The following is a 144,179-nucleotide window of genomic DNA, read 5'->3' as shown; positions in this document are numbered from 1 at the left end:
TACACATTTTTAGGCTATATTTTTAAAGAAAAAGTTAAATTCTACTATATTATTTAATTGTCCTTAGTTCTCATAGATCTTGTTGTTGTTGTTGTTGTTTTTAATCAAATGCAAGTAGTTTATTTTGGTGGTGAGTCCAGGAAGCTGGTGATAGATTGAGGACATGGGATGGAGCAGAGGGGGCTGTTTATAAGGGGCTTGTTGGCAGACAAGTTACCACTGTGGACCTAGAATTTCCTCTTATTTTTTAATGAAATCCTTCAAGTGAGATTCCTTTTAAAATTAGTAAACTGAATTAGTATAACTTCTGAGGTCTTATATGCCTGAGAATTATTGAATGTTACACTCACATTTGTATTGAGTTAGACAAATATAAAATTTTATATTAGTTTCTTTTCTTTGAAAATATTATTTCATTGTATCTTTTGTATTAAAGTTTTTGAGAAGTCTGATACCAGTTCAAATCTTGTACCTGTAAAAGTAATCTATTTCTCTCTATATAAGCTTTTAGAACTTCTCCTTCCCTGTCTTTTATTGATGTTAAGCTTCAGTTTAATGTTTTGAAGGGTTTTGGGGGGGATGTAGTTTTACTTTGTTCTATTCATTATTTTTTGTTTGGCATTCCATGTGCTCTTTTAAAATGACAGTGTCTTTTCTTTTTTTAAATCTGAGCAATTAGGGTAATTTATGTATCTACTGAGAATTCCTCTAGCCTCCATATGTCTTAACTTAATTTTCCATCTTTCTATCCCTTACTGATCCTTTCTTAAGATATATAAAAAGAGTTTCTAAATCTGATCTTTAAATTTACTAATTCATTCTTTAACTTTTTTTCTGCTGTTCATCCCATTCATTAAGTTTGTCTATTCAAATTGCTATATATTTCATGCCCAGTATTTTGAATTACTTCTTTTTTATAACCACTTATTCCTGTTACACCAATATCTTTTTATCTTTTGAGGATAACTTCTTCTTTTTAAATCCTTTCTCCCTCTGGTCAAGAAATTTTGCTTCTTTTTATGCAAGATGTTGAATATCTGTCTTCTGTAGCGGTTGTCTTCCTCAGATAAATTTCTGTACTTCCCTTGGGTCAGCTTTCCCCTGGACATATCAACCACTGGGCTGTTGATGAGTGTGGGGGGAAGTAAGCTAAAGCAGCCCAGGCCTTCCTTAGCAGACAACCATAAATTTAGTACTTGGGAATAGAAATGTCTCAAGGTAGAAAGCCTCTACACACTGTTCCACCTCAGGCAAATTTATCTTACAAGGAAATTCTGTACCTCCACCATTATTATCTTACTGGGATATAATTTTCTCACCTTCAATTTCATTAAAAGAGGTGGAGATAAGAAGTAATAAATGGCAATGGCCAGCCAATCTACTTCTATTTCTTATTATCTACACCCCATCTCAGCTAGATTATATTACAATATGATCCTGCCCCCAGCCCCCAGCGAAAATGGCACAGCTATTTTTCTATCTTGCTTTAATTACTGGCTGGGCAGTGGTTTTTTTTTTTTTTTTTTTCAAAACAATACCAGTGGAGCAGGGAAACATCACAACTAGGGGTTTGTCTTTGACCCTCTCTCCCTCTCATTTATTTGAACCTGGTTCTCTTCTGCTTTGGAGGACTGTTTCCCTCTTACACTAGAATATAACCAATTTCTGATTCCCAAGAGTTTTTGTAATAAACAAATACTCCTACCAAGAAGTGAAAAGTATTAAACATTTAATATGTATAATGTAAATATTCTACTTAAATCCATCAACCTCCCTCCCACTTCTCTATATCTCTAGGATTGAGCTAGGGAGTGAGGCGCAGCAGCTCATGTTAATTTCTCACCTGTCCATCATCATTTGATCAGTGTCATTTAGACATATTTCTTAAAAATCTGATTTCTGAAAGCTTCTTTCAATTTCTCAAAATACGAAAAAGCACCCATTACTGTATGTGAGTTTTCATTTTCTATCTGAAAAAACAATGTAATAATCTGTATACCTTATTTATTAGAAATAGGGACCAAGAAAACAAGTTGAGACTAATTAAGCATAAAATACCTCCAGCTTTAGATCTGGCACTATTTCAGTTTTCAGTTCTTTGTTTATGATTCATATAATAGTTTGCTTTAAACAAATTAATTAGTTGTGTGTGTCAAGCTAGCTAAATGCATGCTAAATATTTTCCCAAGAGAACTAAGTTGAAACTGGGTGCTATTAAAACCTTCAAATGAACAAAATCTGTTTTTAACAAGTCACACATTATTAATTGGAAGTGGATAGTGAGGCATATTTTTGGATGCTTGCCGAGAATAATTATAGAGCTTCTTTTATTTTTTATTGGAAGATGACAAGTTAATCAAGAAAAGCTAATCCAGCTCATTATGGCCAAAGCTTGAAAACATGACTATAAACTACTCACCTTACCAGTTTGGATTAGGGTTGACAATGTAAATGAGCTTCAGGAATCATGCTTATGCTACACTTGATACCTTAGAGAGATCTTTGCCCAATTTATTCATTATAAGTAGGCAAAACATTGGCTATCCAAAAAAAAATAATATTATTGACCCAAAGTCACACAACTGGTTGGTGGCAAGGCCAGAATTATGAAATAAACGTTTATTTTGCCATGGCCAAAAGTGGCTAAAAAACAATGCTTATTCAGTAAGTTATGTTACATCTTTATACATTAAATCTGAATAATACTTTTAAAAACTTACTATAAATGTGTATAATTTTTAATGAAAGTATTTTTCCAAATAATGGAGTCATTGCCAGGAATGATTCATTTTCTGCCATAATATACTTTTTTCCGATTTGTGTTTGCTTAACAGCCACTTAATCTTCTTCGTTTGGTATTTTAAGGAATTATTTTGCCTCTATTATGCATGGTCATTCAGTGTATTACTGCCCACCCTCTAACTCAAGCAAGTTTAGTCAGATTCTCTCTTTTAAGTTCTTTTAAATCTTGAAAAACTTGATGTTGGTACAGAAAAAATATCAGGTAAAACATGTTCATTTGAAGTTGCATTCATGCCTCTAAGTCACTTCAGTCATGTCCTACTCTTTGTGACCCTGTTGACTGTAGCCCACCAGGCTCCTCTGTCCCTGGAATTCTCCAGGCAAGAATACTAGAGTGAGTTGCCATTTCCTACTCCAGGGGATCTTCCCAACCTAAGGATTGAACCCATGTCTCTGATATCTCCTATACTGGGAAGCAGGTTTTTTTTTCTTTTTACCACTGGTGCCACCTCTAAACTCACAGATAAGCTTTATCTTTCTAGGAGCTTGATTCATTAGCTTTCTCATCACTGTTCTGACTACCTTCCCATTGCTCTTCTCATCATCCAGCTAATTGATCTCCATTTTCTTCTGTATGAGTTAGCTAGAACTCGTTTCTGTTGCTTGCAGTCATTGGGGTCTAACTGATCACTTATTTATTTATTTATTTTTTTTGTGCTGCTGATTGTTTTTTTTTGTTTTGTTTTGTTTTTTTTATTTTTTTTTATTTTTTTTTTGTCATACATTGATATGAATCAGCCATAGATTTACACGTATTCCCCATCCCGATCCCCCCTCCCACCTCCCTCTCTATCCGATTCCTCTGGGTCTTCCCAGTGCACCAGGCCCGAGCACTTGTCTCATGCATCCCACCTGGGCTGGTGATCTGTTTCACCATAGATAGTATACATGTGTTCTTTTGAAATATCCCACCCTCACCTTCTCCCACAGAGTTCAAAAGTCTGTTCTGTATTTCTGTGTCTCTTTTTCTGTTTTGCATATAGGGTTATCGTTACCATCTTTCTAAATTCCATATATATGTGTTAGTATGCTGTAATGTTCTTTATCTTTCTGGCTTACTTCACTCTGTATAATGGGCTCCAGTTTCATCCATCTCATTAGAACTGATTCAAATGAATTCTTTTTAATGGCTGAGTAATATTCCATGGTGTAATATGTTAACCAGCTTCTTATCCATTCATCCGGCTGATGGGGCCATCTAGGTTGCTGTCCATGTCCTGGCTATTATAAACAGTGCTTGCGATGACATTGGGGTGCACGTGTCTCTTTCAGATCTGGTTCCTCAGTGTGTATGCCCAGAAGTGGGATTGCTGGGTCATATGGCAGTTCTATTTCCAGTTTTTTAAGAAATCTCCACACTGTTTTCCATAGTGGCTGTACTAGTTTGCATTCCCACCAACAGTGTAAGAGGGTTCCCTTTTCTCCACACCTCTCCAGCATTTATTGCTTGTAGACTTTTGGATAGCAGCCATCCTGACTGGCGAGTAATGGTACCTCATTGTGGTTTTGAATTTGCATTTCTCTAATAATGAGTGATGTCTGAGCATCCTTTTCATGTGTTGTTGCCATGCTGTAGTTTCTTTGGGGATGTCTGTTTAGTTCTTTGGCCCATTTTTTTGATTGGGTCATTTATTTTTTCTGGAATTGAAGCTGCAGGAGGGGAGATTAATCCTTGTCCTGTTTCTTTTCATTTGCTATATTCTCCCAATATGGAGAGCTGTCTTTTCACGCTTACTTATATGTGTTCTTGTAGGTGCAAAGCTTTTAAGTTCATTAGGTCCCATTTGTTTAGTTTTGCTTTTATTTCCAATATTCTGGGAGGTGGGTCATAGAGGATCCTTGCTGTGATTTATGTCGGAGAGTGTTTTGCCTATGTTCTCCTCTAGGAGTTTTATAGTTTCTGGTCTTACATTTAGATCTTTAATCCATTTTGAGTTTATTTTTGTGTATGGTGTTAGAAAGTGTTCTAGTTTCATTCTTTTACAAGTGGTTGACCAGTTTTCCCAGCACCACTTGTTAAAGAGGTTGTCTTTTTTCCATTGTATATCCTTGCCTCCTTTGTCAAAGATAAGGTGTCCATAGGTTCGTGGATTTATCTCTGGGCTTTCTATTCTGTTCCATTGATCTATATTTCTGTCTTTGTGCCAGTACCATACTGTCTTGATGACTGTGGCTTTGTAGTAGAGTCTGAAGTCAGGCAGGTTGATTCCTCCAGTTCCATTCTTCTTTCTCAAGATTACTTTGGCTATTCGAGGTTTTTTGTATTTCCATACAAATTGTGAAATTCTTTGGTCTAGTTCTGTGAAAAATACCGTTGGTAGCTTGATAGGGATTGCATTGAATCTATAGATTGCTTTGGGTAGAATAGCCATTTTGACAATATTGATTCTTCCAATCCATGAACACGGTATGTTTCTCCATCTGTTTGTGTCCTCTTTGATTTCTTTCATCAGTGTTTTATAGTTTTCTATGTATAGGTCTTTTGTTTCTTTAGGTAGATATACTCCTAAGTATTTTTTTCTTTTTGTTGCAATGGTGAATGGTATTGTTTCCTTAATTTCTCTTTCTGTTTTTTCATTGTTAGTATATAGGCATGCAAGGGATTTCTGTGTGTTAATTTTATATCCTGCAACTTTGCTAATAATTCATTTGATTAGCTCTAGTAATTTTCTGGTGAGGTTTTAGGGTTTTTCTATGTAGAGGATGCATGTCATTCTGCAAACAGTGAGAGTTCAACTTCTTCTTTTTCGCTATCGGATTCCTTTTTACTTCTTTTTCTGCTTCTGATTGCTGTGGGCCAGAACTTCTCAACACATGTTGAACATGTAGTGTGAGAGTGCACCTGTCTTGTCCTGATTCAGGGGAAAATGCTTTCATTTTTTTCTACAATTGAGGGTGATGCTTGCTGTGGGTTTTGTTCTATATAATACTTTTATTATGTTGAGGTATGTTCCTGTCTATTTCTGCTTTTGGAAGAGTTTAAATCATAATGTAGGTTGAATTTTGTCAAGGGCTGATTTATTCCGCTGTGGATAGTTTCTTCTTGCATCATTGAGTAATATATGGTTTTTATCTTTCAATTTGTTAATGTGTGGTATTACATTGAATTTATTTGCAGATATTAAAGAATCCTTGCATTCCTGGGATAAAGCCCACTTGGTCATGGTGTATGATTTTTTTTAATATGTTGTTGGATACTGTTTGCTAGAATTTTGTTAAGGATTTTTGCATCTATGTTCATCAGTGATATTGGCCTGTAGTTTTCTTTTTTTGTGGCATCTTTGGTTTTGGAATTAGGGTGATGGTGGCCTCATAGAATGAGTTTGGAAGTTTACCTTCATCTGCAATTTTCTGGAAGAGTTTGAGTAAGATAGGTGTTAGCTCTTCTCTAAATTTTTGGTAGAATTCAGCTGTGAAGCCATCTGGTCCTGGGCTTTTGTTTGCTGAAGATTTTTGATTACACTTTCGATTTCCTTGCCTGTGATGGGTCTGTTAAGATCTTCTATTTCTTCCTGGTTCAGTTTTGGAAAGTTATACTTTTCTAAGAATTTGTCCATTTCATCCAAGTTGTCCATTTTATTGGCATAGAGCTGCTGGTAGTAGTCTCTTATGATCCTTTGTATTTCAGTGTTGTCTGTTGTGATCTCTCCATTTTCATTTCTAATTTTGTTAATTTGGTTCTTCTCTCTTTGTTTCTTAATGAGTCTTGCTAATGGCTTGTCAATTTTGTTTATTTTTCAAAAAACCAGCTTTTAGCTTTGTTGATTTTTGCTATGGTCTCTTTAGTTTCTTTTGCATTTATTTCTGCCCTTGATTTTAAAAGAATGAAAATGAAAACAACAACCCAAAACCTATGGGACACTGTAAAAGCAGTGCTAAGGGGAAGGTTCATAGCATTACAGGCTTACATCAAGAAACAAGAAAAAAACCAAATAAATAACCTAACTCTACACCTAAAGCAACTAGAGAAGGAAGAAATGCAGAACCCCAGGGTTAGCAGAAGGAAAGAAAACTGATCACTTATTATCTCTGTGTTTGAATCAAGATGCAATCTGAACCACATTGTTGTGTGGGGCCAGGAATGATATTATTCCCAATAAGAATTGATCTGACACTCTTTGTTTGTCCTGCTGTTTCATTTGCTTGATCTTACATTTTAAAAAGCAAGAGTTGGCATAAAACTTTCACTTATTAGCAAAAATTATTTATGATTACTAGACATACCTAACCCTAATACTCACTTTAACTGAGTATTAAATGAAAAGAAGCAACTGCCCTTATGCCTGAAGCTCAAGAGGAACTCAAGTGTGTTAAGAGAACTCTAAAGAAGATGCAGAATAAAAGTCTTAGACGCTGAGACATTTCATACAATCTTCTTTTACTGTTGAATTTTAAAATTTTGGTTTCCATGATGATATCTATTTTAAAGAAATGGCGAACCAAGTACATGTGCTACAAGAGACTCTTCTTGGTCATTTTGTTGGACTGAGAATGAGACCTAATTATTTGACACAATATGTTTACTGCACATGAAAAGATGGTAAACAGAATTGTAAGTGCATGGGCTGGATTAAAATGAGGGATAAAGTTTGTACTAATCTAGTAGAAAACACATTTGAGTAAAAGAAACAAAAATTAAGATCTACATTGGCATGGATGAAATTTTACATGAGTCTTTCAAAATGGTTCCAAATTTTTATCCACTCTCCACATCAGAAGATCTTAAAAGATAAAAGTACACACCAGCAATTTATAAGTATGCCTGGACTGGAAGGCCCTGATGATTCTATTAATATAGGCTTTGAAGTAGCTTAATATAAAGCACATACGTTGTCTATAAATATAGCTTATGGTTGGCAAATATTCTAATAAAATTGATTTTGTTCATACCAAGGGAAATGGCTTTGCGGTGGATTAAATGGCCTTTAAAAATACAGTAAGGCATTTTAGTATCTCTGTCTGCTTTCAAAAATTACAAAATGTCATCCAAAATAAGTCTGTGACTTTGTGTAGCCAAATCTTTGTCAAGTATGTCAGCAGAACTATGATATGTTTGTATGTCAAGTCAAGTTGCCCAGGCAGCAAAATCAATGCCATCACAACGTCAATTTCCAAGATTTTAAAACATCTACTTTTACTTTTAGGACAAAAAGTGAAATAAAAGTAGCAACTATCATAGAATGGTTAAAATAACAATGACGACATTTCCCAGGAGAAAACTACAGCAGTGTCTGGCAACAGTTTGTACTATGATAATAAAAACCTAACAAATTATAAAAAGGAATTGTGATACCCAAGATTACCTAGGATGTGAGGAAACAGACATTCTCAGAAATTAATGGTGGAAAGCAAGTGTGTAAGTCTTTTTGGAAGAAACTCAGCATATTCAATGCAACCTCATCCAAAGTACCCCTGTGCAAGGAATATGCAGCATCACCTGGGGAGAGTAAGCAAGGAGTATCAGCTCTATAGGGTTGTTGTGAGATTCAAAGGAGATTATTTGTATAAAGTCTTGTTTGGCACACAGTAAACTCTCAGTAAATAATAGCTATCATTGTTTATCAAACTCTACAGAAAATCAGTGTTTGAAGAAATTTATTATGCTATTTATTACAGCATTGCTTTTAAAAGTAAATGTTTAATGTGTTCAAGTAATCTGTATATCCTTCAATAAGGGGTAATTGGAGCAAAATCTAGAATAGACTTGGCATTCATTTTATTTTTCTCCAGTGTTTTATTGAGATAAAATACACGACACACCAACTTTATTACTTAACCATTTGAAAATGTACAGTTCGGTGGGATTAAGAGCATGCATGTTGTTGTGCAGCACCTACCACCATCCATGCTTCATCTTGCAAAACTGAAACTCTATAAACTTAAAAAATGGTGAGATGGATCTATGGGTAATAATGTGGAAAGATGTCCATGGTATATTATTAGAAGGAAAGTTGGAGAGTGGTAGAATAACCTGAAACTATTTCCCAGTAAGAGAAAGAGAGAGAAGATGTATTTAAGGGGATCCTGTCAGCACTAATTTTCTGGAAGTAGCCTTTCCTCCCATTCAGTGGTTAGGAGAGAAGCTTCCCTCCATGTACAATGTACCACAGTAAAATAATCATCACTGGTATCTCATTATTATGCTGATTAAATGAATTAATACTTGTATAGCATTTAGATCACTGCTGCTGCTGCTAAGTCGCTTCAGTCGTGTCCGACTCTGTGCGACCCCATAGACGGCAGCCCACCAGGCTCCGCCGTCCCTGGGATTCTCCAGGCAAGAACACTGGAGTGGGTTGCCATTTCCTTCTCCAATGCATGAAAGTGAAAAGTGAAAGTGAAGTCGCTCAGTCATGTCCAACTTTTAGCGACCCCGTGGACTGCAGCCTACCAGGCTCCTCTGTCCATGGGATTTTCCAGACAAGAGGACTGGAGTGGGGTGCCATTGCCTTCTCTGTTAGATCACACTACAGGGCCGTTAGGAAATGTCACAGAAATGTTTCTGTTCTTGATACAGTGAAAGTTTGGGAAAGATCTTTTCTCAATATGCGTTTTCTAAGATAGACTAATAGCCACTGAAAAAATGTTACGAAGAGTAACAATGACAAAAAAGCTATATGGAAGGAACAGCTAATATTTCTTGAATATCCCATATCAGGCACTGAGGCAGGACTTAACCAATGTAATCTTCATAAGACTATGGAATAGATACAAATACTGTTGTTTCACAGGTGAGGAAATGAAAGGTTAGCAAGTTTAATTTTCCCAATAGCTGTTAGAATCAGGTTGTAGAGTCACAGATGTCCTCCTATTTCTAGAGGGGCTTTCTTGATTATCACTAAGCATCATAACCCCATAATATACTGCATATAAATGTAAACACATGTACATACCTATGTATGTAATGTGACAAAGAATTATATCCAGGTGTGTGTGAAAATTTAGAATGCTAAGCCATTTATATTTTCTAGAATGTCATCTGAGGATGCAAAGGTACACACCCTACTCCTCACTGTAGTGCACTCATTTATGTGTCATCCCCCCTGGACAGGTACAGTTTTTTTCATCTGTGTATACTTCTGGCTTAGCAGGTGTGTGTGTGTGTGTGTGTGTGTGTGTGCATGCGCATGTGCTCTGTTGCTCCATCTCAATTGCTCAGTCATGTCTGAGTGTCTGCAACCCCATGAACTGTAGCTTGCCTTACTCCTCTCCTCATGGAATTTTCCGGGCAAGAAAATACTGGAGCGGGTTGCCGTTTCCTACTCCAGGGGATCTTTCCAACCCGAAGTTGGTCGATGGTATACTATTCTAGTCACTGTATTGCATTCTGGTCGATGCAATTTACCATGCATTTACCATGATCTCTGCCTGCTTCTGTGCCTCACTTTTCTAGTTCTGCACGTCTGAGTATTCCTGGACTCCTCTTTGTGTCTGATGCCTTCCACCAGACTGATGGATCCACATATCACATTGGCCAGGGTGATATTAGGACCTTTGAAAGCACAAAGATGGAAATTGTCTTGCATCTCTTGCATTAGCAGGTGGATTCTTTACCACTGTGCCACCTGGGAAGCCCTGGCTTAGCAAGTAGTGAGTCCATAATAAATTTCACTAAATTTTACAATACTGAAATAGAATTTAGAAATGTTTTAGATCAGAAATCCTATAGTATCCTTTCTGTTTACATTTTTGGACACCTTTGCCTTCGGAAGTTGACTCTCAAACTGAACCTTTTATGTGTATAGCTTCCTCAGAATCACTTTCCTTGTATGATTTCTCACATATGAAGTGACCTATCTGCCCCCTCCAGTTAGAATGACTGGGTCCTGTCTAGACAGTTCTTAAGATATTTTGACATACTCAACTCACTAATTTGTTTTTCCCAAACTAAGCTGTCAGGATTAACTCTTTACCCCTAAATGCCATGGTTGTTGTTCGGTCATTAAGTTGTGTCCGACTCTGCAACCCCATAGACTGCAGTATGCCAGACTTCCCTGTCCTTCACTGTCTCCCAGAGTTTGCTCAAATTCTTTACCACTGAATATCTATTTTTTTTAATGCAGTGTTGATGTTGCAAGTTGCCCCCACTGCTTTACGACCCATTTTGAACTCAAATAAGAAAAACTCTCAAATTTTTTTATCTAACACCATTTCCTGTGGCCACTACTGAGTTTTCCAAATTTGCTGACGTATTGAGTGCTGCAGTCAATGGGGTCGCAAAGAGTTGGACACGTCTTAGTGACTGAACAACAGCAAAAAAATTTTAATTTGAGTTATCCACTAATTAAAAATACCACTAGCATACCCATTGCTGATTCATGTTGATGTTTGGAGGAAACCAACAAAATTCTGTAAAACAATTATCCTTCAAATAAAAAATAAATAAAATTTAAAAATTACCATGAGCCAAAACAGAATTCTTCAAAATAACATTATACAGTCATTCTATCATTCACATCTCAAGGAAGTCCACCGTACCTTTATATTGTCAGCTTCATCTCCCAAGCTCCCTCCAGTGTAAGGACAAACCTTTAGAGACAAGGTCTCTGCTTCTTCTCTCCTTCTCTAGGATGAATTTCACAATCTGTTTATAAAACTTAATTGAAAGAAATGCTGCATAGTACCTTGTAATTTTTCTGCTATTTTATTTCCTCCAATATACAGTACAAAAGTGTAAAGAAGAAAAAATCATGTACATAGATGTGTAGTAAGCTGGGTACCTGTAAATCTTTGAATTACTATTTCCCATCCAGGAGGAACTCACAGCTACCTTCGTAACTCTTTATACACTTGGGCCATCCCTCTGGCAAGGGCACTCGATTTATATTCTGTTATTCCCTTAACATAGTATATAAAATAAACTTTGCTCAGAACTTAACATTATTTAAGGTAAATATTTAAGATTTTATTTTAAAGCAAGAAAGAAGGTGATATTCTCCAACAGCCATAAGAATAATAGTTGTGATAATAATAATAGCCTTCTAATTATTGAGACCTTGCACATTACATGTATCATCTCAATTAATTCTTACAACAACCTGATTAAGTAAATAGTTTTATCCCAAATTTATTGCTAAGGAAAATCAAGACTCAGAGAGATTAATTGCCAAAGATCACACAGTAACAGGTGGTAAAGAATTTGCCTGCCAAAGCAGGAGCCTCAGAAGATGCAGGTTAGATCCCTGGGTTGGGAAGATCCCCTGGAGGAGGAAATGGCAACCCACTCCAATATTCTTGCCTGCAAAATCCCATGGACAGAGGACCCTGGTGGGCTAGAGTTCATGGGATCTCAAAGACTCAGACACAACTGAAGTGACTATGCAGGCACGCACACACACAGCTAACTACTTAACAATACTTACTGCCAGGTTTCTTTGATTCTAACACCTATATCAAGTACTTATTATCGTTCAATATTTTTAATATAATATGATAAAAATCAGGAGTAAATTAATAATCTCCAGGATAAAGTGAATCATTAGAGGGAATATGCTATTACCTAATGTATCAATGGCTGTGGAATTTTAAAGAGTAGAAGGACTCTGATCTGAAGAGGCAAGCACTGATACATGCAGACAAGCGTTTGCTACTATTTGCTCTGTTTCCAAAATGAAACACTAGCAAGCTTAACCAAGGTTTAAAGAACTTGTTTGCCTCACCTCACCTCACCTCCTCTATTAATATTTGTTCCTTCCCTTACTTGTATCATCCCTCTTTCACACAAATGTCTTACTCTTTCCCTAACACACCTATCTCAATAATTTGACACACCGTTCCCATCTTCCCCCATATTTACACAGTTGACCCTTTTTTTAATCCTTCAAGTTTTAATATAATTGTCACTTCCTCTGAAATGCTGTCACTGGTCTAAGAAAAGTCCCTTTTCTTTTCACCCTGTTTGTTTTGCTTATAAATTGTAATTTGCTGCATTGGCGGATGGGGTGCTTACTTGGTTTATTGTCTACCTGGAAGCTTACTAGTAACCTAGCGTCTGTTTCTTCTCCACTGTATAGCCAGAGTCTAATTAAAGCCTGCTTATTAGTTGTTGAATGAATAAATTGTATGCTAAACATAAGCTTTTAATGTAGAGAAAATAACAATAAATAGCTAACATTTATATATAATGTCAAGCCAACCTCTTACATCTCCATTTATCATATCTCCATTTGTGACTTCACATTTTTAAACTATTTCTTATCATAAACAAGATTCCCTTACAATAATGACCAAAACTCTTATAATCTTACCATAACAGTGAAGTCCAATTGACATTGACATCACCCAGTAGTCACTGGGTCAAAGTAACCAGAGGTGAGGAGAATGAGAGGCAGTGATTCATACACTGGAGAACCTCTTGATCACATAAATGCAGAAGAAGACCTATTGAATTTGTGTGGATGTAAATCTGTAAAAACATTTTACATATAAGAGAAAAGGATCAGTTGAAATAGATCAGAACCCTGCAGGATCTTCCCAGGGGGTAGACCACCTGCTCCCTACCTTGTCCCCCACCTTTGTTTATAGAAAAACTTTAGCCTTCTAGGCCTTCTCTGAGTTTCAAAGAGAAAATTTAATCAGAGAAGTGAGAATATGCAGAAACAAACAAACAAAAACCAATCAAACAAGTGAAAATAATAGTGTAGCTGTTAAACAAAGTCAGGGACCTTTGATTCCTCTTCAAGGGCCATAGATAATATCCTGAGCCATATCTTTGAGTTGTTTTGCAGATACTAAAACTCTACCAGATAAAAGAAGTTAACTGCATACTGACCACCAGCACATAGACTCCAGACTGGTGGAAACCAAAGGGTAAATGATTGAGATTCCTGAAACATCACCCTGTTGCCTCACCATCAACCAGTCAGAGAACTGTGCATGAGCTGATTGCATACCTTGCAGTCCTCTCCCTCACACTGTCTTTAAAACCCTTCCCTGAAAGCCAATAGTGAGTTTGTCCCTTGAACATGAGCTGCCCACTCTCCCTCCTCGGCCGGCCCCGCAGTACGTGCTCTACTTTACCACAGCCTGGTGTCAGTAGATTAGCTTTGCTGTGCATCAAGCACATATATTTCTAGCTTAACTTAATATTTCCTGTTTTCCTTTTATAAGGATAGTACCAGCTTAAGATGGTACTAACTTCTGGGTGAAAATGCAACTTGATCCATTTTATTAGCTTCAACTCAAAAATGCAGACTTTGATTGTTACACAAAGAATGTGCCATATTTTTGCCAAAACTGCTGCATGTATTGACTACTGAGCAAACTACATTTGAAGCTATAAGTAAATAATCTGTGTTGAAATTCTGGCTCATACTGTGGCAACAATAACATTTGATGATGTTTTGTTTTCACTACCAGTTGAGTAGGGTAGTCTTGGAAAGAATTTTAAGCTAATTAGGCATGCATATTTCTATGATATCTGCAAAGCTACCCATCTAATTTTCCCTTCAGATGGTCCTAATTTCTCATTAACATTTCCAATATTCCTTTATTTGAGGAATGAATAACGGGCCTTTTTCTGATGCAAATTGTCTTCAGACTGTGTCTATACAATTAAATAGAATAGATGTTTAAGATATGTATCTAGATCATTAAAGTTTAGAGCATGTTTGTATGATCTGTTATCATATAACAAAATATCATATATATACATATATATGCACACATATCTCACATATATGTTATTGATATGTGTGCATGTATGTAGCAAAATTCATCAACTCAATAAATAAATAAAATATAAAGTATATTAGATGGTGATAACTGTCAACAAGAAAACATAGAGCATGAAAAAGGTGTTTGAAATGTAGACATAAATTTAGGGAGAATGACTAGAGAATGTCTTACGGAGGTATATTTTGGTAAAGCCAAGAGTGAGGTAAGGGCTCTGTTCAGATATCTGGGGAAAATTATGCTAGGCAGAGGGAATAGTGATGCTCAAGGACCAAAAGAAGGTGCCTAAGGCTTCAAGGCGGAGAAGGCAATGGCACCCCACTCCAGTACTCTTGCCTGGAAAATCCCATGGACGGAGGAGCCTGGTAGGCTGCGGTCCATGGGGTTGAGAAGAGTCGGACACGACTGAGTGACTTCACTTTCACTTTTCACTTTTATGCATTGGAGAAGGAAATGGCAACCCACTCCAGTGTTCTTGCCTGGAGAATCCCAGGAATGGGGTCGCACAGAGTCGGACACGACTGAAGTGACTTAGCAGTAGCAAGGCTTCAAGGAGCAGCAGGGATTAGCGGAGCTGGAGCAAATTTAGACAAAAGAAGAGGTCAGAGAGTGGCGGAAGGTCTACAAATGATGGTCTCCTAGGTTGCTGTGGATTTGAACTTTTAAGTGAAATGGGAAATCATTGTAAAGTTTCTAGCAAAGAAGTGATGTGCCCAAACTTATATTTTAAAAGCTGCTCACTTTAGCAGCTGTGTTAAAACAGACCACAAAATAGGGCAAGTTAGAAGCAAGAACAATACGTATGTTCTTGTCCAATTCAGATGCAACATGAGGATAGTTTTAACGGCAACATTGAAATCTACAACTGGTCAAACTATGATAGTAGAGTCAAACAAATATGGTGATAGACCACATGTGGCATTTGAGGGTAAGAAATGGGTCAAGGATTACATACAAATTATCTGAGCAACTAAAGAAATAACATTTTGTTAAGTTAAATGAAGGAAAGCTGAAGGACAAGTTAAGAGTGAACAGTAGTAATATTCGTTCAGTGTGGATCATGTTAAATTTGAGAAGTGTTTTTGACATCCAAGTGAAAATGTCAATAGGCTGTTGGATTTATGAGTTTGGAGCTCAGTTTGTGTTGGGGAAATAAATGTTGGTGTTGGAGAAATAAATGTTCATGATCTAAATAACATTAAAAGTCATCAGAGAGGATGAGATCACCAAGGTGGTGAATAGATTGGGAAGGAAAGAAGTCCATGTCCTCATCACAAGGACACTGTAGCCTCAAGAGGACAGGAAATGATGAAGAATCACCAAAAGAGATTTGAATAGTGTCTATAAGGGTAGAAGGGCTTCCCTGGTAGCTCTGTGGTAAAGAATCTGCCGGCACTGCTGGAGACGTGGGTTCGATTCCTGGGTTGGGAAGATCCCCTGGAGAAGGAACTGGCAACCCACGCCAATATTCTTGCCTGGGAAATCCCATGGACAGAGGAGCCTGGAGGGCTACAGTCCATGGAGTTGCAAAGGGTTGGACACAACTTAGCAACTAAATCACCACCACCACCATAAAGGCAGACACGAGCAAGAGTCATCACTGCCACAGTTCCGGATGGGTAAACTGACACCTGGGAACTGGCCACTGAATCCAGCAACATAAAGTTTTTCTTCTGCAAAAAAGTGTTATTTATCCAGATGACTCCACATGTTTATATCAAAATGAATCATCAGAAATACAATGAAAAGAGGAATGCAGTTATTCATGTAATTTTTCATCATGTCTTCTGCTGCCTCAGATTCACCTCGACTGGATTCTGAGCAGAAAAGCTTGTAGATTTACATTGGCATCTGACAATTTCATACAAATCACCACCTTTAAAATAAATTACTGATATATGTAGAACATTGAATGTTTACAGTGGCATACAAGTGCATTATTGAATGTGCAATATACAACATATGAAACTAATGAACATTATTATTATTAATGTCATTTTACAGATACGGAACAAGAGCCTTTAAAGAAGGCAGTTTCACTTTGCATGTTTTGAAAATAAAATTTAAATACCGTCATCTGGCTCCACAAGTCAGTTTTTCCCTCTTACACCGTGATGATTTTGCATAATGATGAGTCGTTTGACTCAAAAAAAGTAGAATATGCATGTGTATATGTGAATATGAGCATATAATAGTTTGTATATATATATTAATATTTGTGTGTATAGTATGTGTATTATATGTTCATGTATATAGTTGTTATTGTTTCTCTGGCTTTTTATCGATCTGCTCACATTCTCTTAATCATTTTCCCCATGGCCATCAGCAAGCAGGCAAGTATTTGGGAAAGAGACAGGAACTACAACCTCTGTTGTAGCAAATAGACCAAGTGCTTTGAAACTAAGGATTAAAATGTCAGCTGTCACAATTTCTACCTGTATGACCTTGGTCTGGTCACTTACCGTTTCTGGCCTTAATTTCTTTATCTGTATAATATAGATTGGCATATTTACCTTAAGATTTTTAAACAGTCAAAACACACAGTGTGTAAACTGTCCACTTAACCCTTCTAAGGGTAGGCTGGTTACCATTAGTACCTGCTTCCATACACTCCTAAGTATTTACTACACACCACCGTAACTATGAGGCTCCTGAATTAGAATTTCAACGACAATAACTTTGCTATTTTTTTCCATTTTCTCCCATAATATGGTGAAATGACACCTATACAATGAAAGAATAAAGACCATGGCATATGTCAAGTGTATAATATATAATAGTCATATCATTAATGCCATTTTTATCTTGATCCACAAAAAAACAAACCCATAATTTGTTCCCAATGGCAAGAAAGTTGATTAACAAAACTGCATTACCACCATAAGCTTTGCATCCAATCTGGACTTTTATTTACAAAATGCTCATGTTAACTAGTGATCTCCCAAAGTCAACTGAGCAATGCTACTAGAAAAAGTCACTTTAAGTTAATCCTATAGGTTAGCAAGACTCAAATTAAAGGCATTCAACTTCAGCTGATATTTATCATCTGGATTATATATTTACTTACTGTTAATGTAAAGCCTCATGGCTTCCAAGTTTCTGGGGCCACCTTTTCTTTTAATGTCCAATGAATATGTACATTAGCTGGTCTTAAAGAGGAGCTGAGTACATGCTAACTGCTAAACCAATGCTTGCTAAGAGAATTACAGAATAAATCAATGAATAAATACATGTAACAATGATAATTATTAGCAGAAACAAAGAACAAAAAATATAAAAATTTTCTGGGTTATCAAATTCCAGAAGAATGACCTTTGTGCTTTTTTTATCTACAACAAATATAAACTTTTTTTAAAGCTGTTCATGCATGCCGTGAAATGTTTTTCTCTTATTTCCTTTTTACACCCAGTTTTTAGACAGTTGAAAATTATGAGTTTACAGAACAAGATGTACTTTAGGTTCATATTTTATGGCTGAGTACTATGGCATGCACTATCATGAAAGCAATTCTAAACTGTGCTTCATTATATTATATTGTGTACTTTATATTCTGAAGATACTATTAGCACCAGGGAACAGACAGATTTAATAAAAGACACAGTGTTCCTGTTGCCGTAATAGTTATTAAAATGAAACTCTTCCCAGGAGACATTTACAGTATCTTTTCAAAGATATCTGCATACTTTGACTAATCAACTGGGGCCTCTAGATATGAAAAGAAGCATCACAGATCTTAGAAACATACTGTACTAAACTAGAAGGAATTATGATTATCCAGGCCCGCTCCTTCATTTTACAGGAGAGGACATGAAGAGAGACAGTAACTGATGCACCCTGCTAATTCATGTCTAATTTGTGAGTAGACCTGAGGTGCCTTGATATCTAGCCAAGGATTCCTTCCACTTGGGAGGCATATAGGTGTTGCCTAATATATCATTCCTAAAACAACTTCAAAAAGCAGACAAGAAAGTTTTTTTTTTTTTTTTTTAACCATTTCTCATAGTCTTGAGGGGATAAGTACCTTAATTATTATCTACTATTATTTTGATTATTTATCTGCTTATGTATTTTTTTGTCTGTCTCTTGATAAAATATGTTTTCATTTGGGGTACTGCAGAATTCCCTGTGCTTAGAGCTTTCTAAAACATAGAATTCATTCAATAAATATTTGTTAATATATAAATAAAAGTTTAATAGGTATAATGTGTGTGCTTATGCTCAGTCGTGCCTGACTCTTTGTGACCCTATGGATTGTAGCTCTCCAGGGTCCTCTGTCCATGACATTTTCCAGGCAAGAATACTGGAGAGGGTTGCTGTTTCCTCCTCCAGGAAATTTTCCCAATCCAGGCATCAAACCCACATCTGCATTTCCTGCATTGCAGGCAGATTCTTTATCACTGAGCCACTATAATAGGTGCTACAGAATTGATTAAAAATTAGGACTGACCTCTAAGAGATATAGTCAAGAACTACACATACACACACACACACACATATACACAACATAAAGCAGAATATATTAAATGCCACACAGATGGCATAAATAAGTTGTGAGGTAATTAAAACAGCCATGTGACTCTGGTAACAAGGAATATACAAAAATTTCTAAGTAGCTATGAACCTTAGGTAAGTTACAAAGTAAGATAATCATAGAGGATATAACAAAGGTTTGTGATACCCTCAGCTCTGCTGGTCAGCTCTGAGTACTGGAAGGTAAGAATTGGCAGAGCTGACGTGAGGAAGCTGAGTCTATAGGGTACCTGTAGGGTGAGTAGAAGTCAATATAAATGATGAGAATATTTGAGAGACTAACAAACAGGTTGCAGCCTGAGAATGGTTAAAAGGTGTTTGAGAAATTAACCAACTTTTTTTTTTAGAGATGTGGAGTAAAAATGTAGGCAAATATTAAATAAAAGGCTGTCAATAGTAAGAGATTGGTTGTTACATATGGTCATGACTTTGTGCAGAGATGATGGAAATAAAGGAAGGAGGGAAGGCCGGGGGAAGGAAGACAGTTTCTAATTTTAGTCACGTGATTTCCTAGTTATCTTACCTTGAACAGATTCTTTTCTGTATGTCTCTGAAACTCATCGTCTCACTGTAAGACAAACAAAATAATGCTTTTCTCATAAAATAGTTTGACAACTAAAGGAGATGATGCAAGTAAAGCTGTTAACACTGTTTGAACCCAAACAGTGCTCAATATTAACTGTAGCTATAAATATCAATTATTATATATTTTTGCAATAATGAAAACAGTGAAGACACTCTATTAAATAAATTAAATAAAAGAGCAATTGAGACACAGTCCTTGACTACAAGAAACCTATGGTGCAGTGCCACCAGAATCCTGGTGGTTTTCAATCTTGGAAACAATTGGATGGAAGATTAACTAATTAGAGACCTTGACTACTAACCCAGCAAGCAGACAGCAAAATACAAGATTACAAATAAATGGAAATAAAATATTTTGACATATAAAGAGATAAACATATAGCAGTATTCAAAATGTTAATTAAGGCTATTTTATTTTAATTGGTTGAAAATGGTGGAATGGAAATGGTCAAAACACAAAACGTATTGTACATTAGATGTCATAACTCACTTGATTATGAAAGAACACATTCTTCATTAAAAATAAGTCATGTGCATTTTCTGTCCACTGATGTGCAATGTCATTTAAGACATTCCATCATTCTCTGCTTGAGCACTCTTCTGTAATCTGATGAGGTGGCCAGGGAAGAGACAATGATAGCCAAGGCATTAAAATGTAATCAAGATATGCAAATTTATATCTAAATGTGATTTGCTGGGAAAAAGAAATTAATCTAGGCATGGTCAAATAAACAATGCGTAATATGGATAATTAATCACCAAATTAGCAACTCTGGTCCCCTGAGGAAATTATGCAAATTGAAAAGGCCCCCATCCACTGACACAATTAGACCACTTAATGGCAAACTCTCAACAAAATAACCCTGGGGAACATCACTAAACAAATAGCCCAATCAACCTTAGTGTCCCAAACTCCATGGCAGTATTTATAATTATTTAATATTGTTTCTCCCCGGTTTGAACTTATTCAGAAAGATTCCATCACATTTTGCTAGAAAATATTGGAAGATCCCACAAAATGGATGGTCCATTATGTGATTCTCTTGAGGTCTAGTTTTCCCCTTGTCAATCAAATTATCTTATTATTGAAATCTGAAATCATATAAATGATAAGCCTTCACAAATGAGCAGAGGTCAAGTATATATCTCCAATCACTAACAGCAAAATCAAGGAAACATTGATGTACTTTGAAAATGGATGTCCCTTGTGGCCTGATGTCACCTGCTTATTATATCAGCAGCAAAGAAAGGATCTCTACACTTCCTTGATAATAAGTATTGTCACCTCGGGTAGGAGTATCTTTTGTCTCTAAGAATGTTAGGGTGCTGTCCCACACCTGCCCTAGATCTTGTACCAGGTAATCCTACCTCTCTTCCCTTCACTCCACCTACATAAAACTGGTGACAGAATTACCCCTGCAGAACCCTTTGAGACTGGGCCTAATAGAAGCAGTGAGACTCTGGTGCTATATCCCCCCACCAAAATCTGACTCCACCTCTAGAAAGATCACAAAGCTTCCTGGATAGAATTATAAGGTGCTTCACCCCCAGAAACATGTTTATCAGATACTTTGCTATTATAATTTTGCTGCTGAAAAGACTAGTCACAGCAAAGAATTGTATTAGTACAATGATTGCTGGTGGGTTAGCAGTACCTTATCATTTATAGATGCTATTATATTCTTTGGCTATATGGTTTAGTGTTGCCACTTAGCTCATTTACTCCTCCAAACACCCTAATATGCCCAAGGTCAGAAAACTAAGAATTGGCAAACCAGGGATGCCAATTCTAGGTCTCTTGACTCTCCAGGTAGCATGCTAAATACCATGCTAAGTGCTAAGTCAGGTGATGTGAAGTGAAGTCACTCAGGCGTGTCTGACTCTTTGCGACCCCATGGACTGCAACCTCCCAGGCTCCTCCGTCCATGGGATTTTCCAGGCAAGAGGACTAGAGAGGGTTGCCATTTCCTTCTCCAGGGGATCTTCCTGACTCAGGGGTTGAACCCAGGTCTCCTGCATTGCAGGTGGATGCTTTACCCTCTAAGCCACCGGGGAAGCCCCAAAATTCCAAAGTCAGAAAAAAAGACAAACTAGGAGGAACAACGAAGCAGGACTGTCGACTCTACTCGGCGTTTCCATTTTCAGAAAAGTGTATCTGATGTGACAGCAGATTGTTGCTTATATTGCTAACGTTCAGTCCCTCAGGCCATCTGGAGGGATTGACCGCCCCACCCCGGAAAGCAATGAATCCCCTGGCCCTGGGAAAAGAGAGTTATAACCTTGACTTGTACTTTTTCCCTCTTTAATTCTCATTCTCTATCACATCCCCAAACTGAAGAGTCCTGTAAAAGTCAGATGGGGGCGAGGATCTTCTTCCCTGTAAGATTTATGCAACTCAACCATAGGCAAACATTGTAAACTAGACCAAAGACACGCTCCCTTTACCTTTATTATAAAATGTAAAAAGCTGCATCTAGAACCAGCCACCTAGTATTTTTAGCAGTGAAAGTATTGTGGTAAATCATCTAATCTAGTGATTTTTAAATAATGCTCTATAGATCATGAGGAACTTGGAAGTGTACCTCAGGGGCTAACCGTGGGGTGAGTCGAAGATGGGAATCTGGGTCCCCCACCAACCTTCAGCAATGTGTACCTATCTTACAGACTGGGTAGCACAGATGATAGCTTTTGAAGAAAGGGCTTTGCAGCTCAAAGTATTTTTTTAAAGCCCTCCTTCCCTAGTGTAACATCCTCACTTTATCTTAAAACCATCCTATGTAATAAAAGCTGACTCCCTAAGGCCACACCCAAGTGACCAGTGTTCCAGCACTCTGTCAATGCCTGTTGCCAGATTGGTATTAAATCTTGTCTATGATTCAGCAGTGCCTGTGACTCTGTACCAATGAGATACAAATTTTGGTCTTTAAGAGTTTGAGAGTCAGGCTGGATCCAACATCAATTTGACTAGTGAATCTGATGACCAAGTTCTTCCTCTCACAGTCCAGATATTCTGCACAGACAGCATGGTCTCTTCTGACTGTGTACCTTTATATCAACATAATTGCCTTAGCACACTCCCAACCCAGAGCCCCTCTCCAGCACTTTTCCATAAGGACCCAGGAGTCTTCTGCTTGTTTGAAGCACTCTAGTCTTATTACTCTGCACTATTTTATCACTATGCACTATTTATTACTAGCACTATTTTATCACTCTGACCACTAGCTCTATTGCTTGTGTGTGGTCTGACTCTAGTCTTTTAGATCTCATCTACATATTTGATTTACCCAGTTTTTGAATCTCAATTCTTACTCAAGAATTCAATTCTAACTCAAGAACCAGAGTCCTGGTTCTACCCCTTATCAGCTGTATAAACTTGGACTAGCATTGTTTGACGTACACTAATTTCTAATCATTGTCCCACTGCTAAAATATTAGTTATTTAAAATTCCTTGGCTCCTGATTTTATGGTTGGCTAAGATCTGCTCCATCTCTCTTTAGAGTTGCTATAAATATGCTATTAGCTGATATATATGAATATTCTTTGTAAACTGTATTTTGTACCCAGAAAAAAAAAATGTATTGTGATTTCTGGACCTGGTCTCAGTTCTGTCATTCCCATGTGATAACATAAAGCTGCAAGGAACACCTGGCTATCAGAGTTGTATTACTCAAATGTTTCTTTTAAATCTTCCTAAACTTTATACCCTTGAATTTTTTGTACACTAAGATATGAAATCCCTGGACTTTGTGACATTTCTTTGATCTGGGAGAAGAAAATAACACAAGAAATCCTATCTAAGGATGGAGTCAGAGACATCAAAGCAGATAAGTACAGTATGAGAAGAAATGTTCATACTGAAAACATGTTGACTGAAAATCTGTCTTGTCACAAAGCAGTGATAGTGACCACATTCTCTCAGAACAAGGTCTAAAGGTAAGGCTGTGAGTCCAAAAAAAAAAAAAAAAAAAAATAGAGGCTGAGCAGGAAAACCTACAAAACTGAATAGGAGATTTGATTGTGTCCTATCTCAAATTAGTTTTAAATCATTTTGCATCAGAATCCATACACACAAACACATATAACAACACACACACATACACATATTCTGTACACCTTTCTACATGCTGAAGCATTCTGTAATAAATTGTATAACCACGGGTTTGCTTAAATGAAGAATATTATGTAAATAAGAACTAGGTGACTTGCTTAGCACCCCCACTGGACACATCTACTGAAATAAGTTGTGATGAAGAGAACCTTATTCTGTATATTAATTGGGTCAAGCCATGTGTCTTTGATTCCAAATATAAATGTAATAGTCTCATTAGTGGATGAATCTATCAAGTTTTTAAATATCATGTAAAGAGACCATAACTAGAATGTTAGGTAATCAAACTGCTGGAGAATAAAAGACTTTTTAATAAAAGTTAAAAAGACCTAGGACATCACTTGAGTATTTGGTAGTAAAATTATCTCTTTAATTTTTGTTTCTTTGGCAGAAGTTCCTGTGACAACAGGCTTTCTTATTGTTCTCCTTCCTTCCTCCTTTCTTCTGGGTTTTTACCCATTTTCTCTCAACTGTGGCTCTTTAGTAAAATTATTATTATTATTGCTATAATTATAATATTTATTTTTATGTAGTTGTTTTGAGAAGAAGATAAACAAGAAATCTTCAGGTATACCTAGTGTTTAGTTTAATCGTGGATAGAGAACATGATTCATGGAAGGAAGAGTCTTTAAGGATAGGAGCAGACCTGTTTCTTATCATTTTATTTCTGTGTAATGGATGCTTTGGATGGAAAGATGACTTAGCAGCACCATACTGTGGAATAAGTCCAATAAGTGGAATAAATGTGGTGCATTTATTTTGTTATCTTTTTTTTAATCCCCAAAAAAGTATTAGAAGAGGAATATTTGGTGACGAGGCTTGTCTACATCTCAAAAATGACTACAAGATAGTATAGTCTACTGTGGACTTTCACTGCTTAATGAATAACCCAGCTCACTTCATATTTGACTAATGCAGACTCTATTGTGAAAATGTCTGAGATTCTCTAAGGAAATAGCCAATGTGGATAGATCATCAGTTTGGGGAGCAAAAAATCAATAGGAGAGTCATCCAGAACTGAGGCATAAAAATATCTTTTTTTTTTTCCACTTAGGCAAAAAAGTAGAATTGATACTCAAGTAAAACCTGCCTGACATGCTCCAACAGTACAAATGTCTGTTTGACTTTCAAGGTTTGGTACAATTGACATGTATATGGGCTTTTTACTTTTCAAACTTCGGTTGTCATACTGGAGATGTTTAGGGCTCATGAAGGACTGTAATTGTCACTAAGTATTTCCACCTTATATTGTTAAGACTATAGTAAATAGTTTTTGTGTGTATAATTTTAAGCAAATGTTTCTTTTTCTCCTGTTTCTTACTTCCTTGTAATGTAACACAAGATGTTGATAGCTTGATTTTATGGTATAGTATATAAGTATTGTTAACTTTACATCATAGTATTTAAATGTGGGACATCAAGAAGAGTAAACATCACTCAAGAACTTTACATCCTTTTCTGGGAAAGAAGTTAGTTTTCTGTTATACACAGGATAGTTATATCATTTTATGTAGAATGATGACCTAGGTATTGTCTTTATTTGAAGGATAAGTATGGCTTAAGGAGATTTGTATGGGTGCCCAGTTGCAAGGTACAGACTTGTGATAGTTAATTTTATGTGACAACTTGACTAGGCCATGAGGTGCCCAGACATTTGGTCAACTATTATTCTGCATATTTCTGTGAGAATGTTTTGAATGAAATTAGCATTTAAATTGGTAAATGATGAGTAAAGCAGATTGCTGTCCCTGATGTGGATGAGCCTTATTTAATCAGTTGAAAGCTTGAATAGAACAAAAAGGCTGGTCCTCCCCTGAGTGAGAGAGAATTCTTCCTGCCTAACTGCCTTCAAACTCAGACTTTGTTTTTTTCCTGTCTTAGGACTAGAACTAAACTATTGGCTCTCCTGGTCTCCAGCTTGCTAATTTATCCTGTGAATCTTGGGGCCTACTCACCCCTATAATCGTGACAGCCGATTCTATACCTTATGTTAATAATAAATCTCTTGATGATGAATAGATAGATGATCAATCCATTAATCTAGCTATGTCCCATTGATTCTGTTTCTCTGAAGAAGACTTACTAATGCAGATTTTGATACCAGGAGTCAGATTCCTCCTCCATCCCTCCCTCTCTCTGTTTCAGTGAGCAGGGCAATCATGATCTCCATGCAGTATAACTCAAATTGGAAGACACCGGAGCGAGAAACAAACCTTTGTATGACGCATCACTGAAAGAGCTAACATCATGTATCCTGACACAATATTTTGGAATCTAGGCTTTATTCTGACTTAATCTAGAGATTACAACTAAGATAGGCTAAAATATACAACCCCCAAATATTTAAAGCATTTTATCTGCTGAGTACAAATAAACCTCACACATAGACTCAATAAACCAATATGCCTATAAAATACTCTGTTATTCACACAGAACCACCAGGCTCTTTATGATTTCCACATGTTTCCCAGGACATTTCCCCAGCAAAAGTTATCACTGTGTTTGCAACCCAGACTATCAGCTCCAGCACATACGTGATACCCATCACAGATCTTCCTTTTGAAGAATGCTACCCAACAAGTCACTTGAAGAGCCTATTCATTGCTGCCACCCCTTAAAAGAACTTTTGCACAAAGAAGCCTGTCTATCAATGTTACTGAAGCCACACTATTATAGAGTTTTCAGTATAGGTGGTTAGAATCACCGTCTCCAAAATTTTTGCTAGCTTTTGTCATTTGGATCCCAAAACAAAATGTTCTATACATAAATTTCCAAAGTCTCTCATCAAAATAGCTTCTCTAACATTAAGTGACGAAAAACAATAACAAAAGCAGAGTCTGAAGGAACAAAAGCTATGCGGGTCCTCTCCATTCATTTTCCTCTCTACTCCAAGAGAACTGCTTCAATCATGTTTTATTGATTTACACAATAAAAGCCTACATTTAATTTAATGAATCCACACATTTACTGATGTATAAATATAATATATTTATGCACACAAATATAAGAAAGAAACTAGCTATTAAAAATTCTCTTTTTCAATGTTAAAAAGTAAAGCTATTCTTAAAATTTGTGTGGCTAGCACAAGACAAAACTTTTCCCTAATTACTCTACATTTTATCTAACACTTCTCTATACCCGAGTATTATCATGAGGAGGAGTATTATCATACACTGTCACCTAGCCATAATAATAAACTAAGCTACCTAGGCATTGAGAGAAATACAATTTACAAAAAACATCAAAAGAACAAGTGATATTCCATGCCCCAAAACATCAGAAGGCAGCACAACTTTAATTACGTCCCTCAATAATCATTTGTAATGGTTCACCTCAGAGTCATTCCAAAGGAAAGACAAAATCTCCAACAGGAGAAAATGATTTTACATGAAACTTATGATAAATGTTTCCATGGTACAATCACAATGATAGCATTTTTGTCTAATTATTATTGAAAAGATAATGTTGCCCAACATGCAGGACCATTGACTTACTGAAAGTGAATTCCTTCAGAAGAATATTTTAATTAAGATAAAATTTCTATATTTTCCCAAAATTTCTAAATGATGCCCTTATATACTAATGATATATAGGGAGACATTTTCCAAGACTTATATCTATATAAAAGACCACAATTGTTAATCCTCATTAGCTGTCATTAATATCAACATTTACACTTAGAATGTTGGTTTTTATTTTATCTGCTACTCACTAGTTTTAATACATAGCAGCATGCCAGTGGGTATACCAGTGTGGAAATAAACATTTCTCAGTGTTCTGGAAAGACTCACGAGATGACAATGCACAATGAGCATTTTGTCTTGATTTTTCTCTGCTATACTATCAAAAAACATCAAGCACCAGGATGTGCAGGAAAAGATTAGAAGTAATAGACTACCTGGGAGCTAATATAATAAGAAAATGCACAGTGACAACACAACACTGTATTTTTAATGTTGTTACTTAAGTAGTTATGATTTCTTTAGATGATCTGTCCATGCTAACATGTTGTCATCCTTTCTGTCCATATCTTTTGCTTTTCAGGAAAGTTGTGAGGCATGACCGCTGATGCCTACCTTTGATTTTGATTATGTGTTAGTGTTAGAATCTGATAGTCAAGAAAAATTTGGTTATGCTGATTGGCTACCCTCCTCTCCAATATTCTACAAGTCAGAAACTGTTTCACTGAGGTAAGTCTTGAATATTCAGATATTTTTTAAAAATCCTATATCTCTATGTCCTGTTGTGACAATCCTTTCACTTACAGAAATTGTAAGGTCTCAGTGTGGGCTTTCAGGTTTTTACATATCACATCTTAAAAAATATATATTGCCTATAATTTCTTTTCACTTAATTTTGCCTATTTTTTCTTCCTTGCACTCACCAAGGCTTGGGACAACCTAGAGAACCTAGAGTATATTTCTGTTTATACTCTAAACTGATGGTCTTGATTTTTATTCTGAACTGTTCAGAAAGGATTAATTGTTTCCACTGGGAAAACTAGTTACTGTTTTGGGGTAAGGCATTCTCTGGTTTCACTTAAAATAGTTGCAGTATGATTTGCTTAGGATGTGTTAAAACTTTCACAGCAATAGAGTTCAGCATCTTTAAAATTAAGCGGCAGCAGTTGAAGCATGGTTTGGCAAAGTTGATGACCACTTTTCAGAAGTAGAGTGTAAAAGTAGAAATTAGCAAAATGGGCAAATATGGGAATTCACATAGTTTTCTTAAATCAGTACGAAGAAAGGAGAATCAATACATAATTTCCTCCTCTCAGTATGCCTTAAAAGAAAATGATACAAAATGATTTGGTTCCATTTCCCTTATCAAATGAAAATAGGATGGCCTTAGGTAGTCAGTTGAAAAGCTTAATGAAAGAACTAAGATGGTAAAAATGCTAACTACTTTTTACTCAATTAAGGATTGAGTATCTGTATAAAAGCCTACCAAAAGTAGGCATTAAGTTTTCAAATACCACTAGCTCCTGGCACAACGTGGAAAGATTTATGAAGTTAAAGAGTAAAAGTCAGGCTATGGAAATTAGTTGTGAGAGAATATCAGAAGTCTGATTTTATATGCTTACATATATATGCACATATATATATATATATGCAGATATATATGTACATACACATATATGGTTGAGAGGAGAATAAATGCTTAATCTGTGCTTACCCAATTGTAATTGCTTAAATTTTGCTCCATTTTATGTTTTTTTTCTTAGACCTTTCCTTTGCAGTTTATTTTAGTCAACATTTACACTGAATGTTTAATTTAGAAATTCATGTTTATAGAAAAGCACACTTGATTATAAAAACATTGATTTTATGTCCTGCTTCCCAATCTACGACTAGGCAGATGAATAATGAGGTTAACACACTATCCCATATGGTAGTAATGATTCGTGTTTCAAGCAGGGGTCTAGGAGGTCATGGCTTGTTTGAAAGACAATATATTTTCAGACAGATATATCACAGAAACCACCCCCCAAATCAGAGACTAACAAAATGTACATGGGAATAGCTTACCATGCACATGAGTTGAAATAAATAAGACCTCAGCAGCAAATCAACAGGATGGCCTATGGTGGTAAAGAGAGAGATCCTCAAAAGAAACAACTCATAAGTGACTGGTCAGAAACCTCGGAGAGTAGCAAGATAAGCTAATACCCTGGGGCAAGGTCAAACTAAACTTCTAATATTGGAAAGATAAAGTGAGCTAAGCATGAGACAGTGCAGTGTAAAGTTACAAACTGCTTAGGCATCATAGGAAGTTCCATATCCATTTGGCAATAGTAGATTTCCCTCAATATGATTAATACACAGCAATCGTAATTATTAAGGCTATGATACTGGTAGCTGTGTTATATACTGGTACAGTATATCAGTATATATTTGTTATATACTGATACTGACACAGATGATACTATCTAGGGAAATGGGATTTGGGAGCTTATGAAGTTATGCAGATTCTACTCGAGAGAGCCCAGTATACATTTTGAGGAACTTTACTGAGTAAAGAACCATACTATCTTCAGAGATTGGCCTTAAATAAATTGTGTGCCTGCCCATTAAGTTCTCACATGGGGTTCTTTTCAAGAACAGCAACCTATTGCCTCATCTTGTTCCTCTAGAATCAGAGAGAGACATCTAGGGTCAGTCTCATGGTCTGGTTTTAGACCTTCCTCCACTCATCACATGGCTCCCCAGTATGGTAAAACACACTCATTTACATTTCAGAAGATATGAAATGGGAGTTCTTTGTCAAAATCTGGTGTTTCAATATGGGTTCACTCTGTGACGATAACCATCTGTAACCTATTTCTCAAGGCAAGCCGGCCTTTGTAATGCGAATAGGACAAAACAACAGCTATGCAAGATATATGTCCACAGCTCTTGAGAGAATTCTAGCCTTCCTTTATGTGTTCCCAAATGGTTTAGGGAATTCCATCTGGGCTTATGCTCACAATTATCACAATGAATTAAAATTGTCCCTTTCTGTGATGCTTCTCATTAGATCATAAGCTCTTTGATAAAGAAATGTCATCCTTGATTTATGATTTTATTAAAATCCTGCATCTAATTCCTGAGAATTTTCCATCCTTTCTAGCTGTGAAATATATCTCTGTTTCAACTCTTTCTCACCAGCTTCATCAGTACAACACTACTCCAAGGCCCACTCCCACCATCTTTGTTTGGATTCATCTATTAGAAGCCACCTAAAGTAGCCTTCCTGATTCTGTTCTTATCCCTCTGTAATCTACCCTACAGAATGCAGCCAGAGCTATGTTTCTAAAACTTATATTTAAGTTATTATTCCTTAAAAAAAAAATCCCTAGGTAACTTCCTATGAAAAGAATGTTAAAAGCCCAGCTCCTTACCCACTTACTTTTCTAAAATGTTTCTTTCATTTTTCCCTTAGTTCATACACTTTAGGGAAATAGCTTTCATTTTCTTTCTTGAACATTCTACAGTATTCCCAACCAGGGTCTTTGTCCTTGGCTGCCCTTCTGCTTAGATTCTCTGCTCCAAGACCTTGGCATGGCCACTTTCTTCTAGTCACTCAGCTCTCAACTCAAATGTTACCCTCCCAGGGAGATCTTCCTTCTCTTTGGACACAGTTGCCCACTGTTCCCCAGTCACTCTTTCTCATATTTTCCTACTTTAATTTTTTTCATAGCACATTTTGGTGTCATAAAGTATCATATTTGTTAATGTGTTTATTGTCTATCTCATGTCAAAGAAACTAAACTTTGAAAATAGAGACTTCTTGAAAATGGAGACTTTATTCTGTTAATTACTGTATTCTCACTTCTTGAACCTGTGCCTGATAAATAGTAGATGCTTAATAAATATTTTGACTGAACGGCAGAGTTTGCTTCTTAACCACTTTACCTCCAGTGGTTAGGACAATACCAGACACTTTCTAGACATATAAGAAATGCTCATTGGTTGAATTAAAACTGTTTTCTGAGAATTAACTAATGTTCTTGACAATATGTGGTTTTATGGGTTGAATTGCATCCCCCAATGAATTCCTAACCCCCAACCTGTGAATGTGATCTTATTTGGGAGTGAAACCTTTTCTGATTAATTAAGTTAAGATGAGTTAATTCTTTATTAAGATGGTTTTAATTCAGTATGACAAGTGAGAAACTTTATTTTGGGGGCTCCAAAAACACTGCAGATGGTGACTGCAGCCCTGAAATTAAAAGACGCTTGCTCCTTGGAAGAAAAGCTATGATCAACCTAGACAGCATATTAAAAAGCAGAGACATCATTACTTTGTCAACAAAAGTCTGTCTAGTCAAAGCTCTGGTTTTTCCAGTACTCATGTATGGATATGAGAGTTGAGCTATAAAGAAAGCTGAGCACTGAAGAGTTGATGCTTTTGAACTGTGGTGTTGGAGAAGACTCTTGAGAGTCCCTTGGACTGCAATGAGATCCAACCAGTCCATCGTAAAGGAATCAGTCCTGAATATTCATTGGAAGGACTGATGCTGAAGCTGAACCTCCAACTTTGGCTACCTGATGCGAAGAACTGACTCACTTGAAAAGACCCTGATGCTGGGAAAGATTGAAGGCAGGAGGATAAGGGGATGACAGAGGATGAGATGGTTGGATGGCATCACCAACTCAATGGACATGAGTTTGAGTAAGCTCCCGGGAGTTGGTGATGGACAGGGAGGCCCGGCGTGCTTTGGTCCATGGGGCCGCAAAGAGTCAGACATGACTGAGTGGCTGAACTGAACTGAATTGAGTATTCTTATAACAAGAGATAAAGAGACAGACACAAAGGAAAACATCATGTAATGATGGATGCAGAGACTGGAGTGGTATGTCTTCATGCCAAGGATTGTTGGTAACACCAGAAGTTAAGAGCATGAGGCAGACTTTCCCTCAGAGTTACCTAGAAAGAGACCAGCTTTGCTAGCACCTTGATTTCAGACTTCTGGCCTCCAGAAGAGTGAGAGAATAAATTTCTGTTGTTTTTAGCCACACGACTTGTGACACTTTGTTAGGGGAACACTAGGAAACTAATTGGAGAAGGAAATGGCAACCCACTCCAGTAATCTTGCCTAGAGAATCCCATGGACAGAGGAGCCTGGTAGGCTGTTGTCCATAGGGTCACACAGAGTCGTACACAACTGAAGCGACTTAGCGGCAGCAGCAGGAAACTAATGTATATGTCAAAGAGAAAAAGAAAAGGTTAGAAATATGAGTAAGGATTATAATGTGAGATGTGAATTTTCTTTACTATCATTCCATTTATGAGATATAAGAGTGTCCTGGTTTTCCTTATTTACTAATCATATGATTTTAGATATATATACATGTTAATCTCTCTGAGACTGTGTTCTCATTTCTAAAATGTGGTTTATAATATCCATCCCATAGTTTATTGTGACATTAATATAGTTAACTTATATAATGAACTTACAACAGTGTCCTGTATATAGTCAATATTCAAAACATATTAGCCATTATTCTTACTCAGGGACTATAAACTGTGGTACTATAGACTGGTACTATAGCCATTAGCTACATAAATTCTCCATTTCACTCAACATTATTCATCCAGAAAACATTTATGAGTCCAAAAATATTATACTGTTCTCCCTTTTTCCAATGCCAAGTTGAGCTCTTTAATAGAGTTTCCTCATAATCTTTTCTTTTCAAGTACTAAAGAATCTGGTTTCCGATTTCAGCTTAATATAAGATTCAGCATAATAATTATTTTCTGTCTAAACTTACATAGGAATACTCATAAGATAATGACTTACTTGAGTCTGCATGATAATTAATCAGGAGAATGTTTATGAAATTCATAAACAGATCTGGTAACGCAGGTACATTGCCCTGTGTGGTGGAGACTGTAATATGCTGCACAGGGCCCCTTTCAGAATGGAAGGGCATAATTCCCCAGTGGCTGCAAGTGCTTCTGGTTGTCACTCCCTTCTGGGAACTGCTTTTGTCCAGAGAAAGCCAACTCACCTAAAGACATGTCCTCTTCCATGGGGAAGACTGAATCCAAGATTGGCTATTGTGAGAATACAAAGACTCAGTCCCTACTCCTCAGTTCAGGCCAACTCTGAAGGATCATCCCATAGTAGAGTTACTCACTGGAGCAGCTGAGTTCAATTAAAATGATTCTTTTTTTTCCTTTCCCCAGTCCTGTTTCCTTCTATTTCCCCTCAGATGTTGGATTCGAGTAATTCCTAATAACCTTCTTATATTCAAATCTCTGTATCAAAGTCTTCTTCAGGGGAAAACCAACCTCTAATGCCATCTGAAACAAACCGACCAACTTCTTACAGGTTCATTGACTCTAAATATGAATAAGGAGCTCATTTACCACAAGGGGGAAAAAGGTAAAAGGGAAAAACAATTGTCCATAATTTATTCACATGAAAATAAAATGTGAATGCATCTACCTTTCATTGTATCATTCAACAGTTCAGTCTAATGGTAAAATTTGCAAGTCAAAACTTATTGCTTTTTATATTGATGGACACATAAAAATGGATGAATGAAAGGGAAGCAGAAGATGTCCTAACCCTTGCTAATACCACCTCTACATTTCTATGGCACATTGGCATTTATAAAGCCTTTCATATGCATGCTTTAATTTGAATTTTATTCTAGAGCTGACAGAGGCAGAGAACAGTATCATTATTCTCTTTTCAGAAATTAAAGAACTAAACTTCTGAGGTCCAGTGAAAGAGCCAAGAATCCATGCTAATATTCTGACCAAGTGCCTGTTACTCTTTGACTGTTCCTACATAAAACAACTGCACTGCAGAGAAACATATTCTTCATGAAATAATCAGGAAATAATGGAAAGGTTCTGATTACATGGACAGATACCCATTAGATACTACTAACTCTGAATTCATAGCACTGAAGAAAGGTGAGGGGGATGTTAGAAGAGGAAGAGTAAAAAGATTATTTAAGAAGACTTTGTTGTCGCTGCTACTGTATCCATATGCTAAAGCTAGCATTTGTTTTCAGGTATTTGTCCTGTGTGTTTTACACACATTAAATAAATTCATCCCTGAAACAACCTATGAGGTAGGTGCTAAATAGCATACTGGAAATCAGTGCAATACTTAAGGTCAAGCACTATGGAGGGCTTGCTTTCAAATCCTTTCTCCGTGTTTGTACAACCCTGATCACTACCTGACATCTCTAAGCATCAGTTGTCTCTTCTGCAAAGGAAGGAATAAGTGTATAATTATGCCTACTTCATAATATTATCATGAAGTTTAAGAGAAATTAAGTATGAAAGTACATAGCAAATAATAACTTCAATAAACAATAGTTGTATTCATTTTACAGATGAAAGAATATGGGCCCATCAAAATTGATAACTTGCCCCAGAACATATGGCTTGCTATTGGCAGTGGATTTTCCAGGCTATCAGGTCCTCTTAGTCTAATGTTGCTGTTGTTATGGAATTTACCATTAAGGCCATTTTCCTGATATCTTTAAAAGAGACATTGTTGGGGCACACAGAAAGTGGTCCCTGTGGTCACATTATAATTGGGACTCAGCTCGATGGGAACTAACAAAAGGTCCCTTCTGCTGTGAATTTCTTCTTCAGTTCAGCAAAAATCCGACATTCTCTGGGGCTCCTCTCTCCCATGGTACCCCAGGACTCTGGTTGGCAACCACTGTCTCAAGCTATTGATGTCACAGGTGTATGGAGAGGCAGGGGACGCCTGCGAGAGAGGAAAGGGAAAGTCCTTTGTGGACTGGCAGATGGATTCAAACTTGGAAAACACGGAAATCTCATTTGGAAAGGGTGATTTGTTCAGGACATATTTCTTGTCCAATATATTCATTTTCAAAGCACTATGGCTTTTCAGAATGGAAATGTGCTTGAATCAAACATTTTTTTTTAATTCTCAAAATAACACCATTATTAAGCTGATCTTAATTAACACTTTGTATTAACTAGAATGATCTGAAATTCCAAATCCACCATGCAAGACATGAATTGAATTGGACTGCACACTAAAAACATGCAGACTTCAATTCTATCCATTTGCCTAGATCACCTTTAAAATAATTAAATAGTGACTGTGTGACTAAATTACCACACTGTGTTCTCTGTTTAATTTCAAGGTTGAAGTATCCTTCTATCACAAATGTGGGTAAAACCCTAGAATGCTAGGAAACAGAATGGGAATTAATGGTTCTTTCTGTTGTTTTGATTTTCACATATTTTATGGCTTTGCGTAATTTGAATAATTGGCAGCTTCCAGCACACTAACGCGTACCTACATTATTCATTTGCATGAAATGCTGATCAATTAAAGCTTCTCTAGGAAAAAAATTCATCATCCCATCCTGCATCAACAGAATTTAGGCCAACTAGCTGTCTGTACCCTCTTTTACTAAGGAATCTCGTCAGTAAATTCCAACAAATCTTTTCCTTTCTGTTCTTCTTATCCTGACCTAGTCTATGTTCTATCGTTCTTTATTTTACTCTTCCAGTCTGATTACTATACTTTAACATTTATTTCATAAAAACTTTTAATAAATATGACTATTATTGGGAGGGGATTGTTAGTTCTATGGTTTTTGATTTACCAGTAACAAGAAAAATGCATACACATGAATCCACTGGTGATGAAATACAGAACTGCTTCTTAAGATGGAAAAATTGGCTTTTCCTTAGTCTTTTCCTGCAAGAAAAGTGTGATGGTTAATTTTATATACCAATTTGACTGGGCCATAGTGCCCAGATAAGTAGCCAAATGTTATTCTGGTTATTTCTATGAGGGTACATTGAATGAGATCAACATTTAAACCAGTGGACTTTGAGTAAAGCGGTCTGCCCTCCCTAATGTGGGTGGACTTCATTCAATCAGATGAAAACCTGAATAGAACAAAATACTGACCTCTTCCAAATAAGAAGGTGTTCTGCAGCAGATGGCCTTTGGACTTGAACTGCAAGCTTGGCTACTGTGTGGGTCTCCAGCCTAATAGCTTACCCTGCAAATTTTAGGCCTGTGAGCCTTCCTAGCAGCCTGAGCCAATTCCTAAAGAGCTCTCTCTCTCTCTTTCACACACACACACACACACACACACACACACACACACACACACACACACATATCCTGTTGGACCTGTTTCTCTGGAGAACCCTAATACAATCAAAACTCTAATACAAACACAAGAGAATGACTATTTTACAACTATAAAAAGAAGGACTAGGGTAGCTTAAATGTCTAGAATGCTTCCCTGAAGAAGGTAATAGACATTTCTTGTAAAAAGTTTGTGGCCAAATAAGTTTGATCAAATATGGAGTGAAACAAAAATAATTATGTTTTCTTTGTAGTAGGGGTCTCTAGTCAAAAAGGAACAAGATGGTCTAGGAAAACTGGGGAGTTAGGTAGGGGTAGCAATCCTGGCAGGAGGATGTGACATGCAAGGACAAGCAAGTAAAGTAACAGGAGCTGCATTGGGTTCAGTCTTCCCAGAACCTGGATGAGGAGGTTAGATCAAAATTGTCCTTTGGAAACCCACTCCAGTGGCTTCCATTGCACTTGGAGTATCCATCATACTTCTTGCTGTGGTCTAGAAGAGTCAATAGAATCTTCCCTTTGCCTAGCTGTCTAACCTCTCCTATTACTTTGCTCTGTGGGGGCTTTTCCTCTGTTCCCCCCAGAGCTTCAAATTCCGCCTCATCCCAGAGCCTTTGCACACCTCTCCCTTGTACATTCTCCTACCATTAAATGAGATCAGCTCATTTTTGGCTTTTTCTCATTATTCAAGTCTTCTCTCAAGGAGATCTTCCCATCCATCCTACACAGAGAATAAAAATCTTCTCGTCTCTCTTTCTCTGTGTAATAATTAGTGTTTTATTTTCTTCATAGGAGGAATCAATACTGGTGTTATATTTATGTGCTAGTTTTTAATGCTATCATTTGGACACTTAAAAGCCACCTGAAGTATATAATGCAGTGGTCTGAAATCATTTATTAATTTATCTATCAGTCAAACATTTTACTGATACCATGTCTGTAAAGGGCATTATGACTGAAGGCTATTCATAAAGATGGTCACATTCAGTAGGGAAAGAGGGAGGAGAGCTTGTTAGGACCACTGAAGGCAGAGTTCCAAATTCTGCAGGTAAAATTCACCCAGAAATGAAAGTTAGGGAAGAAGCTCAGTGGAGAGAGCTTCAATGGAGAGAGGGACAAGAAAAGATAGAGAAGAGAGAGGGTGACCCCGGCTGCCCGTGGGAGAGCAGTGCTGAACTCGTCGACCTGCTAAATATGGTGATTTGAGATAGTGCAGACATACTAGATGGGGAGGCGTTGGGAAGAGGCATCGACTGGAGCAGAAGATAAAACTGGCAAAAGCATTACGTCCAAAGTTCAGTGTGGCACAAGTAACATGTATGGCGGAAATCAGCACCCCTTTGTTAAGCAGTTGTCCTCCGATTAAAAATAAATTTTACAAAAAGTTGTGTGTGTAGTACCACTGGCAAAGTGATTTGAAGTTAGTATACAGATAGATTTTTAAATAAATTATTAGCTGGGTATTTACTAATATGGACTAGAACACCTTAATTCGTATCTCAAAATGATGGTTTCACAATATTATGAGTTAGAATCATGTGAGGTTTCAGAAAGCATCAGTTTAACGAAGGAATAAGTTGAGTGTATAACTTTACAGCTAATATGCAACCATGACCAAAAATATTCATGAAAGAGGCAAAAAAGGAATTTAGGATACAAGGGTAAAGAAATTAGAATATATTTTACCTCTACACTATTTTCCTAAAGAATGTCCCTATCTCAACAGATAAAATCGAGACCTGGATCCAAAGCATGCTACCTTCTTCCTGTAACCTGCCATCCAAATTCTAACACTTTCCTATCACTATTGACTTAAGTTTGGTACAAAGAAAGAACCTTGAACTGAGGAGAAGTTCAACTTAATAGAAGTGTAATAGAACTTAATGGCTCTGCCACTTATCAGATGCATAGACGGATAACGTACAAAGACTCTGGAGTCCTCTAGTTGCCAGCTCCTCATCTGCAAGGGCTGGATATTTGCCTGTTGAGTCTGGCCTCAGTCAATACTCTCACAGCCCATCACTACCATTTTATCCCTTCTGCTTTCCACTGCCTCCTCCCCATTTGCTCTCAAACTCCAACATCTTATCAGAATCACCTGGGATCTTGGAAAGGTGAAGCATCCTGGAATCATACCCAGAAATTCTCATTCCCATAGGACTGCGGTATGGTCTGATGATTGCATTCTAGCAAGCACCCACCTTTGTGTTTCTGAAGCAGAGGTGACATATTAAGATATCTTCCTCAGCTACTATACTAGCATGAGGTCTGTAATAAATGGTGTCAAATTATTGTATTGTTAGATCATCTCTGAATCAGTGTCCAATCCCTTCCCATCCCTCTGTCTCCTAGATCTCATTCTGTTCCTACCTGTTGTATTGTCCCACTTTCTTTTTTCTTTTCATATGGTTTAGTCCAGCCACACATCTTGACCTGTCCAACTCATCTATCACGTCTTCAATCCTATTATTGTCTTTACCATTACATCCAAATAATAGATCCACAAGAGAAAGAAAAGTCATGATTACTGTAAAAGACACATGATGAACTATATAGTCTACATCTGACCTTGGATGAAGAAATAGTAGTCATCCTTGAACCCAAAAGCTTTGGTCTGTAGATCCATGTTTCCAGAGTCTGAAGCAAATCTGGCTCACCGTGGATAATTGTTCAGCTACCCCTTGCAGCTGCCTCAAAGCCTGTGTATAGATAAGCAGAGATACATGGCTCAAAAAAGCTAATAAGGTTAGTATCTACTTCTAGGGGGAAGTATAAGGAGAGGAAAGCAGAGAAGAGCCATAATGAGCAGCTTGGGAGTGGTCCTCTTTTCTTTCCCCATGACATAATCTAAAATTGATTGAGGAATCTTTGGCAAGTGCAGGCTGAAATGCTGGGTTTTGAACAGTGTACTAACAGAACATGAGGAACGACAGAGATGGCCGTCTCTTCCACCTCCCCTTTGTTGAAGCTTGTTCTCCTCCCCCAAGTCCTCCCAGAAGATCTGAGCACAAGCTCCTTTTATGCACATGCATCCTGCTGAGAGCTGCAGAGTCGCAAAACAGCCCAGGAAAAACACCACCCAGCACACAATATGCACATTGTTTTGATTGAGACGTTGCTGTTTGAAATGCATTTATTTCTGCCTCTCATAAACACTACTCCACAGTGGAAGAAAAAAAAAAAATAACACATGCATTGTAAATAGAGGCCCAGACGTCTGTCTTACACTTAAATTACAGTCACGTTATCCCAGTCCTATCCGATCTTTCAATTATAGTCATTAATTGAGGATGTAACCCAGAAACAATTACATCCATGAAATTCTAATGAGTCTCCTGCAGTTAATATAAAAAGAAAACAATGGGAAATGCATGCTGATGCTGGAGTCTAATCCAATTCTGTCGATTAAAATAAAGAACAGCATTTTTGTAACATGTAAATCTGATTCTTTTTCCTCTACCAGTTTTATTTCTCCAGGAGTGACAGACTCTCTGCATAGATTTGCTTACCTAATAAGTTTATCAAGCTACCCTCCCTCAATTATGTCCAGAGCACATCTTGAAAAGTCACCAGTGGGGAATATATTTTGCCCAGGGACCATGTTTTAAGGAATCTCATATTTCCACATGAAAAGTCCATTCTTCACCTGACTTAAATGGAAATGTCCTTCATATCTTCACTATAAGACAAATAATTATATTGATTATGATTCTCGAAGAGCATGGTGGGAGCTCAATTCTGAATCTTTCTGCTTGTCTTGGAAATACAGCAACAAGATAATGAAAAGAAAAGGAACACAACAAAAAAAATCACAAGCTCCAGTTTCACTTAAAAATAGGAGACAAAGAAAGCCCATAAACTTCGGGTTATGTGTGCGTGCTGCCAAAAGCAACTGGGACCAGCAGAGCCAGACAGGAAGGCCCCAGGGAAGCCATGATACAGTGGTTAGGAGAATTAGAGACTGCTGATGTTGCAGAGGCCTGTCCCAGAAACCAACAGAAAAATACAAATCTACTCTCCACAAGGTGAGGGTCCCAAACTGTAGGCAAGCGCGCTGAGGAGCATTGAGAGGCATCTGGACGTGAGGGCTGGGGGCAGAGGGAAGACTGAAAATTGCCCAAAAGTGAGCGCCGAGGAGATTATATTTTTAAAATGTCAGTAAAAATCTACTTTCTAAAAGCGAGTGGGTTACAAAGGACAAGACCTGTGTCCCATGGTAGCAGCAGCCAACAAAATAGGCAGAGGAGACACAGGGCTGGAGGAAAAAGCCCCCCAGGGCCGGCTTGGATTCCAGCAGCACAGGAAGGGTGCCAACTGAGAAGCAGTGTAAGGAAGGGTTTCTGAGCCCAGGGCTTCTTTTCAACATAAACTCACTCATGAATTTTATATATATATATATATAAACTGAAATGGTTAGCTAATGTATCTGCTCTTTTTTTTTTTTTTAATATTAGTTCCCCAACCAGGGATTGAACCTGGGCCCATGGCAGTGAACGCACTGAGTCCTAATCACCGAAACTCCAGGAAATTCTCCCTGAGATAGCTGTTCTTTCTGATCAATTTACTTATTATCCCAGTGTCCATACCTTTCTAGCAGATGTTGGGAGTCAGGGAAGCTATTCCTGTTCTTACCCCACTCTATTCCATGCTCACCTCCAGGGACATTTTGCTCTAACTTATACATAACAATCAAAAAGATAAAAAGGAAAATAGTGTAAGAAAAATGTAAAAAAAAAAAAAAAAACCAAACTATACAGAACTCTTCCAACACAAAAGAACACTCACTAAAATACTTCTATACTGTGTAGCAGATAGGGGCTTCCCAGGCGGCCCTAATGGCAAAGAAACCACCTGCCAACGCAGGAGACGCAGAGACACAGGTCTGATCCCTGAGTCGGGACGATCCCCTGGGGTATGAAATGGCACCCAAGTTCCATATTCTAGAAGATTCCATGGGCAGAGGAGCCTGGTGTGCTACAGTCCATGGGGCCACAAAGAGTCAGACACAACTAAGTGACTGAGCACACACATATAGCAGATAAAGATTATAATCCAATATTTCAGTACTAGTCTGTAAATAACAGTGAATTATTTGCAACTATGAAGAAAGATTACAAAACTGAAATACAGTTGTTCTGAACTAACAGAGGTGATGGCTAGAAAATAAGGAAAGGGAAAAAGGAACTGACAGAACTCAGGAGAAGAAAACTAATGGACACGCCAGTAGAGGGTCTGACAAACAGAAGCAGGGAAAACAAGCAAATGAGATGGAAACAAATCTCAAATGGTGGATAGAAGACAGATAAAGGAAATTTAGTAAGTGCATAGCTGAAGCTTCCAAAGAAGAAAAGCAATGGGAGAGAATTAATACTGTGAAGCATATTTTAAAAACTGTTTGAACTCAAGATGTGAATCTGTATATTGAGTCTGTGAACCAAGACAAACTGGCCCCAAGACATATCCTAATAAATGTACTGGGCTTTAAAGATAAAGAAAATTTTCACTAGATAGACAAACATATCAACACTCTTATAAAGGGAAAAAAATAAGGCTGGTGTATGCTATGGGCTGAATGTTTGTGTCTCCCTAAAAATGTATATATTAAATCCTAATGCCCAGAATGATAGTATTAGAAGGTAGGCCCTAGAGGTGATTAGGTCATAAGGGCAGAGTCCTCACAGGTGGAACTAACATACTTAAATAAGCAGCTCTGGAGCGATTCCTAGTCAATTCTCCATGTGAGGATACAAGGAAGTCTGCAGTCAGTAAAAGGTCCTCACCCAACCATGCTGGCACCCTAATCTTAGCTTTCCATTCTTCAGAACTGTGAGAAATAAATTTCTTGTTATTTATAGGCTACTGCAGTCTCTGGTGTTTTGTTATAGCAGCCCAAACAGGTTAAGACAGTGACAGACTTTTCAAACAGTATCTTTTAATGCCAGAAGACAGTAGAGCAACACCTACAGGGTGTTTAAGAAAAGTATAAGCCATAAAAGAAAACCAGAGTTGGTGATCTTAATATCAAATCAGGTAGAAATAAGACCAAAAAATATTAAGGAAAAGAAAGAGAGAAAAAGACAAGCACTTTATAATAGTTAAGATTGTGATTCAAAATGAAAATTTGATAGTAATGATTATTTCCATATCAAATACCATAGCACAACATTTAAAAAGAAGATGACAGTAGAGAAAATATTCTTTTCAATTGTAGCATTTTAGTTAATAGAAACAAAAAGACATGTCTTCTACAATCAGGAAAAAGACAAGGATATCCATGGTCACCATTACATTTTGATATATTGAGGCTCATAGCCAACACAATTTGCAAAAGTAAAAGTTTAGAGTAAAAAGACCTCAAAAATTTGAATGAAAGAGATAAAACTCCTTATGCTGATTATCTGATTATATAACCAATTACCCGAAAGAATCAGACACACAAAAAAGAAATGAACAGAGTTTAATCAAGTTTCAGGATATCGAAGTCATATATAGAAATCAGTAACATTCATTAAATGAAAACAACCTGTTAGGATATAAAATGAAAGAAAAGGCCCAATCTTTTGTTGCCTTTATGGCAACAGAAAAAAAAAAGTTAAAGAAAAATCCTCTGGCTCGCTGTATTCTCAAAAAATGACTTCAGCAATATTGTTCATCCCACATACTCCTATATTATGATTTAGACATTCCTCTTATCAAAAGAGGTGGGAACCATGCCCCTCCCCCTGAAACCTGATGGGCTTGTGACTGTGGTAGAAGTGGTATAATGTGACTTCTAAAGATAGATGATCAAAGATGATACAGTTTCCATCTGGTTCTCTTGAGACACTTGCCTTTGGAGCCCTGAGCAGCACCATATAAGATGTCCAAGGCTGTCATGCTGTGAGTCTGCCCAGATGATACAAAGAGGCCAATACAGGTTTCCACATTACAGCCCCAGCTGAGATTCCTGACAACAGTCAGACTCAACTCCTAGGTTTGTGAGTGAAGACTTCCCCTCCTGATGATTTCTGTCCCCAGCAGTTGAGATACCTCAGCCTTTCAGTTAACATCATGGAGAAGAGGGAGTGAGCTGTCATCATCCTTTTCTTTCCCCAATCCTTGAACCACAGGTTCTATAAGCATAATAAAGTGGTCAGTTTATACCACTAAGTTGGGGTGGTTTTGCAGCCTTAATAACTATTAGAAGTGCTTAATAGGAAATGTTCAAATTCTTTGCAAGGAAAATTTCAAAACAGTTCTGAAAGACTCAAAAGTATGCTTTATCAAGGGAAAGATAAGCCATCTCCTTCCCATTTGGGATTTATTTTTTAGCAGGGGATGCTGTTTGTAACAGAGAAAGGTGATTCAAAAATTAAAAAGTAAAATATTTTGGAAAATTATAAAAAATAATAGAGATATTTTTGCTACTAACCCTACCAAGTATTAAATCATACTTGCAGTATATATCCAAAAAAATCTTACTTTCAACCTGGTTCCTTCACCTTTACACCTGCATTTTCTGCATTGTTTTTTTCCACTTAGCTAAATACTCAGGACTCACCTAATATCAGTATACAGAGATTTCCTCATCGTATTTCACAGAGGATTAATACTGTATCATGTGGACGTGTAGTTTACTAAACCAGTCCACTGTATGGACATATGTTGTTTCCAGGCTTTTGCTATTTTAAATATTATCAGAGTCAATATCCTTGTACATATATCATTTTGTATTTTTGCAAGGGGATCTTCAGGTAGATTCCTGGAAGGAATTACAAGATACAAGGATAAAGACATGTATTTTGCTTGTTATTTCAAATTCCCTTAGAATGGTATTTCGCATTTCCACTATCAATCAATGAAAGTACCTGTATCCCCAGAGCCTTGCCAGAAAGTTAATGGTCAAAGTCCTTGGTATTTGCCAGTCTAAAAAGTGAAAAGTATTATCTCACTGTGGTTTTCATTTGCAAATCTATCATAAAGAGAATGGAAGCATCTATGTATTTTGAGGCTATTTGCATTATTTTCATTGAGTTGTTCACTATTAGTATTTTTTCTCATTTTAAAAAAATTTTATAAAGAATTTTAATTTTTATGTTATACATTGAAAACTGTTTTCCTGATTGGTCATTAATTATTGCATTTTATGTTTTTTAAATGCAAAAAGGTTTTTTCCAATTGTTTTGGTGTACATTTTCAATTTCTCTGAGAGAAATATGGCATTTAGAGAATATGAAAGAAATGAAATACTCTTTAATATATCAGGTAATCCAAGCAAAGCTCTGAGCCCACAAAATTTATACTTCCTAGAGTGTTGTCTTCAACACAACTTTGTCAGCATCCTGACAATATATCCTCACTTCCTCAGTGATCAGTGCAAAGAAATAGAGGAAAACAATAGAATGGGAAAGACTAGAGATCGCTTCAAGAAAATTAGAGCTACCAAGGGAACATTTCATGCAACGATGGGCACAATAAAGGACAGAAATGGTATGGGCCTAACAGAAGCAGAAGAGATTAAGAAGAGGTGGCAAGAATACACAGAAGAACTCTACAAAAAAGATCTTCATGACCCAGATAACCACGATGGTGTGATTACTCACCTAGAGCCAGACATCCTGGAATGCAAAGTCAAGTGGATCTTAGCAAACATCACTAGGAACAAAGCTAGTGGAGGTTGAGCTATTTCAAATTCTAAAAGATGATGCTGTGAAAGTGCTGCATTCAATATGCCAGCAAGATTGGAAAACTCAGCTGTGGCCACAGGACTGGAAAAGGTCAGTTTTCATTCCAATCCCAAAGAAAAGCAATGCCAAAGAATGCTCAACTACCATACAAGTGCACTCATCTCACATGCTAGCAAAGTAATGCTCAAAATTCTCCCAGTCAGGCTTCAACAGTACATGAACCGTGAACTTCCAGATGTTTCAGCTGGATTAAGAAAAGGCAGAGGAACCAGAGATTAAATTGCCAACATCTGCTGGATCATCAAAAAAGCAAGAGAGTTCCAGAAAAACATCCACTTCTGCTTTATTGACCACACCAAAGCCTTTGACTGTGTAGATCATAATACTATGGAAAATTCTTAAAGAGATGTGAATACCAGACCACCTGACCTGCCTCCTGAGAACTCTCTTTGCAGGTAAGAAAGCAACAGTTAGAACTGGACATGGAACAGCAGACTGGTTCCAAATAGGAAAAGGAGTACATCAAGGCTGTATATTGTTACTCTGCTTATTTAACTTATATGCAGAGTACATCATGAGAAATGCTGGGTTGGATGAAGCAAAAGCTAGAATCAAAATTGCCAGGGGAAATATCAATAACCTCAGACATGAAGACGACAGCACCCTTGTTGCAGAAAGTGAAGAAGAACTAAAGAGCCTCGTGATGAAAGTGAAAGAGGAGAGTGAAAAAGTTGACTTAACAACTCAACATTCAGAAACCTAAGGTCATGGCATCTAGTCTCATCTCTTCATGGCAAATAGATGGGGAAACAATGGAAATAGTGACAGACTTTATTTTGGGGGGCCTCCAAAATCACTGCAGATGGTGACTGCAGCCATGAAATTAAAAGATGCTTGCTCCTTGGAAGAAAAGCTATGACCAACCTAGATAGCATATTAAAAAGCAGAGGCATTACTTTGCCAACAAAGGTCCATCTAGTTAAAGCTATGGTTTTTCCAGTAGTCATGTATATATGTGAGAGTTGGACTATAAGGAAAGCTGAGCACTGAAGAATCGATGCTTTTAAACTGTGGTGTTGGAGAAGACTCTTGAGAGTCCCTTGGACAACAAGGAGATCCAACCAGTCAATCCTAAGGGAAATCAGTCCTGGGTGTTCATTGGAAGGACTGATGCTGAAGCTGAAACTCCAATACTTTGGTCACCTGATGTGAAGAACTGACTCGTTGGAAAAGACCCTGATGCTGGGAAAGATTGAGGGCAGGAGGAGAAGCAGATGACAGAGGATGAGATGGTTGGATGGCATCACTGACTCAATGGACATGAGTTTGAGTAACCTCCAGGAGTTGGTGATGGACAGGGAAGCCTGGCATGCTACAGTCCATAGGGTCACAAAGAGCAGGATACGACTAAGTGACTGAACTATACTGAACTGATATCCTCACTATCTGGAAGTATGCTTGAAAAAAATCAATGATTTTTCATGTAGTCAACCCATAACATGTTGCCAGTGTTTTATTGATGTGAAAAGAGCACTAGGAAATTATCTTTTGCAATTTTTTTCTTAGTTTTAAAAAACAAACTTAAATTTTATTTTTGCTTTTATTTTCTTAGTGAAAGTATGAACTGGAAGAATCTTAATAGAGGACAACTTGAAGTATCAGTTAAACTTTCATTGCACATATACAACAACTTTGATTATAAATATTAACTCGATATTCTGGGAGGTGGGTCATAGAGGATCTTGCTGTGATTTATGTCAGAGAGTGTTTTGCCTATGTTCTCCTCTATTACATTTAGATCTTCAATCCATTTTGAGTTTATTTTTTTGTATGGTGTTAGAAAGTGTTCTAGTTTCATTCTTTTACAAGTGGTTGACCAGTTTTCCCAGCACCACTTGTTAAAGAGGTTGTCTTTTTTCCATTGTATATCCTTGCCTCCTTTGTCGAAGATAAGGTGTCCATAGGTACGTGGATTTATCTCTGGGCTTTCTGTTCTGTTCCATTGATCTATATTTCTGTCTTTGTGCCAGTACCATACTGTCTTGATGACTGTGGCTTTGTAGTAGAGCCTGAAGTCAGGCAGGTTGATTCCTCCAGTTCCATTCTTCTTTCTCAAGATTGCTTTGGCTATTTGAGGTTTTTGTATTTCCATACAAATTGTGAAATTATTTCTTCTAGTTCTGCGAAGAATATCATTGGTTGCTTGATAGGGATTGCATTGAATCTATAGATTGCTTTGGGTAGAATAGCCATTTTGACAATATTGATTCTTCCAATCCATGAACATGGTATATTCCTCCATCTGTTTGTGTCCTCTTTGATTTCTTTCATCAGTGTTTTATAGTTTTCTATGTATAGGTTTTTTGTTTATTTAGGTATATATACTCCTAAGTATTTTATTCTTTTTGTTGCAATGGTGAATGGTATTGTTTCCTTAATTTCTCTTTCTGTTTTCTCATTGTCAGTGTATAGGAATGAAAGGGATTTCTGTGTGTTAATTTTATATCCTGCAATGAATATTGGAAATAAAAGCAAAAATAAACAAATGGGAGCTAATTAAACTTAAAAGCTTTTGCACAACAAAGGAAACTATAAGCACAGTGAAAAGACAACCTTCAGAATGGGAGAAAATAATAGCAAATGAAGAAACAGACAAAGGATTGATCTAAAAAATATACAAGCAACTCCTGCAGCTCAATTCCAGAAAAATAAATGACCCAATCAAAAAATGGGCCAAAGATCTAAACAGACATTTCTTTAAAGAAGGCATACAGATGACCAAGAAACACATGAAAAGATGCTCAACATCACTCATTATCAGAAAAATGCAAATCAAAACCTCAATGAGGTACTATTACACGCCAGTCAGAATGGCTGCTATCCAAAAGTCTACAAGCAATAAATGCTGGAGAGGGTGTGGAGAAAAGGGAACCCTCTTACACTGTTGGTGGGAATGCAAACTAGTACAGCCGCTATGGAGAACAATGTGGAGATTCCTTAAAAAACTGGAAATAGAACTGCCATATGAACCAGCAATCCCACTTCTGGGCATACACACCAAGGAAACCAGATCTGAAAGAGACATGTGCACCCCAATGTTCATTGCAGCACTGTTTATAATAGCCAGGACATGGAAGCAACCTAGATGCCCATCAGCAGACAAATGGATAAGGAAGCTGTGGTACATATACACAATGGAATATTACTCAGCCATTAAAAAGAATTCATTTGAATCAGCTCTAATGAGGTGAATGAAACTGGAGCCCATTATACAGAGTGAAGTTAGCCAGAAAGAAAAACATCAATACAGTATACTAATGCATATATGTGGAATTTAGAAAGATGGTAACGATAACCCTATATGCAAGACAAAAAAAGAGACACAGATGTATAGAACAGACCTTTGGACTCTATGGGAGAAGATGAGGGTGGGATGATCTGAGAGAACAGCATCAAAACAAGTACACTATCAAGTATGAAACAGATTGCCAGTCCAGGTTGGATGCATGAGACAAGTGCTTGGGGCTGGTGCACTGGGAAGACCCAGAGGGATGGGATGGGGAGGGAAGTGGGAAGGGGGTTCAGGATGGGGAACACATGTAAATCCATGGCTGATTCATGTCAATGTATGGCAAAAACCACTACAATATTGTAAAGTAATTAGCCTCCAACTAATAAAAATAATTGGGAAAAAGAATATAAACTCGAGAGTCCTACTCAATTATATGCCCAAGGAGCCATCCCCAGGATGTTGGTTACATAATTTTTTATAATAGTGATAAAATTGAGAATTATCTAAGTTTCATCAAGAGGATATCACATAAAATATCATGCAATAATTAAAGTGAAGTGAAAGTGAAGTCGCTCAGTTGTGTCCAACTCTTTGCGACCCTGTGGACTGTAGCCTACCAGGCTCCTCCGTCCATGGAATTCTCCAGGCAAGAATACTGGACTGGGTTGCCATTTCCTTCTCCAGGGGATCTTCCCGACCCAGGGATCAAACCCGGGTCTCCCTCATTGGAGGCAGATGCTTTAACCTCTGAGCCACCAGGGAGGAATTCTATATATATGAAAGTTGCCAACATATATTTTCAATAAAAAAATAATCATGTGGGAGAACAATATCTACAGTAAAAACCATTTATGCTTAAATACTACATATATGGGCTTCCCAGGTGGCTCAGTGGTAAAGAATTGGTTGCCAATGCAGAAGACACAGGACACCCATGTTTGATTCCTGGGTCAGGAAGATCCCCTGGAGAAGGAAATGGCAAACCACTCCACTATTCTTGCCTGGGAAATCCCATAGACAGAGGAGCCTGGCAGGCTACAGTTCACGAGGTCTCAGAGAGTCGGCCATGACTGATGTGACAGCACACACTTCCTATTGTATATTCTCAAGACAGTAATTAAGATGATCCTGTTAAAGTGATGATCAGATAATTTCTTCCTCCTGCTAAAAACATTCAAATTCATAAATGAAAGTTCAGATCATCCCACTGACATACAAGGCCCTATACAGGCCAGTCCCTTCCCACCTACCTCTTCAACTTCAGCTGCTACTACACTCCTTCTTATGGAGCTTGATGGCAAAAAGACTGGCCTCCTTGATATTTCTGGAATGTACTAGCTAGGGTTCCTCTTCAGGGTCTTTCCCACTGCTTCTCAGTCTGTCTGGCTGTCCTTTCTGAAGATACCAGCATGATTCACTCCCTCACCTATGTTAGATCTTTATTCCAAAATCCACCATGTAAATGAAGATTCTCCTGTCTCCTCTGGAAAAATTATACTGCCAGAACTTCAAATTCTCTCTTTCTGATCTAGTTTCTCCTTGACATGAGTTATCCATATGAATTTAACTTTACTTTAGGACTAGATAAAATATCGATTTACTTCTCTAGCTTATTATTTTTTTCTACACACACACACACACACACACATCCCACAACACATATATGTTCCTAAGGACTGTTGGAGGTTCTGTTTATTTGCTAACTGTATTTACTACACCTAGAGTAGTGCCTTTCACAGAGCCAAGGCTCAATATATACTGTTGAATAACTAAGTGATTGAATGAATAAATGAAGTTGATGAATAGATGTATAGTGAAAACAAGTCAATCTTTTTCTGTAAAACCTTATTACATCAAAAGGTTATTTTTCCATCACCACTCCTAGTCCTTTAGCCCTTTTATTTCACATTTGCAACTTGATTGATGAATTCATGTTTATAGCTCCTAAATTATAATTGCTGATTTTTTTTTCTTTTTAACTAATCACAATGAGAAACAAACAGAAAATCTTGTTTTCTTGATTCAAGAAAGAAGAAATAGTATTGTACAATGAAAATAACTAACATTTATTTTAAGTGTTTACTAAGCCCTCGGTGCTATAGCTTTATAAGTATCAACTTACCAAATTCTCATAAAAGCCTTGAACAGGGACACATAGCTCTCACATATAGAACATAGATTCAAACACAGAAAATCCATACCCAGAATCAATGTGCTTAGCACTATCACAATACTGTCTGTATTCACATGTTGTATAAATTATTACTCCTCCCACTATAAAGATGGGAAAATTGCACTAGATTTTAAGAACCTTCCATTTTTATAAAGTGCATAAGTGCAATCAGAGCTAAAGCCAGGATTTTACCCATAATGTATACTAACTCTCACTATGATCTTCTTTTAAAGTAAAAGATAAAAGTTATAATATGCTGTACCTAGATACATGCATCCATCCATTTACCCATCTGTTTATTCATCTGGATAGTCTTAATATATTTACTGAATAGCTATTATGGAACAGATTCTATACTTGTCAGTGGGTATACAAAAGTGAACAGGACAGACCTAATTCCCATCTTCAGGGAGTTTATAATTTAGGAAAGTAATACTTCAGAGTATTTAAGAAGCTGGGAACATGACAACCATTCCATGCATCCATAGTAAGCCATTTATGTGCTAGCATATTTTGGTGCCCAAAAGACTTATTTAAATTATAACTATCCTACAAATTTTAAAATTTTTGCCTAAGCAGCTACATTAGTAACACATTTTTCTGCAATATTAGTGGCCTTTTTGACACTTACTGATCAAGGATTAACATTTGCAGAGAACCAAATAGTAATTAGAAAAAACAATGTATCATTTTATTTCTGGTTTAGAAATTCCTAACTGGAAAGAACGACAGACTTCTGAGAAATAGCATTTTTTAAGCCCTGAGTACATTTATTTTCAGAACTTTTTCACTCATGAAAAATTAGCTGCCTTTCTTTAGTAAGCTGTGAGAATGTGCCTTATAAATATAGTAGAATGACACTTAGGATTCCTATGAAAAGAAAAGCAAATAAATAATTCCCCTTCAGCTAAAGGGGCCAGAAAGTAAACAGTTCACATAAAATCGTGTGCAATTATAGTCCTTCTAGTACTTTGGAACTCTTCTAAATGTTTATGTTCTTGCAAGGGTCAAGAGTTGAACAGGAATTACATATGCTGTCCTCCTACATAATCATATAGAGGCAATGTTATTTCTAATACTGTCCCACGGTTTGGTGAAGTGTGGAGGCTAACCATCTGTCATCAATAATGCTGTCGAGAAGATTTGGAAAGCGTTTGATCGGGTTTTGGCAGTGTGTTATCTGTTAAAATATTGTTGGAGGCAAACCTGGGAAGTTTTGATGAATTTAAAGGAGACACAAATGTCTCAGCACATGGGCAGCCTGATACTAGGATGGTGAAGTGTTTTATTTAGTAGAGGCACAGATTTCTGTGCAAGTCAATAAAGAAAAGAAGCAGTGCTATGTTTGTATATTCAAGCATATCCGCTAGGCTCCACAATAGAGCACTTTTCAGCGCTCTGAAAAGATGGCATTGGGAAGAGGCATCTGTTGAATGCATTAAGGAAAACTCTTGCACTGAAGGAGAAACTGAAGAGAAAGATGAGAGGAACAGCCTGGTTGGAAATTAGGCATTAGGAGACATAGAAATAACGTTCAGCATATCAGTCAAAGGAAAATGGATTTGATAACATTACTCCCACATTGCTAATATTAGTTTGGAAGAAAAGACAGAAAAGTCGGGGTGGGATAAAAAAGCAGGGATATGAAGGATGAAGTGTCCAGTTAAACATACAACACTGATCATTTGTAAGAACCTGATGGAACCATCGGAAACATTTCTTTTTCCCAGCTCCAGAAAGCAGCCAAACTAAGCTGGCCATGGGTATCAGACAACTACTTAGTGGGGATCTAGAGGGCATGTCTTTCAAAGGTTTTCTGGGTTTGTAGCTTAACTGATTTTTACATACAGAAATACTGGCAATAAGGGCCTACTTTAATCTGTGTTTACCATAATGTACCAATGGAATATAATTCTAAGCAGTTTTTACTTAAACATGAAAGAAAATTTTGACAGAAAAGATACGATGTGAGAGAGAAAAATGATGTCAACTGAGGATTTCCCTCCATTCATGATAGTTTTGTGGAAAATGGTTTAGACTTTTTAAAAAATATTAATTTTTTTAAAAAAAAAAGTTAATGATCTGTGGAATGAAGGCATGTCTGTGCCTCATTCTTTTCTTTCTACAAAATAGGATAGCAATTCTGATTTCATAAGACTACAGTAAGGTCGTCCTGTCAGAAGTCAAAAAGAAGCAAATACTTAATGCAAAGTCACATGTTAAAACTTAACTTGAATTTTTTCAAAAAAAATAGCATATTACACACACACACGTATGTACATATATAGGTAATGACTCCTTAAATGAAGCATCTCTCTTCCTGGAAATTTACAAGAAAGAGATCAAGACTCATCAATCTGTATTGACTTAATGAAGCCTGATTGGAAGATGGGAAATGACATAAATGACTTCAGGAATGTAGGTCCTTTTAACTTATATTGCATTGTGCTCAGTTTATCATTTATGCTTATATGTCTTTTATATAGTTATTATTATAATTCAGTGAAAAGTGTCTGTTTCTTGATCTACTTGTAAATCAGGAATTCTTTTGCTACTGATAAAAGAATGAAGATTATTTCATCTACATCTTTCAAGTGCATTTGATTGCCAAATTATTAGTAATGATATAAAGAGAAAACTGAATGAGAGAAAGAAAGTGTCTTCATCATCAATCTTTCACATACTCAATGCGGGGGAAAAAAGAATGTTTTCTTTCAACATTTAGTAAATGCCTTAAGGACATAATGTTTTATCAAGAAAGGGCAAGAGGAATTCAATTCCATCAGTGGAAAACAGAAAGTAGAGAAAGTAGAGGAAAAAGCAAAGTCTTATAGGATTGATGTGTGAAACATACATACACACATTCATTCCTTTCTTCCTGATTGACTTTCCTATCTTATTAACACAATTCTGAAACAAATTATTAAATAATAAGCAGGACTGCGCTAAGAAATAAAGGTTGATTTAGGTCTTGTTTTAGATTAAGGCTTAAAACATACACACATATTCCAAAATAAATCCACTAATTCCCCCTAAATCATGTGGTCCGGTACCCAGCCAAACAAAATGCCTTGAGATCTTTCTTTTTGAACTACTGTTTTCTTTCATAATAAGGAATCCCAGAGTTGGCTCTAATTATGTATGTATTTGCATATGTTATAGCTTAAAACAGGATGCTAGCAACCCCCCTGCAAGGAAGAATAGTTAGCAAACTCAAAAACAGTATTTTTATTCCCATAAGTAATTATTTAGTTAGTGCTTTCTGTCTTGATTATAGCTTTATTAAATGAAAATGTCTTTCATTTTTACCTGTATATTTGAACTTTCCACATTTCCTATATCCTAGAATCAAAGTAGACAGATTTGTTTAAACCATAAGCAACCAAACAACATCACCTTAGGAATACACATATAATATCACTACATCAAGATAGATAAGCCATCCAAAAAAACTTAGTAATTGAATTTCATAATAACAAATATATTATTAAGCATTAATTTTTAGACTACAGTAGCTGCATAAAAGGACAACTATTTTTTTGGTAAGTTAACAAGGGGAAGTGAGTAAATTGAAGCATTTAGGCAGGCAGAGCAGGCTTTCTATACATGACAGTTGACATTCGCTGAGCACCGATTGGGCTTCTCAGGGGGCACTAGTGGTAAAGAACCCGCTTGCCAGTGAGCAGACATAAGCGATATGGGTTCAGTCCCTGTGTAGAGAAGATCCCCTGGAGAAGGGCATGGCAACCCATTCCAGTGTTCTTACCTGGAGAATCCCATGGACCAGCAGCCTGGCAGGCCCTACTCCATAGGGTTGCAAAGAGTCAGACATGACTAAAGTGACTTAGCACACACTCACAAGCACAGATTATGTGTCAGGCACTGTTTTAAGCACTTGACATGTTTTCATTGTAAAACGTAATCCTCACAACAGCAATCATATAGGGTAGGTAGTTTGACCTCATTCTAAAGTGAAGTCAGAGAAAACCAAGAGTCTAAGTAACTTGACCACGGTCACCCAGCTGCTGGAGCCAGAACTCAAACTCACACTCAGGGTGACTTCAGGGTTACTGGGTCACAAACACACCTCACAAATAGATATTTCCAAACCTAAACTCATAAAGTTTATTTATAACTGTTTTTGTGTTATTTTGTTTTAGAAACTTTTGTGTGGAGAGAAAACCATTGAAATATTTCGGTTGATAAAAATATGTGTTGACTATTGTGTTCATCAGGGTTCTCCAGAGAAACAGAACCATTGTTTTAGGAATTGGCTCATGAGATTGTGAAGGATGCCAAGTCCAAAATCTTGAGTAGGTCAGCAGGCTGGGGATCCAGGGAAGACTACAGTTTGTGTTCAAAGATGTCTTCTGGCAGAATTTCCTCTTCTTCAGGCAACATCAGTCTCTTTCCTATTAAGACCCTCTACTGATTGGATTGGAGAAGGAAATGGCAACCCACTCCAGTATTCTTGCCTGGAAAATCCCATGGATGGCGGAGCCTGGTAGGGCTACAGTTCATGGGGTCGCAAAGAGTTGCACACGACTGAGTGACTTCACTTCACTTCACTTACTGATTGGATGAGGCTCACCCACATTAGGAAGGATAATCTTTATTCAAAGTCTGCCCATTTAAATGATAATCTTGTTGTTAAGTATCTCGTCACAGAAACATCTAACTGGATACTGTGGCTTTTATGTTGATGTATAAAATTAACCATTACAATTGTACACTTGTATGTGTTTGTGTATTTATATGTTGTGTTTGAAAACAAATTAGCAAAATCCTTAATGAGGAAGAAAAATTTATCCAACTCTGAAACAATACTTACTGAGCAGCTATTTCCTGGCTTATCACACTATAAAGAAGGTTCCATGTTTATCAATTTCCACAATCTGGATGGGACAGTTCAAAGAGAGACAGATAGATCGTATACAAATACCTGTGCTACACTGTGCTGTTTTAATGAAGAGGTTGTTACAGAGTTCTGACGGGAGAAAGAGTTACGGACTGGATCATGCCCACCCCAGGGTCTGAGATGGATTTCAAGAGGAGACCTTTGAGCCCAGTTGAAGAGGAAGAGGACTCAACCAGGAGGAGAAAGCTTAAGAAGAAAGATATGAAGACATAAACATAGAGATGGGGTTTAAGGATTTGTAGAAAATTTAGTGAGATTGGAGTGTGGCATTCATGATGCAAAGAGATCGGAATGACTTTATAAGTCATGGTATAAAATTTGGGTTTCATCTTTAAGTTTTAAGAGTTGAGCAATAGTGTTCCTACAGGGCAAATGTGTAAGAATGTTCTAGGCTGAGTGGAAGGGAGGTGTTGGGATATGAAACAACCGGCTGTGCCCATGGATTATGAGGACACGAGAGTAGAAGCTTGAGGGAGCATATTTAGAAAATGAGTGGTAGGCTTGCAGGGGATAAAGACAGCATCAAAGGAAAGCAACTGAGTACAGTTAATCTTAGGCATGAAATTTTGAGATAGAGGGGACAAAAGTTGAAAAACTTTGTGATCTCACATGTCTTTTACAATAAATTGTAATGTCTCCTGATAAAATCAAAAAGGCAGTGGTGTGGTTGAAGGGAAATACTGAAACCTTTGGAAAACCTGCAGATGAAAAGGGGAAGTGAGGTGCCTGGGGACAGATGAATGTCAATGCTGAGTGGAAAGAGGGTCCTTTCTTCCCAGGGCGGTGGTGGTTTGTTTACTTTGGAGCAAACTTCCTAAAAGAAGGGATCCTGTCTTTTCCACTCTGTGGCCCAATGCTTTAAATACAATCCAGGACAAGGTAGCTACTATTAATTATAAGAACTGAGGGTGGAGTGTCTCTAACCATTATCAGCTTATGGCTAAAATGGGGCACAGAACTGGCAGGGACTCAGTTCACCAGAGTTTGCTCCCACCTGCTGAATAGAACTTTCCATGAACTAAATATTCAAGTTGTGAGAATTGTGAAGTGCCCCCAAGAAATTTATAAAAGATTATAAAAGATTCAAGTTAAACATGTGTGAGGTAGAATGAGCCCTGCCACTGTTCTCAGGGGACAAGGCTGAGCTAACACTTCTTGTCCTTTGGCAATCAAATATTATGGAAGTCTACTAAGCAGGCTTACTGGCCTAATTTGATTTTCTACTTCTTTCCCATTGTGTGTAATATAATCAGTTTCCAGGAAACTTGTACAGCTCTATCTGATTCTACTGCCACCAGCATGTTTAGAAATTATTGAAAGGGCCAAAATAATGTTTTGATGGCAAGGCTGGCTTGACATGAAACCTACACAGATGGCTCAGTGTATTTCTCCTGTTTTCTCCACATGATGTCAAATGATCAATTCACCAGACTGCAGCAGGAATTTGTGTGCGTGTGGGTGGGAGTGGGGGGGGTTGGGGGAGGGCCGGTGGAATAATCAAAGAGTTTTGTTATCCTTTTCTTTAACTAAATTGGTGAAATTGATGATCAAGTCACTGTTGGGTGTTTTGGAAAGTCACACTAAGTAGGGAACTGAAATTCTATGATTCCTGGACAAAGTAGCTTAGTTTCTTTAAAAGGCATCCCGGGGTCAGGAAGATCCCCTGGAGAAGGAAATGGCAACCCACTCCAGTATTCTTGCCTGGAGAATTCCATGGACAGAGGAGCCTGGAGGGCTGCGGCCCACAGGTTCACAAAGAGTCGGACACGACCAAAGTGATGAAGCAAGCAAACAAGCATGTGAGGTTGATAACTACTTGAAATCTGTACGACAGTTTTCTGAACAATGTGAAATGCTATGTATAAATTAAGGTTCTTCTTCTATTAGCAGATGGCCATAAAAGCCTTCTGCTAGTAAAGATTTAATAAATTTGACTTATTTGAATTTTGCAGCCAGGGCCCTGATCCTAAATTGTAAGCCTTCAAGGAAAATGCTGGAAAAGACATTCTAATGAAACATGCCACTTGAAGAAATGACTCACGTCGTGCCTCCAGGAATGTACGCATCTGGTGCTTATGAGGTCCCCGAGACAACAGGGGCACCCTGAGCATCCCATCTCTCTAGACTGGCACTGATTCAGTCTCCAAAGAACAATGAACTTTTAAAAAAGTTACAAACTCTGTTAGAAAAAGAGATAAATACTTTCCATAAGAAGGGGTAGAGACCTTGGGTGTTATGATTTACGCCTTTTCCCTATCAAATAGCTGGGGGGAGTGGGGGGCTGAGGATAGAGGATTTTATTTTGGAAACAGACCCGATTCCACTGTGTCACACTTGTTTCTTTCCTGATTTCTGTGACCAGTCATAAAAGGTACAGTCCACCTTTCCTAGATAACTAATGCCGGGGACATTGATTATACCTAGCTCCTTAAATTATGAAAATGACAAGTACATAAAATTTTTTATGCAAGCACTTCTGTGACTGAATTAGCAAGCACACTGAGCTAGGTAGGAACTGAATGAATTCTACCGCTGGGTTCTACGCACCAAAATTTAATTAAGTTTCTGATCTAATGCCCCCCCTTGTTTTATCGATTAGGGAAGTCATGAGTGACCATGTCATTCTCAGAAGGACAGTGCAATTGTGAAATCTGAGCAGTCTGTATGTCTTTTTTTTTTTTTTTTTTGCCTGAATATTCCTTTCAAGTCTCATTAGATTATTATGAGTGTTACAGCTGTGCTAATCTTTTTTTCTGAGAAATGAACTTTTAAAATTGCACATTTTAAAAGTGACTTCTAGAGTTACCATGGCAGCTTCATTATAATGCACAGAGATGAGCATTATCACAGTCAGGCCTGATCTTTCCAGGGCTGTCAGGAAATGAGAATTCCACATAAAGTGAATCCTCCAGTAGGACTCATAAAACTTGCCCGATCAAGTGCCTAGTCTTTCAGTTTAACAATTTTAAATGAAAAGCTTTCTATCATACTGCACACATCTCTGTTTCCTTCAATGTGTTCTTGATGACTCAGGATCTCTGTTATCAATAGGTTATTGTACTTAGAGCTTCACACAGTGCTGTTTGATTTTTTGGTCTTGTTTTTCATTTCAGTTTGCCGGCAGTTTACGATGACCGGGGACACTAAGAATCATTTCAGACTCTGGAAGGGTTTTTGTCCTCTCACCTCCCAGCAAGGATAGATCTATGAAGATATGTCACCTAGGGCATCTAGGTCCTTTGCTGGAGCCTTCAGGGGCAGAAATGACAGATTCATCACTAATATGCAATGCCGTTGGTTCCAGAACCATCTTTCTAGAGGCACAATTGGTATTTTGTCCTGACTTCCTGCCCCTAGTCCAATATAATTACTCCTTACCAATCTCTAGATTTATCATGTTCTGATTGGCTTTTTCTTACCTCTGCACTGTGTACCTTAAGCAGTTCCTTACACAGAAGTTTCTAGGGCCCCAAACAAGGGGCTAAGACTCACCATTCATTGTGAAACTTAAGGACACAGGCCTGCTTAACTTCCTTGGGCCTGTTTTCTCATCTCTAAAATGATGTTTTTAAGATAAAATCCAATTATATATTTGGAGTACATAGTATAGTCTTCAACTCATAGTAAGAATTCAGTCTAAAAACAACTATATGTATGGAATATGATGGTGATTGTGTTAAAAAAAAAAAAACACAACTGATAAATGGTAGTATTGTAGACTGTTTTAGGAACTCAAAGTTGTACTATGGTTTAAGTATTGACCTGCCATCAAACAGCATTTACTTGTCTGTGTGGTCTCTTCTTGTGTTTGTTACTACTGTATAAAGTCTATCATAAGACATTTGTGTACTCCATCCCATAAGTAAACTTGTAATGAAATTAGAGATTACAAGTGTCTAACATAATGCACTGAGCTTAAATTGTGGGGTAGTTTAATAAAAAAAAAAAAAAATGTGACTTTGGCTTCTGAGAGAAGCCATCTCATCATCTTAGATCCTACATCTCCTTATCTCTAAAGCAAGGATAAAAGTACCTCTTCCATGGTTAGAAAAAGATAGTAAGTGTATAGTAAAGTTATTATCATGTTTAATTTCTAGATGTAATTACATATAAAATAAGAGCAACTGAAAAATGAAATCTGAATTCACTCCCAGCTGAACAAATGGCTGACCAGACAGGCTAATATGTAATTTATAGAGCAGGGTTTTACACCATCACTAAAGCAGTGGATCAACAATCATATTACAGGTTAGGAGAACATCTCCCTCCCTTGCTCTTCCTTAAGTGTAAAAAACAGTCCATTTATAATTGCATCAAAAAGAATAAAATACCCAAAACACCCAGGAATAAATCTAACTACAGAGGAAAAAGACCGGTAGTCAGAAAACTATAAGACACCCTTGAAAGAAATTGAAGGCGACACTAACAAATGAAAAGGTAAACTGTTGAAAGAGCAAGCGTTGTTAAAATGACCATACTACCCAAGGAAATCTACAGATAGAAAGCATTCCCCGTCAAAATACTAATGGTATTTTTCACAGAAAGAGAACAAATAATTCTAAAATTTATATGAAAAGACAAAAGACCCTGAATAACCGAAATAATCTTGAGAGAGAACAAAGCTGAAGTACCATGCTTCCTGATTTCACACTACACTATGAAGTTGTTATAATCAAAACAGTATGGTACTGGCACTGATAAAGACACATAGATCAACATAACAGAATAGAGAACCCAGAAATGAATCCATATTTGTAAGGTCAACAATCTATGACAAAGGAAGCAGGAACATACAACGAGGGAAGACAGACTCTTCAACAAATGGTGTTGGGAAAACTGGACAGCTCCATGAGAAACAATCAAACTGGATGATGTTCTCATACTCTATGTAAAAATAAACTCAAAATAAATTAAAGACTTCCATAAGACCCGAAATCATAAACTCCCAGAAGAAAACATAGGCAGTATACTCTTTGTCTGAGCAATACTTTTGGCGGGGGGGAATATGTATCCTCAAGCAATGGAAAAAAAATCAAACTAAACAAATAGAATTATATCAAACTAAGAAGCTTTTGCATGGTGAAGGAAATGATCAACAAAATGATAAGGCTACCTATTAAATGGAAGAAGATAATAACAAATGATATATCTCATAAGGAGTCAATAACAAAAATATACTAAGAAGCATACAGCTCAACATTGAAAAGCATGATTAAAATGGGCAGATGATGTGAACAGACATTTTTCACACAAATCATCAACCGGGAGAAAGATGCTCAACATTACTAATCTTCAGAGCAATGCTAATTAGATCACAATGAAAGGTATTATACACTTGTGAGAAAGGCTATTAAGCAAAAGACAACACATAACAAGTGTTGGCAAGGATGTGGATAAAAGGAAACCCTCATATACTGTTGATCAAAATGTAAATTGGGGCAGCCACTAAGGAGAACAGTATGGAGGTCCTCAAAGGAATTAAAAACAGAACTACTATGCAATTCAGCTATTCCACTTCTGGGTATTTTTCAAAAAAAAAAAAACAACCAAAAACATTATTTTGAAAAGATAGGTGCACCCCTACTGTGGAGTCGGAAATGGCAACCCACTCCAGTGTTCTTGCCTGGAAAATCCCATGGACAGAGGAGCCTGGCAGACTACAGTCCATGGAGTCACAGAGTCAGACATGACTGAGCACACACACACATGTTCATTGCAGCAGTATTTACAATAGTCAAGATATGAAAGTTACCTAAGTGTCCATCAGTAGATGAATGAATAAAGAATATATATGGTATATATAAAATGGAATATAACTTAGCCATAATTAAGAATGAGATCTTGTCATTTACAAAAACATGAGTGAACCTAGAGGGTATTATGCTAAGTGAAATAAATCAGACAGAGAAAGACATATACCATATGATTTTATCTTATAGGTGGAATATAAGCAAAATAAATGAGAAAAAAAAAAATAGAAATTTAGGCATGGATACAGAGAACAAGCAAGTGGTTGCCATAAGGGAAAATAGTCAGGAGATGAGTGGCATAAATGAGGGAAATTAGCTACAAACTTCCAGTTACAAAATAAATGAGTCAGTGGTATGAGACGTATAGCATAGGAAACATAATAATAATGTAATATCTTTGTATGGTGACAGATGAAAACTAGACTTATTATGGTGTTCATTTTATAATATAGAGAAATACCAAATCACTATATTATTCTCCAGGAACTAACATGCTGCTGTAGGTTAATTATACTTCATAAACAAACTCATAGAAAAAAAAAGATCAGATTTGTGGCTACCAGAGGCAGTGGGTGAGAGGAAGGGGGATTGTATGAAAGTGGTCAAAAGGTACAAACTTCTAGTTATGAAATAAATAAGTACAAGGGATGCAATGTAAACATGATTAATGTAATTAACACTGCTGTATATTACATTTTAAAGTTATTAAGAGAGTAAATCCTAAGAGTTCTCATCGTAAGGAAAGAATTTTTTTTTTTTTTTTACTTCATGTCCCTATGAGATGATGGATTCAGTAGTCTTATTATGGTAATCATTTCATGGTGCATGTAAAACAAATCATTATGTTCTATACTACAAACTTACAGAGTGAAGTGAAAGTCACTCAGTCATGTCTGACTCTTTGTGACCCCATGGACTTAGTCCATGGAATTCTCCAGGCCAGAATACTGGAGTGGGTAAGCCTTTCCCTTCTCCAGGGGATCTTCCCAACCCAGGGATCGAACCCAGGTCTCCCGCGTTGCAGGCAGTTCTTTACCAGCTGAACCAGAGTGCTGCATGCCAGTTCAGTTCAGTCGCTCAGTCATGTGTGACTCTTTGTGACCCCATGGACTGTAGCACACCAGGTTTCCCTGTCCATCACCAACTCCTAGAGCTTACTCAAACTCATGTCCGTCAAGTCAGTGATGCCATCCAACTACCTCATCCTCTGCTGTCCCCTTTTCCTCCAATTATATCTCAATAAAACTGAAAGAAAAAAAGAAAAATAGTAAAGACATGGAGAAGATTTACATGTATCATTCACAGGCTGAAACAATTAGGCTTTCCACTACCTCCTACTACCTTTCTTGCTTCCTTCAAGCCTGACCCGAATGGTACCTCCACAACTGACAGTCCTACTTAAACTGGCAGCCATGTACCTGCTCCCAGCCCTGCACTTGATGGCACTAATCACTTCCAACCTGCTATGCAATTTACTTCTTTTTGGTATTTATTTCTGATGTTTCCACACAAGGATGTAAGCTCCACAAAGTTAGATTTTTTTTTTTCTTTATGGATTGTATCCTAAATACCTAAAGCAGTACCTGGCATTGAATGACATTTATTGATTATATGAGCAAAGTTTTAGTATTGCTTCTCAGACCCTCTATCTATCTATCTATCTATCTATCTATAATTTAGTACTATTTGGGGACTAAAGTTACAAAAGTTATTAAATACTAATTTTAATTAATAATAAATTAGCAATGTAAATTATAAGGTAAAACAAAGCAAGTCTGTTTTTATTCATTATTTTGAGCCCTTAATTTTCTTTTTTGCAACTAAAACTTCTGGTTTTAGTTGAATCATACTCCTGTCTTTATTTGGTCATTCTGCAGTAATGTTTTCTGCACAAGGATCTTAACAGAGCTTGAGTGTCTTTTTTACTTTCTGCTTTTGATTAGATTTCCTCAAGGACATGTTCTCCCACACCTGTCCTGCTCAGAGAATTTACATGCAGTGCTATAATCTTGAGGACAGTAAATACCCCTGGTAGCTGGAAACATTTTGTATTTCCAGGTAACATCACAAAGGTGGCCTCAGTTAGTGTTCCTTAAATTTTTCCTGGGGCTCCCAGGTGGTGCAGAGGTAAAGAATCCCCCACATGCCCATGCAGAAGACAAAAGAGACACAGGTTTGACCCTGGGTCGGGAAGATTCCCTGAAGAAGGCAACCCACTGCAGATTTCTTGCCTGGAAAATCCCATGGACAGAGGAGCCTGGTGGGTTCACAAAGAGTCATGCAACTGAGCATGCAAACTCTTTGTGTATGGAAATTACCTGGAGGTTTTGTAAAAAGGAATATCAAGAGTAGACAGACCTCCAGTAGGGCTCTAGCTTCTTCATTTCTAATCAAAGCCTAGGTGATACTGACACTGTCGATGCAATAACTATCCCTTGCCTAACAAGGATCGAGGTTAAACTTTTTTATTGTCAATTAACCTGTTTCCTACCTGAATTAAACTTCAGTTTGATTTCTTAAAGGACAACAAGGAGAAAACATATACCTTTTCTTTCACAGTTTAAAATTGTCTGATAACATTTTTACTTAGCAATATTAACCATGAATTCCAAGTTCGTGTACAATAGCACTTACCAAAAAACAGGAGAATGTTAGTTTTTAGGAACAATCTAAAGGCAGGTGTAGATTTTATTCTCTAACAATGTTCAAACTGAAGACTGTAATGAGCCTCGCTGAAAAGTGAAGCCGGAAATGGCAGATTTGTTTTGATAGAGACGGAGAATTTTAAATGTGTGTTAAAGACTTGACATGTCTTTGAAACTCTGTGCTGTGAGAACAGAGGAGCCAGGAAATGAGCCCAGCCAAGTGATTCCACTCTAAAGATGTCAGAGTCCATTCTCTGAGATGTCCACATGTTCCTTTCAGAGGTGGAGGGGGAAGGGCCTCAATCTTCCCGTAGCTGAGTAAACCAGGAGCACTTTTTTTCATGTAAATCAGTCACAGTTCCTTAAAGAAATGCATTCTTCCTCTCCTGAAGGCAGCTGGAGCTTACATCTTTTCTTTTAGCTCAGGCCTTGTTTTCTCAGACATTGGAGAGGAGGACGGTTGAAATTAATTTGTCTTTATTCTCTTCAGGGAAATGAACTAGCTTAGAAAACAGAAGAACTGGGGTGTGTGTGTGGAAGAGAGACCCGAATGCTGGTATCCCAGGCACCTCACAGTTCCTTGTTTTGAATCGGATTCATAAACCAGTCATTTCTTTGACCTAACCACCGCGGGGGAAGGGGGCTGTTCTAAGTCCCCCATTGGTCACTGGGAGAGAAGGTTCTGCACGTCTGCTGACCAAGCATCCCCCTAGCTCGTCCTAACTGTCTTCACTTGGGAGTTCTCTTTTATGACTCAGTGCTACTCTTACGTTTGGGCTGGGCAATATTCAAGTTCTTACTTAATCCAACCTGATGCAATCTGAGTGGAAACAGACTGTGTTCCCTTTTATCTTTAAAAAATTTTTTTTGGTCATATCACTGTGGCTGGAGCAGTTAGGGGAACTTTGAGAAGACAAGAAGAAAATCATGGCTTAACTGGGGATTTTAATGTGGCAGTGTGGGGCTTCTTATAGTCATACAAGGGCACTGACATTGAAGTATTTGCCTTTGAAATTAGGTAAACTGAGCTTAAAATTTTCAGAGGGGCAAATTAGCGTGTAGTATCTCAAGATCTCACAATTCTCCTTTCAGAATATCTGTTTCCTAAAGGAAAGCTGGCAGACCATGTTGCATCTAAAAGTTGAGATCCTCTGTGACAAAATCAACCACAGTAGTCAATGTAACACATTAAAGCAGGGGTTCTTAAAGTTGGGATTATTACCAGAAGCTTCAGTGATTACACAGAGCATTTGTACAGTTTACTGGGAGACAGTATATTAACTTCCATCAGATTGTCTGATGGTTTCATAATTTTCCCAAAATGGTGAAGAACCATATCACTTGTATCTCTCAAAATATATGCTTGTAACATTGAGCTAAACATTCCATTTCCAGGAATCATACTAATGAACAATTTCCAAGTTGTTTGTAATAGTGAAAGAATAGGAAAAAACCTTAAAATATCCGTCAATAGAAAATAGTTCAAAATATTATAGCACACTTATATTACGGAATACTCTATGTGCATGTTTAGTATCTCAGTCGTGTCTGATTTTTTGTGACCCTTTGGACTGTAGCATGCCAGGCTCCTCTGTCCTTGGGATTTTTCAGGCAAGAATACTGAAGTGGGTTGTCATTTTCTCCTTCAGGGGATCTTCCTGATCCCAGGATCAAACCCATGTCTCCTGAGCCTCTTGCATTGCAGGCAGATTCTTTACCCACTAAGCCCTTAGGGAAGCCATTTATGGAACATTATACTGCCAATAAAAATAATGAGGTTCATGGGGGAGAACATATATGTGTATATACATGACTGGTCACTTTGCTTTATGCCTGAAACTGTCACAACATTGTTAATCAACTATCAACTATACTCCAATATAAAATAAAAAGTTTAAAAAATAATAAGGCTCATATTAAAAATTGTCTAAGATATCTCATGAACTTAAGGGCCTTCTGTTCATCAGATGATCAGTTAAGAATCTATGATGTGCTCGACACTGTTTGATACCACGGATAAAAGTAAGGTAATACTCTTCTCTAGTTTCATTTCACTTAAGGTCTAGATGAGATCAATATGTATTTATAATATGTGGATAAAGATGTAAGTGCTAGTGTTTTCTTGCATGTGTGTATTTTCATATACATATTGAAAGTTTGGAACAAAATAAATCAAGAAAAAAGATTTTATTAGCGGGAATTTGAAAAGAAGTAAGAGATATTCAATTTTTCTTTTTTTGTTTGAATTTACTTAAAGGCATCTATTTCTTTTGTAACACTTAAATGAGTTTTACTTAGAAAAAGTAAAATTAAGGGGGAAACCATTGTTTTTAAGCTGAGTGTATAGCTAACCATCAGCATCCTCATATAGAAACAAAATAACTTGTAAGTTTCATTTTTTTAAATAAAATTTTGATTTATACTAATAGCCCGTTTGGGCTTCCCAGGTGACACAGTGATAAAGAATCTGCCTGCCAATGCAGGAGACACAGGCTCAATCCCTGAGTCGGGAAGATCCCCTGGAATAGGAAATGGCAACCTACTCCAGTATTCTTGCCTGGAGAATCCCATAGACAGAGAAGCCTGGTGGGCTACCAGGGGGTCTCAAAAAGTTGGACACAACTGAGAGACAGCACACACACACACCAGCCAGTTTAACTATGTTTTTGTATTTAAGACAATATTTAAAACTATGTCTCTATTCTACTCCCATGTAACAGTGATTACACATGAAACCCTCTTCTTCTCCCTCTTCTCTGGGTATGTGGCAGACACATAGTTTCAATCCACAGTGTTATTTGGCATACAAAATACTGACATCAATCTAGAAGAACTAATAGTTATTTGGGTTTAGTTCAAAAGTGTTTTGTTCAATATCTAACCACCAACCACATGCTCTTGGAGATCTTTTCAGCTGTGTTCAATTCTCCCCAAGTGTATTTTTTAACTCTCTAAAACTCAGGGATCAATGTTTGAGTGCAATTTATATCATATTTTACTGATGTAAATCTTTGTGGGAATGCCTAGGGCTTCTCTGATAGCTCAGACAGTAAAGTATCTGTCTACAATGCAGGAGACCTAGGTTCGACTCCTGGGTCAGGAAGATCTCCTGGAGAAGGAAATAGCAACCCACTCCAATATTCTTGCCTGAGAATTTCTTGCCCAAGGACAGAGCAGCCTGGTGGACTATAGTCCATGGGATGCAAAGAGTTGGACACAACTGAGCAACTAACACACTCTACGAAAGATATTGTGCCTATTTGGTGATCTTGTCATTCATCAGCTTTTCCATGAAAAGAATGCATATACATCTGTTGAGCTGCAATGGGGAAGCATGAGAGGAGAGCTGACATGGAGGAGTCCATAAATGGTATTTGAGCACTACCTAAAATGTTGTAAAGAAGCACATGAAAAAAATGACTCTCATACGTCACCTTCAGCAATTAACACCTTTGATGTTCATCTTTGCATGGAATGTCCCCTTGGTATCTCTAATTTTCTTGAAGAGATCTCCAGTCTTTCCCATTCTATTGTTTTCCTCTATTTCTTTGCATAGATCACTGAGAAAGGCTTTCTTATCTCTCCTTGCTATTCTTTGGGACTCTGCATTCAAGTGGGTATATCTTTCCTTTTCTCCTTTGCCTTTAGCTTCTCTTTCCTTTTCGCCTTTGTTTTTTGCTTCCTGTCTTTTCACGGCTATTTGTCCTCAGACAGTCATTTTGCTTTTTTGCATTTCTTTTTCTTGGGGATGGTGTTGATTCCTGTCTCCTGTACAATGTCACGAACCTCCATCCATAGTTCATCAGACACTCTGTCTATCAGATCTAGTCCCTTAAATCTATTTCTCACTTCCACTGTATAGTCATAAGGGATTTGATTTAGGTCATGTCTGAATGGTCTAGTGGTTTTCTCCACTTTCTTCAATTTAAGTCTGAATTTGGCAATAAGGTGTTCATGATCTGAACCATAGTCAGCTCCCAGTCTTGTTTTTGCTGACTGTATAGAGCTTCTTCATCTTTGGCTGCAAAGAATATAATCAATCTGATTTTGGTGTTGACCATCTGGAGATGTCCATGTGTAGAGTCTTCTCTTGTGTTGTTGGAAGAGGGTGTTTGCAATGACCAGTGCATTCTCTTGGCAGAACTCTATTAGCCTTTGCCCTGCTTTATTCTGTACTCCAAGGTCAAATTTGCCTGTTACTCCAGGTGTTTCTTGACTTACTACTTTTGCATTCCAGTCCACTGTAATGAAAAGAACATCTTTTTTGGGTGTTAGTTCTAGAAGGTCTTGTAGGTCTTCATAGGACTGTTCAACCTCAGCTTCTTCAGCGTTACTGGTTGGGGCATAGGCTTGGATTACCGTCATATTGAATGGTTTGCCTTGGAAACAGAGATCATTGTGTCGTTTTTGAGATTGCATCCAAGTACTGCATTTTGGACTCTTTTGTTCACCATGATGGCTACTTCATTTCTTCTAAGGGATTCCTGCCCATAGTAGTAGATATAATGGTCATCTGAGTTAAATTCACCCATTCCAGTCCATCTTAGTTCACTGATTCCTAGAATGTTGATGTTCACTCATCATCTCCTGCTTGACCACTTCCAATTTGCCTTGATTCGTGGATTTAACATTCCAGGTTCCTATGCAATATTGCTCTTTATTTTTCTGGGCTCCAAAATCACTGCAGATGGTGATTGCAGCAATAAAATTAAAAGAGGCTTACTCCTTGGAAGGAAAGTTACAACCAACCTAGACAGCATATTAAAAAGCAGAGACGTTACTTTGCCAACAAAAGTCCGTCTAGTCAAGGCTATGGTTTTTCCAGTGGTCATGTATGGATGTGAGAGTTGGACTATAAAGAAAGCTGAGCACTGAAGAATTGATGCTTTTGAACTGTTGGAGAAGACTTGAGAGTCCCTTGGACTGCAAGGAGATCTAACCAGTCCATCCTAAAGGAGATCAGTCCTGGGTGTTCATTGGAAGGACTGATGCTGAGGCTGAAACTCCAATACTTTGGCCACCTGATGTGAAGAGCTGACTCATTGGAAAAGACCCTGATGCTGGGAAGGATTGAAGGTAGGAGGAGAAGGGGATGACAGAGGATGAGATGGTTGGATGGCATCATCGACTCAATGGACATGGGTTTGGGTGGACTCCGGAAGTTGGTGATGGACAGGGAGGCCTGGCGTGCTGCGGTTCATGGGGTCGCAGAGAGTCGGACACGACTGAGCGACTGAACTGAACTGAACTGAACTGATGTTCATCACCATCAGTTCTCTCCTTCTGAGGGCATAGGAGTGTCACACATCCCAGCCACCTAGCAGTTTGGTGGGGTCACAGGCTAATTCTGGCCAAGGGATGGGAAATAAACTAATATGAATTAATCCCAAACTAAAACCCTTGATTGATAGAGAAATCCCTTCCCACACACCTTTTCCCTTCCATGGTGATTTCGAAAGCCACCACAGCTGGAGGACACAGCTGCAACATGAAGCTGCATCATGGTAATATCTTTAGCAGCCTGGACCCCTGAGTGGCTTCATGGACACTCGCTGCCCTTGGAAAGTGGCCAGGACTATCAGCATGGTCAACAGGCCTATGTTCTAACAACCGAGACTCCAGTGTTATTTCTTTCTGTTGCAAATACAACCTGTTTTGACTAACATAGCCATACTCATGTCCAATCATATTTCAGTTTTTTTAATTTAGTTTAGTTTAGAATGTTAATTTTTAAGAGTCTGATATGTACTAGGCACTGTGTTGGGTACCAGGAATACAAGATGGAAATTTTCTATTCTGAAGGAGCTCTTGCATTATAACCGTGCAGAGTGCTGCTAAAAAATAAGAAATTCCTTGAACCAAATTCAGATTTATTGGAAGAGAATGTCTAGGCATGAGCACCTAAAACAAGCTAGTCAACTAAGTCTTGGTCATCTTTACGTTTGGATTGATCAAATGGTAGATAAGGACACAAGGTTATTTTGACTCCTTCCTGTAGATGTAAAGGCAGGCTCTTGTACCTGCCTTATGAGAATGATGAGACCCCTGCTAGAGTTCTGCTTAACTGACAGGACCATAATGGCACCATTCAGCTGTGTGTTTGGGGCAGGACTATTTCAATGACTGCACAAAGACAACTTTGCTTAAAACAAAAGTAAGATCTCCATTTCTAGAATGAATGGAAGAACTGAAGAGATTTTTCACTGTCATAGAACTTTTGCTAATTTAAATTAAAAGAAAAACACTGATTTTTTTACTGACTATAAATTTCTATTCATAATTTATAAATGTATACGTTTGAAACTCCAATAACAGGGTTGTGATGCAATGGCTGGAATGGTAATAAATATTTTAAAGTAGCTTCTTAAATCAGGATTTGGGTATGGAAACAGAAACCACTAAGATTTAAACATTCATATGTTAAAAGAAATTGAAACAGAAGGAATTCTTACTCTTCTCGCAGGAACATTTCAGTTCTGTCCATGCTAGGAAGATGTTCTTGTCCATGTCTTCAAAATAATTGTATGAGCTTTCACCACATCTGTGCCTTTGTTCTAGTACTGATCCAAATCAAATGCACTTTGCAGATCAATAAATAATTATCATGCACAGAATTTATTTGTATCCATTCCCATCACTTAGCTGTCTGCAGTCTGTCAACTTCATTTGGGCAGAATTTAGAATTTGAATGAACGTAATTGCAAATAGCTTTTTATGATCCATAAAGGGTTTTATGAAATGGGAATGCAGGAAAGCCCTCTTTTTATAGTCCTGATGACAGCAGAAACTGGAATTATCTGGAAAGTAAACAAAAACTTAGCTCAACAGTCTCAATTTCCAGACCCACTGTATATTGATTTTCCATCAAGAAGATGTACAGTTCTTGGAACATGCTGCCTGTATTCTTACTTATTTATATATTTATTTACTCATTCATTCATTTTGCAGTGGGATGGCTATGGCTGCCAAATAAAATAAGCTTCTGGAGTAGTAGAATATATCAATGCCTTTAAAATGTGCGCCTAGTATAGGAAAACACTCCTTTAGCAGTAAGGAAAAAATATTATGGGTGGTAGATGATTCCTGTCTACTGTGAGCTTTACATGGAGGTGAATTTGCATACCTATAACTCACTAAAAAAATTAAGTTTTGGAATTAATCAGGATTCCACAGTAGACAAAATACTCTAGGTACAGGGCAGTGGAAATGTACCAAGAAATCATACACTGCTACCTAAATCTCGTTTGAACTCATCTTCTTATACCATTTTTTTTTTCTCCCAGTTAAAATAGCTCCGTTGTAAAGAATCTGCCTGCAATGCAGGAAACTCTGATTCGATTCCTGGGTTGGGAAGATCCCCTGGAGAAGGGAAAGGCTACCCACTCCTATATTATGGCCTGGAGAATTCCGTTCATGGCATCACAAAGAGTGGATAAGGACTGAGCGACTTTCACTTTCACTTTAGAGAAATAGTGAAGGGGTCATTGCTTCAATGTCCTATAGATAGCTAAAAAAAAAAAAATCATTGTAGCGAGACAATAACTTAATTCAGGAGTTCTAAACATTGGAGATTTATGTGGTGAAAATTAACATACTAAGGGCTCTGAGAGGTCTTTTGGGAATGGCCCTTATTTCCTAAATATATTCAAATATTTTTCAACTTCCTACTAACTTCTCACAGAATACATGGAAAGTAAGGCCACATTAGCTCCCCAGACTCACCTCTTGCCATTCCAAACCTTAAAATATGGGTCATAGACTCGCATCTCACCATCTCCACAGTTTTTACACATGCTGTTCTTTTTACCTATATTTTGTTTTATTTTCCTTAAATTTTTTTTTGTTCCCCTTTCTTATTATTGCTATTCCAGCTTTAATGGGATAAACCTTACCTATAGTCTAGGACACAGCTTAGCTGTAATTTTTCCTGGGAAGCTTTTCCTAAAGCCCCAATTACAAACAGCATGCTGTTTGTCCACTTAATCCAGCACCTCTTCATAACTGCAAACACCTTTAGTTGTAATTGTGTTTTTAATGACATTGCTTTCCTGCTGGATGTTAAACTCCACAGACCTGCATGCTCTGTTGTCTTATTCAATATTTTAGCTGCAGCATCTCACATGGTTCTTGGCACATCTTAAATACTAAACAGATAATTATTAAACTAAAATGAATATACTGAACCATAGGTTTATAGCAATGTTCTTGAGGCTTTCAGATTAAGAGAGCCACAGATTTGCGGTAAAGTGTTATACTTTTTGACATATGAGAATTACATTGGGCTATATAAATTTTTAAATTTTATTTTACTTTATTTTTTGCTTTATCTTTTAACTTTTTAATCTAATTTTATGTATATGCCTAAATTGCAGCCCGCTCCAGTGTTCTTGCCTGGAGAATCCCATGGACGGAGGAGCCTGGTTGGCTGCAGTCTATGGGGTTGCAAAGAGTCGGACACAATTAAACAACTGACACGCACACACACATCTTGAGGTCACAGTATAGTTTACCAGCTAAAGCCAGAGGTTTCTAGACTTTAAGAACTGTAACACCTTGCTTTACTTGGCGCAATTTCATAATATGCTGATTTCTCCCTAATAAAGGCCACATAGTTCACATTTACGTTTAGATAAGTTTATGTAGACATGCTTATGCACTGTACACTGTGTTATCATCAGTCATGCCCGATTCTTGGCGACCCCTGGACTGTAACTCGCCAGGCTCCTCTGTCCATTGAATTCTCCAGGCAAGAATCCTGGAGTGGGTTGCCATTCCTTTCTTTGGGGAATCTTCCCAACTCAGGGATCAAACTTGGGTCTCCCACACTGCAGGCAGAATCTTTACCATCTGAGCCCCGTTTATGCACTATAACTGCTCTCAAACTACTGAGATGTCCAAGGGAATGCTTTCAAGCATCAAGTAGGCTTGAGCCTGGTTCATGATTCTTACTCTAGTTTTAATATCCAGGGAAAGTAAGTCTTGACTCTCTGAGGACACAGCCAACAAGAAGTTTATCTAGATAACTGATATTTCTTAAGTGTTTTAATGTTACTGCTATGGAGTAATAGCATGACTAATGTCTTTACCAGTCTTTGTTCTTGGAATAATTTGAAAACTCGGACATCTTTCAACACTCTGTCACAGTACTTCAGTTTCTCTGGACAGTGTTTAATACTGAACCTCTGTGATGTTTAATTTTATGTGTCATCTTGACCGGGCCAAGGGATACCCAGATAGCTGGTGAGACATTATTTCTGGGCATGACTCATTGGAAAAGACCCTGATGCTGGGAAAGATTGAGGGCAGGAGGAGAAGGTGACGAAAGAAGATGAGATGGCTGGATGGCATCACCAACTCAATGGACATGGGTTTGGGTGGACTCCAGGAGTTGGTGATGGACAGGGAGGCCTGGTGTGCTGCGGTTCATGGGATCTCAAAGAGTCAGACACTAATCAGAGACTGAACTGATGACTGCAAGGGTGTTTCCAGGTGAGATTAGCATTTGGTTTGGTAGATTGAGGGCCTGGATAGCACATAAGGGTGGAGAAAGGGGAAATTTGGTCTCTGTCAATTCTGGGATATCCATCTTCTCCTGTCCTCGGACATTGGCTCATTCTTAAGTCTTCAGATGCAGCCTAGGACCTAGACCATTGAATCCCTGGTTCTCAACCCTTTGGCCTTGGACAAAAACCACACCTCTGTTTATCTTGGGCCTCCAATTTGCAGAGGGCAGATCATGGGACTTTTTAACCTCCCTAACTGAGTGAGCCAACCCCTCATAATAAGGCTTTTTCTATCTATCTATCTATCCCCTGTTGGTTCTGTTTCTCTGGAAAACACTAGTACACCCTCTTCGTAGATTGACTTATTTATTGTTAGTATTTTGAGTAAAGGTTGATAATTTCTGAGAAATATGGATATAGATATTGGGAAAAAAGAAATGCTATGGCTATAAATTGAGATGGCATAGATGAGAAGAGAGATTATATTTGGCAGCAGGAGTTGTTACACAGAATTATAAAACGATACCTGTCATTTAGTAAGGAACAAAGCAGTGCATGTACTTGAGAGTCAGTAGAAACTTTCCATCTTTGGAACTGAATCTTTAATGCTTTCTAGTGGTTATAGCTACATGATTGCCTCTGCCTGGTGAAAGCATTTCCTGAAATACATTTATATGATTTAGAAAAAGATATGGTATTTTCTATGAGCTGTCTGGAGCCCCAGTTTCATCATTGGATGTGAAAAATCAATGGACTAAAGAGAAAAATAAGCAAAACAACAATAAAACAGGATTTAGAAGCATTGTTTCATAAAATTTAGGGGAAAAATGAATAAAATTTAAAAAATAAAATTCATTAAATTGTTCAGAGTGGTTATCTATGATAGATCATTCTTACTATTATAAATTTTAAAAATTACTTATAGTGGCAAGGACATTCAAAATTTAATACAGCTTATTTTAGTCATTTTCAATTATACAATTAAGGGGTGCATTAATTTTATAATTGAATACAATGTACAGTGCTTTGTTTTTTTAAAAAGTATCAGGATGAATTGTTTAGATTAAATAAGTGTGCTATATGCATAAGAACTTACCTCTGTCCTATCCCTAGAACATGTACTTTTACATGAAAGAGTATTAAGGGTCTACAGATCCAAGCATCAGTGCCCTGAGAGCATTCTATAACTACTTACCCATCCCCACCCACCCTGTCCCTACCCCCACCCCACCCCCCCATACACACACCCTCTGTCTCTGCCCTAATGTCTCATAAAAACCTGTCTCCCTCAATTATCCTCTTTAGCATCTCCACAACATACTCATAAAACTACCTTCCTCGTCTTTTGAACCTTTCTTCTAGGCACATGTAAACACACTCAGAAGCATATAATTTTCACCCATCATGATAAAGCACACTGCTGTATGGATAGCCAGTCTGCCTTTCACCTAGCCCTCCACTTATCATTTACTAAAACTTATTAATGGGTAGTTGAAAGGGAAAAAACTAAAACAGAAACCTACCCATAGAAAGTGATAAGTGGCCCTCCATCATTCTGATATGCATCAAGCTAATTACAATAATAAATAAAATATGAATATTGGGAATAAACCAGGTCGATTATTTCCCATTATTATTTAGTCTAAATGTTTCATAGTGAGAGATTATAACATACATGCATATGTATACTGCTACCAACAACAGTGTGCTAAAACTATTTCAAAATAAAATATTTTCACAAATAAGAGGAGGAGAAGGAAAACTCAAAGCAAGAACATGAGGAAGCAGAGAGCAAGGGAGAAGGTGAAAACAAGTGAAATGTGATTTTAAGGACTAACAGATGAAGGACCTTCATACATTAAAAGTACGATCATGCCTGCATTTGTATTTGGCTGATGATTTGTAGCAATCGGTTTTTAGTACTGAGATATATTAATAAGGACTTATGTGCTTCCAAGTCAATTAAATTTGGTTTATTAATGCATGATTCAATATTGTTGTGTATAGCAGAATGCTTAAAAGGATTTTAAAATTGTGTCTTCTGACATGGCCTGAAATATTTCAAGGAAACATCCACTGTCAAGTGAGTGAAAATGAATAATTATGGGAGCCCTAAAACCCCACAGTTGAGCAGACAAGACAGCTGCTATTATTAAGCACTCCAAATTGAAAGTATGGATTCTATCATTATAAGAACAAAGACAGTGCTGTGATAATTATGGAAATGCTATAGCTTCCATTTTTGCTAATGTTTTCAGTGGAATATTTAAAGCCACAAAAGGTTAAGATAGAGAGCTCAGTCTCTGTATCTTGTTACTCACTTAGATGAATGCAATTTTTTTTTTTTTTTTACCAATTGTAGTCATAACAGAGCATGCAATCCCTGCAACATCACGATAAGAAAGCAACAATTTGGGCAAGAAATTAAATGATAATAAACATGGTGTAGACTCAGTGGGGGTGATATTGTTTAATGTCAGTGGTGATTGAAACTACCTTCTAGATGACTGAAGCTTTGTTGGCCTCGTCTGTTTATATTAATTTCTCCTTTTCAAAGGCCATTATCTTAAATTGCGTGTTATATAACTCGTGCCGCCTCCCTCCAGCCAACAGCACCACTTCTAAAGCAACTTGATGAAGCATATTGTAGGAAAAAATATCTTCCCTAGGGTCAGCATCCAAGGAGATTACAATCTTGAGACAGTAATGGGAATGGATTAAACTTTGTACAATTTTCTTTTGTCATGTGAACTGAATCCTGTTGTGCTATTTTCTATACTCCTTTCAATCTCTGTCACAAAAATGATCTCCAAAAATGTTAGCACTGCTTAAGCAGCCCTGGCCTGGTTTTAACCCACTCAGGATTTTACAGTTTGATTGACTCTGAATTTCCTTCCCTGAGAAAACAAAGGAAGAAGACTGGGACAAACGCACCCAACCGATGACAGAACGCAGAAAAGGTCACTGTCCTTTGGCTCAGAAAGGCTTAACAGGGACAATCAATGATCTTCATGTTGTATGATCACATACAAAAAAAATTGAAAGGGAAGGGGAAATGTCACAACATAAATCCAATCTGGTGAGAGCACTTGCACTTCTGTGTAAGAGGGAGACTGAAATAATATAAAGGTCTCAGCTTCAGGTTTTCAGATTCCAATCTTCCTTAGATGTCAGACTGCTACTCTTACCTCTGAGGTTAAGATGGAGTCACTCAAACACCGATGGCATCCACAGACTTTAACATTGCCTTGAAATGGCCAACACCAACAAATAAAACAAAATCCTTGTTAGGAAGGAGAATAAGAGAATCACTCCTCAGAACTTGATTTTGTTTTGATCTCCAGAGTGTCTTTGAAGTCAGGCAAAGCTGCTGCATGCAATGCAGTCTTCAGAACTTTGGTTGCATGCAAATTAAACTCATTTTGTTCAAGTTGAAAAGCAAAATACTTTTGTTGCTTATTTTTATATTAACTTCAAATAATTCCATGACCACTGATAAATAATTTCTCCAAGTAAAATCCATAAAATTCACACCATTAAAGTAAGAAGCGATAAAGAACTACATGCTTTAACTTAGCTGAAACTTTAAATTGTTCATCTTTTGTTATGTGACCTTGTTTTGCAATAATAAATTTGCAGGAACATGTTTTTCAAGTGGCACATGTTTTCCAAGTACCTGCTTGGTACACAGGATCTGAGGTAAGGAAACTAAGGTTATAGGTGTTAAAATCTTGGGTGGGTGAGCTATTTTTACCATATGATATCAGAGACCAGCATTACCCAATGGACCATAGATTTAGTCTGTGTCCCTTTCTTAGCACCAACTTGGAAATAATCCCATTAGACTTTACTCCTATTAAAAATCACTAGAGGAACCCCTGAATCTTTCTGAAAAATAGATTTGTCAACAGACTACTTTTCAGATCCCCTTTACTTCGTTTTACGCTTACATGCCATGTTGATCCAAGTTTGAAATAGTCAGTTTATACAATCATATGGTACTTCAACCAGAGTGGTCACAAAATGACCTAAATGGTATTCTATTCAGACCTTAGCCCTTTTTTCACTCCGGAGTTTACTTAGAAATAAAAACTGCCAGAACTGAAGAGCCAACCGATAATATCAGTAATATTTACTGAGTATGCGTCCTATGTTAGGCACCATCTGAGTTCTTTACATGTGAATCCCCTTAAAATTCTACATCATTTATAAGGAAGATACTCTTATTGCACCATTTTATATAAAAGAATATATAGATAAAGCTTGGCTAGATTCATATTTAACCCATGTTAGCACAGCTAAGGGGCCTCCCTGGTGGCTCAGATAGTAAAGAATCTGTCTGCAATGTGGAAAACCTGGGTTCAATCCCTGGGTTGAGAAGATCCCCTGGAGGAGTGCTTGGAAAGCCACTCCAATGTTCTTGCCGGCAGATGCCCTTGGACAAAGGAGCCTGGCAGGTTGCAGTCCATGGGGTCGCAAAGAGTCAGATACGACTAGCACAGCACAGCTACGAGATAGGCAGGCTAGGTCCAAAATTAATGCTTAATCAATACTTGTACTGCCTTTCTATGCTTCCTTTTGTTGTTTATCTTGGGTTATCTTGTTGCTTGACTGATAAAAACAATTGTCTAGGGCCTTCTAAATCTTTGCCTTTAACTAAACTTTCATTTATAAAATTAGATATATATGAAAAATTATATGAATTTTACATATAAATTATTAAGAATCTGGGTATATATATACACACACACACACACACATCCAGATTGTTCATAATTTCTATTCAAGCAGTTAAGGCTACATGATTGAAGTCAGTTGCTATCTCTCTTCTGACGGTTGGGTCTTTCTGTTGACTCCAAGGACCAAAATATTCCTTGTGCTGTCACAAGAAAAAGAATAAATAGTTATAAATATGGGTGGAGCCTTCCCTGTGGTCCCATGGTCGAGACTCTGCCCACCAGTGCAGGAGACACATGTTCGATACCTGGTCCGGGAAGATTCCACGTACTGTGGAGCAGCTAAGCCCAGGCACCTCAACCACAGCCTGCTCACGCTGGAGGTGGTGCTCCCCGAAAAGAGAAACCACCGCAATGAGAAGCCTGCGCTCTGCAACTGGAGGGTAGCATCCGCTCACCACAGCCGGAGAAAGCCTGGGTGCAGCAACGAAGACCCAGTGCAGCCACAGTTAAATATATATATATATATATGAACATATATATGAAGATATGGATGTAAACACAGACGCTAGGACAGCCATCTAAGTCAGAAGATGGGAAAATCTGCTCTTTTGCAATCATAACCAAATCAGACTCTGAAAACGGTCTGAATGCACATCTCTCAAACTTACAGTTAAAACTGCTCATATTATACTCCATTATTTCAGGTTATAATGCACAACAACTGTTTGGACACCTTTGAACAAGCCTGCTTTAACTAATCTTCAGATCCTATATTTTTTCAGGATTGTTTTTCTTCATGTGTGGACTGCCCTGGTGCTCTGACATCAGGGTGATCTGGTAACAAGACTAGACCAATGCATAGAAGCTCTCGGTGGAAACCAGTGTTTCCATTTAGTAATAGCTCTTGCCCTTTAAAAACTTACATAACTTGTACCCATATATCAAAACTTTCATAATCTCTCAAAGTCTTGTAACAAAGTTTAAGCATTTCCTAAAAAAACAGTACTTATATTACATTGCTTCTGTGCCTAAAACGAGTGTCAATTTTTCAAATAAAAAATGACAAATGAACAACTCTTTAGATATCACTGTCTCTGCATTTTGGAGTGCTAGGAATTACCAATAAGATTTTAAAAGATAGTTATATGGTATTAGTAAACAATACACATAATAAATGTTGATAAGTAAAATTTTTTTATTAGGGACTAACGATTATCATTGGAATTATGGTTTAATTTCCTTTTAGAAATGGCAATGGTAATGGTTAGAACAATGAGCTCTGCTACTGGGGGAGTTTTAGAATTTTATGGAAGACTTTTTTGGGTATATCAGTGATGAGTGTGCTGAGACAGTTAGTGAGTGGAAACAATAAATGCTAAGTATCCTGCAAATGCACAGAGTTGTCTTATTCAGTTTTTAAATATCTTCCCAGGTAGTCAAAAATGGGCATCAGATGGAATCATTTATGTTCTACCCTAATTGTGCATATTATTTTAATATAAATACTTTCCTTTTATTTCTTAAAATTGTTAAAGCTAGGATATTGCATTGACTTAAAATTACATTATTGGTAGTTTTGTCATTTGTTAATTTCATTTCAGAAAAGTGAAAATATTAGTTATAAAAATATTTTCTTATCTGACAGAGCTGAGATCTACAGATTAAGATATGAAGAAGGCTAGGAAACTCCTAAACTAGAAAATGTCCAAAGAAATGTTATGATGGCAACTTATGAGCGGTAACATTTGCTGACATCATGTTATAGTGCTCAGGTTTGGTTTAATAGCTTGACCTTCTCAGATGTCTTAGTGAATCACAGAGTCAAGTGTTAAGTGCTGTTTTTTCAATAGTTTCTAAGAGTACCTTTTCAGACTGTTCAGAGAAAAGTTTTTCATTGATAGTTGTCCACGCCAAGTTGTTGTGTGTTGGTGGCAGAGGTGGCTTCATGCCACTTTAACCCCTCTTGAGAATTACTTGTAACATTTGCAAATGGAACTCTCCGCAGTTAAAGGAACATCTAAGAAGTCAGTCAATGAACCCTTGTATTAACATCTCAAACTTCGAAGTACTTACATTCCTTTGTATTTTGGCCCATCTGGACTATATGACTGAAGTCTTGCCTGAAAATGTGACCTTTTGAATAAGCTTCAAATACTCAGTGGGCCTGTTGGAACAAGTATTCCTCAGCATCAAAGAACCCTCTTTTTTAGAGAAGCCTCGGAATGAAGGGATGTAACCATCCCTAGTGGGATTCTGCCTAGCTCCTTAATAATTAAATCACCTGAGTAGTCATAAAGCTTAAAATATGCTCACCTTTGTACCTCTTTTGCTTAGTAAACAAACATTCACATCTAGCGATATATTACAGAATTATCTTCAAAGAGGTTCAGTTCTTTCATTCTCTGAAGCCAAAGAATGGTTAATCCAGATAAGACATAACTTGAGAGAAAGTGTCTCATTAATTAAAATCCTAAATTGAACATAAGATTGTCTCTAAACAGTTCGGTTCAATTGAGTTCAGTCGCTCAGTCGTGTCCCACTCTTTGCGACCCCATGAATCACAGCACACCAGGCCTCCCATCACCAACTCCCGGAGTTTACTCAAACTCATGTCCATCAAGTCAGTGATGCCATCCAACCATCTCATCCTCTGTCATCCCCTTCTCCTCATGCCCCCAATCCCTCCCAGCATCAGGGTCTTTTCCAATGAGTCAACTCTTTGCGTGAGGTGGCCAAAGTGTTGGAGTTTCAGCTTCAGCATCCTAAACAGTAACGTAATGAAGTTTATACAATACACATGACCATATGAAGTACCCATAACTTGTTGCCTGAATAAATGAATTAATCAATCGAGTATTACTAAGTACTAAGTAAAACTCTATTTTGAGGATTTCCCCAGCAGTCCAGTGGTTAGGACTCTGATCTTCCACTGCAGGGGACATAGGTTCAATCCCAGGTCAGGGAACTTAGATCCTGCATGCCACACATTGTGGCCAAAAAATAAAAATAAAATAAAATCCATTTTGGACTTATGAGTTAAGCTAAAACATAAATAACATTCCCAATATGTTTTTATTATAGAAAGATTATGAAAAGACCCTCATTAATCATGTTAATGCAAATAATTATAAAATTATTAAATTTAACTATGCTTGGTATGCTTGGTATATTTAAATTTAAATACACTTGTGTGCCTGGTGGGCTTCCCAGGTAGCACTTGTGGTAAAAAACCTACCTGCCAATGCATGTAGATGTAAAGAGATGTGGGTTCGATCCCTGGGTCAGGAGGGAGGGTCCCTCCTCCCCTGGAGAAGGGCGTGACAACCCACTCCAATATTCTTGTCTGGAGAATCACATGGACAGAGGAGCCTGGTGGGCTACAGTCTTCCTGCTTTGGAGAAACCCATGGACAGAGGAGTCCAAGGTCACAAAAAGTTGGACATGACTAAAGAGACTTAGCTCGTGAGCCTGGTACTGTTATTCAGATTTCACATCTATATTAGATAATTTCATCCTCACAATAACTCTATGATGTATTGTACACCATTTTAGAAGCTAAGGATCTTGTTAAATGGTTTGCCCTAGGACACAGATGACTTTGCGTGAGTGCATGTACGCTCAGCTGCTCAGTTGTGTCCGTCTCTTTGTGACCCCCATGGACTGTAGCCCGCCAGGCTTCTCTGTCCATGGAATTTCCTGCTGTTGCTGCTGCTAAGTCGATTCAGTTGTATCCGACTCTGTGTGACCCCATAGACGGCAGCCCACCGGGCTCCCCCATCCCTGGGATTCTCCAGGCAAGACTATTGGAGTGGGTCGCCATTTCCTTCTCCAGTGGTATTTCCTAGGCAAGAATAATGGAGTGGGTTGCTATGCCCTCCTCTAGGGGATCTTCCCAACCCACGGACTGAACTTGCCTCTCCTGCCTTAGGGCAAATTCTTTACCCCTGTGCCACCTGGGAAGCCCACAGATAACTTTGTAATTCATGAATATAAAGATTCTATTAACTAAACTAATGAGTAAGGAGATCAGGTGTTTTGATAAAAGTTCAGAATTACAGACTTGTCCTAGTTAGTACTTTGCAGTAAGTACTATAAACATAAATTAACCTAAGCAAACAAAAAAATGTAGTGATGATCCTGGAGATATATTGCAGACCCCAAGGGTAGGATGATATCCAGGCATGCTGAAAGGACCAGAATCAAAAATAGGAAATCTGTCAGGAGCATCACAGGATCTTTTCTGTTCCTAGTCTTTGCTTCTCTGCTTAACTGTGGCATTTCTCTTTCTCTGCTCCCCAGTACACACGGCAGTCCATGGCTTCCAAACTAATGTGTTACAATTCCAACCACAAGGAACAACTAAAACTCTCAGTTCAAATTTCAGATTCCTGACAGAGTACTTTGAATTTTCCAGGGTGAATCAAATGACAACTCTTGTTTCTTATTCCCATCAACAGTGTGCAGCTGTGTGATTCTGTCCACCTGCTAGCCTCAGCTATTTACCATGTAGCAAATAGCTGAGGACAGAAGTCATGCAGAATCAAGATGGTTGCTGGGACCTGTACCTGTGACCATGCAGAGTGATTGCATCCCCAATTTCAGATAAACACCCTAATAGGCACCCAACTTAAGAGTGAGGCATTCAGATGTCAAATATTCAAAGGAAAGTCTTGCTAGTTGCTCCATAGATCTCCCAGGCAGATATGTAGTGTTGTGTTGTCATGCAGATATATCTGGGTCAGATTGTCAGGTTTTATGAACAGAAATTATACTTGATCAACTTATCTATGTATAGTATTTCAGATCCTAGGGAATTCACGTTAAACTTACTCATAGGAGACACTTAAAAAAAAAAATCTTTAGCCCCAATTTAATACAGTGAAAAAAATAGGCCTGAGTCAAGAATCATGACTGATCCTGTATGTAAGACCTCTCAGGAGACTAAGTTATAGATCAGCTGCTTGTTAAAGTCTGGCGCAATCGCATCAGATAATCATTGGCAGGTGAATTGTCCTTTCTCTAAGGAAAGAACACTTCTGTCTAAATAAGTAGGGCACGCCTCTCAGATAAGGGAGCAGTTTCCACCAGGTAGTCGAGAATAAACACTGAAAATTCTTGTGTTTCCCCGTTTTGTATGCAGTCTACCTTCTCAATAACAATTGGTTTAGTTACATGCCAAACCTAAGGATGCCACTGTGATCCTACTGGAGTATTTCATGTACTTAGTCACTCAGTTGTGTCTGATTCTTTGTGACCCCATGGACTGTAGCCTGCAAGTCTCCTCTATCCATGGGGATTCTCCAGGCAAGAATACTGGAGTGTGTAGTCCTTTCCTTCTCCAGGGGATCTTACCAACCCAGGGATTGGAGCCAGGTCTCCCACACTGCAGGCAGATTCTTTACCAGCTGAGACACAGTGGAAGCCCAAGAATACTGGGGTGGGTAGCCTGTCCCTTCTCCAGGGGATCTTCCTGACCCAGGAATCAAACTGGGTCTGCTGCATTGCAGGCAGATTCTTTACCAGATGAGCTTTTCTTCAGTAAAGTGTTTGTAAACATCTTTCAATGTATTTAATTCTTCAAGGTATCATTTTTATTCTGATTGTTACCAGTTTTACATCAGAAAGTGACCTTTTTTGTGTATGTATGTGTGTGTATGTGTATGACATATGAAATATAGCTTGAGTACTATCATGAATATTCTGTAAACAAAGAACCTAAATAAGAAATATAGTCAAGAGTCAGGAGAGAGATGGGATCAGAACCAAAGTGCAAGTGTAAAAATAAGTGAACTTGGGGACTTCCGTGGGGATCCAGTGGTTAAGAATCTGACTTCCAGTGCAGGGGATGCAGGTTCGAGCCCTGGTCAGGGAACTAAGATCTCATATGCCATGGGGCAACTAAGCCCTAGCACCACAACTAGTGAGCCCATGCACTCCAGAGTCCCTGCTCCTCAACAAGAGAAACCCTTGTGCCGCAGCAAGAGAGAAGCCCCTGTACACCGCAACTAGAGAAAGCCTGCATGAATAATCTAGGGCAACTAAAAAAATAAAATAAATATGTGAAATTGGCCATATATTCTACTGGTGTAAGAGCTTCCATCCAGCATGCCAACTAGTGTGTCTGAAGATGACAGGTTAGATCAAAATACAAGATCGAGCTGTACCTGGGCAAACACAGCATAGTACGGGATGGCCAAGAAGCAATGGATTGGAATTATGGGGAATCAATCATATACGAAGTACCAAAAGCATTGTATGTGGTTGTACAAGTGGTATACTCCTCGGGAGGGGGTGTGCACTTCACAGAATAGTTGCAATATATTTTTATATTTATTACAAATTTATAACATAATAAGAACATACCTTAAGGAAGGCATGCCATGTTCAAATTCACATGAAGCTGGTATAGAGGCTAAAATAGTGCCAACTATTGTTTTTATATAGATAATACATAAATAAGACAGATGATTCTAAAGGAAACCCAGTTATCTTAACCTCAAATCAATGTTAGCTATACTTTTCAAGAGTGTACAACACATTATGTGGGAGGCATGAAGTCGGACATTTCGTCTTTGTCCACAACCGGAGCAGACCACCAGGTTATCCACCCAGCTTTAGTAACCAGCACCTGGTAGCTTATGACTTTGGTTAGGGAGATTCTGAACCTACTGTCTGATTCACCATAGTTGAAATTTCTATTCTCGTCATTTCAAAATGTTCCTGTTTCAGAATTCTATTCAAATTCCTAAAGAAATCTTCATATTCCTTTCATCCTCTCTCTCTCTCCCTCCCTCCTTCCCTCCTTGTCTCTCTCTTCTTCCCTCCCTCCTTATCTCCCTCTCCCTCTGCTTCTCCCTCTCCCTGAGATACACTGTGAGTTTTTAGAGCTTTGATTTTTCTTAAGAATATGTGATTTGTGCAGTGGAGGCAGCGCGAAGAAAGAGATCGTAAGAGAACGAGCTTCAGTAACGGGGCTTGAGGTTCCGAGGGAAGGAGGCAGAGGCTGCCTCTCCTAGCAGTGTTTGACAGCACGCTTCCTGTCGCCCCCACTGTGGGACTGGCTAGCCAAAATGGTTTATTTTGTAATTTGAAAGTCCAACTAGAGGTGAAAGAAAGCTCCTTCTGTCTTGCCAGTCATTCCAGGCTTGGAGATGCATGTATTCCTATGGGAGGCACGTAGCAGGTGAGACAGCATGGGGCTATTGCTGCTGGCCGTTGATTACTCTCTGTAATTTGAAAAGCTTTCTATTCTCACAGCCCTATGTAATATATCAACAGTAATAGATTCATAATCATCCATCCAGCCTACTGGAGGTTTGGCCACCGTAACAGATGTCTGCTCAATTTCTTATTGTGGGTTTTCATTTATTTCCCCCCTCCTCTGGAAAACCTTTTATATAAATATCTAACATTAATGTATCTAATAGGATGTTTACAGCCAGTAGTGACATCGTTTATCAACCTCTAACTTCAAATGAACAGTTAATTAATGATAATGAGCCGCACACACCAGAACCAATTCAGCACCCTTTATCTGCAAAGATTGCTAGATGATAAACAAACTCTGAGATATACTTTTGTTTTTAGTAATTGGAATGATCCACTCTTTTGGTTATACACGTAAAGGCTCTATTTAGTCTCAGAGTCTTAAAGACCTTGTCTTCCTTTTTTGTGTATTAGACTTGTGTCTTAGAAATAGTCCATCAGTAGATGAGAAATAAAGAGTAGTCCTCAGACATTTCCACCAGGTTTGACAGTAATCTCAAGACAGAAGAAAGTCACCTGTACCACCTAAATTGACAACTCTTTGCAAGGGAAATTCCACGCATACTGAACACACTCTATAATATTTTCATCTCTTGTCCAGTGGACTTCTGGTAATTATCAATATATAAGAAAGAACCAACCACATTTCCCTCTATCATTTAGTTTTTTAAGAAACTCTTGAGTTTAAGGCATATATTTACTGCAAATATTCATGACAGTAACCGGGCTTGAATTGGGCTTCAGGGTTCTAATGTTACTTTTATCATTGTAATTCCTTTCATTTTGAATAAAAATTGTTACTATTGTTTTTGAGACCTACCCCCTGATTTGATTTGTTTCATCCAGTGGCTGCCTCCATTTTTATTTTCCTTGTATTTTTAATACTTTGTACTAATCGCTTCTTTTAAATAATTTTCAGAATTTTGGAAGCAAGCTTGGGTGATAATAATGAGTTATATACAAGAGCAGGAGGGAGGGAAGGAGAGGGAGAGAGAGAGTGAAAGAAAAGCAGTAGGTCCTTTGCATACTGACTTATTTTAGTCTTTTGAGTTTATCATCAGATCACCCAGAAAGGACAGGTTAAAGCTTAAAAAAAAAAAAGAAAAAACCTGTCTCCCTCAGTTGTATTTGAATGCTTTTTGAAGAGCTTACAGCATTTCTTCTCCATTTGAGGGTTTTCTTACTGCTCTGACAGTAAGTGGGAGGCAAGCTGGAAAGAACTGTGAAAAATACACGCTTGGTATGGATGAGTCTGAGATTTCCATAAGCAGTTCCATTTTCTAGCATCTGAGATCAATTTCTTATAATGACATTGAATGGAAACCTGTTAAAGTACCACTTGTAAGCTCTGAAGCTGCCTATTCTGCACAATATATCTCCCATTGACTTTCATTTATCCTTTATCCCATTAAGAAGTGTATTTCATTGTATTAAAATTAATTTATTGAATGACACTGAGAAATGCATCTAAATATTAAGATTGCTTTTTGTATGGTTCAAAGGTCCTGTGTCTGATTGGAGAACCAGTGACACTCTTCTGTTAGAAGAATATAAATATCCAGAGGAGAGAGAGGACAACAAAAAGCATTTTCCATCAGTATATCAGAGGTTGTTGACCTAGTGATTAAGGCCATGGGCTCTGGCAATAAGACCACCTGGTTGCCTGGACCAGCTCTTTTGTTTAAATCCTATGTAACTTTGGGTGATATGCTTAATATTTATATTCCTTGATTTCCTCATCTATAAAATGGGTATAATGATAGCATCTGGAATTACTGCCAGGTTTTACTGCAGTGTTCTTGAACAAGTACCAAGGAGCATTATCTTCTATACAGGATGAGTATACAGAACATTTAGAAAAGTCAGACTTAATCCCTTAGGAGCTTGGATTAACTCCGCTCTCTCAGAGCTGGTGGGAGGGTTTTCATTTGAAATAATGCTCCAACAATAAAACCATGAGAAAAATGGAACACAGCCTGAGTTCCATCACTAAAAGCTCCATCACTTTCCATTACTGAAGTGCTTCAATGAAGCTTTTATCATGGGTAATGAAGAGATACATGACCAGGGAACCCCTCTAACTGGAAGATTTGATGGTTCTCCCCAGGTTTTGAGATTCCTGAAGGGGGAAATCAGACGACCCGTAGGATAGGTTGACATATGGGGGAATTTTTTGATAGCATAAATTTTTAAAGGAACATTCCAATTGTTGCATTCTTTTTTTTCCACTGGGAATCCTAACCAAACTGAAAGGGTTGACTCTGTGATAGCAGGCTTACAAATGTGTCTAGTACAATTTTGAGTTCTACCATATTTGAGTTTCTACCATTAAACCCCTCAGTGACAAATTCTGTCCTTTACCTGAAAGAAATCAATCTATCCTTGACATGACCACACAAGGTCTCTCAGGCCTTACTTGTATGCCTGGAGCCCCTTAATCTCCTTCTCTTTTTTTTTTTTTGTGTGTGTGTTTTTTCTTCAGCATCCAGATTCCAGCCTGCTTTGATAAGTTGTATCAAAGTTCCAACCTAAAAGAATCCTTATACTCTTCAGAAGGGATCAACTACAAAACAAACAAAATCTCATTACTAATATTATGTCCCTTCTAGCAAAATCCTAATGCTGGCCTCTCTCCATTGCAACAGTGAGGGTGTAAGGAGCAAAGGCAAGATAGAACCACAGCTCATCACAATTCGACAGACACAGGAGTGCTTCTCTAAGATCATGTTCAATTCTACAATTCTTTACTTTCATCTATACAAAAAAAACCAAAACACAGCCTTGTTTCAACTAAAGCCAGGATCCTCTATAATCATACAAACATAAGTTGCCCAGAAATCAGTTGATAATAAGTTATTAGTGCTCCAGTCAACCTTAAGGAGACTTTTAGGTGATCTAAGAGTCTAGATTATAAAGGAGCTGTGGTAATGAGAACAGAGAGAGGGAAAGGAAAAGAATGAAATAGAAGGAAAGGGAAACTGAAATCAAATCTATGGCCTGAATAAACACAATCTATTCCAGTGCAGAGAACTAACCTTGCTATTTCTTCAGGTAATTTCTATGTTTCATGTGGTTTAGGTATACTATTTGGCACTGTTCCATTGTCTCTAAATTGTAGTTCAGTGATTTTTTAAAAGGGAAGAAAAAACTCTTTTTTCCATTTAGATTAAAGAATTCAGTGTAATGCCTCAAAAATGAAATCTAATCTCACATGACCTCTAGGGTCTTTTTGATCTCTACTCTTCAAGATACTAGGGGTCTATGAAATGCTAAATACACAACCCAAATCTGCCATGACCAAGTCGATTTCAGATTTCCATTGTTACCACGCTTGTGGACTAGATGGATACGAGCTTCATAGAGTGGTTTATAATTTATCTGGTTGTCTTTCTATGCCTAATCCATCTGTGGGAGTGACAGCTTGACATAATCACTAGCTTCAAATAAGTAATTCCATTCACTATCAGTTTTTAATTTTATTTCCTCATTCCTTTATTGATGCAGTAAAATGCTGGTTAATCTGCAGAGCCCAGGCAACCTCAGTGTTGTCAGTATTAATTTCACACTACTGCATCTTCATGTTTGGTCCTTTACAGTAATTAAAGGAAATCATTATAAAGTTGAAATTAAGCTGAATGTATAATCCTTGGTTTTAGTTTGCATGAGACCAATAGATGGATTCATAGCAATCTTTATTATTTTCTCACACAGCCAAGATTTTCCTTCTCTAGTAAAATATTTAGTTACATGTATTTCTTTGTTAAACTCTCTTTTATAATGTGCAACCTCCTCCACCCCCCAAAAAAACAACCTATCCCTTAAGATGGGAGTAATTCTTTTAACTCTGCTAAGAGCCATGGATGTCAAAGTGTGGTACCCAGAAGAGCAGCATTAAAGTGACATGGACTCTCAGTCACTTCAAGTACTATAAAAAATTGCATAGATTGGATGGCCTATGAACAGCAGAAATTTATTTCTCACAGTATTAGTGACTGGAAGACCAAGATCATGGTGTTGGCATGATCAGATGACTGCCTTCCTCTCCATTGCAGACTAACAACCTCTCTTTTCCAAGTATCATCAACATGGTAGGAAGAGGGTGAGAGAGCTCTCCTACATAAAGGCACTAATCCCATTCCTGAAGATGCCACCCTCATGAACTAACTACCTCCCAAAGGTCTCACCTCTTAATGTCATCACATTGGGGGTTAGAGTCTCAAAGTATGAATTTTAGGGAGACATAAGCATTCGGTCCCAGAGAAGCCCATAGCACCCCACTCCAGTACTCTCGCCTGGGAAAGCCCATGGATGGAAGAGCCTGGTAGGCTACAGTCCATGGGCTTGTGAAGAGTCGGATACGGCTGATCAACTTCACTTTCACTTTTCACTTTCATGCACTGGAGAAGGAAATGGCAACCCACTCCAATATTCTTGCCTAGAGAATCCCAGGGACAGGAGCCTGGTGGGCTGCTGCCTGTGGGGTCACACAGAGTCGGACACAATTGACGTGACTTAGCAGCAGCAGCAGCAGCAGCAAATATTCAGTCCATAACACAGGTGGTCTTGCTAAAATGCAAAGTCTGCTAAATCAGAAATTCGAGGCGGGAGGGTGGGACCCAGCAATGTGTCTTAATAAGCCTTCTAAGTAATTCTAATCTATGCTAAAGTTCGAGAATCACTGATTCAGTTTTTAAAGCATTTTACACACTATGTCGGTTGTGCTCTTCATGACAGCCTGCACAATGGTTTCACTAACCCAACTTTATAAGTGGAGAAAGGGAGGCTCAAAAAATCTCAAGGATTTGCTTAATTTCATGGAACTGATAAATTGTTGCACCAGAATTTAAATCTGAAATTTCACAATGCTCTTTCCACCACATCCATAGATTTCAAATATATCTCAAAGGAAATATGTGGGTACCCAATGTATAAATTTGGTAAAAATCAATTATTGGTTACTTTATATTATGTTTATATGAAAATTATTTTATTTCATTTTTCTTATGTAGGAATACAACTTCTATAAAACTCTACCCCGCCCCCCACGTCTCCATACACACACTTGCCTTTTCTCATGAGCCATCCATTCGTGAATTCTTCAAATTGTAGTACACAGGCTCCACTTTAAATTCTGTCCAGACTGGTATCTTCAATGTTGTGCTAAAAAATTTAAGCTTTGCATCCAAATCAGTGAGTCTGCTCTTTTGGGCCCTGGATGGATACTTTGTTATGGAGGGAGGACTGGAATTTTGCTCCAGTTCCACCAATCTAGAAGCACAGACTTTAAATGGGATGAATAATGTCTCATTCAAACCAGAATATAAATCTTCAAATGTCCAGTACTAATAAAATATCTGTTTATCTAACAGTACACTAAATTCCAAGTAATTTTAGTCATCATGGATTTTCTCAAGTCACAGATACCAAAAGTTTAACTACTAGAACATGGGCATTTGCAGAATTTATTGATGTTAAAAGGGAAATTCAGACTCAAAGTTTGGTAAGACTTGCCATTTATCCTCCTTCTTGGCTCTCTATTTGCCATACCTCCTGTCCTCATTCAATTCCACGGCTTAATTTCCCTAGATGATGAAAACAACTTGGGTGCTCATATAATTAATCATCTGAGAGAGGCCACTATTAATAATTACATCAGGATAGCTACCATAAACCAGGGCAGCCCTAAGCAAACCGACAGTTGTGTGATCCCAGCAGAAATGACTTCCTTCCCTGACTGTCCTCTCTCTTTATACCCAACACATATAAATTTTCAATAAAATAATTTTCATATGGTTTTCATGGTTAACACATAATCCTAGTCATCTCAGTTGTCCCCTCATTCCCAGACACAATAAAATTTGGGTTCTTTATGCTAGCACTTAAAATCCTGCTCTATTTCAGGATTTTCATTTCAATCATTTTCTCTAGTCAAGACTAGCTGCATAATTTTGGGGGGAAATTTGTACCTCTTAACTGCCCTCGTCTATTTCTCTGACACTCCCTCCCCTCCGGCAACTGCCTGTTGGTTCCTTGTCTGTGACTGTTTCTATTAAGTTAGGTTTCTTCATCTGTGTTTCAGATTCCAAACATAACTGAAATCATACAGTGTTTGTCTTTCTTGTCCTGACATATTTAAGTTAGCGTAGTATCTTCTAGGTCCCCCCGTGTGGATTTGTCAGGGATCTTCCCGACCCAGGGATCGAGCTAGTGTCTCCAGTGTCTCTTGAATTGCAGGTGGATTCTTTACCTGCTGAGTCATCAAGGAAAGCCAATATATATGTGTGTGTACACACACACACACTTATATGTATACGCACAAATATATATACATATATATATATCTCACCTTCTTTATTCATTCATCTATTGATGGGCACTTAGGTTGCTTCTATATCTTGACTATTGTAAATACTGCTGCAGTGAACATAGGTGTGCATCTATCTTTTTGACTTAGTGTTTTCTTTTTCTTTGAATAAATACCCAGTACTGGAATGAATGGATTTATGGTAGTTCTATTTTTAAATCCTTTGAGGAACTGGCATACTGTTTTCCAGCCCCCTTTCTCGAGTCCTCCTCCAAGAACATTATCCCTAATTTCTGTCCTTTGAACCTAGGCATATGGCATTCTATTTCTTTCTCTATAAAGCTTGGCTTAATTCTACTAATTTCTTCTTTTTAAAAACCCCCAGGTTCTTATTTTACATTAATCACCCTCACCTTCCCCTTCAGTTCAGTTACATAAACCTAAAAAGAATCTCAATAACATTTGCAGAATGTACACATTAGTAAATTTTTAAAATTCACTTTCTTGCCAAATATGTAGAATATTGTTATTTGCTGACGACAATCCAAATTTCATGATACAGTTTTCAACATTGCCTAAATGTAAAGATATATCCTCATATGGGGGCAATTATTTAACACATACTTCAACATGACATACTTTATCTAAGATTTCCTTTGCTCTTGTGCCTTATGGAAGAGGGAGATGCTGTTCACTAGGCATATATCAAATGCTAATTAATATAATAACAGCATTCACAGAATGCATCCCATGCACTGCTTGCAAAACCCATGCATTAGTATGTTCATGCTACAAATGAAATTAAGATTCCAGGGGTAAAGTCACCTGCCCCAAATTACACAGCCTGTGACAGGGTCAGGTTTCAGAATGACATCTGCCTGTCCCCTCTCTGCACCTCACACCATCAATACTGCTTTCCTAAGAGCAGCTCATTAACTGACAGGTGGTGACAATCTGTCAATTTTACATTCAGTTTATTAAAAGGTGAAACAAAGCATCGAGGCCAGTGATTGGGCATTTTCACAGGGGTGTCCACCTGACTGTATCTTTCCCCTGTTCTGAGAAGGAGATGGCCATCTTCAGGGTAGGGTCAGTTCCGAGACCACTGTGGGAGATTGGGTGGCCTGGCAAGGGGTTCAGAAGTAGCCTCACAATCCTCATCTCCCTCCTTTCTGAGTATCACTCGGACTTTATGATGTCCTAGCAATGCTCTGCAGCCTCTAAGTATCTGTTGGCTAAAAATGAGTAGAGAGAGTAAAAAACTCTCGGGCTTCCCAGGTGGCACCGTGGTAAAGAATCTGCCTGCAATGCAGGAGGCACAAGAGACATGGATTTGATCTCTGATCAGGAAGATCCCCTGGAGTAGGAAATGGCAGCCCACTCCAGTATTCTCACCTGGAAAGTTCCATGGACAGAGGAGCCTGGTGGGCTACAGTCCATGGGACCGCCAAGAGTCAGACATAACAGAGCAACCGAGCATGCAGGCACACATAAAACTCTGGATTCCCACAGTTGACTCTAATGAGAAACACATTTCAACTAACAACTCCAGATGGAAAAAAACACCAAGGATGCCACAAGATCCGGGAAGCCCCTCCACCACTCAAGACTGGCCTCCCTGGGGCAAGAACAGTTTCTTTGCAGAGCTCCAAATCTTGATTACAACATACCCTTAGGCACTGGGTCCTTGGTGATGTTGGACCAGATCTTGCCTTTGGACCAGAATTCATAATCCTGATTTGCCTAACAGCTGTGCAGTCCTCAAAATTGTCCTCAGAATCTGCAAATTGCCATTTGCATTTAGCAATTAGGAAATCACTGATGCTCCAGAGAGAAAAAACGTAGTAGCTGTGAGAAAGCTCACTTTAGAGCAATTACTCCAGTTGGAAGCAAGGGTCTAAGGTCCCTAGGATGTAGGAAGAGTTCAGAACAGTCAGATTAAGGGTTATACTTAACTGACTAATTAGAAACCTCAGTCTTTAAAACAATTAGGCCCTTGAAAACTAAACAGCGCCCTTGGGGTCAACAGGGCTTTTAACTCATACTTCAGAAACTTGCCCCCTTTACCCCTTTTCTGTTCAGGGAGAAAGGAGTTGTCTTGGAGCTATCACTTCATTTCTAAGGCAGGTGACACAGACAGCAGAAGAATCAGTGAGACTAGTTTTTTTCCTCTAATTTTGACAGTGATCCACTCTGAGTTTCAACTCCAGAGTCAAAGCTCTCTGAAGTTTCCCTCAATTTCCAAGAAAAGGATACAAAAGGCTACAGTAGGAAAAAGTATAGATTTGGGGTTCAGTTCAGCTGTTGATTCTTTGGTCTATGCGCTGGTGACCCTGGGACCATGAGCTAACCTCTCTGAACCTCAGATAGCTCTGATGGTGATCCGTACTCACCAAATCAGATTTGTATGTAATGGCACTTGATGAATAAATGCTAGCTCCCTTCCCCTCACAGCATCCCCACTGAAACGAGTATTGTTGTGAACACACTTCAGACCTTGTCTTATAGCAAGATTTGAATATGCATGACTTACTTCTCTTCTGTGATGCAAAGTGCTTTTCAAAAAGGCGAGATGTGCATCTCTGTAGGCTCCGTTTACCTTCTGCAGGGTGTGTTCAGTGCATACTCTTTGCACTGGGAATTAAATAATTTTGATTCATGGAAAAGGAATGAACTTGCTTCAAAAGGCAAAGTCGATAATCATTTGTATAGACTTTTCTCCAAAGAAGACATACAAATAGGTAAAGTTGTACAAAAAAGTGCTCAACAGCACAGATTATCTGGGAAAGGCAAATAAAAAATCACAGGGAAATCACCTCACCTACATTAGAATGACTATTATTTTTTTAAAAGAAGAAAAGGAAACAGCAAGTGTTGCCAATATGTAGAGACATTGGAACACTTGTGCCCTGTTTGTGGGAGTGTAAATTGGTGCAGCCATTATGGAAAGAGTATGGAGGTTCCTTGAAAATTAAAACTAGAACTACTGCATGTTCTGGGTATTCATCCAAAAGAACTGGAAACAAGATCTCCAAGAAGTATTTGCACTCCAATGCTCATTGCAGCATTCTTTACAGTAGCCAAGAAATGGAGACAAGCTAAATGTCTGTTGACAGATGAATGAAAAAAGAAAATGTAGCTTATACATATCTGGAATATTACAATCTTAAAAAAAAAGGAAATCCTATCATATGCTGCAACCTGATAAATCTTGAAGATATTATGTTAAGTGAAGTAATCCACTCATAAGGACAAATATGGCACAATTCCATTTATTTGGTGTCTCTGAAGTAATCAAGCTCATAGGAGCAGAAAGTAGATTGGTGATTGCCAGGAACTGGGGAGAAGAAAACACAGAATTGCTGTTGAAATGGATTGCTACACCCAAATGCTGTTGGGTGTAGAGTTTTAGTTGTGTGAGATGAGTGAGTTCTAGAGATCTGTGTACAATGATGTACTATACTGTACACTCGAAAAATTGTTAGGAAGGTAGATTTCATGTTATGTGTTTTTTCCGCAATAAAAATAATAATTATTAGTAGTAATCTGTTGATAATCCTAATTGCTTGTAAATCTTCTTATATTTAATACTTTCTTTAAAAAATTTTGAAGGAATGGAAATATTTTTAGTGCCCTGCTACCTTAAACCCTAGGATTAAGGAAAGACACAATATATTGGCTGATCAGCTTTTTGTTGTTTGATTGCTAAGTTGTGTCTGACTCTGTGACTCCATGACTACAAACTGCAAATCTCCTCTGTCCTCCACTCTCTCCCAGAGTTTGCTCAAATTCATGTCCATTAAGCTGGTGATGCTATTTAACCATCACATCCTCTGCCACCACCCACTTCTCCTTTTACCTTCAGTCTTTCCCAGGATCAGGGTCTTTTCCAATGAGCTGCCTCTTCACACCAGTTGGTCAAAGTATTGGAGCTTCAGCTTCAGCATCAGTCCTTCCAGTGAATATTCAGGGTTGATTTCTTTTAAGATTGACTGGTTTGATCTTGTAGTCCAAGGGACTCTCAAGTTTTCTCCAACACTGCAATTTGAAAGCATTAATTCAATGCTCAGCTTTCTTTATGGATCAACTGATGACTCAACTCAACATTTGCACATGACTAATAGAAAAACACAAAGAGTCGGACACAACTGAGCGACCGAACTGAACTGAACTGAATAGAAAAACAATAGCTTTACTACCTGGACCTTTGTCAGACAGAGGAGCCTGGCAGGTTACAGGCCATAGGGTCACAAAAACTTGGACACAACTGAAATGACTTAGCACACATGCACCTTTGTCGGGAAAGTAATGTCTCTGCTTTTTAATACACTGTCTAGGATTGTCATGGTTTCCTTCCAAGGAGCAAGCATCTTTTAATTTCATGACTGCAGTCACTGTCCACAGTGATTTTGAAGTGCAAGAAAATAAAATCTGTCACTGTTTCCACTTTTTCCCCTTCTGTTTGCCATGACATGATGGTAGCACATGCCATGATCTTAGTTTTTGAATGCTGAGTTTCAAGTCAGCTTTTCACACCCCTCTTTCACTTTCATCAAGAGGTTCTTTAGTTCCTTTTCAATCTCTGGTATTAGAGAGGTATCATCTGAATATCTTTTATTGCCTTTCTTTGGGATTGGAATGAAAAGTGGCTTTTTTCAATCCTGTGGCCACTACTGAGTTTTTCAAATTTCCTGTCATATTGATTGCAACTCTTTAAGAGCATCTGGAATATCATCACCTCCACTAGCTCTGTTCATAGTAATGCTAGTTCCTAAGGCCCACTTCACACTCCAGGATGTCTGGCTCTAGGTGAATGACCACACTATCATGGTTATCTGGGCCACTAAGACCTTTTTTGTATAGTTATGTGTATTCTTGCTACCTCTTCTTAATCTCTTCTGCTTCTATGAGGTCTGTGCTGTTTCTGTCCTTTATTGTGCCCATCATTGCATGAAATGTTCCCTTGGTATCTCCAATTTCCTTAAACAGATCTCTAGTCCTTCCCATTCTATTGTTTTCCTCTATTTCTTTGCATTGTTCACCTAAGAAGGCTTTGTTACCTCCCCTTGCTTTTCTCTGGAATTCTGCATTCAGGTGAGTATATCTTTCCCCTTCTCCTTTGCCTTTCACTTCTCTTCTTTTCTCAGCTATTTCTAAGGCCTCATCAGACAACCAGTTTGCCTTCTTGCATTTCTTTTCTTGGGGATGGTTTTGGTCACCCCCTCCTGTACAGTGTTATGAACCTCTGTCCTAGATCTTCAGGCACTCTGTCTACCAGATCTAATCCCTTGAATCTATTTGTCACCTCTACTGTATAATCATAAAGGATTTGATTTAGGTCATACCTGAATGGTCTAGTGATTTTCCCTACTTTCTTCAGTTTAAGTCTGAATTTTGCAATCAGAAGCTCATGATCTAAGCCATAGTCAGCTCCAGGTCTTGTTTTTGCTGACTGTATAGAGCTGTTCCATCTTCGGCTACAAAGAATATAATCAATCTGATTTCAGTATTGACCATCTGGTGATATCCCTTTGTAGAGTCATCTCTTGTGTTGTTGGAAGAGGGTGTTTGCTATGACCAGTGTGTTCTCTTGGCAAAACTCTGTTAGCCTTTGCCCTGCTTCATTTTGCACTCTAAGGCCGAACTTCCCTGTTATTCTAGGTATCTCTCAATTTTCTACTTTCGCATTCCAATCCCCTATGATGAAAAGGAAATCTTTTTTTGATGTTAGTTCTGGAAAGTCTTGTAAATCTTCATAGAACCATTCAACTTCAGCTTATTTGGCATTGTGTTGTTGGGGCACTAACTTGGATTACTGTCAAATTGAATGGCTTGCCTTGGAAACAAACCAAGATCATTCTATTGTTTTTGAGATTGCACCCAAGTACTGCATTTCAGACTCTTTTGTTGACCATGAGGGATACTCCATTTCTTCTAAGGGATTCTTGCCCACAGTAGTAGATATAAAGGTCATCTGAATTAAATTTGCCCATTCCTGTCTATTTTAGTTCACTGATTCCTAAAATGTTGATGTTTACTCTTGCCATCTCCTGCCTGACCATGTCCAATTTATCTTGATTCATAGACCTAATATTCCAGGTTCCTATGCAATATTGTTCTTTAGAGTATCAGACTTTACTTTCACCACCAGCCACATCCACAAGTGAGCATCATTTCCGCTTTGGCCCAGCCTCTTCATTCTTTCTGGAGCTAATTCTCTGCTCTTCCCCAGTAGCATATTGGACACCTACCAACCTGAGGGGCTCATCTTCTGGTGTCATATCTTTTTTTGTGTAGTTCTTCTGTATATTCTTGCTGCTTCCTCTTAATCTCTTCTGCTTGTTATGTCCTTAACATTTCTGCCCTCTGACCAGTACTTACCTCTAGAACAGTGGTGTTTGACCTAAATATTACAACAGTTCAACCAGGAAAGGCACCAAAAGTAAAGCCATACATAGTCAAAAGATTAAGGGCATGAGCTAAGGAGACAAATCCCAATCTCATATCTGGCTGGCTTTGTCATTTGAGGAAATTACCTGGGATTTGGTGCTTCACTTACTCAGAGTAAAACACAAATCATAATAATGTTTCTCTTGCAGCATTATTGTAACAGTTAAGTGAGATATACACCTAAAGCACTCAACTGAGGCAAAATAACTATTACTTTTAATTTGTACTCACAGATAAAAAAATTCAGGTTGCAAATGATTATATGTATATGTGCATGTACTTGTAATTGGCTTGTTTTATATTAGTGAACTGCATGAAAGCATGACCTTCAACATTTCCGTTATGGTTCAAATAACTATTTCATGATATATTTATCTTGTCAAGTTCAAATGTTTTTTCAAAGTGGGTCACTTTAATCTTCATCTACAAACTGTAGACTCATTTATGACAAATTATGTGTGTTTTTGTCTTCTTATCTCCACCCCAGTATCTAACAAAGTAGATTGTCTACTGTAGAGTCACTAACATTTTGAAAAATGAATTAACCTTTTAAAATTTAGTTTTGGAAGAAAAGTACTGCAAGTATTTCATTAGAAGAGAATAGAACTTGCTCATTTCTTCTCCAACCATTTCAAAATCAAAATCCTTTAACTGGATTATTTATGTAAGCATTTGCCTTCTGAGGGAGCTATTGATGGGAGAATTTATTTTATAGTACTATATGGCTCGGATGGTAAAGAATCTGCCTGCAATGTGGGAGACCTGGGTTCAGTCCCTGGGTCAGGAAGATTCCCTGGAGAAGGACATGTCAACCCACTCTAGTGTTGCCTGGCGAATTCTATGGACAGAGAACCCTGACGGACTATAGCCCATGGGGTTGCAAAGAGCTGGACATGACTGAGCAACTAACACTTTACACTTGACATGCAGTCAGGAGGATTACGAAGGGCCTGGACAGTTCATTTATTATGATTTCCAGCTTTATAAAATAGGAAGTTAAAATCCAAATTGACCTAGAGGCTGGACTATCAAGGGCTCAGGCCGTAGTCTTCTGGTTTCTGTAACCCAGCTGCACTGAATCAAGACCCCTGGTTTCACTACAACTGAGACCATAACTGATGGAACAGCTTTCAGTAGACTTAAGGGTATTTCTGTTTGTGAAGAAAGGAATACACTAGCATTTATTCCATCATACCCTCTGAAAGTCTTTCCCCTTCTCTCCTCTCAAAATCACACACACACACACACACACACACACAAACACACACACACACACAGACACACAGTTTTTAAAACACTCAGGCAAGAAGCACATGCGAAGTCTATCTGACCACTAGGGGGCCACCATGAGAACGGACAATCTATAAGAGACTCGTATCTAAGATATCCCCTTTATTCTGTCAGTGGAAAACAGTGCTGTGAATTACTAAAACATAAAAATTTTACTAAAAAATTTTACTAAAACATAAAAATATTCCCTTCCAGAAACTGCAGTCTTTGTTCGGATGACAGTGCTTTAGCTGCAAAAGTCACTCTTGGTTAAATACAGTGCAGTCCAAGATTTAGATTCAATATATTTTATTCACTAACTTAGTTCAAATTGTAATTTCCCTTTAACAGTGATATGATATTTTATAATTTTAAAGAGTTATTATTCATTTTTGTTGAGATAAATGGTATTGTGGATAGTTTTCTTTGTAAGTCCTTGGCCTTTGAAAATATATTTTAACTATTTATTTCAAAAAGAAAGAAGTATATAGGAAGATAGATTAAAGAAACATGGCCATGTGCATCATATAATATCCAAACAACACAAGATATTTTATTTACCATAGGTCTATTTATGTATAGATTTATATTTAAATGGCATAGGTAGGTGGATAGAAAGAAATGAAAATGACATACCTCAACTGTAAATAATAGCTAGATTTGTAGGACATAATTACAGATCTTTAATAAAACCAGAAAGACACTACATAAAGTATTCAAAAAGAATGAATATTTAAGCCATTAAAAATTATGTAAAGATGAATATATGTTTATATAGCTACATCCATTACTCTGTTATGCTAGACAGAGTGGTCATGTCAAACCACTGCTGGAATTTAATGATGGGTTAGATGTTTAATATGCAAACTACAGGCAAATTCCTTCTTTCCTCCAAGTGTATTTATGTCTTAAGGACTTCTTAGAATAGTGCTTCTAACCAAGGAAGATCCCTCCCACGCAGGGATATTTGGCCGTGTTTAGCAGCATATTTATAAAACTGTGAAGAAATCAAAGAAAGTGATTATCATACAGCAGAACAATTTCCTTTAGGAAGGAAGAAGAATATTATGATTGAGACCAGATACCTGGAGGATCCAAACTCCGTTTCTTAATCTGAGTTAGATGCATCATAATAATCCATTAAGCTCAAGACATCGTTTTATGCAGCTTCCTGCCTGTTTTTATAATTATTTTTAAAATCTCATAGCAAACATTATATTAAAGGTTTTATTCCATAATAAAAAATCATTTTATAAAAGCAAGCCACTCGTTGCCCAACGTTTGTTCAGACGTCTCAGATGATCTCACACAGAAAATTGAGGGAATGAGACAAAAGTCATACGAGGTGACCATGGTACCATAGAGTAGACACTGCACTCACAGATGACACCATGCAAGCAGAGTTTGAGTTGAATGTTCTTAAACCATACTTTCAAAACACATCCTTTGCCTCATATTCATAGTCCCTTACAATTTTAATTGACACAAGCTAGGGGAAAAAAATGACTTTCTAATATAAAAGGTAGGTGTTCCCACAATTGTAGTGCTTAATCACTATTTCTATGACAGTTTACTACCATCAGAAACTCGTATTTCCAATCTGTCATGTGTAATGACAAGTACTGCATGTTTAGCAAAATTACATTAGCATTTCATTAAATATACACAGTGAAATGGGTGACATTTCAAAGGCCCCGAAGACTTGCCATTTGCAGGGATTGTTTAGGTCAGTAATTCTAATCATACTGCTCATTTGTAGCCAAGTCTCAATTATCCACTTGTAGACTATCCACAAGAGACATTGCATGATAATTCACATCAACAGTCCCTGCTTTTTGTCTGTAAATGTAAGTCCAGGACCAGAGGGCAGGCAAAGGGAGTGGATGCTTTAGAAAGCATTTGCTCTGATGCCTAATGAGGAAAATGAGACTGAAAATGGTTAAATGACTTGTCCAAGGTCAATCATCTAATAAATAGTAAAATCGTGGAACTAGAATCCAGGTTTGTTTGATGCGAGGACCAGCGTTTCCAGCACCTTTTGAATAATTTACACACTGTGTTCTTTGTGGGCTTTTTCAGGATTTAACCTGTTTTTAATAATGTTTACATCACACGTGTTACTTGTGACCCCAAAATATTACCACTACCACACTATGTGTAGAAAAGTTGTATTTCAGTGGAAAAGCACACACTGTCTATAGCACATCCCTCTCCATTTAAAAATGTTGATTCTGTGGAAGCTCTTTTACAACTCTGTAAGCTGTAGATAACTGAGAGTAATACAAAGATTAATCTGGTTTTCAGACATGTACGTTTTATCCACTGGTTGTCCAACTGAGCTCCCTCTACTCTATGGAAGGGGTCAATTTTGCCTCCGTTTTCCCATCTGGTTTGATCTTCCTTACTGATAAATATCTCTAGTCTTTGGATTGTCTTTTGAACTGGTTATAGCACCTGCTTGATCCCTTCACCCAGATTAAGAAGTTAAATAAAATTTAATACATGTTCATTTGTACATCTTTATGAAAGTCATGAGTTACTTGTTTTTTGAAAATTATCTTTTAATTACAACAACTTCTACTAGTACTATTATGATTTCTACTAGTACTATTATGATTTCTACTAACAGAGATACCAGTGCTACTGAATTTGCTGAGGTTTTGTGTCATCAGAGAGGAGGGCGCAGCAACCCACTCCAATATTCTTGCCTGGAGACTCCCATGGATAGAGGAGCTTGGTAGGCCATAGTCCATAGGATCACACTGTCCATAGGATTGCATAGTCCATAGATCGCGTGACTGAAGTGAGTTAGCACACATGCATGTGTCATCAGGAGTTCACTATAGTCTTCAAAGTGGGCTAATGTTTTATTTGCACTAACTGATGTAATCCTCACAAAAATCCTAGAAGTAGGTGAATCTTATTATTAACCCTCCTTTTCAAATGAAGAACCTGAGGCTCAGAGAGGTTAATTCACTTGCACATGGTTACACAGGTGATGTCATTGCTAGATCTTGATGCCCAGTTGTATCTGACTCCAGAACTCATGCTTATAATCATAACATATATTGTCATAAGCCAAAATATTCTCTCTGCTGGAGAATGGAACCATAAATACCGACTGTATAGAAAAAAGGGATAATTCAAGTTAAGCTGATGTTTTGTATCAGTTTATTGCATGATTTTTTTTAATTGTGCCTGAAATATGAAACTTAATCTTGTCAGGGAAAGGGGAAAATCAGCACAAGGTCAAGACAATAGCATTGAATCTATTTAACTCTTCCAAACTCTTCCAAATCTATTTAACTCTTCCAAATTTAACTCTTTAACATGTGTGATATAAACATTACTAAATATTAAATCCTGAAAAAGCCCACAAAGAACACAGTGTGTAAATTATTCAAGATGCTGGAAACTCTGGTCCTAGCATCAAACAATCCTGGATTCTAGCTCCATGTTTTTACTATTTATTAGATGATTGACCTTGGACAAGTCATTTAAACGCTTTCAGTCTCATTTTCCTCATTAGGCATTGGAGCAAATGCTTTCTAAGTTGTCTCAACCATTGTATTAAAAATAATTTTGAATACTTAAGATATCACGACTCTAAACAATAAGGTGAAAATACGCAAGAAAAATATTTCCATGTGGTATTAGAAAACATTGTGTTAGAATTTTGCAAAAAAAAAAAAAAAAAGAATTTTGCTACCAGGGGTTATTGCCTTCTTCATTATTAAAAATAATGGTGAGACAATATCACCAAATCCAATAAAATATAACTAGACAGTGACAGACTTTATTTTCTTGGGTTCCAGAATCACTGCAGATGGTGACTACAGCCAGAAAAAAAAACAAAAAAGATACTCGCTTCTTGGAAGGAAAGCTATGACAAACCTAGACGGCATATTAAAAAGCAGAGACATTACTCTGTCGACAAATGTCCATATAGTCAAACCTATGATTTTTCTAGTAGTCATGTACAGATGTGAGAGTTGGACCATTAAAAAAGGCTGAATGCTGAAGAATATATGCTTTTGAGCTATGGTGTTGGAGAAGACTCTTGAGAGTCCCTTGGACTGCAAGGAGATCAAACCAGTCCATCCTAAAGGAAATCAATCCTGAATATTCATTAGAAGGACTGATGCTGAAACTAAAGCTCCAGTACTTTGGTCACCTGATGCAAAGAGCAGACTCATTAGAAAAGACCCTGACGCTGGGAAAGATTGAAGCCAGGAGGAGAAGGGGACAACAGAGGATGAGATGGTTGAATGGCATCACTGACTCAACAAGCTTTGGGAGATGGTGATGGACAGGGAAGCCTGGTGTGCTGCAGTCCATGGGGTCGCAAAGAGTCAGACAGGACTGAGTGACTGAATAACAACAGCAGCTGTTGCTGAAGCTGAAGCTCCAATACTTAGGCCACCTGATGCAAAGAGTCAGCTCATTGGAAAAGATTCTGATGATGGAAAAAATTGGAGACAAAAGGAGAAGGGGCCGGCAGAGGATGGGATGGTTAGATAGCATCACTGACTCAACAGACATGAATTTGAGTAATCTCCAGGAGATAGTGGAAGACAGAGGAGCTTGACGTGCTTGACGTCCATGGATTTGCAAAGAGTTGGCCATGACTTAGCAACTGAACAGCAGCAACAAAAATACAGACATACCTTTATTTATCAACAAGGACACTTTCTAAAGGGTGTTTTTAAATATATTCTTGCAATAAAATAAGTAGCTCTCTGATATTGTTATTTGTTCTTATTAATCTTTATGCATTGCCATCTTTGGTCTTTCATCTTTCATTTCTGAATTTTACCAAACTTCTCCATCTTCTAGATTTTCACAACATTCTTTTGTATTTTTCTCTTTTGGAACTGAACAGATTTCATGTTTATTTATCGTCAGGGCCATTTTCCCCTGAATTTTTACCTGCAGGGCCACTAGCTTGAGGATCACAAAGTGATGTGGTAATTTTAAGTCATAGGTACAAGTTCAGTCTACTAATGAATGGATCACTTATATGTACACTAAGAATTTGGACCTCAGATTTGGCAGAACCAAAAGTGATGGGAAACATCAATCCACAGAAGGGTTGGTCTTTAAGAATGATGATGAAGAGAGGCCAGTGGTCCTTCTCTTTGGTTTCCGGACTCATGTATTCTAGCTATTGGGTCAACATAAATCAGTTATCAGTTTAGTCTTTATCCCACACTCTGCAAAGTGTGGACCCTGAGCGCCACAGCAGCATTTTCTACACCTATCCTTTCAGCCTCACATTCCACTGTTTATCGAGTGTGATGCATTTTGCTTCCTAAACTTTTCTCACACTTGAACCCAGTACTACTGCCTGATTTCAGGTCATTATCACCTACCTGAATTTTGCAATGCTTTCTAGGTGGTACTTTTCCATCTTGTCTCATCTATTTTCAGTGGTGGCAATCATAATCCAAATGAAATGCCCTCCCTTCCAACTTACTTCCAGATCTGCATTTGACATCCTTCCAATCCCTATTGACGTTTCACTGAATTACTCATTATCCCACCCACAGATTCAGCTGGCTTTTCAAACTTGACCACTGGCATTGCTTTCTGCTTACTTTGGATGCATTTGGTTGCTGAGCTTCAAAACCTCCCTCTGCCTACACTGTCTCACGTTATCCTGGTCTGGTCTATCCTGGACAAGGACCACTACGTCTGGACTAGAGTAGGGTGGACAGTTCTCTTGCCCCATGTGCCCTCACCTGCCAGAGGGATCTAGACACTTCTTGCCAGTGAAGTAAGTGGCTGTTCCTTTATGCCAGGGATGTTTTGTACAAGCCATCCCCTCTGTCTAAATGTCCTTCCCTTCTTACTAGCAGGATCACTATTCAAGAATCAGTTCATGTATTACTTTCTCTAGTAAGCCTCCCATAGGTGTAATAAAAAATATTCAGCCAGTCCTGTAATTGACACTTAGCAGGAATAGGATACTTGTCACATTAATAATAATAACGCAAAAATAACACAAAAGCACACGGGTTATTAAATGCTTACTACATGCTCTTCTCTGTGCTCATCACAGGTGTTGCACTGGCCTGTGGGAATCATTCAGCATCCAAACTGTGGACTTCCTAAGCATAATCCGTTCTCTTCTCATTCGGCATCTAACATATAGTCTAATTCAAGGCGTCATGATTGTTGTTCATAAATAATTTCTGAACTGAATTAAATTAAATCATTGGGACACACTCAGTGTACCATCTCTTTTTCTACATGGATCACGAAACAGTAATTCTTTCATATTATGTCACTTAACACATTACATTTCAAACTTAATTCTTGCCTAAGAGCCTTTCTTCCTAACAACTGGCTTCAGTATTGCATAACAGTTTGGTTTGCCCTGATGGTAGGCTTTTGTCTCCACAATAACGACTTCCGGGACAGCAGAAAGGACTTTAAAACTCATTATTCCAGTAGAGACTGGTGGAGGTGAAGAGAGAGGGGAGCAGGCAGAAGCCCCAGCGTGTCTGGCACATGGAGTGTTCACTGTACTTTCTGCAGTGCGCCAGGGCCTCTGTTTAACTGAGTTGAGGATTAACGTACTGAACAAGCAAAGAATTGCTCAACCTCCTGGGAACGTGGGTCTTGTTCCGTGTATGACAGGTAAGCCTGTTATTTGAGTGTGAGCTGAACTTGCTGGGAAGTCTCTGGATGTCCTGTGCACGAAGTCTTTGCTGCTCACCCAGGGTGAAAACATTTAGTAGTCTGCTCATGGGAAACAGAGTCTGCCTTGCCTCCAGGCATAGAAGCCTGAAACAAATTAAGTTTCCATCTCTCCCCTGGCTATTTGGGTTTGAACAATCTTGAAAGCAGTAAACAGGCAGACAAGATTCCACTTGAGTTGCAACCCTATTTATAATCTAAAGCCAAGGACTATTGTGGAATCCCAGACCAGGCTGGGGCACGTTAGATGGGTAATAAAGAATCAAAGAACTGCAATTTAGAGGTAGGGGTAGGGCACGACAGTGCTGTTGAATGAAAACGGATGCAATTGTCAACATGTCTCCCTGTGAGAAGGAGGTCAGAAAACTGCTGAGTGATCAAAAAGTGATCTGTGTCAGAGTAGCCAGGGGCTTATGCCAATGAAAGATCTAAGCCAATGTGGAAAGCACATTTTTAACAAGTAGTGCTATTTAAGGAGACCAATTGCAAAAGCAATCCCAGTGCCTAGTGGGAGAGGGCTCGTCAATCATGCAACATGTATTTGCCACCCGGCCTTGGAGCTGGCACTGTATTACATGCTATGCAATGGTAAGCAATAATCCCTGTCCTGGGGCACCAAAACTTTTAAATAAGACACTAACAACAACGACAAAAGGAATATAAAGAGATTTTTTTAAAAACCTACAATTTGTAATAAAGGCCTGAAAGAAATACGCAAACAGAAGGTGCTGTTCTGCTTCTATCCATAGGGTCACTTGGGTAAAGTGTACAAAGATATTCAGATCTATCTCTGTGCATGCCCTCCCCACAAAAAACTCCTGACACACACGCACACACACACCAGAGCCTAATCCTCGTGACCCCTCATGTACGGTCTGCTCCAGCTATAAGTTTTGACTGTTCTGGATGTTTAATCATTCAACATGGGAGACCAGAGAGTCTGAATTTTATTTATGAAGAACACAACTCCCTACTGAGATATAGCTCTAAACTTAGAGTTCAGAAGTTTAAATTGTCCAGATAAAGTTGATATAAATCACATAAAGTAAATGACTGGCCAGTTTTTCCATTTCATTCAGTCCAGGTAGCCATGGATCCTGATTGCTTAATATAGGTAATAGTTATCATATTACCTTTACCCAGATTGCAGTAACTTCTTAACAGGATGAAAGAAAAAAATATAGATGGAGAAAAAAAGGATGGCATGCTGCAGTCCCTGGGGTCGCAAAGAGCTGGACGTGACTGAGTGACTGAACTGAATGAAACTGACGCAAGGTTGTAAGAAACAAAATCATCATCAAAAGACAAAAACCTAATAGTATCACGTAGCAGACTCCATCCCCACTGACAGAATGATCTAGATATTATTTTAATGAAATGTCATTTCTCTGAGGGAACTTTCCTGCCCATCCTCTTATTCCAAACAAAATCCTAATAGCATCTGGATTTAGAAGAGTCAAGTACCTAGCTGTGTGCTGTACATTCTGTGATTGTTCATAATGACATGAGATCATAAGCCCTCCAAAAATAAATATCCATTCAACTGCTGTTTACGTGTATTATAAGTATACACAATCAGATTCATTCTGCCTTTTATTTCTTCAGCTGGAAAAATTAAAAATTAAACATAAAATCAGCAATAGCTTTAAAAAATTTTTTGTTCTCATGCTTGAGTTTTAAACAAACCTGTGTTATACAGATTTGAATTAATTCATGAGTCATGATATACCATCAACCCTGATCCATGCAGGACCCTCTTTTATTTTACTTAGTACATTCATTCTTTCATTCAACAAATAATAAATATTTATGAACACAACATCCAGGGCAAGAACTAGAACACTGATGATTTTTTACATGTTATGTTTTCATTCCTCCCCATTCTGTCCTCTTGTCTATAGCTCCAATCCAAGTTATCTATCATACTGCTTTTTGTACTTTTTTTCTCTTGTTTTGAGATGTAATTAACATGTTAACTAGACTTACTGTGATGGTGATACCTTTTTGTAAAAGAAATGGTTTTTATTATGAACAGCAGGTGGTTAAGCATTTTTTTTTTATATTGAGTTGTCTTTTTCCTTTTAAAAAAAAAATCTCTTATGTTATATATGACTCCCGAGATTTTCTTGTCATTCAGCAATAGGTATGCTTCATCCATGTTTTATATAGTTGTGATTCATTAATTTTCCTCCTATGCAGTATCACATTCTTGAATGATTCTTTGTATCCATTCTGCTCTTGATGGCTATTTGGATTTTACACAGATATTTAAATGATCTTTCTTTTCCTTATTGTGAGCAGTGCTGCTATAAACATTCTTATGCATGTCTCCTGGTGAATGTTCATTTTCACAAGACAGTGGCCAATTGGTTTGCAAACTGGTTTTACCATTTTATCCTCTTATTAACCATGTATGATACATTATTGATCTACACCTCTCCATTAATTGGCATTGTTAAACTTTTCACTGTTTTAATCAGATGAATGTAAAATGGCATTTCCTTGCAGTCATGATTTATGACAACCTGATTACTAATTAAGTTAGCTATCTTTACACATACTTATTGTTTAATGGCTTTTCCATAGGTTCATTAGACAACTGTATGAAGCAGTTATCTGTGTGAAGCAATTATCCTAACAAAGAATAATTGATACTGGGTAAGAAAGTATTTCTGACCAAACACTTCCTAATTTAGTTTCTAGAATATTTGCTTTTTCATAAATAATAAATGTATAGGCTTTCTATCCATATTGTTTGCCCTGTAGGACAGATCTATTATATTTACCTCTGCTGTTTACTTACACTTTGAGTATGGGACAACTCCAGAAATTCCAGAACTAAAGTGCAAACACAAGGAATGATTTCTGAATGTTACTGATCTTCTCATTCATATACAGAAGTTAGTTGCAACTTCTTGGAAGTTTATGTGAATTATGGAATTGAATTATGTTAGATCTAAGATCTGTTCTTGGGTGAGTGTAAAGTTTTTTTCTGTCTACAAATATGTCTGTGCTTATTTGGGGACCGAAATACACAAAATAACATTAGAGACCATGCAAAAAAGATATATTTTCCTTTCCTATGATACAGGGATTTATTTGATTCCTAAAAGATGTCATTTGTAAAAGAATCCAAGTAGTCTAAAAACTTCTAAGAAATCTATAAATCACTCTTCTACTGGCAACATCATGCTTAGGAGGATAAAAAAAATCTCCAATTCATTTCATGTACTCCATCATGGAAGCATTAATTGATTAGCATCATATCCAAAAGGTTGTAGGAGATGATCTTACATGTTGCATATTTACCAACTTGGTTATCCAGTATCAACAAGTACTCTCATCTTTGTTATGTATCAGGAAAATGAGAGCAGGAAGTTGAGAAGAGAATTTAAAAGAAACACAGGATCATGAGATACACATGGTCTCCCCCCCAATTCTAGGGGTACTACCTTGTTTGAGGGCCCGTGCCGCTCTTCAGGCAAAATGATAACATACTCATATCTTAAGTGACTATATGGCCCTACTGGGGGAAAATGTAATTATATAGTCAAAACTCAATTACTATCTTCTCAAAATAAAGAGATTTCCTTTTGTAATGACAATTTGCTATCATTTTTGGCAAATATTAAGAATTAGATTTGTTTCTGAAACTCATTCCAAATGTATTTTTGTTATATACTAATCAACATAAAATTGGTTGGTTGCTTTTCAGGAAAAAAAGATATTTCAGTTGCAAATGATATCCTCTCACAAATTTACTTTGTCAGTTTGAACAACAATCCTTAGATTTCTTACATTTTTTTATTGTATGGTTTTATAACCAACAAAAATAGTATCATTTAGTTGAATGTCTTATTTCTCCATTTTAACCAGTGTAAACTTTCGTGATTTTTCCATAAACAGAAATTAACCTTTAAATAAATTGAATCTCTTCAACAAATTCATTACAGGATATATTTTGACTTAAAAGTGTCTGCTATTAATGTGCAACTTGCTTCAAGGCACCTGTTATATTTATAACAAACTGTCTTCAGTCAATGCAAAAAATATTGCATGGTAGTGCCAGGCTGGTAGATGTCTGGAACAGAAGAGAAACAGATTGGAGTTTAAGTGGTCAGTCATCATGGCAAATGGACCTTTAGCAATGGAGCAGTATACTCTGCAATCATTCCTCAAACCACATCCAAAGAATCAAATTCCTGACACAATAAGTGCAAAGACAGGCAGCACGTATTCAGTGAATTCTGACTTTGAGTTAGAAGATAGATTCTTTAGCTTTCCACTCTTCAGGGTAAAATACAGATTTTAACCAATAGATCAATACATATTTACTGAGTGTCTACCATTGCTGTAAAAGTGCTGCATTCAATATGCCAGCAAATTTGAAAAACTCAGCAGCGGCTGCAGGACTGGAAAAGGTCAATTTTCATTCCAATCCTAAAGAAAGGCAATGTCAAAGAATGTTCAAACTACCACACAATTGCACTCATCTCACACTCTAGCAAAGTAATGCTCAAAATTCTCCAAGCCAGAGGTCAACAATACATGAACCGTGAACTTCCAGATGTCCAAGCTGGATTTAGAAAAGGCAGAGGAACCAGAAATCAAATTGCCAACATCCATTGGATCATCAAAAAAGCAAAACAGTTCCAGAAAAGCATAATTCTGCTTTATTGACTATGCCAAAGCCTTTGACTGTGTGGATCACCACAAACTGTGGAAAATTCTTCAAGATATGGGAATACAGACCACCTGACCTGCCTCCTGAGAATTCTGTATGCAGGTCAAGAAGCAACAATTAGAACTGGACATGGAACAACGGACTGGTTCCAAATCGGGAAAGAAGTATGTCAAGACTGTATATTGTCACCTGCTTATTTAACTTATATGCAGAGTACCTCGTGAGAAATGCTGGACTGGATGAAGCACAAGCTGGAATCAAGATTGCCAGGAGAAATATCAGTAACCTCAGAAATGCAAACGACACTACCCTTATGGAAGAAAGCAAAGAAGAACTAAAGAGCCTCTTGATGAAAGTGAAAGAGGAGAGTGAAAGAGTTGGCTTAAAACTCAGCCTTCATGGAGAAGGAAATGGCAACCCACTCCAGTATTCTTGCCTGGAAAAGTCCATGGACAGAGGAGCCTGGCAGGCTGCAGTTCATGGGGTCACATGACTGAGCATGTGTGCACGAGGGTGGAGGGAGATGGGTTGGTAGCAATAAAGTGGTAGAACTAAAAAAAAAAAAAAACTCAACCTTCAGAAAACTAAGATCATGGCATCTGGTCCCATCACTTCATGGCAAATAGGTGGGGAAATAGTGGAAACAGTGTCAGACTTTATTTTTGGGGGGGCTCCAAAATCACTGCAGATGGTGACTGCAGCCCTGAAATTAAAAGACACTTGCTCCTTGGAAGAAAAGCTATGACCAACTTAGATAACATATTAAAAAGCAGAGACATTACTTTTCCAACAAAGGTCTGTCTAGTCAAAGCTTTGATTTTTCCAATAGTCAGGTATGGATGTGAGAGTTGGACTACAAAGAGAGCTGAGTGTCAAAGAATTGATGCTTTTGAACTGTGGTGTTGGAGAAGACTCTTGAGAGTCCCTTGGACTGCAAGGAGATCAAACCAGTCTTTCCTAAAGTAAATCAGTCCTGAATATTCATTGGAAGGACTGATGCTGAAGCTGAAACTCCAATATTTTGGCCACCTGATGCAAAGAACTGACTTATTGAAAAGACCCTGATGCTAGGAAAGATTGAAGGCAGAAGGAGAAGGGGATGACAGAGGATGAGATGGTTGGATGGCATCACCGACTCAATGGGCATGAGTTTGAGCAAGCACCAGGAGTTGGTGATGGGCAGGGAAGCCTGGCGTGTTGTAGTCCATGGGGTCGCAAAGAGTCGGACACAACTGAGCGACTGAACTGAACTAAACTACCATGTGCCTAGCACTTGAAAAGAAACAATTAAATAAATCCTATCTTTAAACAACTCACAATTTACATGAAAAAGAATTATATTTAAGTATAGAGTTAATGGTTTTCAATTTTTTATTATGTGCATTCTCCTTTTCTATTATTCATTTAGTTATTCAACAAATGTGTTTATCACATATTTGATGCAAGCAGTCATGATTAAAAGATGCTTGCTCCTTGGAAGAAAAACCATGACAAACCTAGACAGTGTATTAAAAAGCAAAGATATCACTTTGACAACAAAAGTCCGTATAGTCAAAGCTATGATTTTTCCAGTAGTCCTGTTTGGATGTGACTGTTGGACTCTAAAAAAGGCTGAGTGCCAAAGAATTGATACTTTCAAATTGTGATGTTGGAAAAGACTCTTAAGAGTCCCTTGAACAGCAAGGAGATCAAACCAGTCAATCCTAAAGGAAATCAACCCTGAATATTCATTGAAAAGACTGATACTGAAGCTGAAGCTTCAATACTTTGGCCATCTGATGCAAAGAGCCAACTCATTGGAAAAGACCCTGATGATGAGAAAGATCAAAAGCCAAAGATGAAGAAGGTGGCAGAATGAGATGGTTTGAGAGCATTAACAACTCAATGGACATGAATTTGAGCAAACTCCAGGAGACAGTGAAGGACAGGGAAGCCGGATGTGCTGAGTCCATGGGGTCACAAAGAGTCAGACACGACTCAGCAACTAAACAACAGGCAAGAAGTACCAAGAAGCCCTGTAGGGGATAAAAATATAAATGATATTATGTCCATCTTCTTAAAAGTCTAGGGAAGTTAGATACATGCATATGAGTAAACACAATAATACCGCCAACTAAATTGAAAAAGACATATACTGCAGTGTTCATTGCAGCACTATTTGCAATAGTTAGGGTATGGAAGCAACCTAGATATCCATCAACAGATGAATGGATAAAGAAACTGTGGTATATATATACAATGGAATATTACTCAGTCATAAAAAGAATGCATTTGAGTCAGTGCTAGTGAGGTGGATGAGTCTAGAGCCTATTATACAGAGTGAAGTAAGTCAGAAAGAAAAAGACAAATATCGTATATTAACACATATATATAGAATCTAGAAAGATGGTACTGATGAACCTATTTGCAGGGCATCAGTGGAGACACAGACATGGAGAACAGACTTATGGACATGGGGTAGATGGGTAGGAAGGAGAGGTTGGGACGATTGGAGAGAGTAGCATGGAAACAAATACACTAACATATGTAAAATAAATAGCCAGTAGGAATTTGCTGTTTGGCTCAGGGAACTCAAACTGGGGCTCTATGACAATCTAGAGGGGTGGGATGGGGTGGGAGGTGGGAAGGAAGCTCAAGAGGTTGGGATGGATGTATACCTATGGTTGATCCATATTAACGTATGGCAGAAACCAACACAGTATTATAATTATCCTTCAATTAAAAATAAATTAAAAAATAATACCATCAAGTTTGGGGTTGGATCAGATGAGTTGATAAAGTGAACATACTCAGAATGCAGAAGTGGAAGGTAGGAGAAGGGAGAATTGAGTAAAGATGGCCAAAAGCTACAAACTTTCAGTTATAAGATAAATAAATACCTGAGATGTGATGTACAACATGACTATATTTGACACCGTGTGATATATGGAAGGCTTCCCAGATGGCGCTAGTAAAGAATCCACCTGCCAATGCTGGAGACATAAGAGGGATGGGTTCAATCCCTGGATTGGGAAGATCCAGGGCATGACAACCCACTCCAGTATTCTTGCCTGGAGAATCCCCAGTCCCTAGGGTTGCACAGAGTCACACACAACTGAAGCGACTTAGCACACACACATGATATATGGAAAAGTTGTTGAGAGTAGATCCTTAGAGTTCTCATCACAAGGAAAAAACATTTTTCTCTCTCTCTTTTTTTTTTTTTGTATCTTTATGAGATGATGGATGTTAACCAAACTTATTGTGGTAATCATTTCATAATATATATATAAGTCATTATGCTGTGCATCTTAAACTTATATTTCAATAAAACTGGAAAAAATAACATTTAAATAAGCAAAATGACAGTTTAATATGAAATTAAAGAATAAAAGACTCAGATAAGTGCTTATATATAGAAAAACTCATTAATTAATTTACTATTATTATTTTGCCAGTATTATTAGAGCTGGATCTACAGAGATTTGTAGGAGTTTGTCGAAAGGAAAGATAGTAAATATTCTTAACTCAGTGTGTTTTTACAGGCTCCACCTCTCTCCTAAATTTCAGATCTATAGTCTCAACTTTTTATGGCCCATTTCTCTGGATGACAGCATTCGGGCAACAGAAGGAAACATACAACTTACAGGCATTGGGAAAAGACAAAGGAGTGATTAAACCATTAATAGAGTATTAGAAGGAAAAAACCGAGGATATAACTTTGGAGATCCTCTACATTTCAGGGATAATGAAGGGGAAAAAAAATAAACATGAAGAAGAAAACAGACCTGGAGCTTTCAAGGATAGTAAAATATCACAGATGCCAAGATGAAGACAAAGCTTTAGGGCAAAAATGGAGACATTTATACAGTCAGCCTCCTTCCTACATACTACGGAAGGAGCTATTGGTTTTGTTTTGTTTTGTTTTTTCCTACTTTGAAGCAACCCAAACATAAGTCTGATGTTTTATGAAAGCTTGTGTGGTTCAAACATGTACAATACTAAAGTGCCTATTTACCCCAACCTCTCTTAAACCTAGGACACTTAATCATTCATAGAACTTGTGGGATTATATTAGATACACTTCATACCAGCATCAGCAGCCATTATGCAGTGATTTAAATCTTGCAGGCAAAATCAACAGCTTGTGAGGGCATTGCTGCTTATATTGCAGAGCTGTGCTGTCTGTTTCCATAGCACAATTTGCAACATTTCTTAAATGACATATTTCATGATCATTTCACATGTGGAGTTCATGATAAATCCTTCTAGTAGTATCTCTGATGGAATGAAAATTGGCATTTATTATAGTTTTGAAAAAAAGACACCCTGTCTTACGAGATGTTATTAATGTGCATCATTGAAATTAAAATAACAATATCATATAAATATCTGTAATATACAAGCATAGTTCCTGACGCTGAGAGCTGCTAGAGTAAAATCACATCATCAGAGATAATTCACATTAATGATCTCCAACCTCAGTTATTCCTAGGCTATATTTCCTTGTGTCATCACCAGTTCCCTTTCACTCTTCCCTCAGAGGACATGTTACAAAGTGTTATTCCTCCTCAAAACCCAGATTTGATTCCTCTTCCCCCACTCTTACTTATGAAAGTTTTATTTAACTTGATCAAGGTGAGACTACAAACAGCAGCTCTTTCCACCTTTGTCTGCTAGAGCCTAGAGTGTGTTTCATCTCTCTGCATCCTTTCAGCATCCCTTCATTTTCTTAGTGAAAGAAGATATCTCCTTTCTCTTCGAAGTTCTCTCTCCTGCAAATTCCAATTTGTCCTCTGGAATCTTGCTTCACCAGTCACCCTACCACCTCCCCACCATCACCCAGTCTCCTCTTCCTCTTCTTTCTATTCCTGTTCCTCCTCATTGTCTTCCTCTTCCTCTTTCCTCCTATCATCTTCTCCTTCACCCTCTCCATTTTCTTTTCTTCTCTTTCCTGTATCTTTCCCTAAAATTGATATACATGTTTATGTGTATATGCAGAGTTAAGTTTCTCCAGTCTTGAATAAAGAAATGCTTCTCTGTGACCCCAAACTCCCCACTACTCTGCTTTTTTATTATCAGACTCCTTAAAGAATTTCATGCTACAAGAAGTCTTTATTTCCTAATAACCAATTTATTCCTCACCCTGCTGTGATCTGGCTCTTGTTTCTTGTGCCCACTGGAATTGCTCTTGCAAAGGTCATCAAGGGCTTTTATATTTCCCACTACGAAGAGCAATTCTCAATTCTTATCTGACATGACTGTCTGTAGCATTTGACCCATTTGATTAGTCTCTCCCTGTTCTAAAACCTCTGTCCTCTCTATGTCTCTGAAACATCATGCCTTTCGGGGATTTGTCTCTTTATTGATATCAGGCCCTCTTAGTTTTCATGGGACTTGATTTTCTCCTCTCACCTTGGTTTGACCAGTGACCTGGTTCCAAAATATATAGAAGAGACTCGTGAGTTTGGTTTTGTACTTGCACCAGAGCTGCCAGGCATTCAACATTTTTTCCATCACAACTGTTATTTGCTGAACTACTGCCTTTAACAAAGGAATCTAGACAATTCAGGCCAGACCCCTATCAGGGGGAGAGAAACAAAAAAGAATGGAGGGACTGATGTGTGTTCTGTAGCTAGTGATGTAGAATTAAGTCTTCTCAATGATTAATTAAAATGTGCTGCTTGTTTGGCTTTCCATTCCAGGTCAGTATTGATAAAATGATGCAAAATCATGGAACAATTAGGGGCCCCCATAACATGTGGTTTATTAGGAAGCTTAGGAGTTCAAACCAAAGAGTAGAAGGCAATAAAGATTAACACATTGAAAGCAGCCTAATCATGAAAAGCCATATATATTATGCCAAAAAAGTTATTCTGTGCACAACAATCAAATAATAAATGTTTGGAGGTTTTAAAAGATATGTTATTTTTCATAACCAGACATTTGGAATCACTTGGTCTTGGCTGAAGTTCAACCGAGGAAAAAGTTGAAGGAAACAGTTCTTATATAATTCTGAAGCAGATCTTCATTTGAGTATCACTAGGCAAAGAAGTTTGGATTTTAAGAGAAAATTATATAACTAATACAATTGACATAATTAAAAATTTATGAGTACCCACTTCAATAGGTTTCTCAGCACCGCTTAGCAATCTCTCCAGATCTCTCCAAATAGCTTTTACCCTTCTCACTCTCTATGAGTTGTAGCCATCAAATACAGACTTTCTCATTTTCCACCAGTGAAATTCACAAACATGTCTGGATACATCCTTTCCCATTCTTCCTCCTGTAACTATAGAATTAGTGTCCCTTCCCTCTCTAAAATTCAACTTTCTGCCTGTGTTGTATCTACAACACATTCCCTTCCATTCTTTTAGGAATGCTTTTTCTTTGGTAATAATTCCTCATGATTGACTCTTCTTGATTCTCTCTCTCTTTTTTCCACTAGCACCTTGAAGAAGTCCCTTGACCATGTAACTGTCTTCTTACATTCTTTTTCTTAACTATTTTTCAGAACCAAGTGACTTTAAGAATTACTTCTTTTTACACCCCATTCTGTCTTCACTCAGCACACTACTAAAGCGTCTCTTACTAAGATCACAATGACCAACCTGTGGCTAAGCATAATGGATACTTCTCAAACTGTTTAGATCTCTCAGCAAAACTCAACACACGAACTATTCCTTCCTCTGAAATATCTCTTCTCTAGACATTAGAATTTCTTCTTTCCTAGTTTCCCTCCTATTTCTTTACTCCCTCCTTCTCAAGATCCTTTTCTTGGCTCATCCTTTCCTACTTACCCTCTAATTGTTAGACTTCTCTACAGCTCTACCTGGGTGTTCTTTTATCTCATCTACATTTGCTAAATTCTTGACTTTTTCTACTCTTATGATTTTAAATATTAAATCAATACCAATGGATTCCAAATGCATGCCTTTTCTAGACCTCTATTCTAAGTCCAGACCTATATACTCAACTGCAGTCTCACACACAGCTGTATCTTTGCTCTCCTTTTCAACGTGCTTCCCCTCCCCCTTTGTTTCATGGTCCAAAAGCCAGGATGTCATCTATAAAGTCTATGTGCTGGTTTTTGTCTATTCAACACATAAATATATCTTAAATATATCCACCTCCCTATGACACCATAGTTGCCTTAGTCTAAATGACCATAAAGAGGCTAAACCGTAAAGTTCCCACACTACCAATTTTGAATATTCAAATGCATTATTTTTAAATCACTCAACCAGAGTGATTCTTATAAACTATAGCCTGTTAGATCTATGAGTTTTTAAAAGACTTCCAGTGAGACAGGTCATTGTGAAAATTTAGAGCACTAAAGACAAAGATCTGGCTGTAAAAGCTTCCAGAAAGTTTAAAATATGTCACAAACTAAGGAATAAAATCAGGACGACACAAGATTTAATAACCACTTTGGAATTTTTTTAAAGAATGGAGCAATGACTTCAAACTTCCAAAGAAAAAAGTATTTCAATCTGGAATTTTACATCCAGCCAGGCTATGTGGAGCATAAAAATAGGATAAAGATTTTTAGATTAATATGAATTAAAAATGCTTATCTTTCTTTAACTCACTTTTAGGAGGCTACTAGAAGATGTATAAAACCAAAGGGAATGAATAAAACAAAAGAAATTAAGACATAACCCAAGAAGAAAAGATCTAACACAGGAGAAGCAAAGGAATTTCCCAGAGTAACAGGTAAGAAATAAAAAATAAGAGATATTTTTATACTAAAAAAAAAAGTCATAAAGCACAAAAATGAAAACAAATTTAAAGCTTTTATTTACTTTCCTCTGTCAGAAGAAAAGGCAAATATTCATTAAATGAACAATTATGTCAGCCTTAAAAATTCTGAATTTCATTTGAAAGGTAATTTTGAGGTTTTGATTTGTGATAGAAATAATTTTAAGTTGGTGGTCAAGATTTACCCTTGGTATATACCACCTCTATAATCTTCTCTTGAGTGTGGATGAGATTTATGAATATACGATTTCATTCTTATGATTACTTTATATTACATGGCAAATGAGAAGGAATTTTATAGATATAATTGAGGTACCAAACTGAAATAAGCAAAAGAGAGTTTTTCCTGAGTGGGTCTTTAAATTAGAATCTAGAAACTTCCCTGGCAGTCCAGTGGTTAAGACTCCACGCTCCAATGCAGAGGGCATAGGTTTGATCCCTGGTTGGGGAACTAAGATCCCACATGCTGCATGGCTCACCAAAAAAAAAAAAAAAAAATACAAACTTGTAGGCATAAAAAAAACTATATAGTCTTTAAAAACAAAAGCAAGTTTAAAAAATAGAATCTAAGCTTTTCTTAAAAGAGAGCTTCACAACAAGATAGATTCTTCTTCTTCCAGCATAAAGAAGCAAACAATCATGTTGTGAGCTGCATGTTTAAAGGGTCATGTGGCAAGGACCTAAGGGCAGCCTTTAGGGACTGAGAGCAGTCCCCAAACCACAGCCAGAGAGAAAACAAGGACTTCAGTCTTACAACAACAGGGAATTGAACTCTGCCAACAATTGGTGTAAGCTATAAATGTGATCCCAAGGCTCCGAGGAGGTCAAAGTTCTGACCTACATTTTCTAAAACTGGGAATAGAAGTGCCATACAACCCAGCAATCCCACTGCTGGGCATATACCCAGAGAAAAGCAGAACTGAAAGAGACACTTGAACTCCAATGTTCACTGCAGCACCATCTACAATAGCTAAGACATGGAAGCAACCTAAATGTCCGTTGGCAGATGAATGGATAAGAAACTTGTGGTACATATCATATTACTCAGCTATAAAAAGGAATGCATTTGAGTCAGTTCTAATGAGGTGGATGAACCTGGAGCCTATTATACAGAGTGAAGTAAGTTAGAAAGACAAAGACGAATATTGTATATTAATACATATACATGAATTTAGAAAGATGGTACCATTGATCCTACATGCAGGGCAGTAAAGAAGACACAGAGGTAAAGAACAGTCTTTTGGACACAGCAGAAGAAGGCAAGAGTGGGATGATTTGAGAGAATACCACTGAAACACATATATTACCATATGTAAAATAGATGATCAGTGCAAGTTCAATGCATGAAGCAGAGCACCCAAAGTCAGTGCTCTGGGACAGCTCAGAGGGATAGGGTGGTGAGGGAGGTGGGAGGGGGATTCAGAATGAGGGAGACACATGTATACCTATGGCCAGTTCATGTTGATGTGTGGCAAAAAAATCACTATATTGTAAAGTAATTATTCTCCAATTAAAATAAATTAATTAATAAAATAAAATCCTGAGAAAAGGTATCAGTTAAAGTGCTTACTGAGACTATAGAAACTGAGGTAATAAAAACATGTATTAAGCCCATAAGTATATGGTGGTGATTTGTTACTCAGCAACAGAAAACTAATTCACCGTCAGCTCACAGCATTGACTTAGCAACCAGAGATTTCAATTGTCTTAAAGCCTAGAGATGAAGGCATCCAAGAAAATTCTCTAACTACCATAGCTATCTGAGTCTCTTTTTATAATTGCTATGCCACAGAAAATAAAATTTAAAGAATTCATGTCCCCTGTCAGTTTAAATCTTCCCACATAGGTGTCTATACCACTTGGTTTATTCATTCAATCTACTGTTTCATTCTATACTGAATTATTTTCATGCTTTTCCTGTATTAAAATAATATTTCCAATATTCATATGGTAAAACAATATGACTGAAATTTTGATAGCTTTCATAGTTTATACTGTCTCATAACTACTCTATTAAGATGAGAACAATTTAAAATTATAAGAGGATATAATTAACAGTGTCAAACCTAAAGAAGATCAGAAGAGCTGGGCTCCAGAAAAGAGGTGAAAGGATTAGCATTAAACTGAACCATGGATATGATTTCCACTAAGCTTGAAGGGGAACATATGGAGAAGTGACTATTATAAGAGATCCACTGCAAATTAAGAAAGTTCCTGCTGAAAAATCTCTAATTTATCTTTGAAGTTGGAGAGTGACTCTTTTACTCACAGTAAGGTAGGTTAATGGAGAGACTGAGATCTTGAATGAAATTGTAAATGACTTTTGAGGAAAATTATAAAAAGCACTAATTGGAGACATATGGAAAGGACGAGGGACAGCTGAGAGGATCCAGTAAAAATTTGGAATATAGTGCACCACTGTTTGTGGCTATCTACACAAGGAATATACTTGCTTCATGATGTTTGGCTTAGTCTTTGGACAGTGGAGTGCATCTGAAAGGACAGTGTGTCAGTTTGGATTCTAAGTAGTAAATATGGTGTTTACTTCTACTCATGGTGTCTCTGGTGTTTCTGACCCCCATCAGGAGAAGAACATGCCTCAGGTAGTTGATGCCCCTTCAGCCTGGGCCTTAGGAAGAGAAATGAGAGAACTATAGCCAGGAGGGAAGCCTGATCCATCTATAAACCTGTCCAAACTAATACAAGCATCAACTGTGAACTCACAGCAGCATCCTAGAAGCCTGTGTGAATTTTATCTGGCAGTGATCAATAATTAATTGTAGAGGACAGAGAGATGAATGGTTAGGTTGGCCAGGGGGCACAGTTTTGCCAGTATAAAGCTAAAAACAAATGGTAATTGAGGGTGATGGCACAGAGCCTTGGAAATGGTGAATATTTCCATCTTGGCTGAATGAAAAAGAAACTGAAAGCAGAAAGGAAAAGTAGGTTAAAGAGACATAGATCCACACACCAAGCTGTTTTTACATAAAGAAGAAATCCTCACTTATTATAAAGCTGATACAATTAGTCAATTTCAAGTTCCTTTTTCCTCTCACATTTCTTCTTTACATCTCTCCAGCCTTTAAGCCTTCAGTTCAGACATTTACTGAGTGCTTGGCATTGGGGATATAGAGAGACCTAAGTCAACTTCCTTGAACTTGAGTTTCAGATGAGATGATAGACAGTTTAAAAAGTAACTGCATTGCAATAACTATGGACAATTGTGCTTTCAATAGATATCCACACAGTATCTGTCACCCACATGCTCTTTTGCAATAGCACCTTGCTACAGCCCATAAAGAGGCTGAGTTTGTGAACCCTCTTTTGGAATCTGGATGAGCTTTTGATTTCTTTGATCAATACAGTATGACGGAAATATCTACAAGTGAATTGGATGCTCCCTCTTGGAACTAGTCTTGTTCTATGCGAAACCCAAGAACTTACACGTATAGGCTCTACTCAGCCATGCAAGGCATGCCCAACTTTTGAGACGTTATAGCCTGGGCACCAGTCATGTTTCTGAATAAGTTTCCATATGATTCCAGTCCAGCCTTCTTTATGATCCAACTCTCACATCCATACATGACTACTGGAAAAACCATAGCTTTGACTATAAAGACCTTTGTTGGCAAAGTGATGTCTCTGCTTTATAATACACTGTCTAGGTTTGTCATAGCTTTTTTTCTAAGGAGCAAGCTTCTTTTAATTTCATGGCTGTAGTCACCGACTGCAGTGATCTTGGAGCCCCCCCAAAATAAAATCTGTCTTTGCTTCACTTTTTCCCCTTCTACTTGCCATGAAGTGATGGGACCCGATACCATGATCTTAGTTTTTGAACACTGAATTTCAAATCAGCTTTTTCACTCTTCTCTTTCACCTTCATCAAGGGACTGTTTAGTTCCTTTTCACTTTCTTCCATTAGAGTGGTATCATCTGCATATCTGGGGTTGTTAATATTTCTCCTGGAAATATTAATGCCAGCCTGTGATTCATCCAGCCCATCATTTCAACTGGCATACTCTACATATAGGTTCCCAGATGGCTCAGTGGTAGAAAATCCACCTGTCCATGCAGGAGACATAGATTTGATTCCTGGGGTTGGGAAGATTCCCTGGATTAATAAATGGCAACCCACTCCAGTATTCTTGCCTGGGAAATTCCATGGACAGAGGAACCTGGTGGGCTACAGTCCACAAGGGTCTCAAGAGTCGGACATGACTTCATGACTAAACAGCAACAAACTGAAAACCATCTATAAAAAATAAATTACTGAACCTCAGTGAGACAATGGGTTATCTGTCATTCTGACTTAGACTATACTTACCCTTTCACTCCCCAGCTCAGTGATATCCTAGACAAAAAGTTGATGACATTGCTGACAATGGAGAAATCTGACCTCTTGTAGAATTCCAGTAAAAGCATCATCCAAGAAAAAGGTCATTAGTCTTTTCAAAATGGCAGTGCCCTAGAAAAGCTCTGTTCCCAGAGTATGTTGGCTCTTTCATTTGACTCAGAGCTCAGCTTACCTGAGGTCTATCTCCAGGGCACTTCTAACACAATAACAAACTTCTAGAAGCAACTGCTTATGCTTATGATTTCAGCTATGGAAAACATGGACCTCACCTGAAATTTTAAAGTAACTGCTAGAGAAGTAGATGGCTATAGAGGAGTTTGACATATTTCTGAGGCTCAAAAATGCCAGGTGCACATGCAAATCTGGTGCATGTGCAAAAAATATGTAAGAAAACAGACAGTACCAGTCACTCTCCTCTTCCCTTGAGGAAGAATGAAACTATTTCTATTTGCAAGTGACTTGATCTTGTATATAGAAAATCCAAAGAAATTCAGTAAAAACTATTAGTACTAATAATCAAGTTTAACTTTGTACCTGGATATAAGCTCAAAGTACAAAAATCACAAGTCACAAATAATCCAAAAATGAAAATAAGAAAACAATCCCACTTACAATAATAGCAAAATATGTCAAATAAATAGAAATAACATTTTAAAGTATAATGCTTGTACACTGAAAAGTACAAAACATTACTGAAAGAAATTAAAGATCTAAATAAATGGAACAACATCCTACCTTCATGGATGAGAAGACTTAACATTTTTAAGATGTAATACTACTCAGGAAATTAATCTACCAATTCAGTGTAGTCCTTTTCAAAGAATAGCTGATTTTCTTGCAATAATTGACAAAATGATTCTAAAATTCATACAAAAAGTCAAGGACTCAGAATAATCAAAAGAATCTTGAAAAAGAGCAAAATTAGAGGACTCATATTTCTCATTTTCAAATTTTATTTACAGTAATCAAGACAATGTGGTGCTGGCATGAGATTAGACATATATATTTAATGCATTAAATTGACAGTCCAGAAAAAAAAAATCTTTACATTTATGCCCAATTTACTTGCAACAAGAGAACCATGACAATTCAATGAGCAAAGGACAGTCTTTTCAGCAAATAGTGTTGGGAAAACAAGATGCCCACAGTCGAAAGAATGACTTTGTGTAAAACAGGGCAGGCATTTTAGAAAATAGTTTGAAAGTTCCTCAAAATGGTGGCTGTGGAATTATCATTAGACCTATCTATACCAATGCTAGATAGATACCCAAGAGAAATTAAAACATATGTCCACACAAAAGCATACTCATGAATGTTCATAGTGGCATTATTTATAATGACTAAAAAGTGGAAACAAGCTAAATAACCATCAACTGATGAATGGATAATCAAAATGTGGCATATTCACGCAATATAATATTTCTTAGCAATAAAAAAATGAAGCACAGATATATGCTTTAAAATGAATGAGTGTTGAACATATCATATTAAATGAAAGAAATCAGTCACAGAAGACCACATATTGTGTAATTCCATTTATTTGAAATGCCCTAAATAAGCAAATCCATGGAGGCAGAAAAACTGAATAGTAGTAGTTCCTCAGTTGAGGAATGAGGAAAGATGGCTAATCAATATGGTTTGGAGTTTCTTTTAGGGAGTTTGTAAATGTTCTGAAAATAGACTGTGTTGATGGTTATAAACTGAACTTTAATACAAGCAAACATGCAAATCCAGTTAGTAGTAAATAGCAACAGAGACAATAACAAATGCTTGCAAAAACTCAACCCAATACCACAACATTTTAAACAGTTGAGAAAAGGCAGAAACTGTATCTCAATGCATGAAGGATGAAATCAACTGATGCAGGTCCAAGCATGCAGAGGTTGTCCAATAAATCTATGGTGATTCCAAATTCCTTGGTCTGGCAAAGTCATCCTGAGATCAGAACTGTCATCCCTCTGCCCCATAAAACCAAGCCCAGATAGGAGGGTCATTTTCAGTGCTGCTTTTAAGAGCCATACCAAAAAACAGTTTTACAACCTCTTTTGGCATGGTGACTGGATCCAAGTGGGATGCTAAGTGGCAAGGGCAAGAAGTTCTTCCCTATGCCTTTATCAACATAACATCCAGTGCTCAGGAAAGCAGCTCTTGGTGAGAGATGAAGGTAGGACGATAAATTTCCAGCTAAATGCTTCAGAAGAGAGTGTTCAAGATACTGAGTGAGATTTAGAAGATGCAAGAAAGAAAGAATAAAGCCAACAGCAGGCAGAGTACCAAACAGGAGACAAAGAGGATAGAATAGTGACAGAAGAATAAAAGGATAAATCAGAGAAACTTTGATAAGGCTGAAAAGAGAAGAAAAATAGAACAAAGATAGAACAAATAGAAAGAAAAAAGAGAACAAAGAATTTTTTTTCTTTTAACACTCCTAGCTTTCTTTTCTCCCAAATATTGATAAATATGGAACAAAACAAGACCTTTGGTCCTTTCATATGCTCTTGGCTATACCAGGAGAGGAGGCACTTTAAAATATAATACTCAAAGTGATGAAAAAACATACAGTAGAGTTAGTTTAGCAATACAGTAGTCCAATCCTGTATCATACAGTAATCTTGCAATAACAGGTGAATTGTTTAGTATTTTCTCACAAATTGGCTAAGAAATAAACACAAACTGTTTTGTTCTATCCAATTCATAATGAATATTAATGATAAAAATAAGCATACAAAACAAAAACTACATATGGTAAAATTGGTTGTTGACTAAAAATTGACAAAAGCAAAATGTTTTTATACAATTTCTCTCTGTAGAATTTCTCTCTGTAGAATTTGAGAATAAATGGACTTGGTAGGATGTCCATAAAACAAAATTTCCAGTTGTTGATATGAATAAAAAACTTGATTAGCAAGAACTCATTTTCATTCAAAATCCTACCTGGAAAATAATGATTCTGATGAGAATAATTTCAACAAAATCAAAGTGAACATTAAACAAGTGGGTATGATTTGAGTGCTAGGTAGGAAGTTAAATTAAATTGACGTAATGGTGAAAAAGAGTCTTCTCAGTGCAATTTTCTTTTGTTGGAGTATATTTTTCTCCATGTGCTCTGGATACATTTCTGAATATGTATGCTGACAAATAGTGAGCCCCTCAGCCTCTATTTCTGAGGAAGCTTGATTTAGTTATTCTTCCGATAAACAGTGTAAATTCAAGATGATCAGCAGCCCGTCTTGTCTGGGCTTGACATGAGGAGGGAGCAGATGATCTGATAGGTTTTATTGCCTCTAATTTTTGTGACTAATATAGAGGTTCTGTTTTGAAAGCACCCAGATCTGGCTCCATTCTGGCTTAGCTAAGAACAGATTTGGAACAAAATGTACTCTTTCCCAAGAGCCAGGCTCTCAGAACTCTCCTAAGGATAATTTTGAAAGGCATAAGCAAACCAAGAATAGTTCAGAGTGGCCATGAAGCTTGCCAAAGGCTTAAAGAAAATCGAAATGGCCTAATTGAATTCAGACAGTGAGGCTAATAGGAGCCCTTACATGTCAAAAGGAGGGGCTCTTCCTGTTTCCTGTCTTAAGATTTCCCTATGGAGGGACTGCTGCTGAAGAAACAGTCCCATGCCCTCTCTTACTCTTCTTTATGTGATTGATAAATTGAAAGCAGGAAGAGGAACCCTCCACGTAGCTTCCTCTTGTAATTCTTTGGAAGCGAGTTTTCCCTCCAAGGAGGTGCTATCTGTGCTTCTTGTTGCTATAAAAGTTACAGGGGCACATACCACTCCTGGCTTCCCTGGTGGCGCAGCTAGTAAAGAACCTGCTTGCCACTGCAGGAGACACAAGTGAACCAGGTTCGATCCCTGGGTCGGGAAGATCCCCTGGAGAAGGAAATGGCAACCCACTCCAGTATTCTTGCCTGGAGAATTCCATGGACAGCTGAGCCTGGCAGATCGCAGAGTCGGACACAACTGAGTGACTCTCTCACACACACACACACACACACACACATCACTCCTGTCACTATTTTCATGTCAGGAACACTGTGAGCTTTCTACCTCTGCCTGATGTGTAAAATTAATGTCTCTGTCACATATGTAAGTCATTCTCCGATCCAGATTTTTGCATCAGGTAAAGTTGATATTTTGATTATTACCCTTAGTCCTGTTGGTTAGATACTTTCAAACTCAGGCAGGAAAGAAAAGAATGTTATTTACTGATTGTCTAAATTCCGACATACACCCCACTTTTTCCTCTTTTCTGTATTTCCTTTAGTGGAAACCTCTGGAATTTGTTCATGCGGGGCGGGGGGGGCGGGTGCGTTGTTTGTTTTCGTGCAGTCGCTGTCATGTCAGACTCTTTGCAATCCCATTGACCACAGTACACTAGGCTCCTCTGTCCTTCACTATTGCCCGGAGTTTGCTCAAACTCATGTCCATGGAGTCAGCGATGCTATCTAACCATCTTATTTTCTGCCACATCCTTCTCTTTTTGCCTTCAATCTTTCCTAGCCTCAAGCCTTTCCCAGTGAGTAGGCTCATTGTGTGTATTCGGGTGTATTTTGTTTATTTGTTTTTCTCTTTTTTTAGGCAAACAAAATAAAATCACAAATTTGGGATACAGTTAGCATTTTGGAGGTTTTATAGAAATTAAAAGACATAGGCTTATTTAAACCTTGAGACACAAAATTTTAAGGAAAAAAAAGAGAGAGAGGGATGAAAAGTGACAAGAACCTGAAGTAGGTGGGGATGCCTTTCATGCAGGAAAGACATTTGAAATAAATACAATATATTTTAACATGTACTCCATGGGTAATGTAAAATAACATTCTTTGAATAAATTTCCTCTTAAAATCTCACAGCACAACCATATATATTTTTGTGTGTGTGAAATTGATCTCAGATTTAGAAAATTGGTTTGATTCTCTAAGACTTTTAACTTTTAAATAAAATGGGCATATTTATAGTATCATTACTTAGCAAATAAGTTGGTAGGTTTTCCTGTAACCCCAGACTATATTGGTTGTATTCAAAAACATAATGAAAAATATTGTACAAGGGAAGTGTATATACTCTAGAGAATAAAGTTCTATTTATACTTGTATTCACCATTACCATCAATAAACATCTAAAATTATTACAGCAATTAAATACAGAAGACAATTCAAAATCTTTGAGAAACAAAGGGAAAAGCTCTGAAATATGAAAATGAAGAGCACATCTCAGGCTACACAGAGTGGCCCCAGAGGAAATTGCCTAGTGGGTGAAGCTTGTCTCTCAGCTTTGGATTCTTCTCCATAGGTATTTTATAATTTCATGCTTTCACTCTTTCGGGACTTTGAACTTGGCCTATCTTAGCTGAGACAAGAGACAGAGAGCTTTGCCCCAGACATTCCAGTCCATTTCACTTACTTCTACATGTCCTTCAAGAATTAGCTGAAAGGTTTCCTTCTCTCTAGGTTGAAAACCTGCTATTTCTACAGTGTCCTGTGCATACCCAAACAGGGGGAAATAGAAGGGATGTGTTAGCTCAAGGATAAGCTGCGGGCTTATCCTTTGTGGGTGAAGGAAGAGTGTGAGCAGATAGTGCCTTCTTACAATCCTGCAATACTACGTCTGTACTTGTCTGCTCTGCCTTTACCAGATCTAGCCCTGCTCTGTTATTCCATTCCAAGTTGACAGAAATTGAGAGATAAAAGCCCTCTACATGGGTATTCCTATCCATAAGAAGAGCATCCCTATTCACAGAAAATCCTCCAGCTGCTTTAACCTATGTCTAGTGCTAAGTTTCATTGAGATTACTAACAGGTACAGAGCCAATTAACTGATTTGGATTTTATCATCATCACCGGCATTGTCAACAGACACTTAATGAGTATCCCTAGAGCACTGCATGTCGCACTTGATGCTAAGAGCTCATCTTCTTTCCTCTGGAGGACATTTTAATGAACACTGAAATAGCTAAAAACTAGACGTGAAAGAAGAAAGGATAGAGAAATAAAAGGAGTAATAATTGGTCCCCAAGTAAAGAGCTTCCTGGCTTTCCTCATTTCTCTTTTGATATTGGTGGTCATAAGTTATTCAAATATATAAAGAGATCTATTGATACACACAAAATGAATAGAGAGAGAGGACAATGCTATAGATTGAATATTTGTGTCCCCCCAAAGTTCATGTTTGGAGAAGGAAATGGCAGCCCACTCCAGTATTCTTGCCTGGAGAATCCCAGGGACAGAGGAGCCTGTTGGGCCGCTATCTATGGGGTCGCACAGAGTCGGACACGACTGACGTGACTTAGCAAAGTTCATGTTAAAAATACGATGCCTACGGTGACAATATTAGGAAGTGAGACCTTTGGGAAATAATTAGGGCATGAGTGTTCTGCCTTCCTGCATGGGATTAGTGTCCTTATAAAAGAGGCCCCAGAGAGATCACTTGCCTAGCTTGCCATGTAAGAACACAGCAAGAAGTCATTGCCTATAAACCAAGAATGGATCGTTACCAGACATCAAATCTGCTGGCATTGTGATCTTGGGACTTCCCAGCCTCTAGAATTATAAAAGATAAATGCTGTTTATAAGGCACCTATAACAACCTGAAAGGACTAAGATAAATGATTTTGGTGGTGATGATGATGTTGATGATAGATATACATAGATGTAAATGACATGCAAATGTACATAAAGATCTGTAGTCTAGACAGAGACTATATATATATATATAGAGAGAGAGAGAGAAAAGTGTCCAAAAAATCTTATTAGGAACTCTTTATATTAGTATATTTAATTAGAAGCACATAATACTTTTTATTTTACTGATTAAAATTATTGACTGGAATTAAGAATTTTCCTAAAACAACACTTGAAATTCCCAATTCAAATGTAAGTTCTATGGTTAGAAAGAGGACAGCAGTCTTGGATAAAATCCAGGCAAGAGTAATAATCTTGACTGAGAAACTGACTGAAGAAATTTTAAGGCCAAATACAAATAGTTACGGAAAGATGTAAGCCTAAATATAATTTAATTCATGACCCCCAAAGTAGCATGCAATTGGTTAATCTAGTACAAATGAATTCTCTGAAAGGGCTTTATTTTTAGCCTGAATAATGGGAAGTGAGTAAGACCAGAACATGTAGAGATCTGAACCACTGGTTAATAAAAGTTTTCCCCAGTAATATGTTAACACTGAACCTATTTTAAACAAAATTGAACATATTACATTCCTGAGATACAACCTACTGATTCCTGGATGATGTACCAGATAACTAAAAAAGGTTCATGACTAATGCGTGATACATTTATCTCTTCATTTTACTGTGTGATACATTTATCTATTCATTTAAGCAGCATGTTGTTTTGTTTAAGGTAGGGTCTATTTAAGGGCTATTCAAGGAACAGGAGTGAAGCCTGAAGATGAAGTGTAGGTCATAGAAGCCCCTTCATGGATCATAGCCTTGTTGTGGCAAAGGGGCTTGCATAACTCAGTAAAACCATAAGCCATGCTATGCAGGGCCACCCAAGATGGACAACTCATAGTGAACGATTCCAACAAAGTATAGTCCCCTGGAGGAGGAAATGACAACCCACTCTAGTATTCTTATGTAGAGAACCCCATGGACAGCATGAAAAGGCAAAAAATCATGACACTAGAAGATGAGCCTGCAAGGTAAGAAGGTGTCCCATATGCTACTGTGGAAGAACAAGGCAATTACTAATAGCTCCAGAAAGAATGAGGTGGATGGGCCAAAGCAGAAACGATGCACAGTTGTGGATGTGTTGGGTGGTGAAAGTAAAGCCCAATGCTGTAAAGATCATTATTGCATAAGAACCTGGAATGTTAGGTCCATGAATCAAGGTAAATTGGACATGGTCAAGCAGAAGATAGCAAGAATGAACATCGAAATCTTAGCAAACTAAAATGACAGGAATAAGCGAATTTAATTCAGATGACTATTATATCTACTACTGTAGATAAGAATTCCTTAGAAGAAATGGAGTAGCCCTCATAATCAGCAAAATAATCCAAAAGGAATCTTGGGTGCAATCTCATACACACCAGAATGAACTCAGTTTACTTCCAAGGTAAACCATTCAACATCACAGTAATCCAAGCTTATGCTTCAACCACTGATGCTGAAGAAGCTGAAGTTGAATGGTTCCATGAAGACCTACAAGACCTTCTAGAATTAACACCAAAAATGATACCCTTTTCATCATAAGGAATTGGAATGCAAGGTAGAAAGTCAAAAGATACCTGGAGTAACAGGCAAGTTTGGCCTTAGGGTGCAAAATGAAGCAGGGCAAAGGCTAACAGAATTTTGCCAAGAGAACACATTGGTCATAGCAAATATCCTCTTCCAATGACACAAGAGACAACTCTACACATGGACATCAACAGACAGTCAATACCAAAATCAAATTGATTATGTTCTTTGCAGCCAAAGATGGATAAGCTCTATACAATCAGTAAAAACAAGACCTGAGCTGACTGTGGCTCATATCATGAGATCCTTCTTTTAAAATTCAGGCTTAATTTGAAGAAAGTAGGGAAAACTACTAGGCCATTCAGGTATGACATAAATCAAATCCTTAAAGATTATACAGTGGAGGTGACCAATAGATTTAAGAGATTAGATATGATAGACAGAATGCCTAAAGAACTATGGATGGAGGTTCATAACATTGCACAGAAAGCTGTGACCAAAATCATCCCAAAGAAAAGGTTTCACAAATAGCTGAGGAAAGAAGAAAAGTGAAAGGCAAGGTAGAAAGGGAAAGATGTATCCACCTGAATGCAGAGTTCCAGAGAATAGAAAGGAGAGATAAGAAGTCCTTCTTAAATGAACTATGTAAAGAAATAGAGAAAAATAATAGAATGGGAAAGACTAGAAGATCTCCTCAAGAAAATTGTAGATATCAAAGGAACATTTCATGCAAGAACAGGCATGATAAAGGACAGAAATGATAAGGACCTAACAGAAGCAGAAGAGATTAAGAAGAGGTGATGAGAATACATAGAACAATACAAAAAAGGTTTTAGTGACCTAGATAACCACGATGGTGTGGTCACACACCTAGAGCCAGACATCCTGGAGTGTGAAGTCAAGTGAAGCCTTATGAAGCATTACTATGAACAAGGTTATTGGAGGTGACAGAATTCTAGCTGAACTATTTCAAATCCTAAAAAATGATGCTGTTAAAGTGTTGCACTCAGTATGCCAGCAAATTTGGAAAACTCAGCAGTGGCCACAGGACTGGAAAAGGTCAGTTTTCATTCCAATCACAAAGAAGAACAATGCCAAAGAATGTTCCAACTACTGTACAGTTGTACTCATTTCACATGCTAGCAAGGTTATGCTGAAAACCTTTCAAGCTAGGCTTCAGCAGTACATAAACTAAGAACTTCCAGATGTACAAGATGGGTTTCAAAGGGGCAGAGGAATCAGATATCAAATTTCCAGCATTCATTGGATCATGGAGAAAGCAATAGAGTTCCAGAAAAATGTCTACTTCTGCTTCATTGACTATGCTAAAGCCTCTGACTGGGTGAATTACAACAAACTGTGGAAAATTCTTTAAGAGACAGGAATACCAGACCACCTTACCTGTCTCCTGAGAAACCTGTATGCAGGTAAGAAGGACCAGTTAGAACTGAACATGGAACAACTGGTTCAAAATTGGGAAAGTAGTATGACAAAGCCGTATATTGTCATCTGCTTATTAAACTCATATGCAGAGTGCATGCTTGCATGCTCACTCATTCCCGACTCTTTGTGACCCCTATGGACTACAGCCCACCAGGCTCTTCTGTCCACAGGAGTTTCTCAGCAAATTCTCAGCAATTGGAGTCAGTTGCCTTTTCCTTCTCCAGGGGATCTTCCTGACCAAAACTTTGAACCCTCGTTTCCTGCATATCCTGCATTGGCAGGCAGATTCTTTGCCACTGATCCACCTGGTGATCCTATGTACAGAGTACATCATGCAAAATGGCAGGCTGGATGAATTACAAGCTGGAATCAAGATTGCCAGGAGAAATGTCAAAAATCTCAGATATGCAGATATACTACTCTAAAGGCAGAAAGTGAAGAGGAACTAAAGAGCCTCTTGATGAGAGTGAAAGAAGAGAATGAAAAAACTGGGTTGAAACTCAGCATTCATAAACCTAAGATTATGGCATCTGGCCCCATCATTTTATGGCAAATAGAAGGGGAAAAAGTAGAAGCAGTGATAGATTTTATTTTCTTGGGCTCCAAAATCACTGCAGATGGTGACTGCAGCCATGAAATTAAAAGACACTTATTCCTTGGAAGGAAAGCTATGATAAACCTAGACAACATATTAAAAAGCAGAAATATCACTTTGCTGATAAAGGTCTCTGTAGTCAAACCTATGGTTTTTCCAGTAGTCATGTACAGATGTGAGAGTTGAACTATAAAGAAGGTTGAGCACCAAAATTTGATGGTTTCAAATTGTGATGCTGGAGAATACTCTTGAGAATCACTTGGACTTCTAGGAGATCAAACTAGTCTATCCTAAAGGAAATCAACCCTAAATATTCATTGGAAGAGCTGATGCTGAAGCAGAAGCTCCAATACTTAGGCCACTTGATGCAAAGAACCAGCTCATTGTTAAAAGACCCTGATGCTGGTAAAAACTGAAGGCAAAAGGAGAAGGGGGCATCAGAGGATGAGATGGTTAGAAAGCATTATTAACTCAATGGACATGAATTTGAGCAAACTCCAGGAGACAGAGGACAGGGAAGCCTGGTGTGCTATAATCCATGAGGTTACAAAGAGTCAGACATGACTTAGCAACTGAACAGCAACAACCTCAGGTCATGGAAGATTTGTATCACAAAATACAAGTGCTTCAGCTGATTCTTGAAGAGAAAGGGGCTAAGAGGATATCCTGTAAGGATCAGAATTATAGGCGAGAAAAATGTTTCAGACAATGGGAATGGAATTAACAAATGCCCTGAGGTGTGAGAGAGCTTGGTTTGTTGTTTGAGAAATGTAGAAGACTTAGGTGTGGCTAGATCTGATTCTCCTTGTTGTAGGGCAGAAATCAACACAACATTGTAAAGCAATTATCCTCCAATTTAAAAAAAAAGTTTTTTTTAAAAGAAGAGTGACTAGATTATAGAACTCACGAGGGAGTATAATATCAGAGTCTGAAAAACTGTACATCCCACACTAAATACCCCGAGTTCCACAGGCCTAAGAATCCCATCTTAGTAATAGAAATCATGTGACACTTCTCATACTCACAGTTGTACACTATTTAATATCTGATGATTTCACTTCTGTTACCAATGGAATATTCATCAAAACCCAAATGCCAGTTGATAAACAAAATCTCCCTTGGTTATAAAATTACATAAATAATTTAAGTTGGAAAATATATATATATATATATATATATGTGGATCAGCTGGTAAAGAATCTGCCTGCAATGCAGGAGACCTGGGTTCGATCCCTGGGTTGGGAAGATCCCCTGGAGAAGGGAAAGGCTACCCACTCCAGTATTCTGGCCTGGAGAATTCCGTGGACTCTGTAATCCATGGGGTTGCAAAGAGTTGGACACAACTGACTCACTTTCATTCATGAAAGCGGTCTTCCATTTTTACAAAATTCTCTGTCTACTAAGGGACCAACTTCACTTTAAGCCCCAGTGGTATTCTATCTTTCCCACAAAAGAGAGAGTGGGAAAAGATAAATTTCCAGACATGATTTTGCACACAAATGGCAGGCATAGGTTTCTGAAGGACGGTTTCCAACCTGTTAATAGTTTTCAATACACAGCAGCTGCAATCCATGAAGGAGATAAATATTCATGGCACAAAGCATTTATACGTATCAAATGTATATTCATGAACAAATGGCTTCCCCTCCTTTAATAGTGTTGGCTGTGCAGTCAGTGAAGAACGGACCAAGCTTCCCCCGGCTGCTACTGGGGAGTCTCTACTGCTACGTCTCCTGAGTGTCAGTTCTGCATTGGTTACAGACAGGACAATAGCCGTGAAAAAAAAAAATTGTGCCCAGACTCACTCCTCACTCATTCCAGATTGGATAGCAGCCCCTCCCTGCATCAAATATTAACAACAAATTCTATATGGCTGCCAACTTATTTTTCAGGAAAAAGCATTATATAGACAAGCCTTGTGTGGCCATATGTGCACAGTAATATCCATGGTTGACCATCCTCTTTCAAATATGCTTTGTCACAGTACTACCCTCCCAATGGGCTTTACTGAGAATCCTGGGAGAGAATTGCACACCCTGAATAGCACCCTCAGGTGATGATCAGTGTCCCCTGGTCCTGCCCTCAGTCAGAGCATGATGTGCAGCGTGGATGCAAAAGAATGCCAGTGCAAACTGTTCCACAGGAGTCTTTGTTATTCGGTAAGGCTTGGTGGATGGCATGTGCTTTTGAAAATTGGCATATTGTTTGATAAAAAAGTGCTGTTTGCTCCGTTAATTTCTCCAGGAGGCAGGCAAGAATAGAATCGAATGAGGAAATGTGCCTTTTGTTGAATAAGAATAAGGAGCTATCCTAAGGTTTTAGGGCACTGAACAAAGCCTGCTAAAAATAAAAAATAATCATAATCATAAACTGAAAGGATTTAAATTGTATCATGCATGCAGAGGAACCTGTCAGCTTTGTAAGCAGGGTCTCCTTGCTCTGTCTGTCAACTCTTGGTCAGCTTCCAGCCCTCCTTTACAGGATCACAGGATAATGATTCCAACTCTGCCAAACATGCCAACTTTCCCCTTTCTCTCTCTTAGCATTTGCTGTTGATCCACTCAAAGAGATGAACTTTTAGGACCATTATGATAAACTGAAAATAGGATCTGATACCATTCCCTCCTACACATTTTTATAAGGATACCTAGTTGTATCTGAATTTTAATTTGCAAAGTTAAATTATACCCAATTCCTCTCAGTAGTTTATACAATCTATTGCATCGGAATCCAAGTGGTAACCTACTATGAAATGTGAGAAGATTTTAGCTCTTTGTGTTATGAGACTGAGACTACATGTAATAGCCAGTGGGGAGGAAGCATCTTCATGTGTCTGTCAAAGATTCGAAAGCATCATGAATTGTAGCTGGACTCAGCAAGGATGACATCATACCTCACTATAAATGATATGGTTCCAGTATTAAAATATAGTTTCAGTATTTAAAATAAAGCTAAATTTTGCCTTGAATTGTATTAATGAAAATCAAACCTTCCATAAGGAAATGTCCCTGAAATTTCTATAAATAAATAGGGAAGACTCTCTAAAGAATCCCTGAAGGTCTCCAGTTAATTCCCTAACCTCTTCCCTCTTCTAATTATTACAAGTCAGAGCATGTTGTTTTCATCTTTTCCCCTGTCTCAATGAAGAACTTACTCTATGTACCAGATTCCTCTGTGCCAACTTCATACATCCTAACTAATGAAGAGCAGTCCATATTGTCATTTAATACCACACCATGATTGTTACTTTATCAGAAGTAACAATAATACAAAAGGCATAGGAACTGACCTCATCTAAGTTGTCCGTTTACTTGAATTATTTCTTCTATGTATGCCTATCATGTTCTTGGACCATGCTATTTGCTATAGACACAAAATTTCTCTCAAGATGTAAGGCTAACAGAGAAACCAGATGAAGTATCCATACGGTTAGAAGGCAGTGTTCTAAGTGCTCCAGTGGAAGAAGTTTTTTTGTTGTTGTTGTTCAGTTGCTAAGTCATGTACGAGTCTTTGCAACCCCATGGACTACAACAAGCCAGGCTTCCCTGTCCTTCACTATATCCCATGAGGTCTTAGGATAAGGTAATAAATTAATCATGGCACTAACCGCAATGTTTCACAATGCTTCACAATCGCTGCCAGCCTAAGAACCGTCTTCAAAAGCTTGACTATGGAAAATGACTTCTTCCCCTTGACAAACATTTTCAGAATTAAAAGGAGGGTCAGGAAGGAATGGAAACTAGGATGTGGAGAGAAATGTGACTAACCATAAGCCAATACCACGCCAAACACTTTCTAATACTTCATCAGCAATTCAAAATAACCTTTACAAGCAGGTATTATTGATTGAGGGAAAAAAGAGGTAGTGGGGTTAAATATCATCCTTGCAGTCACACGGCCATGAAGAGCCAGATGGAAAATTTAAACTAAGTCATATGTCCTTGCCACTTCTGATGCTTGCCTCTGAAGACAGATGTGTCCTAACTCTCAAGCTGAAAGAGAGGATGAATTTACCCTTCTGTAGAAACTGAAAAGCAGCCTAATATACATTTTCTACTCTAAATTCAGGACAATAGACTGAATACTAAAACAGAATAGAAAAAACATGAAACTTATTGAAAAGCTATTCATGTAACTCAAGGAGTTCACTGCCTCTGAGTCACCAGAAGATCTGGATTTAGGCTCCCTGTCCCCAGCTCCTGGGAAAGACTGTTGTCCATTGCTCCCTGGCGCGATCTCTATAGGGGAAGCCACTGAGTTGGAGAAGGAAGGGTGTTTGCCTAGACCCAGCTTCCCACTCACTTTGTAACTGGATTTGCAAAATCCCAAATATCACCCAAAACAGGATCCTTTTGTAAGTGCTGGTTCTGGACTGGAAGTCCAGGGGGCTGGGAGAGGCATCAGCTCAAGATTAAATGGGAGAGGTGAGCAGGGAACTAAATGGAAAGAAAAACACTTAAATGGGTAGTTTCTGTAATAATTTCTGTGATTAGTTCAGGGTGATTACCTTACCCTAAGACATAATGCATTGCTACCAAACTAACAATAGGTTATGAAAATAACTGCTAACATTCTGAGTCAAAAATATTTACTTATTTTAAAACTTAACTCTTGTTAATAGGGAATTTACAAGCCTTTAATTTGTACTTACATATATTTTTGTATTTTGTATTTAGTAGATATATTATACATGTGTGTATTTCACATATATACATAAATGTATATATTAATAGACATTAAAATATGTACATATAAGCATATTCATACATTATATTTATAAAATTAGCTAACCCTCAGTTCAGTTCAGTCACTGTCATGTCCAACTCAGGGAACCCGTGGACTACAGCACACCAGGCTTCCTCTTCCATCACTAATTCCCAGAACTTGCTCAAACTCATGTACATCAAGTTGGTGATGCCATCCAATCATGTCATTCTCTGTTGTCCCCTTCTCCTCCTGCCTTCAATCTTTCCCGGCATCAGGGTCTTTTCCAATGAGTCACTTCACATCAGGTGGCCAGAGTACTGGAGTTTCAGCTTCAGCATGAGTCCTTTCAACTGGTTTGATCTCCTTGCAGTCCAAGGGACTCTCAAGAGTCTTCTCCAACATCACAGTTCAAAACTGTGATTCCATCACCTCCACTAGATTTTCCTAGTGATGCTTCCTAGGGCCCATTTGACTTTGCATTCCAGCGTGTCTGGTTCTAGGTCAGTGATTACACCATCATGGTTATCTGGGTCATGAAGATCTTTTCTGTATAGTTCTGTGTATTCTTGCCACCTCTTCTTAATCTCTCCTGCTTCTGTTAGGTCCATACCATTTCTGTCCTTTATTGTGCCCATCTTTGCATGAAATGTTCCCTTAGTATCTCTAATTTTCTTGAAGAGAAAGAACCTGCCTACTAATGCAGGAGATATAAGAGACTTGGTTTGATCCCTAGGTCAGGAAGGTCCCCTGGAGTAGGAAATGGCAACCCATTTCAGTATGCTTGCCTGGAGAATCCCATTGACAGAGGAGCCTGGTGGGCTATAGTCAAGTGGGCCTTGGGAAGCATCACTACAAACAAAGCTAGTGGAGGTGACGGAATTCCAGTTGAGCTATTTCAAATCCTAAAAGATGATGCTGTAAAAGTGCTGCACTCAATATGCCAGCAAATCTGGAAAACTCAGCATTGGCCACAGGACTCAAAAAGGTCAGTTTTTGTTCCAATCCCAAAGAAGGGGAATGCCAAAGAATGTTCAAACTACCACACAATTTCACTCCTCTCACATGCTGGCAAAGTAATGCTCAAAATTCTCCAAGCCAGGCTTCAATAGTACATGAACCATGAACTTCCAGATGTCCAAGCTGGAGTTAGAAAAGGCAGAGGAACCAGAAATCAAATTGCCAACATCCGTTGGATCATAGAAAAAGAAGAGAATTCCAGAAAAACATCTACTTCTGCTTTATGACTATGCCAAAGCCTTTGACTGTGTAGATCACAACAAACTGTGGAAAATTCTTAAAGAGATGGGAACTCCAGACCACCTGACCTGCCTCCTGAGAAATCTGTATGCAGGTCAAGAAGCAACAGTTAGAACTGGACATGGAACAACAAGACTAGTTCCAAATGGGGAAAGGAGTATATCAAGGCTGTATATTGTCACCCTGCTTATTTAACTTACATGCAGAGTACATCATAGAAAATACCGGGCTGGATAAAGCACAAGCTGGAATCAAGATTGCCAGGAGAAATATCAAGAACCTCAGATATGCAGATGACACCACCCTCATGGCAGAAAGTGAAGAGGAACTAAAGAGCCTCTTGATGAAAGTGAAAGAGGTGAGTAAAAAAGCTGGCTTAAAACTCAACATTCAGAAGACAAAGATCATGGCATCCAGTCCCATCACTTCATGGCAAATAGATGGGGAAACAATGGAAACAGTGCAGAGGGAGCAAAGCTTTCACTTGCAGGGTATGTTAGGGTTTTCAAAGAAACAGCACCAATGGAATATATCAATATATAGAAAAAGTATATAGGTGTGTAGAGATTTGGTTCACATGATTATGTAGGCTGAAAGTCCTGCGATTTGCTTTCTGCAAGCTGGAGGCCAACGAAAGCCAGTCATGTCATTCCCATCCAAACCCAAAGACCTAAGAACTGGAGCCAAGGTAAAACCCCTGTCTGGTCCCACAGCCTGAGAACCAGGAGCACTAATGTCCAAGGGCATGAGACAATGGATGTCCAGGTCAGGTACAGAGCACATATTCCCTTTTTCTGCCTTTTTATTCTATTCAGGCCCTCATTGGTTTGGATGATGCCTAACCACAGTGGTGAGGGTGATCTTCTCTACTCAGTCTACTGATTCGTATGTTAATATCTTCCAGAAACACCCTCCAGAAGCACCTAGAGAAAATGTGTGTGTGTTTTTTTTTAATATCAAGATATTCTTTAACTGTAGTGACAGGAGAATTTTGTTAACAGTGGTCAGATCAGTATCAAGGAAAGCAAATAAGCTGATGTTTCACACACTGCAGAATTTAGAGGCCAATGTTTGCAGATGAAAATGAGAAATCCCCCACAACTGAAGTGCCAAATGATGACTTAGAAATAATATTGTGCCAGATATCTCAGCATCCTTTAGCCCAATCAAGTTGACACCTAAAATTTCCATCATACAAGGAAATCTTTTAATTTTTAAATGTGAATTCTCACATGGGCTAGAAGTTGCCTGATCAAGAGAATATGTACACACTCATTTCACATAACCAGTGGAATTACTCAGAGCTGTCATCCTGAGCTCAAGATTTCTTCATGGTGACAATTCATCTCTATAGGAACTGTAATTCATCTCCATAGGAACAATGGATTATATTCATTGGAAAGACTGATGCTAAAGCTGAAGCTCAATACTTTGGCCACCTGAAGCAAAGAGCCAACTCATTGGAAAAAACCTTGATGCTGGGAAAGACTGAGGGAAAGAGGAGAAGGGGGTGACAGGATGGGATGGTTGAATGGCATCACAGACTCAATGAACATGAACTTGCACAAACTCCAGGAGATAGTGGAGGACAGGGAAGCCTGACCTGCTGCAGTCCATGGGGTCACAGAGAATCCAACACAACTTAGTGACTGAACAACAAAATAAGAACTATCTGCCTTTGGTCACCTAGGACCAAGCATAATCAATTTTTCATTGAAACATTCCTCTAGCTTGTAAGGATTCTGGGTTTACTGTGGACAGAATGGTCTACAATATGATTTTTGCTTTGATAAAAGAAGCGACTCATGAGATATGGGAAAACTGCCCTGAGTGGACTCAAGTTGACATTTCTTGTTTCCACATCATAGAATACAGCAGCAAGAATGTTTATATGCTTTTTCTGTGTCTTAAAAGTCCATGCAAGTATAAAAACAAGCAAACATAGCCAAACACAATGACCAAAGTCAGTATTAATTAATTGGTTTTAGTTAATGAATCCTATAGCTATGCCCTTGAGTAGAAAGGCATGACCAGCTAGGGGCAGGTATGCCTTTGGAACAAAAGCTTTCCTGATGAAGGCTGGCATAGGTGTTTGTCCACAATGGATGTGACCATGACTTTTTCAGAATTAGTGGCTATAGAGGCCTGGGCAGGGAGTCTGAAGTCAGTCTTCATGTCCAGTCCTGTCACTTCCCATTTTGGAAAGCCCGTCATTAGAAAGACAGTAAGCAAGCAATTCTTCAGGAAGACTCATGTCGTGGTAAAAGGATCAGCTGGAGCAGGTAGCTCTGTTGTGAAACCTCATCCCCCTCCTGTTTTCAGATGGGGGTGGAATGCCCCACCTCTGAGGCAGGTCAGCAGCAAGTGTCAGAGCAAGGGTGTTGATACAACAATATTGGCACAGCAAAAGCACTGTTTACTATACACATTACGGCGTTTGTACACTCAAGGTGAAACAAAATAAAAGCAGTTAACTAGCCCATGTAATGGCCCGCTAAGAAATACAGAAAAATTCCCACTTCAGCTATATAGCATATAGAATTCACAGTATATGAACCCAAGGGGACTACCGTTTAAGATTTAACACCCGCCCCTGGCCTTCCATTCCTAGATGAGGACGTGTTTCCTTTATGTTTCATTTATGTTTCAGCATTGGTAAACTCTACTTTCATTTATATAAATGCACACTTTACAACAGGATGTTATAGCAGTCTCAAAGGTTCCATTCACCATTATTTGAAATAGATTTATTCCCCTTCAATGACTCCTGCCAGAAAAAAATACTAGTGCGTTTTTTTTTTTTTTTTCCTTCATGAGGCAGGAGCCACTTTGGGGTCGATGCAGCCAAGTTATTCTCTAAAGTATAAATTACACTTATTTAGTCCTGGGAAGGAAAGTGGCTGGTATGTACATACAGGTATCACACTACTAAGGGCTCTTTCACGGGACTTCATTTATGTCTCACTAAACCCCGTGAGATACGTCATGTTATGGGTCTCATTTTAATAACATTTTATAATTGAAATGGCAACCCACTCCAGTCTTCTTGCCTGGAAAATCCCATGGACTGAGGATCCTGGTAGGCTACAGTCCATGGGGTCGCAAAGAGTAGGACACGACTGAGCGACTTCACTTCACTTCAATAATTGAAAAATGAAAGCACAAACAAAGTCATGTCCTCATCTAGCAAGTATTGTACCTAGGTTCAGCTCTCCTGTTATGAAAACCAGTGTTCCTTTCAGGACACCACACTGTCTTCTTCCATTATGTGTGTGTGTGTTGAGTTGCTTCAGTTGTGTCTGACTCTTTGTGACCCCATGGACTGTAGACCGCCAGGCTCCTCTGTCCATGGGATTCTCCAGGCAAGAATAGTGGAGTGGGTTGCCATTTCCTCCTCCAGGGGATCTTCCCGACCCAGGAATCGAACCTGCGTCTCTTGCATCTTCTACACTGGTAGGTGGATTCTTTACTGCTGAGCCATCAGGGAAGCCCTCTTCCATTATAATACCTGTGTTTATTTGTTCTTCTCTCACTCCCCCAGCCCCCCACGTCAAATATAGGGTAAACCAGACTATGGATGTGGTGTTTTTAAAGGGCAGGGAGTGCCGAAGAAGAAGCTAAGCCCCTAGATTTAAAAAAAAAAAAAAAAGAAGTAATAAAGTAGAGTTATTGGGAAACCTTGTAAAACAAGAAGGAGAGAGAGAGTCAGGGACACCAGGGATGAAGAGGAGGGAAAAGGGAAAAACTTGAAATGCTGAGGGCTGGTTTCAATTTATTTTGAAATGAAGGTCAATGAGAACTAATACCATTTCTTTTCTGATTTCTTATAACTTCCCCACTGGTTGTGTTTTTTGTCATCCTAGTCTTGTACCTACTTGATGGGAGAGAAAAAAAAAAGTCCTTTCAAAGATTAAAGAATTTTCCTGTGGCTTTGCTGAGCTGAGAAGCAATTGGAAATTGAATTACGGGTATAGTGTGTCTGACATCTGGTGAAAGTGAAAGTGAAGTCACTCAGTCGTGTCCAACTCTTTGCGACCCCATGGACTGTAGCCCACCAGGCTCCTCTGTCCATGGGATTTTCCAGGCAAGAGTGCTGCAGTGGGGTGCCATTTCCTTCTCCAGGAGATCTTCCTGACCCAGGGATTGAACCCAGGTCTCTGCATTACAAGCAGACGCTTTACTGTCCGAGCCACCTAGGAATGCAGACATCTGGGGGAAGCACCTAAATGGAACAGCAGGCAATGACCATGGAAAAGGGCAGATTTGATCATCCCGAGACTTTGTGATAAGAAGAAAAGAGTTGCTCTATTTCTCCTTCAATAATATAATTAGTTAGTTGACATTTTTTGAGTATTTCCATGTTCCCAAAACTGTTGTAGGCATATGCTATCTTTTCGTTTAATTCTCACAGAATCCCATGTGATATGTACTATTATCTCCATTTTATAGAGAAAGAAACTGAGGCCCAGAGGAATAACTTGCCCACAATTATGTCAGCTTTTTTTTTTTTTTCTGTCTTTTTTGTCTCTTCTCACCTCCCATTTTTTCAACCATTTCTTGAAGGAGAAATAGGAATTTACTTACCTTCCTCTTACTCTTTAATCCAATAAAATTTAGCTTTCATCCCTTCTACTTGCCCCCAACAATATACACAAAGGGATCTTTGAAAAGCATCGCCTATGACCTTGACTTCCAACTCTAGTGATCTGTTTTATTCCTCATCCTGTTTCACTTCTCTGAAGCATTTCATAATGTTGATACTCCTACTCCCTTTGAATGCACAGGAGCCTCCTATGCCTGGCTTTGCTCCCGTTTCACTGGCCACTTGCTTTCAATCCTCTTTTCACATTTTTGGACAGTTTCTGGCTCTGTCCTTCACCTCCTCTCTTCTAGTTACAACAAGTGGGTCTCAGTAAGACATGGGAGTTGGGAACAGGACGTCAAAATCATCTGGTAGATTTTTTAAATCATTCAATCCCTCTTCCAAGATCCTGGGTGGTCTGATACATCCCACATCCTGTTGGGGAGTGGAGGCAGGGAGATGTATGTTACCATTATGGAAATGCCAGTAAATTTAACCAAGTAGACATCTGAGAAGAAAGAGCTCATCTTTCTTTTTTTTTTTCCCAAAAAATTATACCTCCCTCACTCCCACCTCTAAAATAGATACTACCAAGAATCATGTTTGCTTTCCTTTCCCTCAGTTTTAAAAATCTTTTACTTTGTGTATGTTGAAAATAATGAAAAGAGGGAAGTAGAGATGGGGAAGAGAAAGGAGAGCAATGGATGGCC

The sequence above is a fragment of the Cervus canadensis genome, chromosome 25 (assembly GCF_019320065.1).
Source record: "Cervus canadensis isolate Bull #8, Minnesota chromosome 25, ASM1932006v1, whole genome shotgun sequence".
Taxonomy (NCBI): domain Eukaryota; kingdom Metazoa; phylum Chordata; class Mammalia; order Artiodactyla; family Cervidae; genus Cervus; species Cervus canadensis.
Note: the sequence above shows the minus strand (reverse complement) of the source record.